General features: G+C 39.5%; 2 protein-coding genes across 10 annotated transcripts; both read left to right on the top strand.

Moving 5' to 3' along the window:
• The first annotated feature begins 13189 nt into the window (after positions 1-13189).
• TAMM41 (TAM41 mitochondrial translocator assembly and maintenance homolog) lies at positions 13190-46814 on the top strand. 8 transcript variants are annotated; one of them, XR_012634254.1, is made up of 11 exons: positions 13190-13391; positions 14732-14911; positions 16649-16741; positions 21643-21793; positions 24032-24177; positions 26360-26525; positions 29408-29470; positions 37395-37492; positions 39468-39616; positions 42996-45085; positions 46606-46641. XR_012634254.1 is itself a non-coding variant. In XM_074913763.1 (8 exons), the coding sequence occupies exons 1-8, from the start codon at positions 13254-13256 to the stop codon at positions 46656-46658; spliced, it is 990 nt and encodes a 329-aa protein (XP_074769864.1). In that variant the 5' UTR covers positions 13190-13253; the 3' UTR covers positions 46659-46814. The 8 variants fall into 8 exon arrangements, 3 of the variants coding, with proteins under 3 accessions (XP_074769864.1, XP_074769863.1, XP_074769865.1); XR_012634255.1 differs by lacking the exon at positions 42996-45085 and having other exon boundaries at positions 37395-37486; positions 46606-46814; XR_012634252.1 differs by lacking the exon at positions 42996-45085 and having other exon boundaries at positions 46606-46814.
• A 4468-nt stretch (positions 46815-51282) lies between these two features.
• VGLL4 (vestigial like family member 4) lies at positions 51283-143516 on the top strand. 2 transcript variants are annotated; one of them, XM_074913767.1, is made up of 6 exons: positions 51283-51422; positions 58790-58866; positions 117358-117547; positions 135350-135572; positions 138765-138885; positions 140687-143516. In XM_074913767.1, exons 2-6 carry the CDS (start codon positions 58803-58805, stop codon positions 140953-140955), a joined length of 867 nt encoding a protein of 288 aa, XP_074769868.1. In that variant the 5' UTR covers positions 51283-51422; positions 58790-58802; the 3' UTR covers positions 140956-143516. The 2 variants fall into 2 exon arrangements, with proteins under 2 accessions (XP_074769868.1, XP_074769866.1); XM_074913765.1 differs by lacking the exons at positions 51283-51422; positions 58790-58866 and adding an exon at positions 96033-96515.
• Positions 143517-144179: the final 663 nt, after the last annotated feature.

Raw genomic sequence — 144179 nt, 5'->3', positions numbered from 1 at the left:
AAATTCCAGTCACTGGACAAACAGTAACAGTGTCAGTTCCCTCTAATGATCCAGCATACATATATGTACAGGATTCTCCTTGTTCTACTTTTTAAATTCAGGGTACCTGCAAAGATGAAAGATATCTTTAACTTAAATCTTTTCCTTCTCAGCAATATGTAATTAAGTCTGCCAAAAAAGCTACCATATAGACTTGTTAGCAGCATATTGAAATACAAACCTTTAACAAAGCTCTTACCTCTAAGCAGCCTAAAATAAGTATAGAGAAAGGAATCCAGTCCTAACGAAATCTTTAAAAACCGCTCTCCAAAATTCAAGAAGCGTATCAGAATATAAGAAAATTTGGACATAGGTTGGCTATGTAATCACTTATACTGAAAAAATGGTTTACAGCAACTTCCCATATTTTAAACTCAAAACAAAGTATCAGACATTTGTGGCCCATGTACTTATAGAATAATTAGATCACACAATGTTAATGAAGCCCCACACAGTTGAATTCTGTGGTAAGGAGTTAGCAGAGCTGTATATCCCTTTCCAAAGGCTACAGGAGAACCTCAGTTTCCTCAAAGATTAATACACATCTAAACCCTGACACCATTAGAACACAGAGTGACCCTTTCAAAAACTGCTGTCACATGTCTTTTCAGCTTTACAGAAGCTGACCTACATCATTAAGAGAACAGACTGTTTCTAACAACAAAGTCAAATGTATGCATTTTTCTATTAAGAATCATTTGTTATTCACATTTACTATGAAGGTAAGATAAACAGCTAGTTCAGGAACCAACTGAATTTTAACTGTGATTTAACACATTGCTAATTAGAACGTAAGAAAAGCACTAAAAATACCCAGACATGCAGCTGACATATCTCCCTGATTCAACGTGGGAACCTTCTGTGCTAACTTAGAAGCAGTGACTAACATAACTGCTTTCAAATGTGTGCTCTTCCATGAACAAAGTCACGTACAAGAATTATTTTTTTCCTAAATAAGATAACTAAGATGAGTGGATTCCCCCCCCCCCCCCAAAAAAAAAAACAAATAATTGCTAGGTCATTCAGTGAACAGAGCAATCATCCAGAACATAATATATCCAGAAAGCAGTAGTTTCAAGTTTGCTGGGAAAATAACTGTTCTGATCTGTACTCCAGGTCCATTGCTGCAAGTGGGGCTTTTTTAAAATTTTTTTACGCAAAATCTTTCTTCTGTTTCCAGGCTTCTGGTAAGAGTCTGTGTTTTGGCTCTGCCAGAACAGAAGATGAAAGAAGCAATAGTACAAGAAGTAAACAAACCACAGACAATTTCAGGAACACTACCAAGTCAGAAAAAGGAACATTTTGCTCTGTGCATCATACAACACTTCAACATTTTACTTCACGTTAACCTGAAATAGGATCTCAACACACTGGAGGTTTTACTGGACACAGGGTTCATAGTTCAATTACTCAATTACAGTTTTCTCTAGTTCTACAACTACCTACACACACAGACAACAGCTAAAAATCTCCACCTAGAGAAAACTCTGGATGGATGAAAGTATATATACTACAAGTAAACTGTCCCTTTTCATCTCTGGCAGTGAGATTTGTTAGAATGGTGTGACAATTTTTTACAATTTTTATCAACACATAAAAGAATGGAATCAGAACAACATACCAACATGTTGAACTATATTCAGACACTCAAATATGTAGTTAGAACAGAGATACATTAGAAGCAGATAATTAATTACAAATTACTGGGGAAAACTATTTAAAGCAAGCAAGGGACCGTTCATAGGAAAAGTGCCTAATAACCTTGTGAAAAATTTGCTTCTAAATCTATTATTTGTTTAGCTAAGAGTTGTCTTAGAAAAGAACCAAACAGGAATGGATCATATAAAGTATATGTAGGACACAAAAAGTCTAAATAATTCCATTTGTATTTAAGATTACTTATATGCAGGTTATTTAAAAAGTTAACATGATTTGTGTTATAGAAAATACCAGAACAAACATTTTACATGCATCTAAATAGACCAAGGTGATGTGCATCGGGATCCTTCAATCTGTTTTCAAAATTTCTGATTCTCTGATGACAAGTATAGTTTCCCACTAATCTTAAACATCAGAGCAAGTAGAACATCATGCAAGTAGTACCCAAATTCAAGTGACTAAGTTCAAAAGCTGTGGCTTTAGAGCTGAGACAAGTTTTAAAAAAACACTTCAATCTCCTTTAATAATCTATTATTTAGCTTATGAAATCAGTGCTTCTTTTTACTGGATTTCATCGTGTAATTGTCAGCCTTTGGAACACAGGATTTTTGCAAAACAAACAAGTGTTTAAGAACTAGAAGTAAGCTAAACTTCATTGAAAGCAGATTGTTCAACTTTATGTGCCTCCGTCCAGACAGTAGCTCACTGCATTTGCACATGAACCACGGTCATGTCACAGTCTGAAAATAAAAACCATACCCCTTCAATTTAGAGAAACTCTGACAATTAGGAATTACTTTTCTCAGTTTTAGCACCTGAAAAAGGATGCATTTAATGTTGCTTTCTCCACAGCTGCATATTTGCATTCAGACAAGTTAAGGTTAAGAGAACTGGACAGCAATTTACCCTCCCTAGTTATACACAAGGATTATGCTATTAGGACAAATTTCGTATCTTGTTGTAGAAAGTGTACTTCTCTCTCAATGAAACTTTGCTCCCTGCTGTACATCATCTACTGCCTTGTCTAAGATAATTCTAAATGTGTGAAACAATATTCCTCTTACTGTTTCCTTGAAGAAGCTAGTAGGCCCATAATTAAATAATTTATCCTGAAAAGCATACTCAACTCTTCCTTTTTTAACTTCATCATTGCTAAACCAACTAAACACCCACTTTAATTAAATCATGTCTGCCCATACCATTTGATGCCATTTCCTTCATAAAACAATAATGAGATTTTTTGTGAAACATTCTAATTTTAAAACATTGTACCAGATAACAGTCCCATCTACAGCATCTCAAAGATGAGGGATTAATTCTTAAAATTAAAATTCCAAGGGAATTATAATTATTAATGTAATGAAAAGGTTTCTCCAGATTTAAGAATCTGTTATTACTATTACATTGACTGTGACACTAACATTTAAGAAGAAAGATTTTACAGATTATACTATTCGTTTCTTGCTTTAGCATTTCATACATGTATAAGAGTTTAGTTTTATCAGCTTATCACAAATTCTTCCAGGAAATTCAACTGTGACGACCTGTTTTATTTTGAACTATAAGAAAGAATTAAAAGCCAAAAGCTATTTTACACAAAATGCATGCATAAACAGAGAGACAGCAAAGTGATTGAGAATCTCAAAGTGCTAACCAGGCCAAAACCAAGAACATCTAATAACTTATCCTCTGGCAACAACAAATCTTATCCATATATAAAACCAAAACTGTTTTATTAGTCACATTGGAAGGTTCAGTGCCCTACATCCAGAAGCTATTGTTTCAGCACCAAGATATTTAAAAGGTAAATAAATTCCAATTTATTCATAGAAACATAATACTCTAAGAAAGCAATAAGCAATAATCCTATTAACTTCTGTAAACATTAGCAAATACTGACATGGGTGACTGTTTCAACACTAAAGTATCATCTACTCACAGACAGCTAGAACGAACAGTGAGCAAGCCCAGGCACAGATACCGATATACCTGGATAAAAACCACTGCATTACACATGGCACAAAGAGAGCGGGTGTGTTTACACAGCAGTCAAACTCCGTGCTCTTAAATACACCTAGCTTTAAAAGAGTAAGAACGCTGTCCAGCAAAAAGGAGCACTTGCAAAGAAGAGTTTCAGGTAGATTCTGTCTGGGACTTGGAAATTGCTAACAGTGCGATCATAGAAAAGCCTAGGTTGGAAGGGACCCCTGGAGATCACCTGGTATAACTTTTGATTGAAAGCAGGGCCTTCAATTATGTTCTGTGAGGCCTTGTCAAGCCTTAAATATAGCAATAAAGCAAAGGAGATTCTGCCATTCCTCTGGACAATGTATTCCAGTGTTAAACATCTCTTATGGTCAAGGGTGGGTTTTTTTCTTATATTCAGACAGGTTTCCTGTGAAGCTGATTGTTGTCTGTTGCCTCTTGTTCCGCCACCTTGTGAGGAGAGAGCATTTCCATCTTCTCGAAAACTTTTAGCTACCGGAAGATTATAATCAGATCCCCTCTCTTCTCTAGGCTGAACAAAGCCAATTCTTCATTTTCTTTAACCCTCCCTCATATGCCACACTCTCTAGCCTTCTAGCTGTCTTGGTTGCCTTCTGCTAGACCCTCTCCACTTTCTCAATGCATCTTGTGAACCGAGGAACTAAAACTGGACAGATGTTGTCTAACATGCACCAGACAGAGTGGAATAATTACATCTGCAATTTGGTGGCTAAATACCTGCTGGCACAGCCCCAGACACAGACAGCACCTTCACTGCTGCAAGGGCACGCTGCTGCCATCCTAGCTAGTGATCCCCCTGACACCCAGCTCCTTCGCGGCAGAGCTGCAGAACCTGCCTGCACTGCGGCCTGGGAGTACTCTGTCCCAGGTGTAGGGCTTTATGGCTGTTGAACTGCATGCAATTCTTGCTGGACCTGTCTTCCAGTTCACTGAGATCTCAGTGATCAGTTTTCCTTCTGGTATTTCAGTTTTCCCTTATCCAGTTTAGAGTAATTTGTAAACTGTATAACTATGCATTCAGTCCAGTTATCCAGATAGTTTCTAAAGCTATTAAATGATATTGGATGCAGTTTTGTCCCCTGAAGAACTGTACTTGTGACCAGCTGCCAGTCCAGTTCAACTCTGAGCCACTAACTACTCTTTGAGTTTGGCAGGTCAGACCCTTTTCCACCTCTACTCCAGTCCACCTCTTACCAGTTTGTCAACAAGAACGTTGTGTTTGTGCACCCATTCACGACATACACAAAGTATACGAAACATTTATGAATGACTAATTAAGTTCATTCTATATCATTCTTTTCATAAATCAAATTAAAGCTTTGAACCATCAAGTAAAAGGAGAGACACCTTTTTAACAGAAATTAAAATTCAGGTTTCTCTTTATTCAACTAGTATCTTAACCTTCGGTGCACTCATGTGTTCCACAAACTTCTTCAAAGATTTTGTAACTACAGGAGAGACCAAAAGAAAAATATGCACCACAAAAAAGATCTAGCTTATAATTGCTGCTCTGCAAAGTAGTTCAAATCCTCTGAGGTTAATCTAAATGAGGAAAACAAAGCCTTATGGAATTAAATGCAGAATAAGAAAATAAATGTAACCACTACTTAGGAGAAATGCAAATGTGGTCTTCAGATATTTCAGACAGATCTCCTCAGGCACTTCCAGAAGCAGCATTTATGGTAACATAAGGAAACATTAACCCTATAGGACTGACTAGCTACATGAAAATGGCCTTTTAAGTACTTTTCATTTCCACTACAGATATCCAAGTCCATGTGAAATGCAGATAGGCATGGTCTTTTCTAAATTATTATCCAAAATGTCAAAAAATACACAATCTCAGTTTTCAATAACATGATGTATTAATGTTGCCATGACATTATAAACCATAGTCAATATTAAAACCTCCAATTTTCACAGAATATTAATTCCATTGATTGTATTTCCCACTATAACAATTTCAAATAAATAATCTTAAATAATGTAAGAAAAGCTAGGGTTCCACTGATAGCAACCATACAATATATTTTCATAAGTGAGGAACTATAATGGCATTTTTTCCTTTCATAGATGAATGAAGAATAACAATCTAGAGTCTCCATTTGGACTAGAACACAGAAAGGATGAAGAGCATAATTTAAAGTTATATGAGGAACAAAAAACTCCTCCTGATTAAGATCAACCTTTATGAAAAATGAAACAAGTTGTCGGAAAATGACATTTTTGAAGCCATGCTCATGAATTGTATGTCAGTTGTTTTCTAGGTCAGCATCTTCACTCATCTTTATCCCATTTTGCAGTCCTGTCACCTTGCTCTCCTCCCTCTACTGCTTCAGGACACGAAGGGCCTTACTAGCCTAGCTAGGTAAAGGAAAGCAGCAGTACAAGCTACTTGTTTAGTAGCAGAATTGCAAAAAGGATTGTAGGAGATAAACTCTTTGTGCTTTCACACAGCCCACACAAGCATTAGCTTAAAATATCACTGTAATGTATTTTTCAGTGTCACTTGCTGTTTATTCTGCTTAATGATCCTTTTCATTTTTGTGTGTGTGCACAGAATTTCAATACTGCTTTAGTAATAGATGATGGTAAGAATATGCAGTTTAGTGGCTATAGTTATTAGGCTAATAAATAATGTACTGTATTGAAGCTATAACTGCCTTGCTTATGAACAGATTAAAATATATTAGTAATAATTTAGGCAGTTAAATACACTTGAATTCAAGCTGTTGTGCAGTAACATTCCTCTGACACACAAACTGTACAAGCAAACTGCAAAATCTCACTCACTTTTACAAACTGCTATGTAATGAAATGCACCTAAGCTATAGTTAACACTTGATCAACTAAAATACTTTGAAACACCAAAGAATCACTCCAGAAGCTCAAATCATCACACCCTTAACCTAACACACTTGACATGGCTTATTACCATCCTCACGTACTGTAGGAAAAAACCCCTAGTCCTCAATAAATGCCATGGTTAACCATGCAATTACAGTTAGAAATACTCACAAAATGGAATTAAAAATAAGGATGGTAAAGAAATATGCTGTTATGGTCATCACCCCTGAAAGCGTTATTGCCATTGAAGTTACTTGTTTCTGAAGTCGCCTTGGGCTGGAGTTTCATCACTTGCCTTTCTACTGCCAATGAATAGAGCCATTGGTGAGCCAGCATCTGGTATTGCTCTAGGATAATGCCACTGGGAATACAGTGAGAGTTCTGTTACCTTTCCAGAGCCAGGGGCATTAATAATTCAGGAGTGCAGAGCTGAAATAGGAAGTAGTGAACTGGGGATAACCTACAGCTCCGAGTTCCACCCAATAATAGCACGAGGGAACACCCTAATTTGTTGCTGTTCCACGACTCCTCAGAGAGGAAAAAACCTAAAAAGTGGCTTCTTCCTATTTTCTGTATTATATAGGAGTGTTAAGGTGCAACTTGCCTAAAGCTTTAAGGTGAGATACTAGTTTAAAGCATTCCGTAAGAACAGTGACGGTGCTATTAATCACTTGTGCAAAGCAGTGGCTCCTGGCTCCCAGCGATTTTGGCTGGCAGTACGTGATACCCGGACTCATACAGCGGTCAGTTCCCCATCGCTCAGAAGCTGCTGGGGACAGAATAACTGCTTGGCCTGGGGTGAAATACCCTGCAGTCCACCACCTGCAGGAACACAGCACGATTTTCGTCTCACAATGTTTCACTGCATCCCACAGAATGATTAGTGTTGCTGTGTAAAAATATGTTCTCTCACACATTGCCAGTCTGTCACAGAAATCCCTTCCCAGCTAGGACGAGCGAGCAGACAGAACCAAGGTGAGAAAAGCCACAAATTTCAGTATTTAACCAACTTTTACACTCTTATTTCTATTATCTTGACTATTATTGTTACCTTTTAAAAATCAACTTGTTGATTGATTGTAATTGCTGCCTGGTAATTATCTCTCCGCAAGGGAAGGGTTAGCCTTTGTGTGGTGATGACTGAGCTGGTTTTAGCAACAGGTCTGTAGGAGACACCTAGAAATATCCAGCTATTTCTTTGTCCTTGCCGGAAAATAATCCCTTGGATACTGATGAGTCACAGGGTCAAATACCCTGGAGGGGGTGGGAGGGAAGCTTTCTAACAAAATGTAACAAATAGCACACATTCCCAAACACTTCCAAGCAGATCCACACCTCAACCTCTTCAAAATTAAGCAAAAAGGTCTGTGTGTCCCACACCCTTCCCCCCAGCTTCGGTTTGTTTAAAAACAGTATTTTCTGTTAGAATTCACAGGAGGATCTCCAGGAGGTAATTCAGATCTGATACAGAAACAGAGGACACCTGGTGGTGTTTAGTTGTTAGTGTATACAAACAGCAAGCCAATTCATATGTGTGTGCAGCTGCACCAGCAACAATTAACATAATCCATGCTTTAAATAAAAAAAGTGATGAATAATTTTAAATTATGCAGAAACACACAGAAATTTTAAACGAGCAATATATTAGTTTCAGATCCCAGATGCTGTCCCTACTTTATGAAAATTACTCTTTATAGAGTTATAAAGGTTACACACAAGACGTAGCAACTCTATGATCATATAGGAGCCTGCCACCTCCAACAGACACACGCTATGGGAAAGTAGGACAGATTCCCCCCCGCTACTGAAAAACTGAAGGACACAAAGTTGTCAGTTTCGTTGGAGGAATACCCACGGAGGCAAGAGCAGAGGAATAACCCAGTGAGCTTATCATGGGAAAAAGGCTCAGCACAAGCGAGGTGCTTACCACCACCCAAACCACAGCATTTCTGACACCGTGAAGAACCACTGGTCCATAGAGGAGTGCACAAGGGAGCTGAGCCCACTTCCAAACTGCCAGATCAATTCACGGATTGACAGACTGTAAGTATTCAGATTTCCATATTGTGTTAGTGAAAATGGTTATCTTTGACTGAAGATGCTGGCATTAAGATAATTTTTAAAAAAACTTTCTATAACACAGTGCTGAATATTTCCTTTCGCTGCATATACCACTTCAAATTCAGACACTGTGCAAAGTCAACATCTGTGAGACTCCTTAACTCTAAGGACCTAGAGAACACAGTGGCACAGTAGAAACAAAAGCAACACCTGTAGATAAGCTTTCTAGTTGTGTGGGGGCTATTCAAATATGCATTTTATTGCCAGTGGCAAAAACTGAAATAAAGGCTCGAGATCAGACTTTTGTCATGCTCTCTCATGAGAAATATACTGCAGTAAGAATTAGAACTTCCCTGACTGAAAAAGAAGAAATAAAAGCAAAACATGACTGTGCAACATACAGAACACTGTACCCTTCCTTACACAACTTTACTGCACAGTATCAACCACAAGCCAAGATTTTTTGTGATAAATTTTATAAAAAACCCAAGTACTTGTATCTTTTGAACCAGCACTGTCAACAGAAGATGAAATATTGTCATCTCTCTTGCTTGTACCAGCACAAACATGTGTGGTAAAGCACATTGGTGACCCGCTTAAAGCTAGACTGGTTAAAAAGAAAAAAATAAAAAGCACACCACACAAAACAACCAAACCACAGTTGGTTTTAACCCACATCAATTCTCCAATCTGTTCTGATATACAGCCACGCAAACACCTACACTGATAGAAACGGCTAGAAGAAAACTGCTCCCTTTAACAGCAGTGCTGGCTGAAAGTGTAAACGAAACTTAAGACCTTCTGGTGTTTGCAGATTTTCTTACCAAAGTTAGCAAATCAAAAGTTAGACTGAAAAAATAGATTAGAGGCCACATTTAAAGTCAGTACAAGACATAAGGTAACTTATACATGAATTTTCAGATAAGCTCTGTATAGACTCAAAATTTTGTCCCAGAGCACAAGCTATTAGTCTTAAGACTAACCATGCTATTGGGAACAAACCAACTTAAAAGTCAGTAATAAAGAAAACAAACAAAATTTAGATTTTGCCTAAAATACATGAAAGACAGTTAAGGAAATACAGCAAAGAATACAGTTGCAAAAATTTGGAAAACCAGGCCTTTAAGTTATATGAACAAAATCCACCTTAGAGGTCTCAATGAGAGGTTTTGAACTGGTAAAATAAAGACTGAGACAGACAATCTGCAATACTCTAGCAACCTTGTTCCCCAGAGTTTGCTTTGTTACCTTATTTTTAAATATCAGCCAATGGTATAATAACTGCCATCTGAAAGGCTACCAGATTTCAAACAAGCTTTCCCCTTTTTCAGTTATTTTTGGTAGAATAAGTGCATTCTAGGTCAATACTTCTGCTTTTATTTTGATTTCATGAAGTTAGGCTTACCCTAAGAGGATAGAATAAAAATTACCTATTTTTCAGAGCTATAGATTTAAGACTTCTAAGCAAATAGGCATCATAAATTCAGCACAGCAAATTCATGAAAGCATAACATCCTGAGCTATTCCCCATTTAGTTAAGCTCCTGAATGCAATTTAAAGGCAGGCAGGGGTGGGGGATGGAGGGTGTTGTCCCGATCCAGTGTCGGGGGAGGTTTCGATACGATCCCAAGAGCGAGATTAAGACACAAACGAGGTCAAATGCTGTACACCCAAAATAAGTTTTTATTATTAAAAAAGTGAAGAGGGGTAGCGATAGGACAGAATAGAAGGAAAAAGCAGAAATAAAGCAAGGATGCAGAACAGGGCTGCAAGAACAGTCACCACCATGGATCCAGCGGCGTCCCGTTGGTCCTCAGTCTTCAGTGGTGGATGCACAAGAGCAAGATTTTCTGCTGCCTTTTTAAGTTCATCGTACCAGCTGATCAGCATATCTGCTCGCCTTCAGTATTTTTTCTCTGGTCCAACAGGTTTTGTTGCATCCAGCTTCAAGGGCAGGAGCGTTTGCCTCTTACCAGTTCATGCGCAACGCACGCATGGGGTCTGGCCTACGCCACAGAGCCACAAACGGCTCCAGGATGGGGCCAGCTCAGTCCACGTCTGCCCCTTTGAGGCTTATGTAAAGAGTCCGGACAATGCAACCGCCAAGAAGTGGGGGTGAGCATCCTTCCATACACTCCCGCTTCTCTGGGCAGCATCCCCCAGACCAGTTCACAGGCCAGAGCAGCTTCTCTTGGAGGCTTGCACAGACACAAGCAAGCTTTGAGACAGCCATAGGACATTTCACTCTCTCACAGGTGTATGTATGTGTGTGCATGTGTGTCTCTTCCTTATTAGCTGATCATTTTCATTCACACCTTATCTCAATTAAACATTTTTCTATCTTCTCCCTGATAATTCTAACAGTGAGCCACTGTGGTCCTATTCTCTTCTGATTATCTTTTTAATAATACTAATGGGTCTTTTTTTGAGTTTACAGGTAGCTATAAAGAGGGTGAATAGAGTTTATAAAACAAACTTGACAAACAAGTGAGTGTAGATATTTGAAAGCTTTCTCGTTACGCCTTCTAAGTGGTGACAAGAAGAACTAGCTGACCAATACCAGCTACTTATACCACCTTTCTGTGCCAGTTAATTTAACTTCTTAAGTAATCAAATTAGAACATTTACTAATCAGACAGGAGTTACCATTTATAGCAGCATGCAACAAACACAGCTCCACGATTTAAAGGTGACTCTCTTGAGTTTCAGTAAATACACTAAAAAATGGAACATTTAGTATATCTGTTCACATGGTGTTTGAGAATGTGCCAAATTAGTACAGCTGGTTAAAGAGACTATGTAAAGCCAATACTTAAATGGGTAAACTACTATCTAATATAATTTGCACCCCAACATTTTAGTCAGGATGACAAATATCAGTCCCCCTAAAATGTGTCTTTGGATACTTCCATACATTGTGCTTTAGAGTTTGATCCTCCTCTCAAAAGTAATGCAAAATCTTTTGCTAACCTAAGCAGCAGGAAAGAATTTTGAATGTGAACTCAACAAATCTACTGTTCTTTATATTGTGTGCCATGAAATGGTTAAACAATAATTACTGATTATAATATAGATTAATATAGCAATATCAATATACTGTTACTACAATTAATAATTAAAGTACTTTTACTAAGGAAAGAACAAGGTCCATGATCTGACTTATGACTAGTTAAATCAATGCAAAGACACTACTGGGTACTATATCACAATCTTAGTGGAATACAAGTCTGCAGAACCCAGCCATAGTTGGACCTTTGGGACCTTATTATTCAGAATAGTAAAAATTCAGTTAGTTACATTCCTTTTAATATGCTACGGTTTCTCCTCTGTGAGTTTTTAGAGTGGAGACTTCAGGTCTGACTGAGTCATTTTGATGGAGAAGAGCTTGGAAGAGTAGATGTCTGATACAGTTTTATGATGGCACCCACCTGACATTTTTATATTATTTGTCAACAGTAACAGGATTGTTCTCTTGCCTTAGGTGCTCCCGTCCAATAATCCTAATGGCCAGGTTCACACACAGGCTAATTTATCATGTGCTAATTTATCATTATCACAAAAGCAAACTCTATAGATGGTCACTTAACTGTATCTATCCAACTGTGTGTTCTGCATTAGAGTTACAGATCCTTTCACGTTTGTTTTAAGCAATCATAAGATGTTATGAGTCCAGTGATGTCTAAAGACCTAATGGTATTCGAAATTTAGCGGAAGTATGAAATTTAGCTTGGTGATGCCTCAGACTGCATGTGACCTGCCAGCGTTTCCTCAGAACAGAATACGGCATAAACAGGGTATTTTGAAAGCCATAAAACCGAGAAAGAGAAAACGTGATCTTTGGGAAGACAGATGCAGGGAAGCATAAAATCGTGAGGAAACATGATACACTTCAATCTCATGAGACATTTTTATACATTTAGACGCTCAATGAGTTCAGTTAAGTTGATCATGAAGGACTAAAATTAAAACCAAGCCAGGCTCAGCACGAGGACAGTGTGAGACAATCGTGAGCACAACCGCGATGATTAAACGCTGTGGGCTTTCTGTTTTCGTAGCACGGGGGATGCGTGAAGGAGCATAAAGCCCGCAACAATTCCCCAGGGGAGCCTCGAATCAGTACAAAAAATGGGGGGGTGAAAAAAAAAAAAAAAAGAGGGCGAAAAATAATCGAAGAAGGCGCACAGAAGTGCTATAACCTGAAATAATTAAACTGAAAGGGCGGTGAGGGCGAAGGCGGAAAAGTTAAACCCATGCGCTGAACATGATGTCGCTGCGGCGGCCGGAGCTCCCGCAGCCTCGGGAGGGAGGGACTCGGCCTGCAGTGCGCGGGGCGCGCTCCCTGACGCGCCAGCGGGCCCCACCGATGGGAAGGCCCCGTCCCGGGGCTCCGGCACCCTCAGGGGGGCGCCGGCGCGGGTGGCGGCCGCCCCCCGCCGGGGGTCCCTCAGCGCCGCCGCCGGCCCCGCGCAGCCCGCGGGAGCCCCCGCGCCGGCCGGCAGAGGGCGCTGCGCAGCGGCGCCGCCACCGCCCCCCGCCCGCGGCCTCCTCCCCGCGCCGCCACCGCCGCCTCGGCCGGTGGGCGCGGCGCGGCGCGGCGGGAAGGCGCGGCGGGCCGGGCCGGGCGCGGCCCGCGGGGTGCCATGGCGCTGCCGGTGCTGTCGAGCTCGGGGGTGAAGTTCCGGCGGGTCCTGGCGCACTTCCCTCAGGAGCTGAGCCTGGCCTTCGCCTACGGCTCCGGCGTCTTCCGGCAGGCGGGGGCCTCGGCCGGGCACGGCGAGGTGAGCGCGGCGGCCTCCCCCGGCCCGGGCCGGCTCCTCGGGACCCCGCCTTCAGCCCCACGGTGCCGTGGCGGGGCGGCCGGGAGGGCCCCCGCGGCTCTGGGCCTTGTGCGTTTCGGTTCCCGGCGCGGAGGCGGCGCCGTGGTTGCGGCTTGTGCAGGGAAAGGGGCTCGGAGCTGCCGGTCCCTCGCCGAGCAGAGGGTTGGCGGGACCTCGGGCCGTGCCGAGGGGAGCGCCGGGGCCTCCGCGGTGCTGCCCGAACGCGCTGCGCGGCTCCGGTGCCCTCAGCCCGTGTCCGCGGGTCCGCGCCCGCTCGCTGCTGGCTTGTGGAAAGAGTTAGGGCTTGTGCAGGCGGTCTGTGGCTGCGCCGCGTGAGGGTGACAAGCAGACGCCGCCACGCTGAAGGGGCTTTCTTGGCGCTTCCTCATCGTTTGGAGGTCAAGCTGCTTGGAAATAGTAATTTTTGTGTGTGTGTGTGTATGTGTTTGACCCTTTAAAAATTGTTAATAGGCTTATTATGGCTTGCCTGACAAGTGTTCCTCACAAGTATAACTTTTCACATGTCTCATTTTCCTTTCTGCAAAGAGAAAACCAGAGGATTATTTCAGAGCTCTAACAGCATTTCATTCTCACACAAAAGAACGAGGAAAAAAAGGCAGCTGACTCTATTAGTGGTATTAACTGTTTAGCTAAGATGCAGCCTAGAATTAGTGAGCTACAGAGTAGGCCTAATGAATTTGAAGTGATTACCGCTCCACATATTAGTTTGTTGTAGGTGTGAGTTGTAAACTGTCAGCTTGCCTGTTCGTAGGGAATGTGTGGACGGGTTTCTTCTGAAGAGCAGGGCATGCATTGTACGTTCCAGCTCTTTGGAGGTTGGGTTGTTTTATTGACAAAAGCAAGGGAATACACTAGAAGCACAGTTTGTTGCTGCCAACTCTAAGCTGACACTATCTGCCCACATTTCCCAATTCATGGCCTCGCATTTTAGGAAAAATCCTGTTCGTTAGCAGTTTAAGCTGTTTTGCTGAGCTGTGAACTAGGCTGATGGAGATCTCATCAACGTGCTCTGCTGTTTCACATGGTTGGAGGTTGGTCCTTTAATCAGGAAGACAGGAAAATTTTGGACCATCTCTCCTAGGCTGACTAGAAAAAATACCTCATCAGAACCTTTAAACTGTATCTGACATCAATAGTTGTGTTTTGATTTAGTTTTTTTTTTTTACTTATGAAAAATGTGAAAGCTGCTGGTTCGATACCAGGTATATCTTAGAGTAATATGATTAACACTGGTTGCTTCCTGACATACAAACCCCAACATTTTTCTCCTTTCTCCACAGAACAATATGCTGGACTTTGTGTTTGCTGTTGACGATTCTGTAACCTGGCATATGATGAACTTACTAAAGAACAGGAGTCATTATTCCTTCCTAAAAGTTTTTGGGCCAAAACAGATAAGTAGTGTACAGAGCTATGGAGCAGGGATTTACTACAATACTTTAGTGCCATGTAATGGTAGGGTAAGTACACGTAGTTTGTGTAAATTAAGTCAAATGTTTGTGTGTGAAGTACTGAAATGATTGGTTTAAAGCAGATTTCTGTGCAGGAAGTGAATCGTGTGGGTTGTAACTAATCCTTAACTTGTGGTATCTTCAGTAATTATGTCTCAAAACTGCTTCACAAACAGCATATTAAAAAGCAAAGCAGCTGCTCTTGTACTTAGAAAGTGCAAGCAATGTTTGGAATTTACAGCTGAAGTGCTTAAGAAACTGGTATTGCTTGCTGGCTGCCAGTTTTGGTGTTTCAAAAGTGTATCGTGGGGAAACAGGGCCTTACTTTATGGTCAACTGCAGAAATTAATAGCAAAGTGGATTCTTAGGGGGTTTTTTTTGATGTAAAGTGCAAATACTTAATGTAGCAAGTTGGAATTGACATCTGTGTTGTTTAATGGCTAACATCCTGTCCTGTGAAGCTTCGATGTAATTAATAATTCCAAATAAGTAGCAATTGTCCAGCAAGGCCTACTCCTGCAGTTGTGTGTAGACTGTTTGGTAAGGAGTAGTGCAGGTGGGAGTCAGGGGAGGGAGATGCTGTGCCTGTCTTGGTGTGGTTTCTGAGTAACTTTTGCCATGTATTAACAAACTGAACATAGGGAAAGCAAGTTTTTTTTTAAGAAAGATGGGAAATGAAATGAAGGACAGTCACGGAAAAGTGCCACGTGAGCAATATATACCTAACCGAAGTTTCTCAGAATACACGTGGTTGCAGTAATGTTGACTGTGTCAGAATTCTTCATAGAAAGTTGGAGACGTAGATAAAATAGTCTCTTAGGTACTTGCTATTTTGTTTAAAGGCATCTGTATGAGGCAAGAATATGGGGTTTAAACCTTGTTTGTTTTATGTAAAGAGGGATTTTGGCTTTTATTTTAAGGACCAATGATCTTTGCTATGAAATGTTGTTCTTCTTGGCTCTTCATGACCTTATCTCATGCTGTAATGACTTGGTAACATCACAGTCTATGATCCTTTGTTATCCAGAAATTCTGGAGTTAGCTGCCTTGCTGTGGTGATAATCTTCAGAAACTCAGGAATTGCAAATTGGTAACAAAGAGTTGAAAGTTCATCTTTTTTTCCAGTTAAATAAAAAGAACTACAAAATCACAGTTTGTTTTCTAACATCAAAGAGCAAAAGCTCCCTGATAACACACCCTACCCCCTCCTAACAGTACAAGTAAATGTCTAAGGGTTTTGTTTATTTTAGATCTCTTGACAAACTATTTCTTGAGTGTTTTCAATGTCATAAAGGATACTGTGGATTATTCCAACTATTGTAACATTTGACTGGTACAAAACTGATTGTAACCTTTCCAAAACTTCTTTATGAACAGTTGTATTTTACGGTTCAGGTCTCTTCAGTCTCAGTGTCGGCCTAGACTAGGTTACTTTGGGATTTAAAGTCTTTGGCTTTAGTGATTGATCCTGGGGTGACTTTATTGTAACTTTGATTCTAGAAAAATCTTGGAGTTATGTGCATTTGGCTTTTAAATATTTTTTTCCTAGAAGTTTGCATGTAAATAAGAATTTATTTTTATCTACCACCTATGTTCATTAAATAAAATGTTTTAATGTTATGCATCCAGTTATTTATTGGAGATGTGTGTTCCTTAGAATTAATGACAGTTGTAGTAAGTTTCATGTAGTGAAAATGGTGCATTTATATGTTTTTTTCAAAAGCTTTTATTTTGTTTTTTTTCCAGGTGATAAAATATGGTGTAATTAGCACTGATACCCTGATTGATGATTTACTTCACTGGAAAACCCTCTATGTTGCTGGACGTCTACAAAAACCGGTAACAGTTGGTCTGTTCACTTATCTGCCTTGAAATGCAGAAAATTACAGGGTTAGAAAATTACCAGTTGTAGTTTAACTGTTAAGGATCTATGCGTCAGTAGTGAACAAGTAATCTGCCCTGATTTAGGAGTCTAGTCCTAGAGGGATAATGTCTTAGAAAGGAAGTGAAATGTAGCCCTTAATGATATTCTGTGTTATGTGAAAAAAACCCAAAGGTTAGGTATAATAATCATGGTTTTCTGCCTGTAGTAAATCTTGAATAACTGGGCTACATTAACTCAAAGTCCCTTTAATATTTAATGTAATATTTACCTTTTACAACAAATTATCAGTCGCCAAAATTTAACACAGTTTAATAATGGAAATCTTTAAAGATGAAAGCTGCTTTGCTGTGCAGTTACTGTCTAGTTCTTTGTATTGTTGAAGTATTTATAACCATGTGTTAAGCATGTTGGTTTTTCTCCTCTGTGTTTGTGTCGTAAGAAATACAAGGTCGTTGCTTTCCATGTGGGCTTGGCTCAGGGTGCTCTCAGTAGATGGCAGCAGTGCTAAGTTAAAATTTCTTAAGAAGGGTGGAGGGAAAGGAGACTCTCTTGAAGTCTTAGGACAGAAGTTAATTATGCTTTTAACTAAAAATTTGGGGTGAAAGTGAATGGTTTGTCTCGGTACTACTGACTTTATCTCTAGAGACCTATTATAGCATGTTACAGGTTAAAACAGCTGTTACCTTTGTAAAGAATGAAACTTAATACATAGAGAAAAATAACTGAAGGAAGAATTCTGAATTTCACATTAACAATGAATAGTGAATATTTACTTTCAGTATAACTGCTTTGTTCAGTGTTGCTGCTTTGATTTATTTCAGGATTTTTCATCTTCTTGGTATGTATGTCGTCTTTCATGTCTTTTGATTAAATTCAGTGGGAGTACACACTTGCACAAGAAGGCAAAATTCAGTATTTTGTTCAGTTGCTAACAAGACAGTAGAGATATCTTCATGCGTATTTGTCTAATACATAAAAGAAGAAATCAGTCCAAATTATTTTCATAAAGCTCTCAGGAATTTGCACTGGGTAAAGTTTGCGGGACTTACACTAGAATTTGACTGAAAGATTACTTGGCGAGTGTTTAAACTTTCTCTTCCTGTAGAATCTATAAAATCGCTAACTGGGATTTTGAATGTTATCCCATGTTGACCAAAAAATGACCAAATAATTTGTTTAGATCTGTTATATGGGTTTCAAATACCTGCTGGTTCTGGCTTCGCAACCTGTTTGATGTTTTGATATATGTGCATTGTAAGGGGTAGTGATAGAAAGCTATTTTCACCTCCTCAAAAATGTACAGTAAGCCTCTTTTCGAAGGGACACAGGGTTAGGTTTGTTTCCTTGTATGCTATAATCTCTTACATACCATTTGCCTTTTGTGCTAGTTCCTTTACCCAGCTGATTGAAGCCAGATTAATATTGTTTAACGGTTTGGGAATTTTCTCCTCACTCTCATAGAGTAGAGGAAGAGTTCAGTGCCTTTCTGGTGTTCCATTACAAAGCTGTCACTCTATGGGTGAAAGCTATCCAAGCTATTCCAGCACATGAGCTGAAACATTTGCCCTGGCTTGAAAATCTTGGCTTAATTTTCACTGGAGGTTTTGTTTCTGTTATATAAACTGGTTGCCTTAACCATGTAATCTTTCCAGAATGTTTGGCAGAATAGATGGAGTTTGGAATTGCCACTTAGAAATGCTGACTTTTCTTCCCAGGCTTTTTTGTTTGTGTTAAAATTTTATTGGCTTTTCATCCTACATGAAATTTATAACACTGATTAGCTAAATTTCCATTTAACTGTATTGAAAAATTGAATAAACATAGTTTAATTGCTCCGTAACTGACAGGTTTCCTGAAAAAAAAAAATGCTGCTCTACCTGAAAAGTAAGATAAAGAAGCACAAGTGACACATAATTGGTTTTCAGAGGAAGAAGATATTAAAAAGCATCTGAAGTGTTACTGAATTTTTGTTAAACATAGAGTGTAAGTAATTGCTTTTGTGTAAGCAGCTGTATTTACTGTTGTCTGGAGAAACTATTAAGGAAGTTTTTAATAAATTGTAGTGAGGTGAGAGAGGGAGGAATAGGAATAGTGTATAGAAATATCTTGTACTTTTTATAGAGGTCTTGGGAGGTTTAGGGTTTTTTTATATTCTAAAAATTCCCATGAAGGAGTGACAGAGCACATACTTGTTTACAGAATTTTTCCATTGTTGAAATTTTTAAAAACATTTTTTGTAAGAGAATGGAGAAATCCTCTTATGATATTTAGCAGAGGGTGGATGTGGCTAAATGGCAAACTGGAATAGTGCTTTTTGACACCTTTCATTCTAGAATGAGATGGTCTTTGTGTATTTAGTTTGTCTGTAAGTATCTTTGTTTACACATGCCTCCAGTTTCTTGTGTATGGATTTCCTAGCAGTAAAGGTAGTGCATTTCCTACTTTAAGCTGTTATGATGATTGAGGATCATGCTTACTTATAAAATTGAATATATTCCTCACTTTAAATATTTAGTAATTTTAAAATCTCTACTGTTAGTTATCTGAATTCTCTGTATACTGTAAAACCAGAATAAATTGGTTGCTTCTTTCCCCCTTATGTGAATAGTTATGATCATAAGTTCTCTGTACTGTGAAAAAGCCTTCCTTAACTTTGGTGCTCTTTCAGATTTACCCCAAGAATCAACATTCATCCTTGTCATGCCTGAGTGATAACTATTGCACTCTGTCTTCTGGGAGATTTCTCGTTATCTGAATTGTTTAAAATCTGTTCACAAATGGTATCGCTACTGCAGTGTTTCAGGTGTTTAGATTTTGAAGCCCAGCATATTATTTCCCTTTGAAAAAATTCTGGTTTATGCTAGAGAGTACTTTTAACAGCAGAGGAGATTATTCCTTCTACCTCACTAAAGCAAGTCCATGGTTTTTCATGGGGAGGAATAGCATCTCTGCTGAGTTTCATGTTTTAAAAGGCTGTAACTGTGGTGTTCTTAAAACACGTCCATAACTTGCTGTTATTTCCAGGGCTAGCCTAAGGTATAAGCAGTTTGTGTGACTGCTTGTGGTGCCGCAGACTTTTCTGTCTTTCCTTGGAAATTCCCTGTAGCAGCAAGTTATGAATGTACATAGAAGTGAGTTAGTTGATGAGATTTTAAATAATTTATCCTCATGACCAGCCTGTCTTGTTTATTGGATCTTATTTGAGCAAGTCTGTATGCATTCAATAAACTTCTACCACAGTTTTCAAGGAAATAAAATCTACTCTGGGCAGGTGAATGTATGTATTTTCATGTGTTTTATCACTGTCTTCCATTCTAATGCTAAAAAATACAGAGTAATTTGCAGGAGAGGTTAGAAGGAATTCTGAAACGTTCGCTTGTAGAGTGAACTCTTTCTTTTTAAAATTAAAATCAAAGAAGGGAAAACTTCCTTCCGAAATCCACCCCAGATCAGTTCTAGACTGTCATGTAGATTTGATGTTAGGCAAACCTGTGCTTTAGAGCAGAATGATTGAAACAAGCAGCCTCTATACTGTTGCATGCACCATCATACCAAAATGAGATATTGTTCTAGTTGTATCCCTCTTAAAGACTTCACCTTAATTAAACATTGTGTTGTGTATATAGTGTTGTCCAACCATGACATTGCTTTGTTAATGTTCTTTATATAAGAAGAATTTTTTGTAGCAGGTATGTTTGATTCTCATTCTTTACAGAATCTGGGTTAAGTTTTTTTCTTCATTAACACAGTGTTTATATTCCTAAAGGAAAATATTTACTTGAAAAGGATACCTTAGCTGTCTCCAGGTTATATGTGGGGACAGAATTTCAGGTAATACTGCAACTCATTTGTGTGTGAATGGACTTTGGGGAGAAAAGGCAAGTTGGATGCATTTGTTCATAACTGCCCGTGGGTTTGCATTTTAAGGTATTCTAGAGTAAACAAATAATAATAAGCTGCTGTTTATAAGAAAGACAGTATTGCTTAACCAGAACACTTGAAAAAGAAATTTGCACTGAGCAGGTATTCTTGGTAGAGATGTTTCTGAAAGAGCATAGTTAGCCCTCTTGTCAACCAGGCTGACTTCATCTGTCTGATGTTCAATAATGTTTCTGTATTCAGTTCTTTTTATCCCCCTATATATATATATGTCTTGGGTGACTGGATTCCATAGTTGGTCTTGAACAGTTTGAATGTTTCCTAAAAATAAACTTTTCTGTGTGGCATGTAGAAGCAGTCAACTTCACTGATCTGTTCTTCCTGTATATGTGAAGTTTCCATTGAGTTCACGTTCTGCTCATGCAAAGTGCAAAATAAAGCTCTGCTTCTCCTAGGAGGACAACTAATGTCTAAGAAACTGCTTGAATTGTATGATAGAGGAGTCCTTTATTAAAAAAAAAAAAAGTTAAAATAAAATGAAGATGAATAGGAAAACTTACCTTCTTTTCTGGTATTCCATTCTCTTTCAGTGTGACAGTGGTCTTTTTTTCTTACTGCATAATTACATACGAAGTATTTCTGTTGATGCATTCATATTTACTGTTTTGATTAATCCTAAATTCATGAATATGGAAAGGTGAATAGCTCTTCAGAGATTAGTTAATGGCTGTTGCTTATAGAAGTTCTGAACATGTTTGAAAAAATAGCCTTTTGTAGCAGGCTGTTAATTCTTGAAAAGAGGTTCTTCTCTCTCCCACTGCATAAATAAAAGGGGACACTAGTCTTTATTGTACCATAATAGTAGGATCTAATCTTAAATAAATTTCTTATTTATTTTTCATGCTGAATTGGGTAACATTTCCATCTTCAGTAGCACTTTCCTGAAGTCTTGCTTCTCATGACTCTGCTTTTTCAGGTGAAAATACTGACACAGAATGAGAATAGCAAGCTGCAAGCTGCGCTTGTCAGCAATCTGAAGAGTGCAGTCACAGCAGCCTTTCTCATGTTGCCAGAAAGTTTCTCTGAAGAAGACCTCTACATGCAGATTGCAGGACTCTCCTATTCTGGTTAGTATATAGTGTCTAAAGCCGCTGAGGAGAAGAGCTGTAGTTGGAGCTGTTGTATCGCAGTAGGAAGTCTAACGTGTGTAGTAAGCCTTCCGCTCTCTTGCTTTGGAGCATGCAACAGTGTAGGCCCAGCAACTGTGTTTTAATGCTTGGAAAGACTAATTGTGCTTGTCATAGAAAATAGGTATAGGTACATAAGCAAAACTTCTTATATCTGCTTGATTTATGAACAGCTGTCTATGAGTGTTTGAATATGGTGAAATAATGGGGGTTTGCCCGTTTTTATGGACTGTATTTTGATTTTAATGCTTCAAAACCTTGAGAAAAGTTTTCTTTCCACTCTAAGTGTACTGTTGATTCATCTGATAGTCTGACCCATACTTTATGTCCTTTTGAATATGCTGTGTTTAAGATTCTTATTGAGTTAATTTAGTAATCCAGATGATGATTCTTCAGTGTACATTTAACACTCAGCACCTGGTTGGTATTTGACTTTTTTTTGGTAGGAGAATTTCCTCCTTTAGTTACAAGATTGGTATCAACTGGTATGGAAAAAAAATTTAAGAAATTACTCCAAATAACTCTTCAGTACAAGATTTAATTCAGCAATTCTCTTTAAATATTGCTATCCTTAATGAAATCCCTATGAACAAGTTTGGCTGGAGTTGTACTTTACACAGCGCGCATGTTGCTCACATAGAAATGCACGCTTGGCTTTTAAAAAAAAGCACAGGTAGCAGGTAGGGTTTATAAGCTCCAGCTTGGTTCTGCTGAGGAGTGTTACTGTTCTTTAGGTAGTACCTCTCTAGTCACTTCAGACTGCAAATTGTTCAGCTTTTCCTTTGCAGTTTTTCTCTGAATTGTTATCCCTTTGAAAGCGGCAGTAAAGAGGGTGCTGACAGTAGGACGGCGGAGGGTTGCTAACCAGGGATGTTTGTTACAAGGCTGCATACCTGCCCACCTGAAACCTGTCAGGAATGTCATTAGATTCTTGATGAGCACTAGTGACCAAGATACTTTTTTATATATCCTTTGAAACAGTGCAGTTAGCTAAAAATGTGGGAGCACAGTTACCATGCTAAAGCAATAAGCTCCCAGTTGGGAATGTTCAAGAAACAGGCTGTCAATTACATGTTTGTGGATATTTTATTTTGCTGCCATTTTGTGAAGTCTTAAATTTTTCAGACGGTGTACTAGTAGACAAAACTGATTTTATGTGTTACTCTAATCAGTCTCCTTGGAGACTGCTGAAAAGAGTTGTTCATGCTTTAATTTGGAAAATGTTTATCCTTTTATTTTTTTATCCAGTTTTTTGAGAGCAGTGAGTCAGTACCATTTATATGGAAAGTGTTTGTTTTGTGGCTTGGCATAAATTGAAATAAACTAAGTAATGCAAGGGTGGCAACTTGCTAGTGACAACATTTATCCCTTGAATGTGGAAAGTGGGAAAATGAATTGATTCAGGATTTTGTATGTGAGGCACTGAGCCTCTCACTCCTGGTTGGTACCCCTGAAAGCTATCAGGGTAGTACCTAGTAGAGTTAGATGAGTGCTCTATTACAGACTGACTGTCTTTTCAGTTTTTCTCTTTGAAACTTTTCAGTCATGTTTCATAAAAGAAAGTGAAAAGGTCAGTAATGTAACAGTGGTGTTAAAATGATTTGCTTTTTGAAACTACTGACAAAATATGTGGCTAAGAGGAAAAGGTGATACTGTGATCTTACCACACCTGCCATGAGCTGTACTTCAGGTACTGCTTCTGAAGTGCAGAGACAATACAAGTTACTTCCTTTCAGTATTGAAAAATTGAAGGTTATTTTCTGGATACAAAGTATTGGGGCTGGTCAGTTTGTTTAGTAATCTATTGAAAAGGCATATATGGATGCAAATAATATAGCTGTGTTACTGCTGCTTTTGAGGCTGAACTTGACAGTTGGAATCTTTTTGTGGAATCTTTTTGTGGTCCAAGTGAAAATGTGGACACATGGGTGGATGACATTACAACATATCAGAGGCCACATAACAATTTGAATCTTATTTTCTGTGCTTGAAGGTATTTGAATAGTGGTTTTTAACTATTAGACGGTGAAGCTTATTGTGGATTATATAGGCATTGGTAGAATTGGAGGATAAAGTTTTAGATGACAGCTTTGTACTATGTTGGTTTCTGTTATATTCTACTTCTTTGAGCTTTCAATTTTTTCCTAATGAATTAACTGTTTCTCTTTTCTTGACTAGGTGACTTCAGAATGGTAATAGGAGAAGACAGATCCAAAGTGCAGAACATAGTGAAACCTAATGTTCCTCATTTTCAGAAGCTGTACAGTAACATATTACAGGACTGCCCTCAAGTGGTATATAAGCACCATCTGGGAAGGCTGGAGGCAAGTGTTCTTCAAAACATTTTTAAAACAAGCAAGTGGAAGTGCTTTATCACTTTGACAGAAGGCAAGAATTATGCCATACACTAAGGAGAGCAGTTGTAGTCACTGTAGTTGCTATTTGTTACGTTTCTGTTGTTTAGTTAGTTCTGCAACCAGAAGACTTGCTTTTAATACCAGTCTCTGCATATGTAGTAACTACTGCTCATTTTGAGTATGGGCACAGAACTGGAGTCCTAGCAAGGGAACAAGAGAAGATAATTTTAGAATGTGTGTTCTAATGACTACCATATGGAAAACAACAGTCTAGGAAGTGATGAATAAACATATGGTTTGTGTTAAAAAGATTAGGCTGTAACTTAGAGGTGCAACTTTCTGCAATCAAAAACTTCATCTCACAAAAAAAACCCCTAGAGTGCTGGTTATGATCAGTTGACTGAACCCAAATGAAATTCTGGCATTATCTTTAAATACCCATACTAAACCCAATTTTTCCATAGTATTTGAGAAACAGGTATCCAAAATAACCAGTATCTCGAATTCCATCTTTCTGGCATAAGGTATAACATTGCAGTTAGGGGAGAGATGCCACGGTCAGGGGTCCAACATCAGTTTTTCCTCTTGTAGTGTGCGTGTCTGCACCCGAGCCCAGTATACATTTCATCATGAAGTTACAAATAGCATGGGTTGTCTTGTGGACATGGGTATCTCTATCCTCAAGTCACCTTGGTAATGATCTCACAATTTCCTCCTTTTAGGACATGTCTTTGTTAGAAACTGAAGTGCAGATATAAGCAAGCTTTGAGTACAGTAAATAATTTTACTGCAATGCTTTGGAGTACCGCGTAGGCGAATCTGTGTTATACTGCAACTGTCTCTGTTTTCTTATCCATGTGCTTTTGAACAGTTCAGTGGAAGAAGTATTTCAGTGAATTTTGAAAAGAATCAGTAGTGCTTTCTCTGATAAAATGACTGGTTAGAATAATAGTCCTTGTTGTGTTACCTTTAACCTAATCCTGGTAGCATACTACAAATATGTTGTTGGATAATATATCGGTCCATAATTCCCTAATAGTCATCGAGACTGTTGGTTAAGCGCCATCACCACCATTTTATTGTTGATTTTGAGCAAAGTGCTTTCATACTTCATTCCTCACACCTTGGTCTGGTTATTGGCAGTTATTCCCTAGCCTGAAGAGGATAATAGCTGTTGGGAGTGCTGTATAATGTAGAATAGAAACCCCTTCTCCAAGTATACATCTTCAGAGTTACGGAGAAAATTCTTTCTTTAAAGCTTCCTCAAAAACAATTGAAGGCACACACTAGTTCTTACAGTTCTGGTTCAGGCGTGGATTCCTCCCACATAATGTTAAGAGCCTGTTCATTGTCGGCTCCCTCTGTAGTCAGTGGGTGATTCATCTGGATATCATTTTCTCCCCATTGACTAAAGGGAGTGTATAGGGCAACTAGACTTCTGTCTGATGTGTCCATGAACTGTCTAAAAAATTGTGGGGGGGGGGAACTGAACTCTTCATGTTTTCCTCCAGTTTTGGAGAGATTTGCTCCATTATGCATTTTTCAGTATTTGTGCTTATATTTGGCATAAATGTGTACAGGCCTGCATGTTGGTATCGTTGTATTCAAAAAAGGGTCATTGAGTTTCTGATTTAGATTGGAAAATGTGGAATGAATGTTTCCTTCAAATTATAAGAACCAGATGTGGTTTGAGTTTAAAGGAGAGAAAATGTTTTTCAAAGGAAACTTGAAATGTGTGTGTATAGTTTGATTATATTCAGGCAGAAGAAACTAGCTAAGTGGTCTTTTGGGAACTTTTTTTTTTTCCATTGTAGTGTACTTATGTTTCCAAAGGAAATTGGATAGAGCAGAAATGATACAGTTTCAATGAAAAGTTGCTTGCAGAGGCAGCAAGATCATGTGTGTACATTAGTCTTCCCTTGGATAAAAATTAACATCTTTGCATTGAGTTATTTTTCAGGTTCAGAACAGAGGTACTGCATTTCCCAGTGCTTGGGAAGTTTTCTGTAGCGTGGTCAATGACTTTTACAAGTGAAATGGATTGTATTCTTTGAGATGTTTATCGGAGGTCAAAGATAGTCAAAAGAAAAAGCGAACGTACTTTATTAACACTGAATGTTTTTACTGACTTATTTTTTATATCATTCAGATTGACAAAAGTCCAGAAGGTCAATTTACACAACTAATGGCTTTGCCAAGGACTCTGCAACAAAAGATAACTTCTCTGGTAGACCCTCCTGGAAAAAACAGAGATGTGGAAGAAATTTTACTGCAAGTTGCCCATGACCCAGACTGTGGATTTGTGGTACATCAAGGTAGGCCTAGATCAGTGCCTGTAATCTCCTTTAAGACATGTTAGATATACAGATTTATTGTATATGTTCTTCTAATTCAGGACGATGACTTATAGAGAAGGATGAAGAAAACAAGAGATTAATCATGAGATCCAAACCCATGCTTTTAGGAATGTATTTTTCTGATTGCAAACAGGTTATCTGAGATTCTAGCAAATAGCATTCCTACTGATATAGAAAGATATGTTTGGTTTGGGTCCTGAAAGAAGTAGTCTTTAGGAATTAGTGTGGCCTGCTTAGACCACCTAACTCTCTTTGGGATGCTTACATCTTCAGGTTTTCATTGGTTGGCATAACTTCATCTAAACACTAAGCTATATATCCTACCAGTCATACACTGCAATGCTAAGTTAATTTTCTGGCTTGCTGACATTATCCTTCCCAATCATCATAGTCCAGATATGTGAGCTCTGGCAGACAACTCAAGGTTTGAGGAAAAAGATTGAGGTGCTTCTCATCATCACAACTTCTCTAAGGCAAGATTATGTAGAATGAGGAAGTTATAGCTAATGCTGCAGACGTAAGTATTTTATTATACTGCAGAAAAATGAAAACACTTAACTATTTGAACAGACCTTTACATCTCTAAAGAACTTGACGCATCTTAGTTCCAGGTGGCAAATTCTGCAAGTTTCTTGAGCACAGCAGAAACTCTAGACACCCAAGAACCATTAGACACTAGCCAACTGCTGTGGGAGCTCTTATGCTGATTTCTGCTTGGGGGAAAAAAGCTCCTGAGAGTTGCCATTCTCCATTGACAGTGTAGGATGAATTCACCTGGTGTCCAGCTTCTTTCATGCCAATCTATGGCAGCTTCTGTGCTGTGATGGCTGGACTGCAACAGTAACGTGGTAATAACCAAATCTGGGGAGCAGGAGCTGCGGTGCTGTGAGCTGCATAGAACCATAAAATGGTTTGGGCTAGAAAGGTCCATCTAGTCCCACCCCCTGCCATGGGCAGGGCCACCTTCCACCAGCCCAGGTTGCCCAAAGCCCCGTCCAACCTGGCCTTGAACCTTCCAGGTAGGGGGCAGCCACAGCTGCTCTGGGCAACCTGTGCCAGTGTCTCTCCACCCTCACAGGGAAGAATTTCTTCTTTATATCTAATCTAAATCTCCCCTCTCTCAGATTAAAACTGTTATGCCTTGTCCTATCCCTACACTCCCTGACAGAGTCCCTCCCCACCTTTCCTGTAGCCCCTTTAAGTACTGGGAGGCCGCTCTAAGGTCTCCCCGGCGCCTTCTCTTCTCCAGCTGAACCCCCCCAACTCTCTCAGCCTGTCCTCACAGGGGGTTGCCTCAGTCCCCTGATCATCTTCGTGGCCTCCTCTGGCTCCCCTTGAGCAGGTCCGTGTCCTTCTAATGTTGGTGCCCCCAGAGCTGGACACAGCCCTGCAGGGGGAGGTGTCTCACGAGAGCGGAGTAGAGGGGCAGAATCCCCTCCCTGACCTGCTGCCCACACTGCTCTTGGTGCAGCCCAGGACACGATTGGCTTTCTGGGCTGCGAGTGTATGTTGCTGACACGGTTTTCCATCCACTAATACCCCCATGTCCTTCTCTGCAGGGCTGCTCCCAATCCATTCATGGCCCAGCCTGGTTTTGCACACACAGTGTGAGAGCTCCGAGTTGCCCACCCTGAGCTAACTGTGCTTGCAGTTGGGTTTATGTAGGGTATTGTAGGCATGGCTGTGACTGTGGACTGTGCACGGTGGTACAGCAGTTCAGTATCAAACCACTGGATAGATCTAGTCTTAAGCCAAGCATGTTATGCTCTTAGGAGAACAAATAAAACCTCTTTCACTTTTGTGGCCAAAAGATTTTCCTAATTCAAGAATCTAGGCAAAGGACACAAGCCAGTTGCTAATCCTACAAGAGAAAGCTCATTACTCAAGCTGAATTGCAATGTCCCTAGGTATTCTACTAGCTCAACATGATTTGTTCCCTTCCACTCCCTACCCCTATCTCCCCAAATTATTTTCCAGTGGAATATTGTATCCCCCTTACTTATTCATGGATTTCCCTAAGCTTTGTTCTGCATCATAGAAGTAGCTTTGAAACAATATTTAAAAAATAATATTTGAAATTATATTTTACATTCTGGTTAATGCAGAAGAGTAAGTTTGGAAGACTAACTCTGGGACTGCATTTCTACATTTTTAAGTGTTTAATAATGTGCAGTAGTTTTGTTCTGCACTTATCAGTATGCTTTTATATATATGTATTAGAACAGATAATACTTTTCAAAAAGAGTTTTGATGTTTTATATACTATTCCAGTAATACTTAAGAACCACTGGACAATGAGAACTGGATGTGCCACAGTGCAGAGTGGTTAACAGGCTTGATCTCCAAAAGCTGATAATTAAATAAAGCCAGATAATCACTGCACATTGTAGGCATCTCTACTTGATCAGAGAAGTGTAAAGTCCCAATTTCATATTGAAGTAAGTAATGAGTATAATTTGTTCTGCTCTAGAAAGCTAATCTACCAGCACTTAGATGAAACAATTCTGAATCCTTTGTGACTAATCATCTTAGAGAAATAATGGGAATACTAAATAAATTAATTTGATCAATTCCTACTAGTTGTTACGTGTTTTAATATTGCTTTGGGTTTTTTTTCTGTATGTTACATGTAAAACAAGTTAAAAGCTTAAATGCTTTCAATTAGTATGACAAAGCAGAACAGAAACAAACTTTCTCAGCTTAAGTCTATGTTTTACTTTCAGGCTGTCTGGCTTGATTGTATAACTGGAAAAATATTTAACTTTATGTTTGTTGGGGGATAAAAAAATCCCCACAAAACTGCTAAGATGGGTAACATCTGTGTGCTTTTCTGTCTGCAGGCATTTCAGGAATTGTGAGATCTTCCAGTATAGTGCAGAGTGCTAAAACCATACTAACAGCTGGTAAGAATGTGTGTGATGTCTATCAACATAGGCCTTCTGATTTCCCAAGTTAAAAATTACAGGGCCCCAAGACTGTCTTCTTACAAGAGTTGAAAGAATAAACTTGCTGGGTGTCTGATTGAAAGCCCCTGGAAAACAAAATAATATTTAAAGCAGAAGCTTTATATAACTATTGAGAAATTGTAAAATGCCAAAAGAGTTTGGAGTCTATATGACTCTTAAACAGATAAATAAATGAAAACCCCCAACAACCCAAAAGTAACAAAAAAACAACTTCTGACTTCATTTTATATGTGGGCCAGATTTGGCTCATGTGCGCTAGTTCTGCTCTTCTTGTATTCAAAAATCGAAGAAATTACTTTATAATTCTATTTCTACATGTGGATGGATCTCTAAATGATCAGTACATAGTATTGGTGTTATGTAGATTATGTCGTCATAAAATAAAGGAGGGGATGAGTTTTGAGGGAGAGAGCTTTGACAGAACCCACTAGTTTTGTCAGGCTCAGAAGACAGGTGTGTATTTGAAGACAATACTTGGTGAGCATTGGATATGACCAATGAAGGCATACTTCAACATTATTAATTACTTCAGAAAAAGAGCTGAGTATTAAAAAAGTCAATGTGAAAGAAGGTGTAGACAGGAATAAAAAAGGATTTGGGTAGAAACCTGGGAAAACTAGGGATGCCTTTCAGCTATCAAAGTCTTCATAACTCAGTGTAAGTTACTGCCAGTTACATAGCTGGAGCTTCATCCTATTTTATGAGTTCTGGAATAAATCTAATTTTAAGGTGGCCTGATTTTTGCATTTTAAAAAGCTGAAAGCACTGCAGCTCAGTTTATAAGGAAGACTTAAGACTTGAGCTTTCATTTACTTAAAACTCTGATCAGGAGATAGCCTTAATGCCTGCAAAATGAAAAATCTTTGCTGCTTGCATGAAGTTGCTCAAATAATTTTCTGAACTCATTCATACCTTTTCCTAATTCTTCCACAAAAGCAATTATATACAAATGATGTCATTACTGGTTTTAAAAGCAGCTGTATGGTTTCCTACTGAGCAGTCCTTACCCAGACTTCTACAGCTGCTGTTCCCTTCCCAGTAAAGTTGGTGGGTCCATGTTATACTTCCTACCTTCTTGTAAAATAAACACAAGTTTCAGTGTTCAGGACCATTAGTCTGCTGAGTGAAATGAGCAGTACTGTTTATATCCTTCTGTTAATAGTCTAGTTCTATTAACTGGAAGAATTCTGACAAAACTATTGCCTAACTTTGTTTAGTAGCTGGAGGAGACTTAAGGACATAACTCCATCTAAGAAAAGCAAATTTTTATTTATATGAGTTAGATTGCAGATATTAGTTTCTAATGTAAGGTTTCCAACCTGATGGTTTTCTTCTAGGGTTTGTTGTCAAAATTACCTCCTAGTTGTCAAGATTTCTTGTACTGCAACATGCTGCTTTTAGAAATATCAGTTTATAACCTATCTGTTTCTAAATCCATGGAGAGTGGATGTAGAACATGTAGAGCAAAATTGGAGAGGAGGGGTCAAAACCAGTGTTACCATGTTGAGTTCAGTGCTAGCCTGACGTGTGCAGCAAAGCTGTTTGTTTGTAACTGCAAGAGTATGAATAAAAATAGTTAAGCTTTGTCAGATTATTTTATGCTCCCCTCTGTCTCTTCTGATGAACAGAAAATTGCCTTGTAATTGTTAACTCCATATGTTATGCAGTAATACTGCCTGTATTGTTCCAAGTCTTTTGGGGTCTCCTAATGCATCTTTTAGTAGGACTTGTAATTTTTACCATGTGTTCTGTTTTGTGCACCTGAAACTAGCTATTTGTGAAATGCCTTTTCTTTCCCTTTGTCTTAATTGCTTTTTGGTTTATATATATAGTGGCTTTTTTTGTTTTAAAAACAAAGTCTAGCTGTGTTTGAACCAGCCGGTTACATAGAGTAACTCTTGTATCTAAACTATGTATTTTCTACTAGTCCTTGTAGTGTTGGAAATGCATTTTTTGAAGTTCGATTCAGGTAGAGCAAAGCAAATGCAATTCTTTGCCTCAAACACAAGCCAAATTTGAGCAAGGAGGCTTGGGAGTGGTTAGTTTTCTTACTTTCAGTATAATTTAGTTTGTTTTATTTTAACCATATTTATGCACTTCTGACCAGAATCTGGCCAAAACCATTAGCAACAGAACTCAGGGCTGATCTGTTGGGGTTACTCCCAGATTATATTCTGAGGGAAACGAGTTAGATTTGGAAAAGGACGGTTTCTGGCATTTCCTAAGCTCTGAATGTTGTTTAATGAATGCAACGCTTGCCTGTAGAGCTGACCTTCCTGAGCGCTGCTGTGCAGGCCGCCCTGGCTGGAGCAGTGAGGGTGAGGAGTGTGCCTGTAGCATGTGCTGCTGCACAGCAGATGTGCAATGGAGGCACAGCCCTGCTCCCCGACCAGCCTGGGTGTGGCCCTTACCACACCACCACCAGCTTTGCTCACTGAAAATGGACAGAAGCACAGAAATAGTATTTTTGTAAGAAAAACCTACGTTGTAGTGCACATTAAAGAAGAAATTAAATTTAACTGACCAGGGGTGTGACCTCAGTATTATTTTGATGTGATGTCTGTATGCTCTTCAGTGATCTGCCTTGGATTTTAGGAGGGATGGGTTTCCATGGGACTGGGAGTTAGGTAGAAGCCTTTTGCCTGTTTTGTTTTGTGTTGTGGTTTTCTGTTTGTTTTGTTTTGTTTTTTTTCCAATATTTCCCTCCAAACATTTATGATTGAGATTATGTTAAATCTTGATGTATCTTCTAATGAAGATTTTCTCCCATTTGCAGTTTCTTAATTAAAAAAAATTGTCACTAGGGGGCAGGCATTAATGCTGTTCACCTTGCTTTCCCGTTTCGTGGGGCTCTCACCAGCTAATATTCGTGTGGATGCATACTGTACACAGATAAAACACTGTGGATACTACATTGAAAGTATTTGCTTGACTCAGGCAAGGAATTACAGGAAAGTATTGAGCTTTTAAATTTAATCCCTCAGGATGGTGTATTTCTTTCTCATTATTTAACCAAATCTTGTCGAATATTCTGTTCCCCTAAGACCTATTTTTGACACATTCTAGTAGACTTTAGGAAAAAGTATTATGGCTCTGTCCTTCTGTTAAGAATCATAGCTAAAATAAAAGAATTGTGAAAGAGATTAATGAAATCAGTGGCTCCATTAAATAAGCTCTGTCTGTTTTTCTTGCTCTTCCTAGTAACTGTGCAAGTACTTTTGTCCTATGTCTGCTTCCAAAAAAATTAGTTTTCATTATATTCTTTTTGAAATGTAACGGGGGGCAGCAAATTATTTCCTTAGCCAATTGTTTTATCTTAACAAAAAAATGAAATGCCTATTCTCTGCTCTGTAGCATGGTAGTCCTGTGTACAGCGTGTTTCTAAATTAAATCAGGAATAGTTGCTGCTGAGATGGCAGGCTGTCTATTAATGGTATTGGCAAGGAGCACAAGCAAAATAAAGAATTTCAACCCATTTAAGAGAACTTTTTTCATCTTTCTCTGCCAATGTGGTTTTAAAGTTGAGCTCAAGCTCTATGTTTTTGTTTGTTGTTAAATGCCCTATTTAGTTTTTGAAAATGTGCCTATGTATTTCTTTGAGTCTGTGGTGAGATTGCCTCTCTGTTTCCCATTAGAGATGGCACCATCATTTGATTTATTTTACCACATAGCCAGAGTCTGCATGGTCTTTGGGAACTTACTCTGAAGTTCTTACATTTAACTCCTCTGAAGGAGATGTTGATACTTCTTCAGCTTAGATTTCTTCTTTACATCTTACTAGAGGAATGCTGCAAGCCTTGAAAGCTTCTTATAAATAAAATACTGTGAATTAAATCATCAGTTGAAGGAATTGTTCAAGATACTTCTAGCGCAAATGCTTGCAGCTGCTCTGAATAACATTTGTTTTCTTAAAACTGGGATATTAGTATACTATGTCTTCAAGGAATTTATTTTTTTAACTATAAAGAACAGCTTTAGATAGAAAATATTCTGTGGATGTCTTCCTCAGCTGGCTGAGCAGATTTTGCATACCACTGTCCTTCACTGTAAATATGTGTAAAAAGTTTGCATGTGTCTGTACATGATACACTAACAGTATATAACTATTTGCCTCCACATGACAGGTCTTCAGCAGTATATGCATTAGTCCTTCTTTTCAGTGGAAATGAAGTATACTACAGCCAGGCATATCTACAAGGAAGCTTTGGGGGACTTCTATTACAGCCGGATTACTATCTTGCAACACTAACAGTTACTTCCAAAAAACCGAACACGGATCGTTAAGTAAAACCAGATACAACTTGTGTTGACACTGAAATTTTGTGGTCTTGATTCCATGTGCATTAGGTCTTTGTTCTGTATCATATAGTGGAAAAATCTAAAGGGGAGGTGGAACCACCAAGTCATAGATTCATAGCTGAAGTAGAAAGACATTTTCATGTGGTCCAAGTGCTTCAGATTCTGAGACTGAGCCATAATTACAACCATTAACTTTTACTACAGATGTGACTCATCACCCTGAGGGCTGCTTTAAGAAACCAGCTGTATGTATAAACCTGTATTTTGCTTTGTAGCATGATGTGCTAGGGCAGAAATGTAAGCATCTTATTACATAACGCTGTAGTAGGTGGAGTTCAGTAGAGTGCTCCCTGCAGGGGGAAAGTATGAAGGGGAAAAATCTCTTTATGTTGAGCTGCTGCAAGAGGCAGAGTAGGTTGGCAGGCTGATAGAACAAGCTGACTTGCGGGCTGCAGTGCCAGCACCGTTAATTCCAGTCCTGCAGGGCTGTATCAGCTGTGTTACTGTTGATTTGCCACACGCTGTGCTTGCTTCCGGAAGTGCACTGACTTCATTGGAATGGCAGAACAACGTCAGTTCTGGCAGAGCAATTTCAGTATTCGAGGGGCTGTGTCCTGCAAGTGTAGTACCTGGGAGACTGGAGGGTAATTTTCAAAGCTGTACAGTTACATAGTTTTAACTTTGGAGATTGGAACCACTTCTTTCACTTATGTGCTATGTCTGAGCTCACTCTGCCCTTATTCTGCAACTGGAATTCTTACACTGTGTGCAATTCTAATGCAGATATGTGAGGCACTTCAGATTTTACACGATTATTTACTTGTTATTTGAGATACTGCAAAGAAAAGCCCATCGTGACTTCATTAGTGTGCTTGCTCTTTAGCAAAAACCTATTAGATATGGAAAAGTTTGAGCTTGCGTATGGGATGCACATGGTTCTGTAAGTTGAAAATATATTTGTGGATGATTACTTACAAAAGGTAAAGTTAAGCTTATTTAAATAGCAATTAGAGACACGAGAAGTGCAAAACTGATTATATATAGCATATTTGTTACAGGCTTTTTACTCTCCATCACATTCCTTCAGAAATTAGAGTATGCACTTTTCCATATTACTGCATACTCACTTGAATTCTTGTGACTCCGGACTGCTAATACTGAATGAATCTTGAACTTTAAGTATTTTATCTTAATTTGATTACTTTTTAAGGTCTTTTCAAAATCAAATATTATCATACCCTTCTCCCCGCCCTCCCTCCCCCACCCCTCAAAAAAAAGTCCAGTGCAGTAGATGGCTAAACCTGGGTCTGAGTTGCTCCATTGTTCCAGAAGATCTTTCCTTGTCTTCTGGAGTTTCATACTTTGTGACTTTTGGCTAAATTGCTTCTGTGTACTTTGCCAGTCCTATCAGGTAAACTGTGTTCTATTAAATAAATGTAAGAAAGATTGTAGTAAGTATAATGTACCATACTTTTTAATCTCTGCATTTAAGTGTCAAAGATTTTCTGTAGCATTAAAAACTTGCCTTTTCAGTTTTGAATTTGTAAGGGTGTGATTAGACTCTGGTGTAATCTGAAAAGTCACTCTTGTGTTTTATGTTGTAGTTTTTTATTTTGGGGTGGTTTTTTTAATCAAAAAAAGCTGGAAGGGGGAGAAGTAAGTAGCTCCACTGGCAAGGATTTCAGAACTCTGCTGAAATGCCAAGACTAATAATATTTTGGGTTTAAGTTTTCAAATACTAGATGACTAAACCCAGCAAAAGACTGTCTTTTTTTACTCTAGGTCTGTAAGAGAAAGCTCATCTTTGGTGGAACTTCAGAAAGTGTTTAACTCTAATGATACACTTTACAAATTGTGTGTGTGTCATCCTCAGTCCCTTTGTATCTAAAATTTTTAAAAGCTTGGAGGCAATGACTGCTGCATAGTCCCTCTGTATCTTTCTGAAAATTGAGAAATGCTTTCCTCCTTTGTAGGCCTAGTGATGGTATGGTATTTACCAAAGTTCACTACTTGTGGGCTAGTGCAGGATGATGCTATGACAGTTATTCTGGCTTCATGTGAGGTTTATTATAAACAAGTGACAGGTAGGTTATTCTGAAGCAAAACTGGTCCAGACAACATCCTTGTGACAGGATATTCCCACTGGTTTCCATGGTATGCTGCTGATACTGGCACTTTTGTCAAATTATAGCTGTTTGTCATAATCTCGTTATTTTTGCTTCCTTCAGGTTCACCCGGGTATATGCCTTATTAATCTGGTTTTCCATACCCATCATCATTTCAGTATTTTTTTTACCTAAGGACACAGATGTCATTTCATTATACAAGTTGAGCAGTTTTATTTTCTTGGAGATGTGCATTTCTCTTTTGAAATAGTAGCTGCCATTAGTTCAGATGAGGCAATAACAAAATTTTCAAGGAGGTTATAATGTACTTTCCAACTTGTTGAAACCAGAACAGATTTCCACCTCAACAGTCAGCAGCACGTTTCCTATGAAAAAAACGATGTTCTGTTTCCATTTTTAGTTCACAAGCCTTTGCATAGCAATGTTCTGGGATTGTTTGTCCTGGAAGGTTGCTGGTGGTGTTCAGTGTTTGATTACATTTAATCAAGATGGGCATCAGTGTGATGCTTCTCAATTCTAACTCTGTAGAACTGGCCTACAACAAGGCAACCAAGTGCCTGGTGTCTAGCATCAAGCAAAGCTAACTGAAAGCTGATTAGCAGACGAAATTGGTAAAGTAGGATTTGGAAGTATAAAGCTTGTTGCATACCAGTCATGCAGAGTTTGCCTGTCTTGCTTGAGCAGACTGTTCTTTTGTCCTGGTTCACCCCTTTCTTTCTCTCTCTCTCTTGCTCTCTCCCTCTCTCCTTTCCTTTTATCCCTTCAGTAAAATTTTGGCTGCACACCTCTGAGCATAGCTGTGGTTCTTGATGAGTCTCAAGAGCCAAAATTCTTTGATGATTAGATTCTTCTCACAGATGTGGCCAGCACACTTAACAGCCAGGATTTCTCTAAATAGTCCTGCTTGGGCATCCTGCTGCAGAATATAGTCTGTTGGGGTGCTGGTGTCCATTACCAGGCCAGAGTACAATCCTACTCTGCTGGACATGCCTACTAGCAGTAGATCAGAAAGGGCTTGGAAAGCGTAATGTATTGGTTTGGTGAGGGTCTGTGGTAGACACAGTTGGGTTAAAAGCCTTCATTTAGGAACAATGATGTAAGTCAAAAGTTCCCCTCTGTACTAGTTCAGAGTTTTATCATGAAGCTCTACATTTGCTATACCTTGGTCATTGTCTATATAGTGTACTTGTATGCAACATCATCAGGCCTTCAGAATGGACCTGTTCTATTTCTCATGCTCTGATACTATTAAAAGTAATTTTTTGTGTCATTATTTGCTGTGTTATGAATGTGAGAAGAAGACTATTTGTATGTCTGCCTGATGGATTAGGTTGTCATTCTTCCAGGGTAATATTTTACTTAATGTAAGAACCTACTATTTGAATTAGCCTTCCTAAATGTTCATATTTTCTGAGTTTTGTATCTTTCTTTTTTAGGGGCGAAGAAATCTATAACTTACAGTATGAAGAAATTATATAAAATGACAAAGGGATGGTTAAGGAAGACATCTTGAGTCTTGACATACTGTGTATGGGTAAATGGTACTTTTTCTTTAAATATTTTGCAGATGCTGTTTTGCCAACTTGAGAAGATTGAAGTGTATTTAAGCAGTCTGTTTTAATAATTTACATGCCCAATTTTACTACTAAAGTAGGAAGTTTTTTGTTAGTGGGGGAAAGTTTGATGGTAATAGGGCAAAGGAATTATACTCTGTAAATACCAAAATAGATTTTTCTGTATACTATAGCTTGGATTTTCAGAAACCTTGAGTAAAAAGGATTGATTGTACATATGAATTAAAACCAAAGCCATAATTTTCTATGTATTGCTAGCTTTATTTTTGAAAATACCCTCAGGCTTTTTCAAAGTATTCACTGTCCCAATTTTTCTTCTCTCAAGGACTTACAGAACTGGAGAGTCCATTGAGTTTTAAGTAGATATGAAACTGTCCTCTCAAAATACATTATTTCTACACTTACAAGTTCATCCTTAGACAACTTCTGAGAGAGCTTACTGGGTGCTTTGGGAAGGGTAGACTTCATGAAAAGTAAATTTTTTCTCAGATGGGTGACATTCTGAATCTAAAAACTTCAACAATGACTTTGCATGGGAAAGAGTGTTTGAAGTGAGAAGCCTGTCAGGTATCAGATCCTTTCATAAAAAAACTGTATGTTCCTTTGAGACACAGATGACAGCTGCCCAGCTCATGGCTAAGCACTGTCAGAAGTGTCATAGTTGGAAGGAAAGTCACACTTCCATTGACCTTCAAGACCTACTTGTGCAGACTTATGAAATGTGTGTTGTTGGCAGAAGTCTCAAGTGCTTTAAGGTTGAGAATTTTATGAATAAAACTACCTATTGTTTGTTTGATTTTTTTTTTTTCCCCTGAAAATACTATCCACAAAGATTGTTCTCCCTTGCTTAATTAAATTAGCTAAGCTAAATAAAATTGGACTTTTAAATGACATGTTACATTAATTATGCCATTAAGGAATGGACATTTCTGGCAGTATTCATGTGTGACACAATAAATTTGGAGCATCTGTTGTAAATATTTTTTGCACTGAGTTAGGTGGGTTTGCTAATTTTGGATGTTTTTCTTAAATAAATTGAGAGAACACTTAATTTTATTTGTGAGAGTGATAGTGATAAAAATAATTTAAAGGTAAAAAAATAGAAATAAAATGCATCTTACCTGATTAGCATGTCTTTTTTTTTTTTTTTCTTGTGTATTATATGATCAGTAGGGCCATCTCTCAAGCTACATTTGATTTACTGATCTTAAAAAAATTATTGGAATAAAATTGGCTGCTGGTTCAAAGTATAAATTTAAGAAAGACAGAAAATATATTAATATATGTAATATGACTCATTGAAGCATACTTTAATCACAGGGGAACTTTTAAAATATTGATTGTTTAAAAATATTTGAGTTTAAAGTGGCAAAATTTGAATCCAGAGTCAGGAAATATGTCCCTTTTTTTATTTTCTTGGAAAACATTATCACTGTGAAATAGTAACTTTCTATGGTCATAGGCAGATTCCTTACACTTTGCATTATCCGTTGATGATAGACCTAGAATTTGTAAGGCATGTTGCCTCAAATGTCCCTTTTCTAATGTTAGTCTGACTAACTTTTTATGGTGGCATATTCTGCAAAAGAAGTGTCTTCAACTAGAGAATGTTTGTGTGTGTGGTACTAGCATTCTCTGTCCCTGTTAGTAAGAGGCCAAAGTCCCTGGTTTGAAAAGATTATGTTGTAAAAAATGGAGCTAGGGAATTTAAGCCACTACTTAAATTATATTAACCTTGGGTTTTGGCTGGATTTTTTTGTTTGCATGAGGAGGTTCCTTTCTGGATAATCTAGAAGTCTTTTATACAAAATATACCCTATCCACCTCAAAATTAAATTCATATGTAGTGAAGACTTGAAATAGCCATATGATTTTATACATCTCAGCATAAGCTCTAGTAAAAAGAAATCTGAAATCAGATGTTGACTTACTTAGGTATGCTTGGTGGAAAATTCTTAAGAACAGAGAATACTGATCCCAGTGGTAGAAACAGACCCCGACAGATACAAAACTTTTGGACAAATGAGCGGCATGAGAAAAGATCCAGGATGGAGTCACGACCTTCCAGATGAAATAGTTACCAGGTAAGAAGTGCAGTGCTTGCTGGCAGAACTGCCTGGTTTAGTCATCTAACCAGGGAACAGCTTTTTTTTTTGTCCCAAATGAAGTATGTTGTAGGGGAAGCTGCATATGGGCAGGAGTATGGGCAAAAGATTGATATATATATATATATTTTTTTTTATAGCAGCAATTTGGTGTTATCACCTCATCTCCTTGTAGGAAGCAGGACAATTTCAGAAATAACCTTCTGCTTGAATAGTTAGCAAAACAATTGATTTTATGTGTTCTGGGATTTCTTTTGTAGTTGTGTATTTTCTTTTAAGGCTGTGTGGGAAAAGGTTTAAGTGAGCTTTAATTCCTCCTAAAGGAGAGGATGCTCACCACTGGGGAGGATTTGTCCTTGACAAATTCAGTGAGATCACTCTTAGTGAAACTGTGTTTTTCTCTGTGTGTGTGTAAATTCTGTTGCCTGTAGTCAACTTCTGGAAAGTGAAAACCGTAAGCAGAAAAATATAGTTGTTTTTATGTTTTTAAAAAATGCCAATTGCTGCACATTGGATTGTCAGACATCTCTTCCACATACTGAATACATTATCAGATAATTAAGGCTAACAACTGAAATTTTATTACGAATTTTGCCTCATTTTTCTCCTCTTTATATCTGTAAATGAAAATGTAACTATTGCATTTTTGTAATTCCCATAATTCCCTCAAGGATGCAGGCTTTTCTAGGTGCTCTTTTTTTCCTTTCAGCTCGTACGTTTCTATAAAAAAGGGACATCTGTGGTGTACAGATGGAGCAAAATCTTATATGCAGAATAAGCAATATGACCAAATCTTAAAAAAAAAGTAGGCAGTGGCAAAAGCAGTCAGTCTTACCTTTTAAGGAGCTCACTCTTTCCTGCTGTAATAGTGCAATTAAGTGAAGTTTTACATTACGAGCCGTACTGGGAAGTAACATCATTGAACAAAACCATTCTGACTAATGTGTACTTTTTTCTTTTTTCACAAAAAGGTGTGAGGATGGGGCTTTTTAACCCTGTTTAAATAACAGCACCACAGGATGTGAAAACACTGGCACTGATATAACTGCTTCAAACACTGGTTGAGAGAGATCATGTGTCATAAGATTGCCCAACATCTGGTTGAGAATTCTTAGTAGCAGAGCATCTAATCACATGCTTAACGTGCATATATTACTACTGTTGTTGAATAGGTAATGCAATTCCTTTTGGAGATTAATGACATCGTATGGCTTGGGGTTGAATCTAGAGAAGTAAAGGAATTTTAGAAAAATCTTAAGTGAGGTCTCAGTACATTTGGATGCTGCCGAACCCCTCCTGGGTTATGGCTGCAGTGTAAGTCAAGGCTGGATCCTAATGGCTTGTTCCCTGTGGTGGTTTTGTTTGGTTACCTTGAAGTTGTGGCTGTTTTCCCTTTTACTGAGACAAGGGTACCCCGGAGATGTGTGTGTACCAGAACTTTAAAAAGAATATCCTGTGAGGATATCTTGCAGTGCAAGAGACTCAGTGTTTCTCCTTTTCTGCAGTTCCTCACTACTGCTGAGTTTGGGGATGAGCAGCAGTTAAATCCAGACTTTTTTAAATGCTGAAATGCAGTTGTAACTGCAGAGAAGCGTTTTAAGAGCAGCTTTCTTTTAAATGCCGTTAGTGATAATCTTCTGAATATTAATGTAAGACACATTTAAAAGTGTTTCAGAAGGTGCTTGCTACTGAAATGGTGGTTCAAAACATTGGAAGTCAATTACAAGTCAATCTGATGTGTGAGAATGAGTTGGCCTCAGCTCCTGTAGTGAAACAGCTATCTTCATTCTGAGCCTTGCTAGCTAAGCAAGAGCATTTATTCAAGATATAATGTTCTCATAGAAAAAAATAGGAATGTACCACTTGCTGTTTAGCAGCTAATTAAACATTTTTATGTGCAGCAGATGCTGTATGGCGTCAAACCCTCCCAACCTTTAAACAGTCTGTCACGCTGCCAGTGGATTGGTCTTTCCCTTTACAGGTGTTACTTTACTGTCGAGTTTGCCTGTAATCTGAACTGGCCATGTTTGTCTTACGTGGCTGAAATACCCATTGCATATCTTGATTTGGCTTTATGAACTTTCTTTGTGTATAGCAATATAATGGGTCATTTCTTGCTCTTTGGAGAGAGTTTTGCAAATCCCAGTTTAATAGTTCCTAGTTTACTCCATCTGTTGATACACTGCCAGTATTTGAGTCTGTGCAGTAAATCTTTGTGAGACGTAAGAAAGTCCTTCCTCATCATCCATATAGGCTGAAATCTTAAACTGTATTCTGTTCTGTAAATCATTTATCTCAGTGCTTTTTAGAAAGTGGCCTACCTTTCCCCTTGAGGCCATTGGTCTTGAATGTATTTATTTTTTTGGCAGAGCGCCATGAATGAATCATAGCCTAGAGCAGCTTACAGTCTGAACTCCTCTCTATTGTTAATATAAAATACTTTATGCAGTTGTTACAACGTTTTGCTATGTAAAACTTTTAAGAGAAGAGAGATTGATTTCAGACTTGTTAGTTGCTTTTGAAGTTCCTTGACAGTATGTGGAAATGATTTCTTATGGTCGTACAGCTGTAATCCACTAAAATAAGCAGTGATTGTTGCATGGGAAGTTAGTACATGGGCATATGTTACTAACTCTTTGTCATAATGAGGTGTGTGTGTTCTTTTACAAAAGATTGTCACTTTAGCTTTTCATTCCATTTGTAACTTTCCTGTTTATACCTTCCTCCTCCATTTCCATACTGCTTTATTGTTTTATTGTTTCTCTTTTTGACTTAATTCTCAAGTCTTTCATTCTGTTCTTCAGACATCCCTCCCTTCTGGTTTGAGCATTTCACCAAGGCTAGTGTTTCATGCTCCATCCCCTTTTTTTTCCTGTGTAACAGTACTTTCATTAAAGGCAACCAGGCAGATGATTTATATCTTGATGTCTTAAAAGACTTCTTTGTAATGAAGAGCCTGGACCAAATCAAACTACGAAGGATTTCCGTAGGTGAGCCAGCAGCATGGTCCTAGCTGGCTCTGAGATCAGCAGTGCCAGTGAAGGATGTAACTCTAGCTCATGCCTTAGAGGGAATAAACTAGATGACATGGGATGAATGGGAAATCAAAATTTGACTGGTTACCTAACCATAGATTCAGGTTTCCACTTCTCTTTACAGTCTTTAATCTGAATATTGTGTCCCTTCTAAACTTGCCTACTGCTGTAAGCAACCTGTTTGGCTAGCAGTATGATGTCTGGCTGCTCCTAAACTTAAAATTTGGGGACTGCATAGAACTGTACCACACAAGCTGCTGACTTCTTCCATCAGCATGTGTAGGATAGGTTCTTTATCACTTGCTCATTTCTCCTTTTTCCAGGTATTTGAGTAGCCAGTTCCTCCAGGTGGCTGGCTGTATGACCCTTCAAATACTGGCTGTATGAACGCACCTGACTTTGTTTCAACTGCAGAGACTGTGTTTCTCACCTGGGCTTCAGTGGGGTTTCTCTTTAGATTTGGTTGACCTTCAGCGTCAGGGAGTTTGACTAACAGATGGGGAGTAACAGCTGCAACCTTCTCATAAACAAGGTGCCTCAAGGTAGCATACAGCTGAACAAGCGCGATTCCCTTCCATCGGAGAGCTGGACTTTATAGTATCCCAGAGCTTCCTGGTATTTGCAACAAACATCTGCCAGATTGGGAAGACCAAGATGGATATTGAGGCCAGTATTCCTGGGTGGCTTAGGGACCTGAACCGTAAGGTCCATCTTCTTTAAATTGATTGAGGAGGTAATGCTAGAGCCTGTTCCGACTTGGGAAACTTTAGAATAAACATAGCACTTGGTGAGTGTCCAGTAGAGGGGGATCCAAGCAGGGTTGTGACTCATGCCTTTTCCCAGCAATTAATTTAAAAATAGAATTGAAATACGCTTTGAAGGTCAGAATGTCAGGTCAGTGTGTGTCTGATAGTTTTTCATGGGGAAGGTGTTGACAGAGGACAAAGTATTTTTCATTTTCAAATTCACTTCTGCTGGCCATATATTCTGAATGTGGAGAAAAAAGAGTTTTATGTTATCTACTGCAGGAAGAAGAGACGTTACCTTTGTATAGCTATTTTCTCTATATTTTTTGAGTGAACAGCTGCTCTGTCACTTTTGATACTGTGGTTCCATAAAATTTTGCGGTGACCTTATGTATTTTTCTAGATAAAAATCTAGAGCACAGTTGCTAACTGATCCTGAACTTACTGACTGCTTTAGGGAGAGGCTGTAATCGTTTTACTCTTGCATGTTTTAACCTCTTACTCAGACTTGTTAAATCAGAAATGTTAAGAAATGGATTGTTTTAGTACATGGAACAGGAAGCTTCAGACTATACATTCTCAAATTACTCATGAAAACTCCAAATATTTCAGTTACATCTTTAGTCTGAGAACTAAACGTGTCATTTTTGCCTTCAGAATCCAGTGTTCTGCCAAAACCTTTTCATTAATGGCTATTTTGACAATTATACCCATTTTTTTTCTGAGAAAATGAAAGTCATGCAGCTGTAAAGACCAATATTCTGATGTGACTAAAACTTCATGCAAGTGTAATGGCTATAGAGGGTTCTTCTTGGTTTTAAATTTGAATAGAATTTGCCTCTTGGGAGTTTGCAATCATAAGGGACAGTCTTTAAAAACATTTTTTTTTTTTAAATTGTCATAACACTCTGTGTTTGGGTTCCTTTGCTTGCCTTTGTTGTACTGTGAGACCTTTGAAAGACTTCAGCCTGATGTTTAAGATACCTCCCCTACTCAATTACACAAACTAAGTAAATGGTTAAATATTTAGTTAAATATCTCATTTTGGCTTTAGTGAACTAATTTGTATTAGCTCTCTTACATGGAATCTATCTAGCTCTATGGTGTACTTGGTAAATTTGAAGAGTTGTGTTCCCACACAGTAGATTATTTTTTTAAATCTCTGCCTCCTGCCAAAGTTTCTCCAAACCTCCTATTTTAAAATTAGTAGCGAAGCATGAGAAGGGGGCATTTAGTGTTTTTGTTTTTGTTTGCGGTTTTGGTTTTTTCTTTTAATGTTGCCATCCTCAAGCTGTCTTGCTTTTCTGCAATGATGAAATGTCTGGCTCGCTCCCTGTATAAGACAATAGTGAAAGCCAAGAAGTTACTAGCCTTTTAGAATGTTTCAAGCAGTGGTGCAGGAGAGGTGGAAGAGCTGATATAAAGCAGCCTGCTTTATGGTACTGCCGTAGTGCTTCGGCATTACAGTCTGGGACAAGGCTTTTTAGAAACAAATTATTTTTGCAATAAAATCTAGCCACTCTCTTTTAGTCCCCTCCATTAGCTCCCAAGTCTGGTACTGGGGCATGCGTCCTAGATGATTGTTCACACTTATGGCTGATGTGCATCCTTGGGTTAGAAAATTGCCAAGCAGAAGACCAAGTCAGTAGCAATGTGACAGCTTGAAGGTGAGTTTGTACAGACAACAGTAGATGATGAAACTACATCAGTGTGCTTTAAATTCTTATGACATTTTAAAGTGGATTGTATTTAAAGGTTGTACTTGCATAGGTACTTTTAAAGTAAAGCATCTGTTCTCTTCTGCTTTACTTGTTGTTTAAAGAATGTGTCTCCTCTGTTCCTCGTCTAGTTTGTGTGACTTGATTTAATCAGGATTCTCCTTCCAATATACAACTGAAAATGAGTGTGTTATTTATATTAAAACCAACAGGAAAAATCCCCAGAACCCCAAACCCTTCTACCCTCCTGAGTTCATGACTAAAAGGATCTGATGGCTGGCTGATGTGCCACCTGTGTTAGTGAGCTGCCCGAGCGGTGCCGCCAGCCCAGGCCCGGGGGCTGTGCTGGCAGCAGGGCTGTGCTGGCAGCAGGGCTGTGCTGGCAGCAGGGCTGTGCTGGCAGCAGGGCTGTGCTGGCAGCAGGGCTGTGCTGGCAGCAGGGCTGTGCTGGCAGCACCTGCAGCCTTCAGCAAGCCAGCCTGCAATCACTGTGCTAAGGGCAAGTCTGGAAACCCGAGGAGAAAGCCCACTTGTTCTGCTGAGATGACTGACCTTAGTCTAGGGATTGGTACTCAGTCAGAACATAAAGTCCTCAGTAATGACCAGGATTGGACTGTAAGAGCTATGAGAAGTTGGCACACAGAATTGGTATGAAAGTTGGTGTGGGTATTCTCATCCGACAAACGTGACTGAACTTGATTCTTCAGTGTGATTCCCTGATGCATCGTTGAGCTGATAGGTGGGAACATTCAAAAGGGTCTTTTGGTGTCCGGTTCCTGTAGGTAGGCATGTGACCTACTGCTGGTGTCTTTGGTTTAGGATAAATTCTGGTGACTAAATAACCTTTTCTTACAGCCTTGAAATGTATGTAAATTATGTAGTTTACAATGAGTTAGTATGTAAACTCTTAAAGTAATTTCACATTTAATCATGAACTACAACATGTTCATGATTTTAATGATCCCAGTCGTACTGAAGTTTCTCTTGTCCCATGAAGGTTAGGATACAAATCTAATAAGGAGTTAAATCTATGATAGGTATGTGTTTACTGTACAAGAAGAGGGGCAGAATCAGGAAAAAAGTGTGTAATAAATAGATTGAATATTTACGTACATCTTTGTATCACTGATTATACTGACCTTTTACCAAGTTTGACATTCAGAGTTTTGCTGTGAACCAGTTGTGGTCATTTTATTGGTGTTTAACAAAACTTTAACAAATTAAAAACAGTGGGTTATGGCCAAAGGGTGCCTTTAATTTGTTAATCTGACACTCCCCCCCTTTTTTTTTTTTTTTTTTTGTTCAGCTATCTTGTCTGTCTTCATCTTATGGGAACCTCCATAGTGTGGAATCTTCCTCTTCTCTAGAACAAAGCAAGCAAAAAGTACCTGTGGTTAAATGCTCTGAAAGAACATAGTGGTGTACATGTTTCTGTTTGACTCTGAAAGTATCTCATTGTTTGCTTGCAGATTATGCTGCTGTTATGACCCCGCTCCAACTGAAATTATACTGTCTCTTTTAATCTTCCTTTTGGATGATGGGGCAGACAATTATGAAGAGGGCAAGCTTTGTCTTGAAGCAGGTCATAAATAACCATCTCCATCAATTTACAGTTTGGATCAACTTGTCTGTCTGGAATTACTGCAATTTAACGCATTATGGTCTAATGAAATAATAAACTTTCTTCAAAAAAATTTAAAGTGTCTTTTTAAATCTTATGTGCTACAGTGTTTTGAATTTGGGTGTGTTTTTATATAAGGTAGCTTTGAGGTGCAGTGCAAATGAATCTAGATTTTTGCAGGGAAGAGTTTTAGAGTTTAGCAGTGTTAACACTGAAGAAAAAGATGGTTGCTTGTGAGGCTATGTAATTTGTGATAAAATGCATTTTGAGAGACTTTTAAAAGCTGCTGTCATTTGGTCTAAAATTAACCTATTAAAAGATGATGTGGATAGAAGGAGGTATGCATTGTAATTGCATTGACGGGTATTGTGAAGATACTATTAAGCCTGTGACAAATAATGGTGTTTTGTGATAGCTTTGGAAAAAGTGTTTGCTTTTGGCACAAACTTAATCATCTTTGTGCAGAGTTTAGTGTATCTTGGGCTTCTCTTCAGACTTGAGATTATTTCATGCGTTCCCGTCTGTTGTAACAGAAGTATCTGTATTGCTACTGTTGGAAAAACAAAAGTGAGATTGCAGTAAGAAATTGGAAGAACTCTGATAAATTCCTCTCTACTCCCAGTGAATGCCAGCTGGCAAATCACTCCCTTAGATGGGTACCTAAAGAAAAAAGAACCATCTCTTTGTAGCTATACACTTGTGTTGTGTGTCGCTTCAATCAACAATACGTGCCCCCTGCTGCTAGTCTTCCAGGCTGAAATCATTTGAAAATAGTTTAACAAAACAGGTTTGAGTCCCTTTCCACATTGAGTATCCATGTCTAGTTAACACTGAAGTCTTTCACAGCAGTAAGGCATATCACTGCTGTGGCCCACATGTAGGGAGATACTCGCCCAAGGCATTTTTAACCAACTGTTATTATAGTGGAAATGTTTTATTTTCTTAGTTGGTGGCAGAACAGATGTCCGGCTTAATTTCAATAATAATTACAAGATTAATGGTTGAGTAGGGTTTGTAGAACTAGGCCATCAGATGTCCCTACAGACTGCAACTGCACTTGATATAATACCTTTTTTCCCCATCTGCTTTCAATTCCTTTCTCTCCTCTGTATTTAACAAATAAAATATTTAACTGCTCAAAGAAATTTCTCAAAAAGTCCCCAGAAATGACCTAGAAGCTTTTGCTGCTCATGAAATATCGGTGCCTTTCTGTGAAATGGCACTAACACGTTGTTCTATGTGTTCAGTGGGCCTCGAGGATGTGAGCTGTTGCACAAATTCGGGGTAGAAAATCTTTGCTGGACCAGCATCCTCCACAGCAGAAAAGTGAGGAGACGTTGCTGATACTGCTGCAGCTGAGATACACAATCATTCGCACTCCTGGCTCCCTCACGCAGTGGTTAAATCAGCTGCTGTTGCATTGGCTATACTGCATGGAGAATGTAATGAATTTTTCAGTGATTAATACACATACAGAACAGGAGTGGCAACTGGAGTCTGTCCCAGGATCTGAATCATACCTTAGGTGCTCAACCTGGGGGTGCCTGAGTTTGGGCTAAAGCACTACTTTTGGTTTAGTCCAGGTACAAACCCTCAGCTATGTTGGTCAGTTTTTGTGTTTCAGCAGTGTTTTTGCTAGTATCTGAGTCAGCAGCGAGCCTTTGATATCATTCAGTTATAAAGTACATGCAAAATGAAAAACAAATCTTAACACCCGAGCAAACCAAAATATGATTCATCAAACAAGATTGTTTTTCCTTTACTATTTGTGAATTTGCCTTTTGAACAGCTTGGCTAAGCATTAGCATGTGTTGAGTTCAGAACTGTCAACAAGGTTTTTCTGAAGGTGTGTTAGCTGTTAAGATGTGTTTTCAAAGATTCCCAACGTTTGACAACTTGCACTTTTTTAACAAACGTTGACACCTAACTTTGGTCGGGAAGTCTGTCTGTACTAGTAGTGTCTGTACAGGAATACACAGGGTCATCGTTCCCAGAAAGCTGATGCTCCCTCAGATTCTTTAGATGTTTAATAAATATCCTGGTCTAAAACTTTTGCTGGGAGCTGTAATAGCATATCCAAAGGATCAAAAGCTGTTTTGACCTCTCCCTTTTTCAAGCTCCTCCTCGTCCCAGGAGCTCTGTCTCTTTTAACAAAGAAACCCTTCCTACCTCTTCCCCTCCAGCAGTTATAAACAGGAGTGGCATACTTTTTTCTTGAAGATACATATTAAAAAGGTTTGTAATTAGTCTGCAGCAATCCATTCTCATGATACACACCAATGTCTATTTCAGATCTTTTCTCAGTGCCTATGGTATTGTTTTCCATATTTCATAGTATTTTTATTGTCTGGTATTTTGATTTTTTTTCTCAAATATTTACACTCCTAGTTTGACTGCCGTTTTTCCAAATACTAGATCATCAAACTCCTGTTCTGCTTGCTGGTAATGAAAATATTTTCCAGTAGTCTGTTTTAAAAAATATATAAATATTACAGTGTATTATAAATGTCATAGATGAAGAGTTTAAGAAATGTATAAAATAATGTTTACAGTTGTTATTAGAATATATGCCTTTCATTTTTTTAGCAACTGAAATCTTTCTGTTGGATACACTAAGTGTGTTGAGTCTAAATCTGGATTTCATTTAGTTTTGGAATGCATTTTTGGCTAGCTTTTGATGGCCCTGAAATCTCATGACCTGTCCTTGCAAGGATATGCAAATACTTAAATATCAGTTATTCTTGCATGATTTTGATAGATTTTTAAATTGGAACCGGACAGCACAGACCCTTCATGGACTCTGAATCTCTCAAGGAATCAAGATGCAGGGTGTGTGTGTCCATCCCCAACCCTTCCCTTCCGTGCAGCCTCCCACACCACTTGGCTGGGCTCCTGCTTTGGCTGCACCGCTGGGTAAACCAGGGAGCTGCACTCCCTCCACTATTTTGTACGTAAGTCCCAGTTTCAGGGTCTAAAATAAACCTTGCTCTGTCTTGGTTCTTTTTTTTCTTGAGAAAACACAGACAGTTGTGCTGCCATTTATATACTTGTGCATCTTTTATATTAGAGTATATGTCTGTCACATTGAGAGGAGGAGCTGAACACAAGAAATACTACGAGCAGAACTGTGCAGAGACACTTTGTATTTCCATTGCCCTGTGCTCTTTTCAGGTTTCACCACAGATCTCCAATTCTAAGGACTTTTGTGGTGGGGCTCAGCTTGATTTGTTGTCCCTTTCTTTCCCTTAGTAACAGACTCCAAGAGCTGCCTGAACCAACCTCAGTTCCTCGTGGGATTTGTAGCATTACGGGACCTGATTCTCTACTGACTGATCACACAGATGTTCCATGTGGACAACTCCACCTGAGTACAGGGCTTTCCCGTATCTCCTGCTCTGTACTTCACGTACGCGAGCTGAAATGCCTCTTGCAGAAAACAGCATTACCCCGGCCTTCAGCCCACATGGGTAGAGCCTTCGCTCAGCTTCTCTGAAGTGGTTCTTTCATAGGTAGAAGCTGTCTGACACTTCATGAAATTACTGAAAACAGGCAAAGTATTTTAGCAAGACATACTCTTAAAGGGCTTGAGTCTTGAAAAATGTTACACTAGGAATGAACACTGCTGCAAAGCCCTGGGCGGCAGGGAGGGGCGGGTGTGCACGTTGCTTTCTCAGTCATCCAGCTTTGAGGGGCTGGATTCTCCTGGCTACCAGCGAACTTTCAGACTCTGTAGTTGTAGATGGACGCTCCTGTTCTGGAAATGGAAGTGTAGGAGAGCTCTTTGTCGACCACGGTGACGGCTCAGCTTTAGTTTCACACTAGTCTGACTTTTGGCAGTTTCCTCGGCTGGCTCAGTGAGTCACAGCCAACGCACGGAGGGATTCTGTGAAAATACGCGTCAGGAGTACGAGCGGTAAACAGGAAATGGAGAAAATGCTGGATCTGTTCAGACTTACGGTCTTCAAACTGCACCCAGCCTGCGGTGCCCCTCGCTCACCCCCGAGCCCAGCCCTGGTGCGGGACCGTGGCCTCGGAAAAGCTTTTTCTCTGGTTTCTGCTACTAAGCCGGTTCCTTGGGCGCTGAGCGATGGCGCGTTTTAACTGGAACCGCATGCGGTGTATTTCTGCTTTTAAAAGCAGCTTTGCTTTGCTCTCCGGGGAAACTTTGGTGGCGTTTATCCTCTCGCTGCGGAAAAGCTTTTTCAAGCGCGGGCACTGACCCACCCGCCCTTCCCTTGCCCGGCGCGGGCGCCGCTCGGGGCCGCTGCTCCGGCTACTTCTCCCGCAGCGCCGCCACACGCTCCGCCCGCCCCGCCGGGCGCGGGGCCTGTCGCGGCGCGGCTCCGCCTCGCTCCGTACCTGCGAGGATGTGATGTCAGCGCCTCATTTCCCTAATTGCGCTGAGCTCACGGCCGGGCCCGGCCGATGGCGCCGCCCCGCGCTCCCCACCTGCTAGGAGCGGAATTCCATCATTCCTGGGATTCCTCCCCGGGCCCGTGCAGCGAGCGGCGCCGGGGCCAGCGGCGCCGGGGCTCGCCGCGCCTGCTCCGCTCCGCCGCCGCCGGGCTCGCCGCCCCGGCCCCGGCCCGGCAGTAAACAAGCAGCCCTCCGCCCCCGGCCCGCTCCCCGCCCCGCGCTGCGCTGCCCGCCGCCCGGAGCACGCTGGTGAGTGAGCGAGCGAGCCCGCCGGCGGGGGCAGCGGCCCCGCGCAGCGCAGCGCGGCCCGGGAAGGGCTGGGGGCAGGCGGGGGGACAGGTGGGCCCCGGGCGGGGGGCGGCCGGCCGCGGCGCGCAGCCCTGAGGAGCGCATCGCCCGCTCTCCGCGGCCCGCGGCGGCCCGCGGCGCGGAGGGGAGTGTCGGGGCGGGCGGGCGAGCGTCGCCCCGGAGGCGCTGACAGGAGGGGACCGGGACGGGGCAGCCCCCGTCTCGCCCTCCGCGCCGCGGGACTCCTCCTCGGGCCGCGCACCGGGCCGGTCCCGGGGGCGGGCGGCCGAGCCGGAGCCTCCCCGGCGTCGCGCTGAGGGGGCTGCGCCGGGCCGGGCCGGGGTGGGGGGGCGGGAGCCGCCGCGGGGCCGTCGGGGCGGGCGGGACCCGGGCCGCCCGGCGCCCGCGGGATTCCCCCGGCTCCGCCGCGCCGTCCCGCCGGGGCCCGCGGGTCGGCCGGGCCCGCTGTGCCGGCGCAGGGCAGCGGGGGGTGCCCTGCGGCGGGCCGGCGCCCGTGGGCCGCGGGGGCCGGAGGGCGGCGCGGCCGGGCCCCGCGCACGGTGCCGGCTACCGGCAGAGGTGAGAAGTGGAGCGGCGGGGAAGCGTCCCGACGCAAGTCCGATCCGGAAAGTTGTTTCGGAGCGGTAGGAGCAAGCAGGGAGCGCTGTGCCAGCCATCTTACCGGCACACCTGGGCTGCGGCGGGCGCGCGGGTCTGGCAGAGGAAAGCCCTGGAGTTCCGTCGGGAGCAGAGCGTCCGGGGGGAAACCTGGAAGGAGCCCGAAGGGCACCCTTAAGGCTTTTGACTCTGCATCTCGTATCTTCCACTTGCAGAGATTTCTCACTTAATCTTTAGCAGTGCAGTTTCAGTCTATTCAGTCAAGCTGGTTTTATGTTTCCCAGATTAATCAGAAGTAATTAATTTTCTGAGTCGAGCTGACTGCACGTAACAGCAGCGCACCCCTTTTCTGGAAGTGCGATGAATGGGAATTTAACAACCGTTTCCACTGACATTTGAGTAACCACGAAGCCAGCTCGCTTCCCTTTCACTCTGTTGGTGCTTCAGGATTATCAGAAACAAGAAATAATGGACATTTTTTTAATTAAACCAAAGAAGACTAATTGATCTGGACCTCCAGGATTTCTCCTGCAGGGTAAATTTTCTGATTAGATTTTCTCTAACTTTAGAATAGGGAGCTCTTTAAAGAGCAGTTCTCAAAGAGGAACACACTGTAGGTTGTGAAACCTGAATGAAATTCTTTTTACAGGCGACAATATTAAGAACGCTTAGATCCAAAACTGTAAAATCCGGCAGCAACCTGCCTGTCCTGCCTTAATAATACGTGAACTGTTTTTTAAGGCTCTTCTCCAAACTTCTCAGCCTGTGTTTGTATGTTTCTATCTGCCAACTTGTGAGGTTATTTCTAACATAGAGTGTGTTTTGCTTAAATTCCCTACATCTCTCTTTCTTCTCCTTGAGGCACCAGTTATAATCTCAGTATTTGGGATCAGGCTACGAGGCTTTTTTGCAATCAGCGACAAGAACTAGTTTCAGTCACAAATAAAACGGAGACTCTTGCTAGAATTTGGGCGTGTCTACACTGTACATTGGCGTTGTTTTTTTCAAGCGACCACTGGGCCAGCACCTCCAGCGCGCGTTGTGGGGCTGGGCCGGGGAGTTCGGCGGCAGGATGCTGTGTCGCTGCCCTCCTCATCTCTTCATCTCTGCTCCCCAATGGCTCCGCCAGATGCGTGCTACCACAGAGCTGTTACACCCACCTCGGGGTAGGGATTAGGCCACTGATGAGCACCCAGAAGTCATGCTGAAAGGGGTAGATCTGATAGTCTGGTAGTATAAAATACGGCTAGTAGCTAAAATGGGATAGAAAATCATTGATTACAGACCTTTGGGGCGTGTTAACTGAAGAAGCGCATTCACGTTATAAAGCCTCAGGAGGTTCTTGTTAAATACACGTAGCTTTGATAACTAATACAATATGGAGACTGAGAAGGCCAATTTGTGTGTTTTCAGATAGATTGGAAAGTTTTCTATTACAAAAAGTAGTTTCGGTTCGGTTCTTTTAGCTATGGTTAGACGTTTCATAACATGTTTGCAGCAGAACATATAAGAAAGATGCAGGATGGGCTGAATGATCTTGCAGGTCAGGTTAGACTCTTCCACCTTTAATTTCTTATGTTTGTTAGCTTTTAATTCAAATTCCATTGTTAATAGCTTTCTTTTTAGAATGTTACCTTGTTAAGGAGGATTTGCACAACAAGAAAACAAAAAACACAAGGTAAAAGGACAAAGCTTTGCTTTAAGCTTATCATTTTCTGTGTGATAAGTTAAATCGTTGTTTCTGTTCAAAGATTTGCCTGTTCAAACACATTTTCTGTATGCAAAACAAGCATGGTAAAAAAAAAAAAAAGTCCTGAATAAATCAGGTTTTTTTAAAAAGTGGTATTTTGATGATTCCTTTGGCCAAGTAGCCTGAACTCACTGTGAAGACTGAGAGTTGTAAATGCAGAGGGATGATCAGTGCTACACAGTAATTGCAATCTAAATGGAGCACTTAGAGTTAACATTTCTCGTGGATATCTCAACACAGGATTTATCCACCAGTAGAAGCTCTGACCTAAGTGCAGTGGAAGGAATTTTAACGTATTGCGGCTATTGAGGACACATATTGAACACAATGTACTTATCATTATTGTCATTCACAGTACAAATATGCTTTACTCTTTCCTATCTTAAAAAATAAAAGATGTTGACCTAGTTTGCATCAAACTGCTGCTTTATCTTCCTTTCCTCTGTTGACTTCTTAACTGCACTGATAAATTGTGTCTGGATTTCCTCTTCAGTTTAGATTTCTTCCATTGAAATCACCTGGAGTCTCCTTTCTCTAGGTTGCTACTGTTTATGAATTTGACTGGAAGTACGGTGCCTGTATCTTCTTGGATGTGAGCTGCTTTTGACCTATTCGACCATGCTCTTCAATTAATCTTGTTTTCCCTATACTTGTGTTTATCTAGTTACTTCAGTCCTCACTCTTGATTGTTTCTGGAGTGTCTTGTCCTTCTTGTCTCACTTTTTTGTTGTTATAATGGACTTTGTTTATTAGTCCACTTCCTCCTCCTCCGACCATATCTCTGTAGTTTCACCAAACATATGATCTCAAGCACTAGGCTTTCCTCTACATCATGGAAAGGTTCAACCTTTCTCTCTTCTTGGCATCTTGTAGATGTCTATCTCTAATTCACACTCAACAAGTTTAAGAGAGACCTGTTGCTAGTATCTCCTTTCAGATCTGTCTTATTAATGTGTTTGCAGTGGCTGTGTGCTGAGCTGCTATTCTGTTGGTCAGTCAGACCTGTAATCCAGGCATCTTTACAACTGGAATTTTTCTTTAGATCTTCATGTCCGAACTATCTAAATTCTTCTGATTTTTCTTATCTGTACAGCCTGCCTTTTGTACAGGCCTTTTGTTCTCATCACCCAACTTTTTCTTTGTTTCTGTCATCTAACCTGTTACTTTGGTTACTAGTTAAGATCCATTCTAGACAAAAGCCATCACATCTCTGTAATGGGGGTTACTGCCACAAGCATAACCTTTCATGTTTCTCTTTCCTTTCCGTCTCTTCGCTATTGCCCCCCTTTTTTTTTTTGTCAAATAAAGTTCTTGTCTTTATTTCAAATCTTTCCTGACATACCCCACTGTGAATAATAACTGTCGTGGTTTGAAGAAATGTCTCATTGTTCAGCCTGCAGTTAGTCTCTGGTGCCGGTTTCTCTACTGCCTGATTACTTAAGTTTCAAACAAGCAACTGGAGGGCTTTTTCCCCTGTATGCTTTCCCTGATGCTTGGAAGGTGCTGTCTAAATCCATGAAACTGCTTAACTGTTCATTTTCAAGAGATTTAATTTCTCTAGAGTCTTCAAAGAAAATTAACAAACATTAGCAAAGCCAAGAGTACTCCATATGTGCATGGAATTTGCAAAACCTTGAAAAGGAGGGGGAAAATAATGTGCTGTTTTGTGACACTGATGGGTGTTGTGTTCTTCAAGTGTTGCATAAAAAGCTTACTAGTGGATCAGTGTTTAGTAATTTATCTTATGGAAATTGTATCCTTATGATTTTCCATTTTATGTCTTTTTTTCAGAATGTTCTTCGCTGTAATATCGGTGAGATTACAGACTAGGGGAATGTTTAGTAGAAACAGTGATAAATAAAAGGACTAAGTAAGATATTAAACTAATATTTGAAATTATGGTAGATAAAAATATATTGAACACTTGTAAAAGTGCTGTTGGCTTGTGTCTCTCTAAATGTCACGATTAAGATTTTGTAACAAGATACTTACAAAACTGTTTCCACAGTGTGTAAATCAGATCTATGCAGAAGAAGATAAATTTGTGTACTTGTATTTTGCTAGTCACTTGTTTTTCCCTTATGAGATCTGGGCATAGAGCGATACTTGCACATAGGCTAGAGAGCTGGTTTTGTGATGGGGATACTTAGAAAAATTCAACTTTGATTCAGGTTAGTTTCTGCTGCATAGACAGGTTCTGTGTCACACAGAGAATTAGCTGGCTTCTAGCAGGTCTGCTTTTTAACTGGATTTTTTTGTTTTTGTCAGAACCCTGGAAATTGAACTATTTCTTTCATTTCTGAAACATGACTCCTGAGGATGACCAGGCTCTTCTCTAGAGATTGCCTTGGAGTAGCTGTAGCAGTTGCTGTCCTTGCTGAGCTGGAATTAGGCTTTTAAACACTGAACTAAGAGAAGACTCCTCTCATTCTCGTAGGCAACCTTTATTTAGTTTCTGGGCTGTTATCCCTGACTTGTTAGTTTAGTTTAGAGTTAGAGGGGTATTTCATATTGTTTGAAAAATAATCTGGAAGTTTATAGCTCCTTGAAAGTAGTTTTCATAACTGTAAATATGTTCAGCATGTTTAAAAAGCGGCAGCATACATGGTATTGCACCCTGGAATTAGCAGATCTGTGTATTAACAGCATCCCTTCAAAGAGTGGAATGTCCTGAATGGACACAACATTCTTCAGAAGACCTGATCTGTTAAACACTTCTGCAGCTCTCTCATGATACGAGGTTTAATAATATGTAAGGCTACAAAACTATATTAAGGCCAGTTTTAGTGAAGTTGTTTTTAAAGTGTCTAATTTCCTGAATAGAATTAAGACTTGGTTCCTGTTTCCTTCTCTCAGTGTGGACTTCTGTCACCAGCTAATTCTCTTACTAGGAGCATGTTCTGGAAAGGGATTGGGCATCTGCTACTCCCATTATTTGAAAATTACTGAAAAACTTAAAGAAAACAGAAATTTATTTTCAGTAAAAAACACCTTAATATCCTTTGCATTGTTATTTATCAAGAAGGTTTTTCTAAAGAGTTGATCAAAAATCTTTGTATTACTGTTTTTGAAATTTAGGACAAAGCTGGTTAGTACTAAATCGTGAGTTAGCAATCAGTTTGGTGTAGCTGCATCATCCGATCAGACATATTTTAACCTTTTTTCCAACTGACTTTTCACTGTTGGAGGAATTTGTGGGAGAGGGTCAGTAATCAACACTCTGCGGAGAAATAGTGGTGCTATTTTAAACTCCAAGGAAACAAAAACCAGGAAAGAAACCAAGCATTAAGGTCTAAGGCATCAAAGTAGAAGGATGCTGAGGCTTCTTTAGTGAACACTCTCTTGCAAATCTTTGATTTGGAAGAGGGTGTGGCTAACTGTGTTATAAAGAAATATTTAATGAAGACAGACTTCATAAAATAAGAATCTAGGATTTTGTTTTCTAACCTCTTGCCCACATGTACTGTGTTTAAATGAAAGAGTTAACTGAATTTATAAGTTAGTTAAAATACTGTTCTTGAGCAAAAGCTGATTCTGACAGGGTGGGAGAATGCATGTTTTTATCCTCAAGCACTATACTTAGTTATTTCAAGTATGTCTCTTCTTGTACAGTTCTATGGAAACAAGACTGAATTTCATTCTTTATTGAAAAAATATTTTTTAAACTTAAAAATACTTCAAAAATTCTTTATCTTATGCTTTAAAATCTTTGATTAGTTTTAAAGTCTTTGCATTATTTAGGAAGAGGGAGGGAGGATAGTGAGGTTTATTATTTATAGTGCAAAGTCAAGGAAATTGTTTCCCAAACATATGCTTGTTGTTAAGTGTCTATACATGTGTTTGAGATTTCTGTAGTTGCCACTACCACTTTTTTTTTTTTTTTTTAAATCATACTGTAAAGTAAGTTACAGTAAACAGTTCTTATGACAGAATAGCATGCTAGTTTTGTGGAGAAAAAAAATGACATTGCTAGCAGTCCTGGGTTTTCTCTCTTTATCCATTTGTTTTCTTAAAAGTTCTGTCTATGCTCTTGCCTTATTTAAAAACACATATAAGTTGTTGGCCTTTTAACAAAAGCATCTTGACAACATGTTTTCCCCTTCCCCTTCTTTTTTAGTTTTGAAGCCATTAATGTGAAACTTTGAGAAGCTTATTGCTGTTGGGTTTTTTCTTTTTATTTTTATATATATTTTTTTTAATGGGAGAGTCTGTTGCTTAGTATAGTGCTGAAATGTGCATTTTTATGTAATGGGGTTAATTTTTCATGTATGGAAATTATGTGTTGTAACGGGAGAAAACCATGGCAAAACAGCTACTGAGGTGTGACTATGATTATACAAGTTACTCTTTTCTGTCTGTGTTATGAAATATACACATGCCCACTGTCTGACTGTATGTTCGTGAGTAAGAAAATGTCTTAATGGTTTATAAGCTTTGGATGATTCTGCTTTGGGCATAGGAGAGTATGGAGTACAAGTTTATTGAATGCTGTGAATCTAAAGCAATCTTGTGCTTGTGCGGGTGGTCAGGCCAGCTGTCATCTTCACTTCAGATGAGTTGTGTCTTTGGATACTGTCTCAAGTAGCTGTTTCTTGGAATGGAAGGCTGGCATGCGTAGGGCCAAACCGCCTACAATGTGTAGCAGATAACCTTGTTGCAGCATACATGAGCAGTGGTCATCAGCTTCAGCCAAGTACTTGAGAATTTGGCCTTCTGGTTTGTTTTGGATGAGTAGTTGGGCTAATTCCAGCGTTTCCTTACTTTCAGCAACGACTTACTTCTGAAAAGAGCTGCAGAAACCTGGATTTTTGGTTCTTTCTGCTGTCATGCTCTTGTTCATTGCTACTTCCCTCTGTAAAACCTGGTGTGTGTACGCTATGAATGAGTGGCTTACCACCTAGTATGTTGAGGTAAGGGCTCTGTGAGTTTACTCTTTGAAACTTTGCTCTGAATTTTCCAGGATCCAGAGAGGAATGGAGACTCCATTGGATGTTTTGTCGAGAGCAGCATCTCTAGTACATGCTGATGATGAGAAACGTAAGTCTGAAATTTAGTTCTCTGCTTTGTTGGATCCAGATGCTTTATGCTTGCATTGCATATCAGCCTATGTGCTGGCTTTACCAGTCTTTGCATTTTACTGAATCTAAGACATGCAGAATAATGTCTTCAGAAGCCTTTCAAAGGTTGTCTTACTCAGGGCAAAACCAGTATGTTGCATTTATAAATTGGTTAGTGTGCAAGAGAGAATCATTCCTGTTATTTTGAAATCTACTGAACAATTCATATAAAGGTGACCCTCTTTTCCTGGTTGCATTTGCATTGTTAGTAGACAGAAAAGTTGGAATGGAACTGCTGTCAAACTGAGGACGATTTGAGAGCTTAGGCTCTGTCATAAAATCCGTTAGACCTGTTGTCACTTAAGAACACATAACTGGGTGGGCATGAGTGAGTTGCAAAGATTCCTTTTCAGTTCATAAAAACTAAGAGGCAGACTGTTGTCATTAGTAATGAGCACTTCATTTTCCTTTCACTGCTACTGAAAGGTGAGTACAGGATTTTAACATAGTAAATGTCAGCTGTGGCTACAGAGGCTCATGTTGCCAATCGTCTGGGTAATATTTTGGCTTTTCATATTCATGATAAGCATTTAATATGGGTTAACTAATGCTAGAATAGTATTTTCAGTTCTGCCAAATGTTACTTTGTAGATCAGATTGTTACCCACATGCTTAGTAATAAATGTCAGTTTTCCTCTGAGTTGTGTAAGCACTCAGGAGGTGTATGCATCTTGAGTATCCTTTTTTACCCCAATAGATGCTAACTAAAAAAATAGTATTTTGGATTTCAAACTACTTTTGTGTGTAGCTTCTGCGCATAAAATCACCTTTTAAGATTAATTCAGCTTTTCTTCTTTTGGTCTTTGTTTCTTTATTCTGTATATGTTTTTTGAATTGCCTTGAGTATTGAATTAAAGAATTGATTTACTGCTGTTGCTAATAAAGTTACTAAAGTAATTGTGAACTAAACAAACAGTGTATTTGGACAACAAGTCTTAGAATTTTTATGTGTATTCAAATAGTCAAGGTAACAGTAGCTTGCTCTTTCAGGAGTTCATAAAGTGAATGTTTCATACCCTGATGAGCTCTTCTGTAAGACTGTCTCTTACCTTTATAATGAATATTGGTTTTGCTGTTCTTGCACGTTCACCTTGCTACTGGACAAGTACCAGGTGTTTGCTGATTCCCCTGTACTAGGCTGATTTGGTTGACTGCTACAGTTATTGACTACTACAGCAGTGGAAGTCCTTGAAGAAAGTATTTCGACCATGATTTTGGCCTGGGGGATTTCTCTTGTAAACTAGCATATATTTGTAGAAAAGGCAAAAGCTTAACCTATTTTTTTTCCCTACATGTTTAAAAATATATTTTGAATATGTATTCTTAATTTTCTTATTCTTAAATGAATTGGTTTTGGTTAACTATTGCCTAAGACTCTAGTTTGATTTTCAGTTCCACAGGGTAGGAATGTTGGGCTGGATTTAGAGAATCCAGAGGAAGTCTGACTGAGTGCAAGTTGCATGTGAGGAAGCTGATACGTATCTGGTTCTAATTTACATTCCTTTAGTCTTACCACTTAGACTTAATTAGATTTATGCCACTCTGCATCTTCTAACTTACGCTGTCTCCAAGTTTGTCGTGGTGCTGTGCATACTGCCCACCAAGAATGCTGTACTATGACAAGCTGATAAAAGGAAGAAATGAGTAGTAGTCCAGACCAGTCACTGAATTTGTGCTTTTGCATCAGCTTTTGTGGAAATGGCACCAGCCAGACTTCACTCTGTATTATAGACTGGACTGAAGTTAGTCTTAATCTTGAATTTAGTAATTATCCTTGAGCTTTCCAGTGAAGTGCCCGGCATGCTGCTCTTGGAGTTCTAGCAGTGTTCCTGTCTGTATTTCTATATCCCCTTTTCACTTTGTCTAACATGTAGGATTCTACACAGGGTTTCTAACACTCCAGTCATGACCAGGAGTGCAGTAATTTCTTCGGTTTTATTTTTTTTTAATTTTTTTCCTCTTTAAAACAAATTACTGTCAGATACTTGGTATCTGAACAAACTATTGAATTTATTTCAGTGATATTTCTTGTATTTAAGTAATATATACAGGTAAATTTATTGTCAATTCATTGGAAAAAGTTCCAGTGGGTTCTTTTTGACATTTCTAATGATCTCACGAAGTTTACTGCTTCTAAAATTTTGAATAAGGGTTTCAAATTAATTTAGTTTCTGAAACATTTCTGTCTTATCCTGAGTCTTTTTTTTTTGTGCTGGAATAGAAATTTGTGTAACGGATAACTCCCGATGCCCTTTGCACATTTCATGATGGAAATTTTATCCTATTTTTTGAATGGAGAGCAAAGGAAATGTAGCTATATGCTATCCTGACATGACAATGCTACCAAGTAACTAGTGGTTAGATACCACTAGTGAAACAATTAATCTAATCCACTTGTTAAAATGATTCAACTCGCCTCAGATATACTAATCTAAGCTATATGCCATTTAAGAGTTGAAAACTGCTAATTTGCCACTTTTTAAAGATAATTTTAAGCAATTAAGAAATCAATTTTAACTATATTATCTCAAAATTATTCCTCTTCAAAGTAGTTTACTATTACAGTTTTTATAAGAAAAATAAAGAAGTCTTAACACTCCTTCTCTGTCAACTAGTGTGAGAAATATATGCATAATGCATATAAAATATTTTTGAAGCTGGGCTGTGTTTGCTCCTGCACAAGGTATAAAGCTAGCTGAAGTCCTTAGTGTCTCATATTCATACATATCAATAATTTTCACTACTTTTTTTGAAAGTGTTTGTACTGTTTGTACATAAACCCTTGATCCTCTTGCAGACATCTTAAATTGCAAACTTTTACACCCTGATACGCTTTAATTCCATCTCAAAGAGGGTAGATTTAGATCAGATGTAAGGAAGAAATTCTTCCCTGTGAGGTGGTGAGGCCCTGGCAGAGGTTTCCTAGAGCAGCTGTGGCTGCCCCCTCCCTGGAAGGTTCAAGACCAGGTTGGACGGGGCTTTGGGCAACCTGGGCTGGTGGAAGGTGTCCCTGCCCGTGGCAGGGGGGTGGGACTGGATGAGCTTTAAGGTCCCTTCCAACCCAAACTGTTCTGTGATTCCATTAAAACTAATTTGTATAAATCAGCAGCCTCAAATATAGGTTCTTATTAAAAAACAAGATTTGTTTCCTTAAGCTGGTAGGTATTTAATTTTAATCTTGTTTGTCTGAGTATATTCAGAGGAGGAATAATACCAGTATTCTTTCTAATATGAAGGATCCTCTTACCTCTGTGGGCACTCACTGCAGTGCCAAGTAATATGGAAATATCTTAATGTATATACAAATCACACTGTTTAAACAAATACATTTAAACTTACCAGCACTTAAAGAAATGGAAGAGATGTGTGCCTATGTAGATTTCCCAGAATGGTTATTGGTTTCTAAAATAAATATGACCTTGAGTGGTTTTGGTTTGTTGGGGTTTTTTTTCAGCTGCACCTTTGCCAATTAAGGTCAATTCAGTGATACCTTAGCACTATATGATGCTTTCCGTTGCTATTTTATTTCATGAGCTATACCATATACTTTATTTCAACAGCTCCCAGTTTAAATCATGCTGCACTTGCTATCCAGGAAAATTTGTGAAACAGTTGGTTAACTGTTGTGTCATGGAAATGATTAATTATGGAGAAGAAATGAGTACTGTAATTTTGTAACTATTACCACTGTGATGTAAGCAGTTATTTAAGCTTATAGTATAGTGGATCTGTGCTTACAATAGCCCAACAAAACATAGCCAAAAAAGCTTAACAAAAGCGGACAGACACTCCTTTAGAGGTGATAACAGTTAAAGGAGAGGACTCCTAATGGAGTTAGTTCATTGTTTTCTTATTGTCCAAACTTGGTGGTCCATTTCAGTGGAAGGAAGGCATACACTGATGTAATTACTAGCCCGTCATTTTGAAGGCTTGTCACTAATTGCTTACTTGTCATTAGGGAAGCCTGTGCTGTTTATGAGCAGCTGTTCAGTGCCAGAGTAGGTAACGTGCAACTGGAAGTGGCATCTGTAAGATTTTGTTGGGATTTTTTCAGTGTTTTGGAAGTGGGCTTAATCTGAAGTGAACAGATGTAGGACTTGTGTATGTATGCTGTCTTTTTAATGTTTTCATGGCTGGAAACCTCATCGAATGTGGGTTATTGTACAAGTACAAAAATCAAGTTTACAATGAGATGCTTGATATTACTCATTCCTCTTCTTTTCCTAGGCTGTTCTTGCCAGCGTTGTACTGATTTCTCATACATTCAGGATTCAAGCTGACTGTTTTTAGAAGACCATAGTATAAACTGGTAGTATTTAACTAAAGACAAAGAATTACTGAAAGTACAGTTTTTCTTTCCGTAATTGTGTTGAACAGCAAGTGTTCAAACATCAAGGAGGATTATAATTTTTTATCTCATATAAAAATAAGAGTTTTGGGAACCGGTCTTTCATTTATAAACATTCAATTATAAATATTTAAAAGCATAATCTTGTTATTGAGAAAATAAAGAAGGAAAATGCTAGGAAGGACTTGCATTTGCAGAATGTGTGGAAAGCAGTGTCTACTCGGCCTGTGCTGATTTTATAGTAACACTTTACTTCCCTCCAAAATGCAAGTCCAGTTTAAGAATATTGGAATGAATGAGAAAAGACATGTTGTTTCTCACTCTCTCAGGTCAATATAGTGAAAAGTCTGTTGCTGGCAAACAGGAGAAAATATACTTCCGTAAGGAAATGAAATGTTTCGAAACAGCTAATAAATGGCATGATAAAGTCCTGGGTAATAGCTTTGCATTGTAATGCATTGTACCAAATCCATACCTGTTGAGTCTTGATTTATGTTTTGAAAAACTGATACAGGACTACATTTCAAAAAAAAAAAAAATAAGGTGATCTTTGATCCAGTCATGCTTCTTGCACATGTACCGTCAGTTGCATGCGTCATCCTGGTGTGCATGGGAAGCCTGGAATTGCTATTCTACACTCTTGCCTGTGAACACTGTTATTGTTTGGCAACAGTTTCTTTTATGTGGTTTAGTTTAATCCACTTCAAATAATTAAGCTAGACCATATAGTTGGATTTCTAGTACAGAAGAATTACTGTGCTTTAAAATCCCTGCACTAATCCACTTTGTAATAAAATCCTCATGTAGACAAGACCTACAAATCAGTTTTTACCGTTCTTCATTCATACCAATCAGTTCAGTTAGGAGAATTAATTTTGTGCTGGTTGTTTTGGATGGCTGATCCTAACAAAGACATTATTTTAAGGGTGAGTTGAGATCAATTTATTATTTTTTTAACGCTCTTGAAGAGGTTGATGACTCTCTAAGCCTATTGTCTTTAAAGACAAAACAAGCAATATTTATAGTGGAACTAGACTTGAATGTTGCTATTTGTGTTGAGGATATTAATGATGAAATATTTCTAGCATCACCAGGACTTTTCACCTACAGTACTGTTTGTTTTGTAATTTTATAGCAAATTATGGGCAGTGAGCCTAAGGCAGGTTTTAATATCAGTGTTTGCAGAAGTTTAAATAGCTTCCATTGTATGGTGTGAATACATAAATCAGCACTGAAAATATTTAAGATCCTGAAGGTTTTTTGACTGTCTAAAAGTGAGGAATTGGATGGAACCTGCTGTATGAATTCAGTTAGCACAAAGACAGTTTCATCGATCAGTTTCATTTGAGGTTTGCTTTGGTGGATGGTCTTGGGGTTTTCTTGGAGTTTGGGGTTTTTTTTGCTAGAGATTCATCCCCTTTAGAAAAAGGGGAAACACTGATAGCGTTTTTACACAGAAGTGAAATATCAGTATGCCACAGTCCTTTTTTATTTTCTGTTCACAAGTTCACCATTCTAGGTAGAACTGGAAGGAATAATCCATGCTTGTAGTAAGGATGATAGATATTATATAGCAAAGTATTACTTAAAACAAGATGAAGAATTTCCAATAGAGCATAATCTTGTCACGTGACATACCCTTTGTATTTTTATTTGTGCATGTATGTCCAAAATAGCAAATCTTGTAACAAAGAAATAAATAAACGAAAAAAGTCTTAGCTGCATGTTGTGGTTAAGAGAGACTTAAGTATTACTTCTCATTTATGGAAGGTTTCTTTTAGGGATGGAAGGGAGTCAAATTGGTTCAACAAGGGCAACCCGGAGCATGTTTAGAGTTCTTCTGAAATATAAAATGAGTTTGTGTACTGAACCTTAATTCTCATATAGACTGTTTTGATGGCAAACTACTTTCCCTTTGTGCTAGGATTCTTCATATTTTGTCCCCAGTAATAGGTATAATACACTTAATAGTTTAGTACATCATCACTTCTCTCTTTTGTGTTTATTGTTTTGCCATTTTTTCTGTAGTTTGTGATTATTTTTTTTCACTGTTACAGTGCTGAGAATGTTAATGTTATCAGTAGTACTTGGTGGGAAAAGGTAGTCCCTGTTCTCAAGACAGGACGGGAAGCGGAGCACCACTATCATGACAGGGGGCTGCCTCTGATTGGCCAGCGAGGCAGAAGCTGAGATGGAAACTCCCGTTTCCCGATTCCTAGTTGGAGCACCTTATTGTCCACACTGCTAACGCCGCAGCTTCTGTTGAACCCTGAGCTCTCCTGGTGTGCAAAGCAGCCTGACAGAGAAGTCCCAGCAGTTTGGTGCCATGAACACTGTTGCCACCGTGGAAGTGGAATTTAATGGACAGGCGGTACTTCTCCTTTTCTGCTGGTTGCTTTTGTAATATTCAGGAAGTAAATTGGTTATTGTCTTTTACAGTAGTTCACAGCTGTGCCATAAAATTTATGGTACCATTGCCAGCAGGACTGACTAAATCACTATTTTGTTTTTCCCCTATTTAGGCTAGATAAAAATCTCCCTTGTAATAAAAAGGTTGTATGTGATGCTTCTACTAAAAATCTTGTTTTTCTAGGACTTTGAGGACTTCTCCAGCAAATGGCGGAGTCATTTATGATCTTAACCTCCTACTTCTTGTTTTGTAGGACAGTACTTGCTGAAATCCACCTTGGCTAGGTTGAGGGCAACACAACTCCGTTAACCCAGATTTTTCTTTTGCATTCTATAAATAAATTTTAACAGTATTTTGTATGCATGTTGTTCTTCAGTGCTTTTAAAGTTTGGGGATTTTTAATCAGGGTTTGTCAACTTTTGGATGTCTCTTATTAACCAGCCCAGCGCAACCTTTCATTTACAGCTTGACTTCTTCTACAGCAGTTCTTCTACAGCAATGAAGTAACTGAATAGCTCTTATGAATTAGCAATTATGCTTGTGTTCAGAGCTTAGCTGTGATGTCCAGCAAAAGAGAATCTTATCTGGAGGAAAAGCTAGATTCTAAGAAGCAGTATCAGCAAAAATCTATGTTTGTATCTCTCAACATCTGAGAGGTGTTAAAAGTAGGTTTGTCAGATAGTCATTTGTGTAACGTTAGATCAATGCTAGGGGAAGAGGGGGTGTGCTGTTAGTTTTGGAGCAGAATTTGTGGCATAAATAATCTTTTTTTTTTTTTTTTTTTTTTTTACTGAAAGGGGGAAAAGTATGGAAGTGTGATGTTTCAGTTTAGTAACAATGTGATGGAGAGACATAAGTGGTTCAATGCAGCTTGAATTATCTGTTGTTGCGGGATGAATACCAAAAGCTTCGAAGAATAAAACTCTGTAATACCATGCATAGTGTTCTGCATTTATGGACCACACAGACCAGAAAATACTAATATCTTCTCTGTCTTAAATATCAGCTAATCTACTTTTTAGTAAAATACCTGGATGGCTGAATTCCTGACCTTCTGCTTTTTGTCTTTCAAAAACTTCAGCTGTTTGTGTTACTTAGTATTTCACAGGGTGGTTTCCTGTAAATGGTGTCAGGGCCTTTTCATCATTTTTAGGGTTTTCTTGACAATAGAGTGTTAAATAGGATAACTGGTTGTTTGGGTTGTTTTGTTTAAAAAAAAAAAAAAATATTCTTACCCCCAGAAAGCTTTGTCCCTTTTTTCTCAAAGTTTATTATAGCAAGGAAATAAAGAATGAGTAGAGTTATGTTTTCAACTTGTTAAATAGGCTGGAAAATGGGGCAATCGTCTGCTTGGCGCCTAGATGTATTTTAATAGCAGTAGAACACTATTAACATAACCAGTGGAGTGATGGTAATGCCTTCAGGAACAAAAGTGTCTAAACATTTTTTTTTTTTTAAATGAATTAAAAAAAAAAACATTTGCAAGGGGTTCGGCTGCTTACAGTTTGTAAACATGTAGCATCCTTCTACCCAGTTGGGTAGATGTTTCTACCCAGGCTGTGCTAGCACAGGAAATAGGCTGCTCAGGGTTCCCGAGCAGTGTCAGCCAGACAGTATGTCTTTTCTTTCTGAATCTTTTTTAGCTAATTGGTGATAAAGTATTTGCAGTGATTGGTGGCATTACCTCCAAGTAAACGATGTTTACAGAAACACTATCTCTTTAAATGTTGTTTGGCAAATGGAGGGGAAGGAATCTTCTTACTAGAATGGAATTTGTCATCAGATACCAGCCACTGCTCTGAAAATTGCAGCTGACTGACTACTATATTGTTAAGCGTGGTAGCACATACATAACTGTATGGAACTTGTCAATGAACATGCTTCCAAATGACTGTAGTTTCTGAAATGCTGTACGTGGGACTTTGTGCTCAATTTGTCTACTTTACGGTAATATATATTTGTTATGTCCTGAATTTTGAAACAATATAGGGAAATTATTCAGTCATTAGGTTTTGTCTGGTTGAGTTTTCTGGCAGTGACTGAAACTACATAAGTGGACTGGATTTTGCGGCTAGGCAGAATATATTAACATGTGAAAATCTGGCCATTCTATGTGTGATACATATTATTTGGCTTATTTCATTAAAAAAAAAAAAATTCTTAATTGGAAATACTGCAGGCTGACTTGTGAAATATAGGATGCTTTCCCAGGATGTTCTTTCCCCATCTTTAAGAGCGCAGTGAATCAGGACAAACTCAGAAATGTCAGCGTCGTGTATGAAAAGCGAGTGTTCGGATGGGCAGAATTAGTAAGGGGAAAGGAGTGAAAATATTTCAGAAATACTTGGATTCAGTATATTTACTGTTGATTATCTGCTTTTCCTTATTTAATTGTTTTTGTAGGTACTTATTTCAAGACCTTACCCATGTGTCTGGAAGGGTTAGAAATAGCTTTACAACTTCCTGGTAGCCTCCTGCCAACAGCCACGCTGGCCCTCCCGTTGCTCAGGTTCTACCTACCAGATGCCATACATTCTGGAGTGCCTGTAATTCATTTTCCAGATGGCAAAGCAGGGCTTTTTGGGAAAGAGAATGTCGTTGGTGCAATGTAGCAATTCTTAGTTTTGTTGATGCGGGCAGGCAAATCTGGAGGTACTTTTTTGTGTAAGCAAATGAAGAGATTATATTTAAGAAAGGAGGACTGAGTAAACTTTGTGTGTCAATTCTTTTAGAAGCAGTGTGGTGTTAAAATTGAGGTGGTTCTATACAATCTCTACTCCTTTTTCAGTTATACGGTCTTCAGTGAAATGATCGTAGAATATTTACACTTCTGTTGTAAATTGAAATATTCAGGTTCTTAGTTAATGAGCACGTTTGGTATTTTCCCTTGCTGGGAGCCCAGACTTTATTTATGGTATGCCATTCAAATTCTGATCTGAAGGAGGAGGGATCTGAACATGGATTTTCCAGTCCAAGATGAGTGTCCTAATTAATGGCTTATGAAACAAAAGGAGGATACAGTCAATTATCACTCTGTTTTACTAATGCCTTTTCTTCTGTTTAAGAAAAAAAAGTAGCAATACTTTGTTTCAGGCTGAAGAGAACTTATTTCTCCCCAAGAAGCAAACACCAAAATTACTCACTTTTAATTTTTCCCCTCTTTTGCTGCTGAATGAAAAATCAATTGCTTATGTAAGCATAATTCTGGCTACAAATCTGTTATGCAGCTATAAGCAATGTCACTACAGCAGCTTCTGTCATCCATAAGCCTAAAAGGAGAATTGCTTGTTGTTTAGCAAATTGGAGAGTGATTTAGTGCTCTCCTCTGATTTTTTTTTTCCCTTCTGTTCTGATTTTAAACTTAGTGACTTAATGACATGTTAATTGAAAGGTCCCCCAAAACACTACTCTGTGTTACAAGAGTATTTTCATCCATCCACTGCAACAGTATTGTATTAGGTGATAATACTTCCATAACACTGGAATCAAGTTTGCTTTAGATGTATATTTATTGCTTTGTATGAGAGAAATTATAAAGAGTAGTTGGATAGAAATAGTCTTTTGTGTGATCTTCTTTTAACTCGAATAATTTTAGTACATGCAGTAGGCTTAATTTTCCTGAAACTGTGGGACTAGTAGTAACTGCTTTTATTTTCTGGGTCATGCCCATGTTGTCTGTTTGGTTCATGTGAAAACAGTTATGTATTACAGTTGTAACTTCATACTATAAATCTCTGGCCTTTATTTACTTTATTTAGAGCCAGATATATCTGGCTCATAATTGGAGAAGAATGACAGTTCATCTATGGCTTTGTCTCTTTGTGTCTTAATGCACCTCTTGCTTAGCCTGACCTGGAAAGCATTTGATTGTATAGACAAGCAAAAATGTTACTTTCCCCTCTGAACTCACCTCCAAATGATGAGATAAATTAAGGACCTCTTTCAGTAGTTTTTGATCCTCAGAGTTATCTCATCAGTAGACAATATAGTGATTTTCAAATAGTGGTCAAGATTTCAAATACGTTCAAGTTTAGCAGTGTTGGCCTCTGATTGAAATTCGTGATCTTACTGTGCAGGGACCTCAGTCTTTTGTGAACATTTCAGAATAAATTTGTTGTATAATGCTGGCACTTAAGGTAATTATTTTATCTGTTGTTATATTTACCTACCCAAACTATTCTTTTATTTCAAAACAATGACCTCTATTTTTAGAAGTATAGTTGAACAGTTAATTAACTTTAAATGTATTAACATTTATAGTAGTCCTTAATAAATTGTTATACGCTAATAATATTATTGTTCTCTTAAATAAAAGATGAGAAACTAAGGCTTAAGAATATCCTTTTTCAGTGTTTGAATATGAAGGAAAGTAATGGGCTTTCTGCTTTTCTGTGGAAAGGAAAAAAAATTGGAAATTTTCAATTTGTTCTCTTTACAAAAATGGAGATAGGTGTTTTTTTTATTTTTTAGTGGAATTATAGTTAACTAATCTCGATAGAAACCTCTGAGCTGTCTGATTCTTCTTGACTAAAGTACTGGATAGACTTTATCTGAGTTAATGGCAGTAACTGGTTACATGAGTATCTTGTGGTTCTCTGAGGCAGTGGGTCAGCTGCCTTAATCTGTTTGACTGAACTTCTCATGACTCCCAACAGATGTTTTGCCTTCAAAGGTCAGTTTAATTTTCTGACCAGACTAGCTCCTTGCTTCCCAGAGCATGCCAAGATAGTTAAGAACTGGAATGTAGTTTGACATCGGGAATGAAATTTAATGAATTTCTTTTTCACTTCCTTAGTTATTCAACCAAATCTCACGATACCCACTTTCATAACAACTGGCAGAGCATACATTCAAAGGAAAATACAGTGTCAGAAGAAAAAGATTATATGAATAATTAGAATGGTTTTCTATTCTGAATAGTTTAAGGCAGAATCATTGAAATTCTAAGTAGTGTATTTTCATAATATTTATTTGTATTACAGTAGTATATAGAAGTGTTGTTGTGCTAGGCATTGAAAATATGCATAATTAAATTCCCATGCAGAATGTATGGTATGCATATTGTGATGCTAAAAACAGCCCCAGAAGATTGGTCAGTTAATGGAATCAAACCCCATTCTTGAAAATGGAAGTGGCAAGAAAAATTTGCCCCTCAGAGGGCCAGAGAAAGGCTTACAGTTTCAGCAGATTGTAAGCTCTCAGCAGGAAACTCTTAGCTCTTAAAATTAGAAACATTTGTACATAATGTACTTCTAGGGAGAGTCATAGTCTGATTCTCTGTTGGAATATGAGATTTGTTTTACCACAGCGAATTGATCATCTTGTGACTGGCTCACGTCTGTAGTAGGTATTTTGAGGGCAGTTTTTGCTGAACCATGGACAGTTACTTGTTGGCTCTCACCTGGCGCCAGTTCAGCCTGTCTGGCCTAGCTGTGCTGGAATGGAACGGGGATGGGGAGTCTCTGTTAAGATTCCTGCAGGTATCTTGTGACTCTGTCACAGATAGATTGTGGATTTTGTGAAAGAATATGTAGTAGACTTGCATGTGTGAATTACTACTGTGCCCATTATGGTGCTCTATAATACGAGTTATTTACTCCATGATGTAATTTACAACGTCACTTGGCATATGCATGTGTTTTGCAAATCTACTGTATGAAAATTTCAGTATTTTATCGCCACAAATAGAATAATTGTTGACAAAATAATCCTGCACAATATTTTTTTTTTCAACCAGCAACTTTGCTGAAGGGTTCAAGAACTTTTGCATTCAGAAGAGGCAAAAATTACCATGTTTTTTCATTTAATTCTCCCTTCAAAACTTGGTGGCTCCATTTCTATATGTAGAGAAGGAGCAAACAAATTGGTACACTGACATGACAACTACGGTGTCATGCTGAAAGAACAACTTCAGTCTTATTTAGCTGCCTCTATTCTTATGTGCTTCCAGTATAGATCTCCCTAGCTAGACTATTTTTTTTATGGTGATCTGTTTATATTTGTATGCATTTGTTTATTTGATCTTTTGATAATCTGGCGAGTCTATTTAAAAATTATTTTTCTCAGAAATAAGGCATAGTGGTATTGTAAGCTGTTCCACTGACCTTAATGCAGTCTTTCTGCTTTCAGTCATGCCTAAATACTAATTAGTAATGAGAGGAAAATTGTGGCAATAGAAAAATGTAGGTCTTAACTGCTACTTCTGGCTATTCACTCCAAACAATCAGTGATCTGTTCAAACATACGTGCTTATGGTCTCCTTGCCTATTTCAGTTATTAGTAACAGTAGATTTGTACTTTCTGGTAGCACTTGAGTTCAGTTCAAGTCACTTTTAAAACAGGGTAGATATATGCTACCTGCCTTGCACTATTGCATTGGAAAGAAAATTATGAGCGTAGGGGTCCAGCATGGGATGGATATGAGAAGCCTGAGGAGTTCGTTATGGAATGGCAGATACGGACTTTGTGGTGGAAGAGAGTGGTGATCACTCAGGAGATCTCCATCAGAGCGTAACAGTGGTGGGGAGACACGGGTGTGCTGCTCACAAGTGGAGCTCCGGGATAGGGCTTCTGGCTGAAACGGGAGGCGGGATGTCCTGGGGGCTGTGCTAGGCTTGATGATGGCTATAAAGCCGAAAAGCGGTAGTAGACAGTGGGCTGCAGCAAAGAGTCTGCTGACCACTTTAGTAGACTTCTTTTCCCCTGTGATGTAGTATGGGATTCCATGCTTATTTTATGAATATAATGAATGTGAGTGAAGTACTAAAGAAAGAGTTTCATGGAAGACCTTTTATATATTTCTCTATTTGGATTCTAAGTATATTTTTATGTACTCTTTATTTCCTTTTTCTCTTTGGATCCCTGCTCTCCATTAAGTTGGCATTTTCATTTTATCCCTGAAATTGCTTATCATTGAAGTAAGTGGAAAATACTTATACAAGTGATGCTGTCTTGTGACTTCTTTTTCTTTGACTTTCACAAAAAAGATAATTAATTTCTCCAGTAGGTGTAGAATATCTGTTGTTTCCTATGAGAAATAGAAGCAATGGTATAAATGAGAATCTTTTTTTAAAAATCCTTTTTGTTTACTTACTAATTTTTATTACCTGTTGCAAGCTGCAGTTACTGCTTGTTAATGTTAACTATCAGAGTTCAGCAATACAAGGCCTTGATTTGTTATCTACCTGCTACCTTCTTTCAAGTGCTGTGGTTATCACCTCCTTATGGCCAGGATATTTATTCTTATTGTTGTCTGTGCTTGAAGTGCTCCATGTAGTGCCCTGATAACTGCTTGGAACTTCTACCAGAGTAGAAATAACCATAAGTACCTTTTTGCCGAAATGATAAATCCTTTTTATCTTTTTCTGAACAAGTTTAGTAATATCTTTTGTGTTTGTATCAAGAGCTTGCCCAGTCAGTCATTCTTAAATGTGCAAAAAAAGGATAAGCTTGTGTCACTAACATGTCCTTTCCTCAGTCACTTTTCTTATCGTTATGTGAGTTACTTCATGATGTGCCAAAACTCCAGTAGAGCTGTGACATCTTTTAAAGAAACTTTGGATTTTGTCTCCCATATTGGAGAAAAAAATTTAGTTGACTTTTTACTGCATTCTTGTAAAATACAGCATCTCAATGTTTAAAGGCAAATGTATCTAACCCAAATTTAAAATAAAAATAATATTTAATTGGAGAGCATTCTCTCTTGGATAGTTACACTTCCATAATCTTAAGGTTGTTTTTTTTTCCTCTCTCTAACCCAGAACTGCAATTTCTCTGAATCCTCTCACAGTGAAGGTCACTGCTAGTAGACAGGCTGGGTACTTGCTTAGTATTCCACATGTAATTCTGGCAAAACTCACAGTTCTGTTTTTATGACACAATAAAAATCAGTGAATCTACACCATACACTTTGTTTTAAGCATAGTGGTTGTTAAATGGTGATTCTAAACAGCTGTGTTAGGAAAAGGTGGAGGGGATCTTGAATTATTTTCTAGTGTGGTTGTACAGAATGATTACGAGCAATTTAAAAGGCGTTTGAAAAAACACCCAAAAAGTGCAACCAAAAAGTATCTCTGAATGCTGTCACTGCAAGAAGCAAAGCCTTCTATAACCCTGTGAAGTATCAAATTTTATTTTAGACTGGGAAAGCACATAGGCTATTTTTTGATTAACATCAGTTTCCTCCATATTTCTCCCCAAGTTATCCATATGTCTTTTAACAAGCCCAGCTTGTAGTAATGATTTCCTACTGTCCAGCAGCTGGTATGAGCTAGAGGAGTCCTAGGAATTCTGTGCAGTGTTTGGGGAGGGGGCTGACTAGGAATGTTAGATGGTTCTGGGATAGTTTGTCTAGCCCATCATTTCTCTTTTCATCATTTCCTGTTCTAGGAGATCATATTCTCTGGTGGTACTGGTAAGATTTCAAAGAAGTTTACTTTTTTTTTTTTTCCTTCAGACCTTTTACAATTTTCTTAACCATTATTTTATGAAAAGATGTGGCAGATGTGAAAGCTTCAGAAAGCATATATGCCAACCTATTTTGTAGTGTTTCTTTTGGGTTTTTTAGGTTTGTTATGTCTAAGTATTGGTCTTGACAGATAATTAAATTTTGAACTAGCTTTCTGTATGTAATCTGTATTTATGCTTATGTTACTGAGAGTGGAATTTTGGTTTGAGGTGTGCTTTATTTCTTGGGTTTCTTTAAACCCGTGTTTAAATACGAACATATGAAGGAAAATATTTACACACCTGTATTCATTTAAAAAAAAAAGAAAAGAAAAGAAAAGAAAAGGATGAAACAGAGCAAAAAGGATTTGTTGTTTATGGTGACCCAGGAACAGCTTTTAGAGGGCTCCTGTTTGTGTAAAAGTGTGATAGTCAAATAAGCCTGTGCCTTCAGACTGAGGTTGTGAAAAAAATAATAATTCTCTTATTTAGGGACCACTGCCAGATGCTTCTGAACTAGGAGTGTTGCAAGTTGAGAAAAAGGAGTGAATATTGATAAATGGTTCATAACAGTTTTAATCCTGAGAGGGACTGGGACACATGTAGTGGCATATGTATATAATCACCCAAAGTCTATCTTAGGACCCCAAGCTGGACACCAGCTAAGCTGCTGATAACCCCATGTCCTGGCAGCTGCAGGAGGCAGCCACATGTTAAAGGCTGCACGCATCTTGGTATTTTTTGCATAATTCTTCACATGAGGGGTGCATGTGTGAGAGAGATGAATGCATTCATAATCCCTATGACAATTGTTTTATGCTCCGCAGAACATGAAATTAAGTTCTGGTATTTGTGATAAGCATATCAGATCCTTTATCAGAATTAGCCCTCTGCATTCTCTGAGGTCTTTCTTTTAATTTTCTCTCTACCTGCCATTACGGAGGCAGTATTTTGTAGTTATTCTTTTGTTCTTTGTCCGTGTGGGTAATAGATTGCAGGCTGAAAATGAATGTACAGCTTGTTGTTGGAATTAAGTTCCGTGGGCTGACTATTTAATTAAATGCTCGTTGTGAATTGGTGTCCTTACACTTTTGGTGTTTGTATGGCTGTAAGGAAATCCACTTAATGTCAGTTGTAAAGTAACTGAGATTATTTTAATGTCAATAAATTGGACTGAAATTAATTTTATTAGAGTAATGAAATATTTAAAGTAATTAATGTTTTTATCCAATAATTATTTTTTTTTAAATGCGAGTTTCTTTAGGTTTTGCTGAAATAGCAAGAAATCATTTGAAGATGCTTTGTTTCAGTTCAGAAGCTATTCCTAGGCAGTGGAGCAGAGGTTTGTGTCACCAGCTTTAACTGAAATGTACCTCTCTGCAATTTGATAGCTGCTCTTTTAAAGGCATATTGCTAACAGTGAGTAAAAGGTGTGGTGAGAAGTGTAGTAAAATGGGGGTGGAGGAATTGTAAGGTTGTTCTGTGTTAGTACATTCTTATCACATTTAGCACCATTATTTTACAGTGGTGTGAATTGTTTTAGCCTATCATTCATAAAAGTTTAGGTATATAAATATTTTGTAATGCATAATATCCAGCTTATTCTGAAGTAAATGTATAAGAAAACTGAAAAAGCATAGAGAATTCTGTAGGGAGTAAAGCTGGAGGCTGGGGAGTGGGGAGAAAGGAACTGATGACTTTAAAGATCCTTCAAGAGCTGCAACATTAATAAAGTTTCTTAACATTTTAGCTTATAACTGTTTTTCAGACTGTAAGGTTTGGGTTTGTCACTATACTGTAAAGTAGGTATTGAATCTGATATGATTTAAATCAGTGATAGTCTCTAACTTTACTGGTGCAATGTCAGACAAACACAAGGCATAAAATTAACACAATGCAACATGGTGACTGTTCAGTTTTCATTGAATTGGAGATATAGACTCTGATTTCCTGGCTTTGTAGATTGCCAGACTACACGTAGTTTTGATCTGATAGCTCACAGTATTGAAGAATCATCACTGTTTTCTTGAAGCCATTTTATACTGTGTATGTAGTACACACATAACTAGGATGTCAGGCTTCATTCCTAACTTAGTTTACAACTGTGCAGGAAAACTTTAACTGAAGTATAATCATGCTTTTAACAAGAATTGTCTGAGTGGCCACGGACTTTAGGCCACACTTCAAACAAGTGTCAGTCACCGTTTGCATGATAGACCAGTGTATTTCTTCATTAAAAGATGTTTCAGTGGAAAGCAGCGAGTGGGTAGTGCCTCCCTACTCTCCCCGATCCCTCCTGGCACAGGAATCACTGCTTGCACAAGGATCAGTTAGGCTCTTTCCCAAGCATGGGTCAGAGATGGTTGCCTCCCAAAAATGTTACTGAGTAGTTTTCTGCAATTTATTCTCTGAGGCCAAGTCAGCACTTCTGGTGAGGATGTTATTTTTTTCCTGATTCCTTTCCACCACACACACTGAGGAAAGCAGGATTCTCCACAACTGCGAAGGAATCAGAATTTACTTATTTAAGCAGTTGGATACTGGTGTCATATCCCCTCCCAGTCTGTTCTCAGTTTTAGGCTGTGTGCAGATGTTATATCGATTTTACTTGGAAACCAACACAGAAAAAGAACTTTGTGGAAGTGATGCAGACCCTTATGATGACAAAGTGGTGTCAGTTCAGTGTTTACTCATATGATTAACACATGCTACACCAATACACAACCATTTTAATTGATTCAAGTCTTCATAGGGCTTACTGCAGTTGAACAAATCAGATCAAGAATAAACTTATTAAGTGGATTATTAGAGGGGTATACATGTAAGTCTGTGAAGACAACTTGATGTTTTTGTTAGATTTTGTATGTGCTTATATCATTTGGGAGGCCTCACTGTCATCTCCTGACACTCTGCACTTAGAGCTGTTTATCTAGAATCACTGTCTTGCTGAGTTTATGGTACACAATATTCCACAAGTTCTCACACTGGCATCCAGAGACACAGAATTTATTTTGAATGTTTGTTATGCAACACAGTTAATCGAGTTGTACCACTTTTTTATTTTGGTAGTATTTTTTTTCCCCAAACTTTGCAAGTTATCAGATACATAATAACCTCTGACAGTGCTCAGATAGCATTCCTGACATATAATTCTAAGCCAACTGTTGTGCAGGCTGGTGTGGCTAATTGGTTTCTTTGGGATTGTCTTCGCTGCACAGACATTCCTGACACAAATTCCATCTTCAAGCAAGCAAGGGAAACCTAAATCAAATAGGCTTTAACCTGAGTTAGTTGGCCTGTCTGGGAGTATAAAATAAATTAGCACAACTCTTGTAATAACAGAAACCATGTAGCTCGCATAGTATTCTATAATGTTGTGGCTATCTCTTGTGTAGCATCTAGCTGGAGAGGTTTCAATCATTATGGACATGGTGTATAAAAATGAATCTATTACTGCCTATCAGTAAATAAAAACAATCTGAGAATAGTGATGGCAGTGGAAGTAGAGTGTAACTACTAGTTTGTGAAAGTTGTGCTCAACTTTGAAACTTCATATTCCATGCATACATGTTTGTGTTCAGAGAAAAATGGAGGAATGTAGAGACGGTATATAGCTCAGCAGAGATGGATTTTCTTGGTGATGGAAAATGTAATAGAAATAAAAATCAGCAGTTTTGACAGGGATAATGTGTTAATCTGTTGCTTTACACTGGCAGCTCAGTTGGTCAGCTATTAAAAATATTAATGACATGAATTTACTTGTGGCGTTATCTGCTGCAGTCTGACACAACATAAGGCACTCCATGGCTTTTGAGTTGGGAGGACTACTTGTTTAGGAAAATCAATAGGCATGGCTTCAGCACCCTGTTTATGTTCTTCGGGCTCCCCATGAAGGTGCTTTCCCCAAAGGAAGTGGTGTGTAAGCATGGGGAGCTGTGGTGGTATGGATATGTGATATAGCTCTGATGGTATGTTTCCCTTTGTAGCTGAATCCTGCTGATGATAAATCTGTAAGGTGAACTTTGATCCTGGGATCATCTGTACCGCAGATTCTTTACCGAGGCTGCAATCTTGCCAATGCTTATTCCCATGAACTGTATTGTGAAATTCTAATTAATGTGATGTATGTGGATATGGAGTCCTCATTTTTGAACTGGCTTTCTTATATTTGATCTTGTATCAGACATATCCCAATTTTAATGCAAAAAAACTGTGAGAGGATGTCTTTCTGAGACCAAAGCCAGACTATGGTTTTTCTAGTTAACAATCAGCTTGTGCTCACTGAGATATGTAAAGGTTCACAAGAAGAATCCAAGAGTGTCAGAAGATGTGCAATTCAACCAGCTTCCCAAGGGCTGTCCACAGCAACATTTTAGTTGATGCAGTACTAGGCTTGCAAATCAGGATTTACAGGCAAGAATTAGCTGCCTTCGCTCACTTTTATGAAGCTAGTTGACTTTGCAGAGGGTAAATGCATGCTGCACTTACTTGTGAGAAGATCAAATCTTCTCCCTCGTGGTCCCTGGAAGAATCTGAACTCCACCAGTATTTTTTCTGGGAACTTCTACCACTTTGGAGTTTCTTTTCATACGTTTCATTCTGCCTTGGTCAGAAAGAGGAATAATAGGATCCTATATTTATTTATTTGTTTCCTGATGACTGAATTAATTTCTTTGTCTTCTTGTAAGTGATGTTTAGAGAAGGCACTCCCTCCTTAGAACAAGAATCTCGCACATTTTTTATCCCCCATCTTCCAAAGCTACAGGGAGTGGTTTGCAGAATGAACACAGTCCAGAGTAAGGAAAAAGACATAGGTATCTACAGAAAACATGCAGGACCAGGATTCTTTTAATAAAGGTTCTCCACTGGCTGGGTCTCTTGTGACTTTTTAAATACATTGTCTGTAAATTAACAGGTCAGACAGGTTCTGCCTGAAAAGAATATACAGACCAAGAGTTCTTTTATTTTTAATTACTTGAGTGGATGAAAGAAAGGTGTGGTCTTTGGCCCGGCATAGAGTCAGGAACTGACTAGCTTCTGTGCCTTTAGGTAAATCTCATCTTCCTGCCTTGATTTCTCCAGCTGCGATATAGGTGTGATGCTTGCCTCAGGAGGAAACTGAATATATTCGTGTTCATGAGGTTCCTTGGAGATAGAAATTCGATGCATGTAATGTTTCTAATACATTGTCTGTGCTAGATGTTAGAAAATGAACCGTTTTAATAAACATTTTCAAATAAAAATACTGATCACATGGCTTCAATTTAGTATAGTTGCATTCTTTCTTCTCTTTGTGGAAAGTAACTGGAAAATGCCCTCTTAAGACCTCTATCATAAATATTTCCATATGATAATTTCTTCAATTTTGTGGTATGAGTGTCTGAATATCAGACTTCAGAGAAAGCTTAAGATAGCAAATTTGTCCTGAGACAAAAGATACCTAAATGATTGAGCATTTGATGAATGAAAGACCTAAGAGGAAAATGTATTTTTTCAGTATTTATCCATCTACGCTGCTTCTAAAGTTTTTGTTTTCTGCCAAAACCAAACATTGTAGCACTTCAAAATTGTTCAGTTATAAAGTTTTCATTGCTTTCTAGTTTTGAGCTTTTGGACTCACTTTGAGGCATAATTTACATGATTCTTTGCTTATCTGTTGAATTAAAAAATAAAAATAAATTGTCTGCAATTTCTTCAGATACCCTTGGGAGAAATGGGGCTTTAAGAAAAACAGCAGTATTGCAAAACTTTGCAGTATTATGGAGTTGCAACATAAAGAACATGGGGAAAAAAAAGGGGCAAGGTCACCAATAGCTTTTCAGTAGTGGAGTCTCCTGATTTCACTTACTTTACACTGTTTGTTATCATGTTTGGACATATGAAACATACTTTTCCAGTCATGTCAGGATTTTGTTCTGTTGACCCCAGCACTGCTATATCTCTGCTATACTTGATTTTTCTTAAGACATATATATGAAATACTTGGAAATCTTCTTCAGTTCCAGTGCCGTGGGTTTAAACTGTTAGTTATTCATCCACATATCTTGAGATTTGCATTTCGTGTGACTGCAAGTGCAGACAGGAGCGTGTGATATCACTATGGAGGAGAAGGGTTTAACTGCTTTCCCCAGCTGTAGAGGAGTGCGCTCGCCCTGCCCTAGAGCTGGTTTGGTAAGTGCATGCTGTCAGTTCATTTTGGCAGAGCAACGTACAAGCCAAGGAAAACGTGTTGGGAGTTGAAGCTGGGGCTGGTTATGCAGCTCGGCAGAGGACAGCTGGAACACAGTTTGTCTTTGTGTCGAGATCTCTTTTTTTGGATTGCTTTTTTTCTCTAGATACAGCTTTACTGATTAGATGTTTAAATCCACAACCAAAATGACCAGCAGAGGAAGGACTCGGATAAAATGCTTAGAAATGGAGGCGGTTTACTGGTTTTGTTGCATTTCTCTCTTAATTGCAAATACTTGTCATTGTACTTTGTAGGCTAGAACATTGAATCATAGAACGGTTTGGGTTGGAAGGGACCTTAAAGCTCATCTAGTCCGACCCCCTGTCATGGCAGGGCCACCTTCCACCAGCCCAGGTTGCCCAAAGCCCCGTCCAACCTGGCCTTGAACCTTCCAGGGAGGGGGCAGCCACAGCTGCTCTGGGCAACCGGTGCCAGGGCCTCACACCCCTCACAGGGAAGAATTTTTTCCTTACATCTAATCTAAATATCCCCTTTCTCAGTTTAAAGCCATTACCTCTCATCCTATCCCTACACTCCCTGACAGAGTCCCTCCCCACCTTTCCTGTAGCCCTCTAAGTACTGGGGGGCCGCTCTAAGGTCTCCCCGGCGCCTTCTCTTCTCCAGCTGAACACCCCCAACTCTCTCAGCCTGTCCTCACAGGGGGGTGCTCCAGCCCCCTGAGTATCTTCATGGCCTCCTCTTGTCCCGCTCGAGCAGGTCCATGTCCTAGACATATGTGTGCATAGACATCACAAGGTTTCATTACTTAGTGTAACAAATACATTCTGACTTACAGGAGATGCAGTGAATTATTTCAGTAATCCTCTTCCACTGTAGTCTATGAGATTAATTTTGGTTGTAATATTTACTTTGCTTTCTTTGATACAGGATCTTAACACTGTTTCATAGAGGATTTGATTTATGCATATGCAGATCAAAAGTTGGAAAAGAAGAATAATTTTAATTTTTCCTGTTTTAAACAGTTTTAATATTTCTTATTCCACTGAGTAGCATTGTTGAAAGTGTATTTTAAAATACATTTGAGAACATGGAATGATTTAGTAATCTACTTGAATAAAGTGTGTGATAAATAAAATCAAGCATTTCCAATAAAAGGTCGTCAACTCTTTAACTAAGCTGTTTGTTGCTAAGATTTTGTTTATTTTTAATTAAGCCAGTAGCATGCATGGGGAAATGTATTTCGCATCAGTCTTGTTTTGATAAACTGAGACAGTGATGGTATAGAGAAAAATGAGCCTGTTTTTTAGAAGTCATTATAGATGCACACATATGTGTACATGTATGTATGTATCCTGTAACTTAATTCAGAATGCATTACCTATTTCCACAAGTAAGATAAGAAATAATGCAGGAAATAATATGAAAAATGAGGAATTTTTTTTTTCCATATTAAAAAAACCCCACATTAATTCCGGTCACCTTCTGTTCTGGAGGAGGGATTTGAAGTTTGACCTTTGTGTACTTTCTACTGCCCATGTAAAAATCTGTTTTAGCTGACAAGAAAGCGAGAGGTGTTAGCACCTACAATCTGAATGTTCCATCCTACATGGAACGGCTTCTTGAGGGGAGCGGAGCTGTCTGGGCTGCCGGGTGCGAGGCAGAGCGAGAGGGGCAGCGTGGGGGCTGCCCCAGGCTCTCCAGCGCTGGTCTCCTCGGGTGCGAGGCCAGAGGCAGGGAGAGGGGCAGGCGGCCCCGGGGGGGTGTCTGAGCGGAGCTGTGCTTGGGGAGGCAGGAAGGGATGCTGGCAGGAGAATATGGGAATTGGGACTGGTTGAGCAAGGCTTTGGGACAAGTAGGTACTAGTAAAAGAGTATTGGTAGTGAACATGGGAGTCTGAGATGCAGATAATAGGGTATATGGGAAGGGAGTGAGACTCAGAGGTCGGGCAGCAGATAGAGAGGGTGATGCAATGAGTTGAAAAGACAGAAGGGGATGGTAAGCCTTTATTTACCTGTTTGGTGGATAGAAGTAGTTTAGCCTCACTCTTAATTCTTCTGGGTACGAGTTGTGTGGGATTGTGGGGATAGTGCTGGGGGTGGATCTTTTATTTTTAACTTGCCCTGTTAGGAGAGTCATCTATACTGAAATACTGCGTTGAAAAGAAATTCTGAAGATGACAATTAAATTCAGCTTTTGTGTTAAAATTGCATGGTATAGAGCACTCCTTACCATAAGCTATTTTTTAATGCAAGGCCTTAGTCTGGTTTACTGAGAGGGACAGTGCCTACTGAAAGAACTATTTGATACTTGGGTGGTTTTTTTCCACGTTGCTTAGTGTGGAGCCTAAACTTTGTTTGACTAGTGGGCAGAAAATAAAGCTCAACAGGCAGGATTATTCAATTCCTTGTAGGTTTTTATATGGCACTTGTCACTGCACTGCCAAAAAAGCTTCATAAACCTTTAATTAATCTTTACAACACCTCCTTGATATGATTCAATTCAATAATTATTCAGGACCAGAGCCAGTAAATCTTTCTTTACACAAAATGAGGTGAGGTCCTATGGGAATACAGTCTGCAAGATAATCAAATGTGATTATGCAGTATGACTGTGTAAGGGTGGCAAATCGGGGTTACCCCAGAAAACTCTTTTCCTGGCATTTTTTTAACTTGCAATTGTTTGGTTTTTACAATCATTAGGATACAAAAATATTTAAAGAGTATGTTAAACATCAAATGTAACATTAGCCTGAAAACAGCTTCCTAAAATACGTAATGGAAAGAGTAGAACATCTCCGGATCAGGATTTTTTTTTTTTTTTTGATTTATTATGTTTTGTAACCTTTTTGCTACTTCTTCTTTTAAAACAAAACCAGCTCAGCTAAGAGTACTAGCAAAACCAGACTTTGTTCTGGTATGCGCGTGTGCATTTCAGTGCCATGGAGTTCACAGAGCAGTTTAGTCAGGGCTGCTCACACATGTTGGAGTCTTGTTTCTATACTGATTACCGAGACTGACATAAGCTCAGTTTATGCTGAATATTAAGGTTGTAAACTGAGAGCCTTTGATTTTTGAGGATATAGTATCATACTTCTGTGCGTGGTTTAAATGCTTGTTGGTGCACGTTGTGTCTGTTTGTCTCTTCATTCATCATTGTTTCAACAAATCGGCGATTGAGACCAATGATATAACTCCCTTTTAAATTGTCGTGACAATTAAGTTGTCGTGACCCAGTGTGAGCAATGATTTTCATATGACAGTTCAATGTATCTAACTTCTGGAAACAGCAAGCATTATATTTTTGGCAATAATATGACTTCTGCAATTAGGCTTTTGCCCTACCATTTCCCTCCAAAAAAGGTACTCATGAATGACTGAAAACGTAACTGATCTTGAAACCACAGTAACCATGCTTAAATGGTTCTCTGTCCCACCTCGTGACAATCACTTCAAGAAGAGATTTCTGTTCCACTTCTAAATGTAAAGATCACTTTTAATGGTTTTCTTGTTGTTATTTATGCCTAAGTAAATTACATTCTTAAGTTGGTTGGAGAACTGTAATACTGGCAGTCTTAAAATGAGAGTTGATAAAGAGTGTATGTTTTATTTCCTAAGAATTGTCTGTAAGCAAATAGTAGTATTTTGTACAGTAAAATAGTTTGAATATTGTACTCTCATGTATACTTGCTGTATTGAACAGTGTCATACTAACAGGATGTTTCTGCTGAAATAAGGTCTAGGAAAAGTTTAGCGTTATTGTAAAATTTAGTAATTCTCTACTGCTTTATTTCACAATGGGATTGGATTGTTTTCATTTCTAACCATGTCCCAAAATGGAACATGATACAGTAAGTGTGAGCCATAATTTTATGTTGTGGGTGGAAGGCAAAACTGAAAAGTTAAGTACAATGTCTCCTCTGTCCTGCCAAGTTCTAGGTCTGTGAAAGGGCAGAGTGCAGTAAATTCTGTGCAGTGGATATCTGGACAATTTAATTTCAGTTCCACACGAGTGTATGCTCATTACCTAGGTCTGAATTAATACATTCATATTCTTAGTTAGAATTTGCTAATAAAGTTTGCAGTATAGCAGTGTCAGTAATAGTAGGATCCTCATTTAGGGGTTGTGTGATGTAATTAGGAAAAAAAATATTTTGCTTTGTTTGTTAGGGAAATGAATCTTTTTCAAAAAAAAAAAAAAAGGATGCAGATGCCAGCTGCAAATGTAATCTTGGTTGGCTTTCTTTCTTTTTTAAAGGTGATTTTTCTTAAGTTTCTGAATGCAGGCCCGAGATAGATCGATATTCACCTTGTATAAATACTATTAGCAGTAAGATAATATTTTCATTCAAGTTGGATACTGTTGTCTCTGTGCAATGTATTCATTGTTTTATGGATAATAAGGGGACCACTGGGACCAGTCTTAATCACCACAACCTTCCAGCATGCTGCGTTTGTATATAGTCTTCTGATTTACAAGCCAAGGGTGGAAAATACGTGGTTAATGCTTTTTGCCTATACAATTATTTCATTGTAAGGCACTCTGATGATTCTTGCACATATAAGATGCCCTGTGATGTTAATGAAATTCATGCTCTGCATCTCTGAAAGAAAACTTTTGTTTCTGTAATGCATCATCTTTCATATGCGTTACATGCATAAAAGGAAAAGGAATGGCAGCATTCAAGGTATTACAGACTTCTCCAGGCAGGTGACATTCAGTATTATAGTGAATGCTTTGTAGTATGTCCATCTAAAGTGTTATCAACCCAGACTATGATCTGAGAGAGATTTAGGCAACACTTTAAAAGCAAATGAGATTTATGCAACTTCTCATTATATTTTTACAGGATAGTGAATTCTAGATGTTAGTTTCCATGAGACTAGTGCTTTTGAACCTTATGTTCAAAAATTTAGCCTTTTGCAAGGGTGTAAGTGAAGAAAGTTTGTTCTCTGTCAGTGACGCTGTGCATGCTGGGGTGATATATTGTATTGTTGTATGCTGTTGACCTTTTTTTTTTTAAAACAAAAAAAATTACTATTATTTCCCCTGCCCTCAAGGTACATGTCCATGCAGATTTTTGATAAATGTGGTTTATGCCTGTGTTTTTTAAATACCTAAGATGGTGTCCTGGCGTATTTCTGCATGGTAAGCTATGTAAAGAGGACAGGTTTGGCTGACCACAGCAGATTACAGGAGTGACTTAGACACTAGCAGCCTAATGGGTGACGAGTTGAGGAGAGTGAACGGAATAGCAGCAGTGATTATGGGAAGTAACTGGGTTCTCTCATGATACTAAAACCAAAAATGTACCTTGTGATATTCCTCAGTCTATTGAGTGAGAAATGTGGAGGGGGGGGCTACATGTGTTTAGACAGTAAGTCTCTGCTCCCCTCTGCTTGCCTCCTGATTTTTTTACTTGCTTGGGAGATGGGATTTGTCTTTAGGGGTATTTTATCTACAATGGAGTCTTTATTAGAAAGAGACGCTGGGTCTGTTAGGATCCCCTCCTCTTTAGCCACCACTCCTGTCACAAAATAAGGTCTATTTTACCCTCTCCTCTTGAAGAAGGGGTATGTAACTGTATTATACTCACAATGACTGACGTTTTCCAGCACTTTGGAAATAAGATGGTCTATTTCTGGGTTAGTAGAAGCAAACGTTGGTTAGTTTGAGTGCCTGTTCCTGTAGTTGAGAGCACCTGTAGCTCAAGAGAAAGTAAATAAAAATAAAAATAAAAATTAAAAATAAAAATAAAATTAAAATAAAGTAAATCATTTTTAGGATGTCAGCACCTCATTATTGTGTATCTTTTGGTATTGTGTGTTCTTAGGCCTGTCCTTTTGCGACAGGAATGGTAGCAACCAGAACTAGAGAAGCCTAGCAGCTGCAGCTGGTATAAGAGGTGAAAAGTCAGATTAGAAAGCCTGGGTTATGGGAGGGGCAGGGAAGCTGTGGTGTGAGAGAGGATGGGAGACTGGGGTGATTGAGAAGTTGAGGTTGATGAGAAAAGTAGGTGCTCAGTGCAGGAAGAGAGCTGGGCAGTTGGAGAACATATCTTGAATAAGGGTGTTGAGATTGTTGGAAGGGGAGAGAGAAGCTTGTAGATAAGTGAAAGGGTGTGTTAAGATAGGAAACACTTTAAAAGGCTGAGGAAACTTTGGGGACATTGTGGAATATTTGTCTTGTTTGGGAAGCAGTGAATTTCAGGAATTGAAGGTGTGATGGATGAGTCTTGGGAAGAGACCTGACATGTGCCCATATAGTCTGCATGCCCACGTTCTTTTTTGTCGTTAAAAATGTGGTAGTTCTGATCCTTTCCTTTCTACCTCTGTTTTCCCTCCTCAGTCATTTGGGTTAGCCTGCTTGTTCCTGCTGACCCACAGCTGAGCTGTGGCCGTGTCACCCAGCCAGCTGCAACCAAACGGAACAGACAGCAGTTGGGTTGTTCTTGCTTTTCCCTGAGTAGTGACACTGACTGTGGTCAGTCTGCACTCCCTGCCAACTGTTTGCAGAGAAAGGAGGGGGATGCACTTAGCTTTGAGGACTCTGGCTGTCTTTGAAGTATGACTGAAACTTGCCCACTATTTCAAAGTTTGGGGTAAGGAGAGTGGCAGGAGTTATGGTTGTATAACAGATGTTTTCCTTGAAAACTGAATTAAAAACAAGCAAGCAATAAAAAATAAGAAAGGTTTGTGTTCTGGTTGTGTTTGCTCTCAAGTTACAGCAGCATTTGTCTGTGATTCCACATAGCATTGAGTAAAATCTGTGGCATGCGCAGTATTCGTCAAAGGGAAATTTTGACTTCTTCACAGTAAGCTAACATTTGGTTTTAAAATGCCACTCTGAGCACTGTAGTTTGGAAGCCCCATGTTGCTGTTACCCGTTCCATGCTGTACAATGACCTCTTCTATTAAAGATGGTGAGTGATAGTTGTGCCAGCTGTGCAGAGAGGGGAAGAGATGTGAAGTATATGCAAATATAATTCCCCATACTTTGCTGTTTTGTCAGAAAGTTAGAAATGAATAAGAAATAATTAAAAATTTGGTGGTGTTTGAAAAACTGGCACTGTTTTTCCATTGAAAAAGAGTTTTGATGGAGAATTTTCATCAGTATCTAGGCTTGATTTTGGGACTAAAAGTGGCCTTCCTGGAAGAAAAAACATCTTACCTTGTGTACCTGTAGAACTGGAAATGATAACTTTGATCCATTGGAAGAAGTAGGGTTTCAGGTTCCTGGTAGTATCACAGCATTCACTGTCAGTACTTGCGAACTTTGAGAGCAGGAACTTTTGAAGCTGATGTTTGTATTTTGGAACAGGTGACAGGTTTTCCCTTATAAAAGCGTTGATGGGAGTGTTGTTTCTTTACTTCTAAGACCTGCAAAGTTGAATTTACAGATGGCAAGGGCATTCTCTGTAGTAGCTAGTGGAATTAATACAATTTTTGACGTTCCATTGGTGTGTTAACAGAATACTACACACATGCGTGTGTGTGTGCATGTATATATCACATACAGTTAAAGCACATTTTTTCTTGTATTACTACTTTAAACAATGCATGGGCAACTCTTTGATAGCTGAATGTGTGGCTCTTTTTTCTTGTTTTTTTTCTACTAGATCCAGAGGACAATAGAGCCATCAGCATCTTAAGCAAATGTGCCATTCTCTGAGTTGCTGGTTTTTTTGTTAGCACTACAATTTGGGATAAGTGAGTGTGTGTTTAGGTGTTTGGTTTTTTTTTTTTTTTTAGTGTGGTAAAATAATTTATTAAGGTCAAATACTTTTTAAGTATTAGAGAACAAGACCCTCAATTGGAAGAAAATAGTCTTATAACTTGAATGAAATTTCATTTCAATTTAATGAAGTAGTAGGTTACAAGTTATATAATTGGGTTTGGTAATAAGTACTTATGAACATTTTCACCCTAATGTTTAGGATAAGTAATTAATGTTTAAAAGCCAAAATTAATTTGTTTTATAACAAAAGTTATAATTCATTTTATGGCTAGTTTTTAGCAAGATAGCATTGGGATTCATGGCTTTATCTCATTTATAAGTTTGCTACCTGTGTTGCCTGTAATATTCAGCCTTTGTGCAAGCAAGGTAACTCCACACGCTTAAGCAGATTTACATACATTGACATCCAAGTTGAGTTAGGCCCTGTGAGTATCTTATGTCTCGCCAAGCTAGCTATAAAGGGGAAATCTTTTCAAAGACTTTAACAACCTTCGAGCTCTTTGCTTTATTTCTAAACCCTGTAATTAGTGGTTTCTTGAAACTGGATTTGCCTCTTCCCAAAGCTGAGGGATATGCACAGTAATTTTGAAATCTAGCCTCTAAACATGGTCTGGCTTCTAACTTTTCTAAGTAAAAACTGTTTTGGATGCCTGAGCATCAAGCTGACATAGAACTAACTATTTTTCTTTAATACATTGTTTTTCTTTTTTTTTTTTCCCCCTACTCATTTCTCATGTTGGAAAATTATACCGTATTTTCTTTGCCCCATTAACACAGTAATAGGGCATGGCAAAGTTAACCACTGTTTGCATCTGGATGCTCTGATGGTGTTTGAGACTCTTTGTAGTTCAAGATAAATTATGTTTGTGATTATCATCAACCCTTCAGAAATTTAAATTAGTATGCAAATAACAGGAAAGATTATCAAGATTTTAATTAGCAAATAACAATTTTTAAAGCTAGATAAACTAGATTTATCTGTTATGTATTCTAGATGCATTTTTAAAGTGTTCTGAGCCCAGCTTAAGAGAATCAAAAGAAAAAAACAGCAGCAAATTGTGAATTGCAAGGCACTACTGAGAAATGAAAAATATTCTTTGTAAACCTGATCTTCCTAGCCTACTGTTCAGTTTGAATAAGCAGTCAAAGAATGAGGTCAAGATAAATCAGGTGCTATTGAACACTTCTCATTAGTGTTTCACTTCATAGAACTTGGAAGTGATCACCTGGTTCATTGCTTTCCATTGCCCTGCAGTCTTTGGTGATTGTGAAATAGTTATTTAGTTTTAGAAAGATCAGCAGAATGTGTACGCTGCGTGTTCTTGCTCACCGTTCATTACAAAGCTTTTAAAAACACTTTAAGCTTTGAAACAACCAGGAGTTACAGCTTTTGTGCCACAGTAGGAGAACAGAAGGTAATCGAAGGCGTAGCTGAGTTCTGGGTCAGCACGATCCAGCGGATGGACGCGGGGTGGGCTGCTTCCTCCATGGCCAGCGGCTGCTTTCCGAGACAAGATGTACCTGCTGGCACGGCAGCTGCTGCCAGAGGCATCATACACTGCCTTCTGTGCCCATTTTATGTTTTCACCCAGAGAGGTAAATGTGGCTACTGCCAAAAAACACCCCCCAAAAAAAAAACAACCCAAAAAGCCCTGCCTTCGTCCCTGTCTTCTCTGTCCTCTTACCTTTTCCTCGCTTCCTTCGTGAAAAATGGTCTGTGGTACAATAGAAGGGAGCCTTTAGTTTGTAGTAGGAGACAAACAGCTTTCTTGAGGCGATGGAGGGAAGACTGGAAGACAGAGGGAAAGTGTTCTTGCTGATGAGGACAGACTTTAATTAACCAAAAGCTTTTTGTTAAATGTCTTAGAGTATTTTGATACGATATGAAATGGCTGGTTCTAAATTGCTACATATTTACAAATAAGTGATCTGATTTTTTACTTACATTCACAGTGAATATGTTTTTTAAAATCTCTCTGTCTTCAAAAAAAGTGACTAATACAGAATAAGAACTGCAGGACAGCTAAACCTTTAAAAAATTTTTTTTAAAGAATCCATCCTGCAGTCCAGACAAGCCATTACCATCCATTCCTGGGTCCCAGAAGAGCTTGAAACTCTAGATATTCTTGGGCATCACTATTCTTGGTTTCCCAGGCAGTTCCATTAGGCCAGTAGGGAACTGAAACCAGGATGCCTGCTGGCTTGGTCCTTCAGGGAATAGAGAACTTCGTAACTTGTTTATGACTGTGGATAAGGTCAAGTACACATGCACATGCATAAACAGAGTTTATATATTACTATAGGTTTTTTTAAGTAGGATTGCATAAGTTAGGGCATGACAAGAAGAAAAGAAAATATACAAATTGTTTTGCTACAACTTAATATTGGGCCAAAGTCTAGTATTTCAGTCTCAAGGAACTCCACTGACAATAACAAAAACATCTTTTCTGTTCTATAATGTCTGGCATATTGTTGAAACCTTTAGCTAGTAAAGGACAGGTAGAATAAGGCAGCATGCACTACCTTTAGTTCAGAGATGTTCTACCTGGTGGGATGCTTTTTTTTTTTTTTTTTTTTTTAAGGCTGTGAAAAGGAGAAGGTAGTTTGGTGTGATTAAAATCTATTTGCAATTTACCTTTATGTTTAAAAAAAAGCAATCTGGAAGAATGTGTGTTTTGATATCTTCTGTTCACTGGTGCAATTGTCGTTACTTAATGCTTCCTAAAAAGTATATGCAGTTGGTACATTTTGTGGCATCTGGCTCACTGAGCAAAGTGCTTAGTTATGTATTGTTCTGCGGGGATCTCAGCGGCACAGCTGTTGAGATAGCTGCTTGCAAGAAACTTTAAATGTAATTTTCCTTACCATGCATCTCTGAATTTCCTGCATGTTTAATACATTTTAACTGTATTTCCTTCTATCTGAATGTATTTAAAAGCAAATACCTCATCTTGCTAAAAAGAATTTTTGTTTACTTTTTTTCTGTGAAATTTATTCTAACTGAAATAATAAAAATCGAGGTGATAAGTGCTGCATCTCTGCAGCTGAGTGTGTGGGAAAGAAGCAGCAGTATTTTTCCTTCAGGCACATCGCCACCTAGCAGCTGTTAACTAAAATCTGCTAATTTTTTGGTTAAACCTGTACCTAAGTACTCTTGCTTTATTCCTCCACTTGGTTCTTTGAGTGTATTGAGGTATCAGCTAACAGGTGGTCTATCATAAATGCCCATCTGACCTCAGGAGCTACTGTAACAGGTACTTTTGTCCATTCCAAAATGGAATTATACAGAGCAGTACTGTATGGTGTTTTACATCAGAGTGTGTCTTACCTCTATAAAGCCTGCATCTCGGTTGCAGAATTGGTCACTGTAAGAAATAGTTCCTCTTTGCTGATGATCATCGAAGGTGAAATTTCAGTTGTGTCCAAGTGAGTGGCTTGCACGTTGTTCTTCTGCAGTGCCAATTCTTGGCCACTGTCGTGCATTTCCCGCTGAAAGACGTTGTGTGGCATGGAGTGTAGGCCAAGCTAGTAAAATTGCACCAAAACCATCTCCTCGGGCTCTTCAGTGCTACTGCCTGCAGCAGCGGCAAGCATGGGAGGACAGCGTAAGGAGAGACAAGGGGAGGACAGTGGTGGAGAGGCAGAGGACTAGCAGGGTTGAGGACAACAGAGAGAAGACAGTGAGCTGTGGTAGCTTGCTTGAAAATGTTTGTTCAAAAGCAGCTCAATATATGTTTAAGTGATGTAAAAAACATACAAACTCTTTCTGTCAAATCTGATAAGGAATTGCCTTTTTTTCCTACAGAAATTTGGATTAACAAATAAAACACAATTGTAAGGATTTATTTTTATATTAGGTCTTATTATTGCTCAAGTAAGCCACGACTGTACATTTTTATAGTGGATAAATTTTATCAGCATTTAGGAACCAGTGACACAATAATGTACTACAGTCATAACATGCACTGTAACTCTTTGAAAAGGTAAATTTCTCAAGCTTTTTTAAAATCTGAAAAATGCTCTCTTCTTCTCATCAGCCATTGGTACATCCACATCAGAGCTGTAGCTGAGGCAGGTGTTTGCTTTCAGAGTGAAACTCCTGATTGCCCTTCTTTAGTCTGCATCACAGTGATCTCAGCTGTAAACTAGATTCTGTTCAGACAAAACGAAGCTGAAAGAAGTGCAGCACGAGTGCCCCTGATGTGCCTCAACTGCCAAGGGACCTTGGTCCAGCTGACCAGACAAAAGACAGTTCAGAGAAAATCCATGGAGTGTAGATGGTTCAGTCCGCTGCACCACTTGCTCCGCACCACTTTGGTAAGCATACCACCATACTCTCCAGGAAAGGAGAGGTTTTATTTTCTTATTGTGATATTGTGAGAACTGTAGAAGAGCAGCACAGAAATCTTGTCAAACTCCACCCTAATGCAGGGACTAGATGTCACAATACATATTTAGCCTCCTGGTTTTGACAGTGGTGATTTACCTACTCATTGGAACAACCTTTTTTTTTTTTTTTTTATCCCCTTCATTTGCTTTCCTTGCCTCAGAATACTTCTGTGATAAGACACTCTTGTGTGAAGACTGAATTTGCTTTCCATATTAAAGTGAATCAGAAGATCAACAAGAGGTAGAACTATCTCATCTGCTATAATAATTAGATAATTAAAATCACATCTAGATAACTTTGATGTGAAGAAGTCCAGGGTGATTCAGAAAGACACGTGGATTTTCAGTTACCTCTAGGGGATGCTGTTGTGTTAAAAGTTCCAGTGTTCTAAGCATTTTATATATGGATATGGGTGTTCATCTGCCTTACAAAAGAAAAGTGTGCGCAATCCTGTAGGAAGTACTCTAAGTGAAGCACAGATACTACAGCTCGTAATTGTGTTTGCAACTATCAAAAGGAAGAAGAACTAACATACGTCTTGGGGTGATTTTAACAGCTTGTTTTCCCATGTATGTTGCATCTAACCCGCTGATGCATGGATTATTGATTTCAGTTCAGTGGAAGGTATCTCAAACTGGTGAAGCGTTTGATGAACAGCAGTTTGAATCAAGCAGTTGGGAATTCTTTGCTGTCAAGAATTTTATAGTGACCCTGTCAGTATTTAAGGTTAATGTTTGCTGGACTTGAAATTGTTGAGCTGTTCAAGTTTTCTTTCAAAGAAAGGTTTCTTATTAATGGATTTTGGTTTTAGAATGCTTGAGATACATTCATATTGATAATTTCCCCCCTGTTCCTTCACTAGGCATTGTCTTACTTTCAGCATGGATATTTTAATTTAGAAATTCATAAAGCTCCTAGTGTTTGGTACTTCTTTACTATTATTTAATGTGAAGCAACTAAGTTGTTCATTACACAATATTTGATAAGTGTTAATCATAGTGTATACTGTACTGCTGAGAGCCATTCACATAATAAAGTGATCATTACTCTTTAAAAATCCGTAGACCAGTGATTACTGGTCTAATAAAGAAGACATCTTTATTAGTGTCTGCACAGCACTACTGAGCAGTCAGTGTTTTTGTAGGCAATACCCAACCTTGCTTTTCCAGACAACTCGAAGTATGTATCTTTGAATATAGAGGGGAATTTATATTGGACTTTGAACTATAATGCCCTTTGGTAGCTAACACAGTATGTACAAACCCTGTCTGGTAGACCACTGCTGTAAAGAAGTTTAGAATATTGCTTTCTTTTCTTCATCACCTGCACTTCCTACAGAAATTTAAGTATTTTAAGTTGGAAAAAGTAAATACTTATCTCTTCTTATCTTTCTGAAGCATCCATAAAATGTGATGTATTGATGTAAATTCAGGGATGCTCTCTATATTAGAAACTGTACATGTCAGAAGTATCTTTCCAAAAAAGCTTTGGCGTACTTACATAAGAAACTTGCATTTCATGCTGAAGAAATGTGCCTCTTCTGCTGTGTTGTAGGTATGGATTTTTATCACAGTTTATATTTTAAAGGGCTAAGACTTCTTTGCTGCCTTTATTAAATGGCTTGTTTAATCTGAAGCATTGGCATAGAGTATCTTCGAATTTGAGTATGTACAACAGGAGCTGCTATGTAAAGCTTATAGTCCCTCCCCCTGCTTAAAAATCATAACGTTCTTCTCTTTATTAAAAACATTTATCTTTCTAGAAAACACCATGCACTACTTTGGTCTGGAGATGTGTGGCTGCAACTTCTGTGGTAACAAATCCCGTGAAGCAAAAAAACAACTGCAGCCTTTTTATCAGGTATCATCCAAGAAATGTACTGTTTCCTCAGCGTTAAGTACCCATTAAGTTTTGACACCATGTTAAAGTCTTAAAGATTAATAGCACTTCTAATTAGGAGAGTGCCCTTGCTGCATATAAATAATCAATAAAAGGCTGCTTGACCTTCATCTTCCCAGCAATGCAGAATTCCTCTCGGGTAATGTGTTTCCTACTGTATTGAATTCAGCACTGTTAATGGACATGGTCCTTTGGTCGAAGCACATAGGTGGATAACACACAGGACTATTTTTTGTATCTGAAGTGAGGAGAAACCTCATTTCTGTTCGAGGGAATCTTCCTTGGAGGTAAATGTTTTATTCCTATTTATCAGTAGTAAATTTAACTAAATTACCTAACCTCACTGCAGCGTCCTGCATTCAAGCAGTACTTTTCAGAATGCCTTGCCCAAAATGTCACTGCATGAGTTGCCTCGGTAATGTACTATCTTTCCCTTCTCTAACAGAGAGAAATTCCCAAGGTGGCAATGAAAGTTTGTTTCTGGTTTTCACTGTCTGCTCTTGTGTGAAAATCCTCCATCCCGGAAAGGCAGGGATGGGTGATGTTCCCAGACAGCCAGGGCAGAGGGAAGACTGGGACTCCATTAGCTGCTTTTGTTTGTCTTGGACCGAACTCTCCCGGTATTTATTTCTCTTCTTCTGTCAAATCAGACTTCAGGTGCTGATCAGCGGCAGGAAATGCAAACTGATGCCCCTTAGGTTCGCACATGCTTCCACCCCTACAGATGTTCCGCCCTCTTCGGATGAGTCACGCACATCTGTATAAGCAGCTGGAGGCTTTGTGATGGAGGTGGGGACTGCAGAAGGGCAGACCACATCCTGAGATGAGAGCGACTGCTCTGAAAACCTCCATCGGTTCTGTCGTCTAAACCGGAGCTTTAACAGCTGTTAAAAATCCCGAACGCTGCGTGTTTAACTGTTTTAAAGGGGTTTAAAAATCAAGTGTAATTGTGTGCTGATTGAACTACAGCAGTGCGTGGGTATGCGGTGCCCGGCTGTACGCGCACAGGTACACCCACTGCACTGCCTTTCTTGGCTCTTGGCTGTCTTCAGCATGGCCGAGCTGCTGGGCCGTTCCCTTACTGTAAAACAGCGTTCTCTTTCACCGTGATGGCACCGGGAGATGGCTGAGGCCATGCTAGGAGATTAAGTACAAGTTTAAGAGAAAATTAATTTTAAACAGCTGGATTGAACTCGGTTCTCCTGCTCCGCAGCCCGACCAAAAAGTTGCTGTGGGTCGGCTCCTGCCCCGTGTCCAGAGGAGGCCCCTCTGCTCCCCGGGCTCCCCCTCCATCCTCCCCCTCCATCCTCCCCCTCCATCCTCCCCCTCCATCCTCCCCCTCCATCCTCCCCCTCCATCCTCCCCCTCCATCCTCCCCCTCCATCCTCCTCCTCCCCCCGGCAGTGCCCGCGGTGGTTCCCGTCGGGAGCGGCTCGGCCGCGGCCCTGCTGCACAGGCCCCTTCTGTCCGGGCCCTCCACCGCCGCCTCTTGCTTTCAAACACTCGGTGCATTTAGAGCCTGATCTTGTGCAGAAAATATCCCTGACATTTGAGGCGCTCCAGGGATTCAGTGCGCAGGCGCGGTGCTCCCGCCCGCTGGCGAGAGGAAGCTGGTTTACATACGAGTCATACCAAGCATAGCCTGCATGTCAGCGCACTCAACTTGCAGCGGGCTGTGAGCACAACTAGTGTGTCTTTGTCCTAGGAAGTTTCCCTTGTTTCTGTTTTTTTTTTTTCTTTTTTTTTTTCTTCTCCTTTTTTTCCCTCCGCGGTTATTTTTTATTTTTAATTTTTTTTTTTTTTTAATTGGAAAAAGACTTGAAAAGTTTTTAGACAGCCTTCTTTGTACTGAAGGGCACAGTATACTGTAGTTCTCCGAAGTTCGGCAGGGAGAGTGCGTGTGCGCGGTTTAACCCCTCCGTCTCCCCTCCGCGCGCTCCGTGCGGGTCAGGCGGAGGCCGGGCCCGGGGCTGGCCCCGCCGCCGAGCCGGCCGCGCTCCGCACCCGCGCCGGGCCTCCCCCGAGCCCGGGCGGCAGCAAACGAGCCGGTCTGTTTTTGCTAGCCCGATAAATGCTATTTATGAAGATGGACCTGTTGAACTACCAATACTTGGACAAGATGAACAACAACATCGGCATTCTGTGCTACGAAGGTAACGCTTTCGCTTCGCCCGCGCCTTGTGCCGGCTCTGCGCGCTGCTGCTCGGGACTGTCCCTGTCGAGCGGCGCAGAGACACCGCGCAGGCTGCGCTCCTCAAGCTTTGTGGAAGGGATTCTTGTCTTTTAATCTTTTTGTTTCCGGCAACGAGTATTTTTAGTGTTAACTTTATTTTTTTCTTAAAGAGAGCGTGAGTTGCGCTAGCGTGAAGGGGCCCCGTTGCTGCTTTTCCGGCAGGTAGAGCTTTTTGTTCGCCGTTTCTGTGGCCGCGGGAGCAGCAGCCGTTGGCGAGGTGGCGGCGGGCGCGCCTTCGCCGCTCCGGGCCCGCACAGCCCGCGGAAGTCCCGCGGCCCTTTGTCCGGCTGCGCGGGGCCGCCGCGCCCGGCGGCCATTGCGCGGGGGGGCTGGGCGCTGGGCCGGGCCCCGGGCCGGGCGCGGAGCCGTGCCTAGGCCGCCTGCAGCTCCCGTAGGCTGGCGCTTGCTCCTGCCGTGGCCAGCGTTAGTGGTCCCGTTTGGAAGTGCCCGACGTAACAGGGTAAAGTGAGTTTCTTAATCTAGTGGAGTTTTATCTACGTGCAGTTCGAAGAAGCGGTTATGGCTTGGCTGTGCCTGGAAAGAAAGGCACCACTGAGCTAACTCAGCTTGGCAGCAGAACTGTTTTTGCTGTAGCCACACACAAGCATTGCAGAAATCTTTCTTCTGATTCAGCAGGAACATTTTCCATGTTCATTTGGAAAATAAACTTGCTGTAGTTGTCAGGGGAGGAACAATAAGGAGTATACCAAGGACTAGGAGCTATCTGTTTTACTCTTCAGAAAAAGACCAGGCCAGGAGACAGGGTGCTGAACCTCGCTTTGGAGAATACCATCTTTTCTATCATTAAACCAGCGTGGCCACATTTCTTTCCTTCAGGAAGTGGAGGGGCTCCCTGTAGAACTGTTAATATCTCCGTTTCATTTTTTTTCTTCTCTTATCTGCACAAATATCTATTTATTTGCTTGAATAAAGGTCTTTTACAGGAGACTGAGCTTGCCCATCAGCACTGAATAATATAGAGCTGGGATTGAATAGAGTTGAATTTTCAAGCTCTTTCTTATCCTGTGCTTTCTTCATTACAGAAAGAAAACAAAGAAAAAAAAAAAAAAAAGAACAGATTTCAGGATCCTTTTACTTTTTCATTGTTCTTTGTAGTAACCAGTGCTTTCTTTGGAAGCAATTGACAACTTCTAATGAAGACCGTGAAGTTTTGCATAAAATTCTACTTACATGGTACATGTTCCTGGGTGTTTTGTTGACTAAGGCAGGAGAACTGTAGTTTTGGCTCATTATTTCAATTCATTATAATTATGCCTGATATTTATGGAAGATTCTTTCCAGCCCCCTTTTTCCCCACCCTCTTCTCAAGTAATTGTTATTTAACCAGATCTTAGCTTTAATAGTTCAAAAGCAAAAAAAACCCCACCGTTTAAAGAATACACTTTATTATAGCAGTCTTTGTTTAGTTTAAACATCTGTTGCTATTTTCCTTATTCTGGAAGTTAACATTTTTAACACTAAAATAAACACATGCAAAATGGAGAAAAGAAAAGCAAAACTTCAGTGGTGTTCATAGTGAGGTGTTTATATCCCAGTGGTCTAAAAAGTATAAACACTGGCAACATCTGCACTGAACTCGAAGGGTGTTTTGGAGATGCCTATAGATCTTCCATGCCTCTGCCACAGTATTTAGTTTATAAGTGAGTTGTGTCAGCAGTGATGGATCCTGGCTTTTCAAAGACACTGCTGCAGTAGTAACTATATTGACGACAAAGTGCCCTTTCAAACTCAGTTAATTAGGATTTACTGAAAAGTACTTTTGCAGCTGTAGGATCAGATACAAACAGATTGTATGATGTGAAAATAGGCTTGAAATTTCAGAGAAATAATTATGTACCTATATGCCACAGGCAGTAAGTGAAATGGATTCCTTATACCTTTAGGTTCTCTCTTGAAACACTTGCTTTTGCTTATTGAGATAATTGGTATGCTGGTGAAATGTGTCATTATCGTTTTATGAGGTTTACTGGCACTTTTAATCTTTCACCTCTGCAACAAGGCACTGGAACTATGTGCCATTGCTTTGTAGCTGCAGCTTACAGGTAGGGGATGTATTGGTACATAAGAAACAGGGAAAGTTCTTCCATCGTGTGCATTTGCAGGCCTTTAGTTCAACATGGAGTAGAAGAAATGAAATTTGCCTCCCAACACGTCCTGCTTTTCCTTGTCCAGCAAGAGTTACAGGTAGCAATTTGTTATCTCCAAGTGTGAGACTCCTGAGTGAAGCACTTGGTTAGTCTTCCTTGACTGGTAGGTGCAAGAAGCCTCGGCTATGTCTTAATCTCAGTCTGTTTTTAAGTACTGTCACTCCTGATCATGCCCCAGTGAGTATGGGAGCATTTATTCACAGAGTGCAGTTGAGTTCATAACATACTTCTCATTTTGGCATCTTACTTTGTGGAGATCTGGGAAAAGAGAGTAGAATGGTGACTATTAAAGATGGGATCTGCTTTATGGACAGAAAAGTGTCTTTTTGTTGAGTTTGAGGTGAAATGGGAGATCTAGAAGTTCTCCTATTAAGCATTAAGAAGTAATGGTGTGTTGTAGATTTAGCTGACTGCTTTGTAGTATGGAACCCTGCCTGAAGTTGCCTGTTTTCTCAGACATAAGATTTTTTTGGTTTATTACTGTAAGGTTGGTCTGATGCTGACATGTGTTGCCCAGAGAGATTGTGGAGTCTCTGTATTTGGAGATACTCAGAACCCAACTGGACACAGCCCTGAGCAACCTGCCATAGTTGAGCCCGGTTTTTGAGCAGGAGGTTTGGGCTAGATAATCGATCTCCAGAGATGCCTTCAAGCCTCAGTGCTTGTGTGATTCTGTAGTATGATGGAAAGTTCTGTACACTCATGTAATTAAGACAGCCACAGCCAGGAAAAGGATTATAACCAGAGATGGTGTGAGAGGGTTTTTGAAAGGGGATCCAGAACGCTGAATCACAGAATAAAGCCATTCCCTTTCCTCAGGGTTTTTTGTTTTATACTGATTATTGGTGTCCTTTTGAGTCTTTTCTTAATATTATTACTACCTTTCTTATTACTAGTTTGTGATGCCCCATGATAATCTCAATTTTGATTGATGCTTTTGAAGGAAAATCTTAATTTTAACAGCATGGTGGGTTTTTTTACAAGTTTCATAAAAAAGAACATCTGAGTTTTGTCTCCCTCTCTGGTGAAAGAAAATTTTTAAATCATTCAAATGAGAATGTTTAGACTTTGCCAGTGGGAAGGTGACAGTTATATCAGCAACGATCAACCATTTCAAGCAATTTATTGTAATCTATTTGGTGCAATAAGAAAGAAAAGAAGAACTAATTAGAGAATTGTTGATTCAGCATCTGTTGATTTTGTTGATGTTGATTTTTAGCGTGAATGCATCTGATATCCTCCTACTAAACATTTGCTGCCAGTTATCAACAGTGGCCAGTTTAATGAGTAGTGCTTTCATATAATTGTTTTCTTCTTAATGAGCTCAGAGACATCAGAAGACTCTTGGGGGACTTGCCCTCGCTGAGGTGCAAAGGCCGTGAAGCAGAACCATTCTGTACCAGTCTGGCATTCCCAGTGCTTCGTATCAAATGACAAGCACTTGATCTGGGCATGTATTCAGAGGTAGAACATCTGCATCTTGTTTTGCAATGGAAACTCACTTAACTTTAGCTGAATATTCTTCCTCCGAGAGCCTTGTGTGTGAGGTAATGGCAGGAGGGCTCAGAGTTAAACAAAACAAATCACAGGTGATCCTGCTCTTTGACTAGTGCAGGGGCAGCCTAGCAAGTTTTGGCTCCTCGTTTCCAATAGAATATGTATGAGAAGGTACAGTGTCCCAGTAGAAGATTTGTTTCATTTTGTTGTTTATCTGAGGGAGTGTACAGATGGTTGTGTGTTGGAAGGCAGATTTCTGTCTTCCTTCCTCTCTCTCCCATTTTCAAATGCTTTGCGTTATTACTACATTCTCAAGGCTTGAACTGCTGTGCTGGGAAAGGTATAAAGAAATGCAATAAGATGCTAAGAAATCCCCCAGGCATGTTATGAGACTTGGAGCACTCAGAATAGTTATAGAGTTCTCTGGACAGTCCAGAAGACTGGATTTTTTTAATGAAGAAAATTGGATCCAGATTTGTAGAAAAACACCCCTTTTTGGTTTCAGGACAGCTTACATTAGTTAGTGGCATATTACATAATTATTTCACTGACTTCCTGTAACAGTGAAGCATTAGTTGGCTACAGCACTGAGCTTGCATAGCTATAGATCTTCTTAGGGCACTGCAAGGCATTTTGAATATATGCATCTCTTCCCAAAAAGTCCAGTTTAGATGTTTGATATCAAACAAGGAGCCTGAAAGAGGTTCTGCTAACTTCATTTGCTTTTTAATGAAATGTAACGTGTTTTCTTAAGTTATAAAGAATAGTTTCCATCCATTTTCTTTGCTGACCTTGCATTTTACTCTGGGCTTGTAACATCAGTTTCTCCTATTAACTCTGAAGTTTAGTTTAGTTTCTAAATATATAAAATGACTAACATTATTATTCTATTAAGAATTAGTGAAATAATAAATGGGGTAAAAATCTCCTTCGTGGTGAATTAAGTGTTCTTAATTGTAATGCAGTGTAAAATTTTTGTTTAAAGTCATATAAATTAAGATGCACCTAGAGAACATTCCCCATTTATAGAACATTCTGTGGGGTTTGCTTTTTCAGTGTGTCTTATCTTCAGGAAAAAACAATGAGCTCCAACTTCACAGTTGGGCTTTTCTTACTCATTTCCTCCTGGTGTGAAGTTGGGAATATCCTCTTCAGTACTGACATCAAAATTCAGTTTATTTTCCTCATTCATCAAAGGCAAGATAGATTTTGGTCATACTTAAGCATTTTTTTCTCTGGAGTTCTGTTGTTCTCCTCATCCTTGATGCTAGTTCAGCATTTGTACTGAGAACTCAAACAAGGAAATTAACAAATACAATAGTGGGTTATCCCACAACTGTCAATAGATAAGATAGGCAGCACTTTTTTTGTGAAATAAAAGGTAGTGAGGTTTGTAGCAGTAAGTTGAATTCTGTGATAATGAGCAATTTGCTTAAAGGCTGTAACTTGTTACTCACAAGTCAAATTTGTTACAGTGCCAGGTCTCTTTGGATATAAATCCAGGGATTTTAGGAGACATTGAAAAAGCTTAAATTGCTCCAGAGTTTGAACAATGCACTGTATTGTATGGAGAACTGTTAGAGAAAAAATAAAGCTTAAACAACAGTCTTCATTGTGTGGCATCTAAAATTATGAATGAAGAAGTTCATCCATATGTATTGGTTTTGCCTTTTTTAAATATCTGCTTTGCATGAAAATAGTTGACTATTAATTTCTTCTTCAGGATTAATACAGATGGGCCTTTATATTTGATTTTGGCTGAATAGACGACAGTTTTAACATGTTGCATGCAGACAATGTGCCAAGCAATTTAGCAAAGTTGTTTACACTAACAATAATCCAGCAGGACAGAGCCTATAATTTTTGACTGATAATAGTATGAGGTAGTGATGAATACAAGTTTCTGGAGGAGTGTTTACAAAAATGGTATTATACTTTTTTAGTGTTAAAGAGTCATGAGTGGTTTTGGTTTAAATTTCTTTTTTAAAGCCACCCAATTTTTTCTTCATCATGCACTCCCTATCATCTCCCTCAAAATTACTTTACAAATCAGCGTGGAACGATTGCTGGACACAGTCACTCTTAACCTTTCCCTTCCAGTAAAAGCCATGCACTTTGGGAGATCATTGACTGTGCAGTATAGCGCTGCTAGATGTTGTTGTATAAGCACTATGCAAAGACTGTGGGTTCAGTAACAGATGCACCATGAGTGCCATGATGCACAATTTGAATTTCCTGGAGGCAGATTTCCCTTGGTGCTTCATTTAACAGCTTTTATTAAGAGCGAGCTGACGTTCTCATGCCTGTCTCTACAAGTTGATGTAATGGCGCGTGTAGCTTGGTGAGTACTGGCATGTATCTTGCCACTCTTGGTGGGACGGAAGGAGAGGCCGGAGATCATCAGCACAAGTTCAGTTTTGAACAGGCACTTGAGCTCTTAATTAGGGTTGTCCCTATCAACTTGTAAACCTCATGTTACAGATGGATGGAGTTGGAAGAGTTTTATTCTTAATGTCAGTAGTAGTTTGGCACTGATTCTAAGGTAAGGCAAGCTTGGAGCATTTTACTTGTTAGGAAGGAGCTCTGTACAGCTTTTTCTTGTATAACCTTGGTGAACTTAAAGTAGTGGTGTTCCTGGGAACACCACAACATTGGTTTTAGCCAGAGTCACCCAGAAATTCCAGTGAGGTGGTGAGCCTTCATCAAAGACCTTTAGATATACCTAGTTTTAATAGAAACGTAAGTCCTGAGAATCTTAGGCAGAAAGCAGTAAGAGTGTGGGGGACAAGTGTGAAATGGAGTTTAGAATGTTTCCTTTAACTAAGTTTCATGGCACTGTTTGGTATCAGATTAACACTTTTTTCTTTGCTTTTTAACTTGGTTGTTGGTAGTGTTAAAAACAAGAACTTGTTAATGCTGTACCTCATGGTGCAATGTCCCGTGTGACACTTTGTGCCTCATTTTGCCTTTGGAGGAAAAGATCATCCCCAATGTGGTGTACATGGATGGAGGTAGATAGTGTTTTGGATATGAAGTGGGGTGTTACAGTCTTTGTGACATCAGAGGAGGAAAGAAAGTAAGCCTTCATCAGGCAGGTGCCAGCTTAGTTCCTTCACAAAAAATGGCTCCTGTCTTCATAATACACATTGTTACAAGAGTCTATCTTTCATTATTTTAAGACACATTCTTTTTCACTCTTCATCATTTTGGAGTGTTCCTTGTCAACTGTGAGAATCAAGCATTGCAGTGTATAACTTTCCTCCCATTCTTCCAAGCGTTGCTAGCAGGTTCCAGGAAATATATTTGCTCTCCCAGGAAAAGTTTGGAACCAGTTGTGTTTAAAAAGCAATAGTTTTTCCTGGAAACCCATTTGACAGGGCAGGCATGGAAACCACTCAGCATTACAACTCCCTGGTTTGCAAGACTTAATATTTATTCCTCAGCGTGCAGAAATAGTTTTTTTGACTTTAAACATGGGTTGTAGTTAGAAGTAAGAGAGATTTAGTAGATGAGCCTATCTTCTTTTTTTTTTTTTTTCCCAGGATGGGACTGTCGCTGCTGTATGGGAATATGTCAGTGTTGAAATACTTACTATGTTTTATTTTAACCAAAAATCACAGAACAGCAGATGGCAAATAGCTTCTGTAGCAACCATCTACAAAATGCCCAGCACAGCAATCTTTTGAGTAAGAAGAGTGAAAACCAAAGCAGCTAAGTGGAATAGCTGTTGGTTTTCTGGGAATGAGTATTTACTTGTTTTGCAAATGGCATTATCACACTTTGGTTGCACTTTAGGAGTGGTATTGTGACTTCCAATTTTGTTATTTAATTGTCAGTGTTTAGTATGTCTCACTTACGAATGTGAATCTAGATATTTGTAAAATTAGCAGGCCTTGGCACTTTCAGAGTAGAACCTTACAGAAAATAATGTTTCTTGACTCCAGATTACTAAATTTGAGTTGTTTTCTCTGTTGCATTGCTAATTGTAATTAAATGATGGTATGAAGAAGGTCAAAGTTGTCCAGTCAAAAGGAAATTATTTCTATGAATCTGCGTTATCTAGGAAGACCAGTATATGTCACACAGGAGCTAGCCAAGTAAAATAAGACTAGTTGTTCTGTTTATATTCTTTGGAAAGCAATCTGTTCTAAAGCAGGAGCTCTACAAAAAGTACTCAGCATATAGAAAAAAAAGTTCACATAAGTATGGTACCTCCTTTGTGGTGGTTTTATACAGAACACATTAAATGAAGATGGAGTGAGAGAAGTGCGGTATGATTCATATAGGACAAGTTTGAACTCAGCCAGTTTCTTGGATTTAGTATAAATATTTATGGCATTGAAGGGGATTTTTTTTTTTTTTTAATATGCTTCCTTGTGCTCCAGATCTTTTAGATGTCCTTCTCAGACATCTGGTGTGCATTGCTGCTTGTTTAACCCCCACCCTTCAGTTTTCATGCTGTGGCATCTTGGAGAGCTATCGCAGTCACTCTGTGGTCGGCGTAAATTAAATCTCATAGAGCCAGCTGGGAGAATGCTGACGTGCACACTTTTCCTGCTGAATACTCTAAAAGCAGTGGCTACAGTTAGAGGTGAACACTTTGCTCTTGTCTTGCTGTAGGCATCATACTGAGCTACTTACCAAAGGTGTCAAAAATACGAATTCCAGCATTAACAATGATGTTTACAGACTCCCAACTAGTTTCTCTCTTAGAAGAAGCTTCTTTTATCAGCATTATATAATCAATGTATATAACTTAGCTCATAAGCAAAAAAAAAATTAATAGTTTTCTTCCATTAAAAATCCTTAAAAGTCCTTATTTCTAAAACTGTAACTGCTTTGAGGTACATTACGCTTGCCTTAACAGCTAATCTGTGGATGTACTTTGTTTTTCTTTGTAGTACGGTAAATTGAACACTACCCAATTTGATTTCAAATGTTTCTCAATGAGTCCATTTAGAAGCAAGTATGATAACAAACATTTAAATACTCATTGTAACATATTTATTTTTGTAATCCTCTCTGCAGAATTCTAGTCCTCACAGAAACCTAGTTAATTCAAACTTCAGCTACCCCACGAAGTAAATAGTGAACATGATTTACAGAGGGGAAAAAAGATCTGTAATTGGTTAAATTCACATAAGTCAGGGATAAGGCTGAGAGCAACATTCAGAGTGCCTTGGTTGTAATACTTTGCCGTAGCTGCTAAACCAAAGTGCTTTTACCTGTTTGTTTTGAGACGTGCAAATAAAAGTTGTAATTAATAAGCTAAGCAGATAAAGACTCTGGTCTTTGAAGCTTGGACTGGTGATACATGGACTAGGTGCTTGCTTTCTGATCAGCAGTCATGGGGGGAGCAGACGCTTCTGGACTAAAATCTCTTGTGACTGTGGTTCATCTATAGTGGAGCCCTTCTAAACTGAGATGATGAAATCTGTTCCGGTGGAAGCAGTTGAGTCTTTTTAGCTGATCCAAGGAATGAGCTCTTACAAAAAATAGTGGGATGGAAGAATTTTAAGTTCCTGTATTTGAGCCATGGAATCTCTGCAGGTCTGTTCTTTTATATTTGAAGCCTGTTGGGTTGCATAAAAGGAATGTGCCCACTGATGCTGACAATTTCATAATTCTCTTCAGAAGATGAGTTGGGATGAGAAACTTCAATTAAATAGCAGTCCAACTGTGGTCATGCAGTGCATGGCTCAGCAACAGGCAAGCTGATAACCCATTTATGACCTAAAGCAGTGCTTCCAAACCTTCTTAATTAATGCAGTGTCTCACTGCCCCTGAAGTGGCTGTTTGGTTCCATTAAAAAATTCACAATGGTATTTAGTAGAGTGCCTGCTTAACTATGTGGTGGAACATCTTTATTGTGTAATAGAGAGTAGATCTGCAGAAATGTTTGGGATGTACATCATTCAAGTAAAATGGGAAAGGATTTAGCAGATAATTAACTGGGGAGTAATATCATAGTCATGTAGTGAGAGATTTAATTTCTGGATCCTGTGGAGCTAGTACCATGTGAATGGTGGGACACAAACATACAACTGACGTTTTTTGTTACCTTCATTTCATCAACTCATCTGCTCTTCCCTGTCTTTTCTCTGAAATGAGTTGCTTCTGCAGCTTTGAAATAAATAAATAAGGAGCCTGGAGTTAAGTTAATCAGAAGGGAGATTCAGCTAAAGAATAGTAGGTACAGGGGGAGGAAGACAAAGCTCTCATTAAAGGTCTCGGAGAAGTAAAGTGTAACTCTGGTACTACTCACCCATTCCAATCCCATGATTGTCAAGATAACTTCAAATATATGAATTTCTGCTTGTTCCTTGCTTTTCCAAGTGTTCTGGAAAACCTGCCCTCGGTGCCCAGAAAACTGTGAGAAAGGCTGTCCAGGCAGCATGTAATTTTTTGGTAGCAAACACAATCCCTCCCTCTATCTTTCCTGCGTTGCTTCCCCTTGGAGAGAACATTTATTTTAAGCGACCCTGCAACTTGGCCCCGTAAACCACCTTCCTTCTTGTGAAATAAACAGTCCAGCTACAATTTAGACAGTGCTTCTGTATATCCCGTAGCACCATAGGGCTGTCTCCCTTTTATCTCTCTGAATCTGACCTCTGGCAGTCTCAGTCATTGCATGGTAGTGCTGACTTGGAGTGGGTAGGAGCGTTAATTCAGATCCATTATCTTCAGTCCTTTTGAGGAGGAATTAGTAATGTTCTCTGGTACCAGGTTTTTCACAACTGAATCTTCTAGTGGAACAATGGTTTTCAAACTCTTGTACCCTGTGGTTACTTAAAATTCTTCTGTCGATCTCTTCGTAGTGAGCTTTTTTTCACAATAAAATTACTTATCTTAGTTGCATGTCATGAACCCAAGATTGAAAAATGCTATGTCAGAGGCACAAAATTAATTTTATCTTTTTCCTAAGTGGTGGTGTGTGTCTGTTTCTTTCAGAAGACAATCTTTTCAGGAACAATGGTAATATTTTGGGGGTTTTATGTATCTTTCTTTATACCAGCACCCCTACCCCTGGAGAAATTAGGTGGCATCCTTTCCTCTCCATCTTATGAGCCACACTGTTCTCTGGGCTTTTCTAGAAGATGAAGCCTTCACAAGTTTTTGATAATTAAAACACTACATGTGAGCAACATCTGAGGAAGACTGTTGGGTTGTGTATCAGAATAATACAAAGCCAGTGGGTTGAAGGATCTGTATTATCCAACCTTGTAGTGCTTATGGTGAGCTTGAATTAATTCTCTTCTACTGGCTGAGGCACTGGCTGGGTCATATCTCAGCCCACTGCCATCAGTTACAGTAAAACCCTGCACATAAGGAACTGGCAAGCTGACACGTCCTCCTCATTTTCTATGTAAATAGCATGATCAAAAGACTATCTTGTTTTCATCTGAATGGCTCATGTAGTTTGCTGTTGGATTCAGAGTGCCTGACTGCCCTGCACAGTTGTCATTGCTCTCTTGCTTCCCCTCTGGAGAAGGGATTTTGGAGCCCATTTTGGAGGACAAAGGGATTTTGTTCTTTACAATGGATTCTTTGTGGGAGATGGGGTGGAATTGTTCCGACACTCCATGGATTAGTCTTCAATATTCTGACCAGCTTGGTTGAAGGGGCTCTGTGTTCCTTAAATACGTGAGTTCATTTCAGACAGGCTGCAATCAGGTAGCAGAAGACCAAAACCGAAATGGAAATTTTTCATGTGTTTGCTAGGCCTGTTGTAATTTGCTCATTTCACCTCAGTTTAGGAAGAGATTATTCTGTTGGTGACCATGAAGGTGGCAGCAGCTCCTAGTTGTGTGTCCATGTTCATGGGATGGTTAAGGCTTGCCTCCCATCCCACCTCCTCCTGTCCTGTGGAAGCAGCTTCAGGTATTTGACTGCTTGGCCACATGCCATATGGGGAAAATGCAGTAGCCATGACTTTTGCTTTTTATGTGTTTTGAGGGGTTTTTTTTTGTTACTTACCATTTTGAGTCACTTGTATGCTACTAATAGGAATCCAATCAGGGAACTTAGCAGAAAGCTTTGCAGGACTTGCATTCAGCTCTTTTAGAAGGCTATTTTTCTTGACACTCTGAATTTTTCCACATGTAGCAAAGGAGAATAATGTGAAAAAAGGTGTTCGGAGCATGTTTATAGTAAACTACAATAAAAGCTTGCTGTATATCTAAAAATAGATTCCAATTTAAATAAGTGGAATATTTTTTTTAGCTTTGCATATAGCACCTTTTGCTTCAAATTCTTATGAAAGAAGAAACAGTGCACGATTTATTTGATTTAATTTTAATATGACCCCATTAGAAGTGAACTCAAAAATTAATGTTTTAAGCATGGTTGCTGTAGAACATACTGACTGTGCTTATATCCACAAGGAGCATTGATTACCCAGTGCAGTAGTCTAGAATTTAATTTCTCTTACAGGATCATATCCGTAAAATACCAGCCATCAGAGCAGAAGGTGGTGTTTCAGACCTGAGTATCTACATTGCTGTCCACTGACAGAAGCAGTGTCTAAAAAAACCCTGAGAGAGGGTAGCTAATGTTTTCTGTCTACTTAGGAGGAATTGTTCAAATTTGAGCTTTCACAAATTGAATTTGCTTTTTGTCTCTCTTTGCCACTGCATGAAAGTACATAAGGTATCATTTAGTATGTTGAAATACTGCTTAAACACCCAATCTAACAATTTTTTCTGTTGTGACCTTGATGTGACTTCGATTCAGTTTTGAAATAGGTGACAGATCTGCTAGCTTTGATTGTTTCTGCTAAAAGACAGGCTAGGCTTTGATCAGTTTAGCTTTGCTGTCTTATGTAACACAGTAAGTCATTTAGCTGGGTGACAAAAGAACACCTAGATCTGAAAACCACCATCGTTTTAGAAACCGAGATCTTCAACATCTTGACTTAGTTACATTTCATTCACAGTTTTTTATTGATGGAGCTTTTACATTTTTAATAAAATCACATTATCACACTGATAAAAGTAAATAATTTTATCTGGCAACTTTTAAAATCCACTTATCAGAAACGTGAAAGAATGCAGTATATCAGTTTTGCAAATAAATTAAAGGAAGCTGAATTCTGATATGTTTATTATTGATACGTTTATTATTTAAACTTTTCAAGCCGGTAGTTTTAATTACATATTCTGGAATGATTGTCTGTATTAGGAATTACTGTAACCATCAGCATGGTGTTTGTTTCCCGCTTTCTTGAGTGTATGCATCCCATAAGCATTCCAGCCAGGTTACTAGGTGCCTCTTACTCTGAGGCCCCAAGGCTGGTGGGACCTCACCTCTCTTCATGGGTCTAGCCCACAAACACTTGCCTAGAATCTCTATAGAGATTTCAGCTGCATGGAGGAGAAAACATTACTTAGAAACTTAAATGACTAAATTTCAGTATTGCTGTGCAGAGAGCATGGTGTAGGGATACACCAGAACTACTTACAATACTTAAGAATGCAGTATGTTTTGACAGCATTAAATGGATCGTATATCTTTTTGCTTCCCCAGTAAATACGAATGTCATGTTTTCTATACAAATATAAGAATGTGAAATTTACTGTTTTCTGCAGAAAATGTAAATGATGCTTCTCCCTTTGCGTTCCTTTCTCTTTTATCCCCCACCTCGTTTGGGATGCTCTTGTTGGGTCACGCTGGTCTGCACTGAATAAAAGTAATCTGTAGCCTTCTATACATAGGAAGTACAATGAATCTGAGGAGCTTAGCAGTTGTACCATCGTCAGCTTGTTCAGGAAGGTGTTACTGTCAGTTTTGAAGTTAGCTGCGGCACTTCTGACAGTTTCCTTTATGTGCCGGTATATTGACTGTGGCTTTTACCTGAGCAAGGGTTGTGTGTGTCTGACCACACATGGTCACGGGACAAGGGTAGCCAGAGAGTGACGATGTGTCTGTGTGGGACAGTCCACTATTTTGTAATTACTGTAGGTCTTGCTTGCATGCCAAGCCCGGTGTTGGTGGGCAGGGCTGGGTGGCCCAAGTCCAGCGCCGTAGGGAGCCAGACACGTGCTGCTCTCTGTACCTGGTCGTGCTTGGTGGCTGCTCAGCACCGCAGCTTGCCTTTCTTTTGTGCAAGCCTCTGTAATGCATTGAGCAAACATCAAATGGTAACTTGTGTTAAATTTTAGTCCCTCTTAACAGACCTTAGATGTTTGATGCAGGGCTTTCCTGGGAGAGCTGTCAGAAAGGAGAGCTCTTTGGGAGCAACCCTGCTTCCTGAGCAAAAACCCCATCCTCAGGCTTGAACCGAGGGAAATCCTGTTTGGACATTGATGTTACCAAGTATTGTAGACATTCCTGTTGCTATTTATCTGGAGATCAGTGCAGTCTAGCATCGATCGCATTTAAATCTTGTCTGCCAGATAATTGCAATCTTTTTTTAGCCGTAGTTTACATGAGTACAGGTACTCTAAGCAGAAGAAAGGAACGATATTTAGACTTTCAGTTCAGACAGGTGCTGCAAAAGTTAGCTAAATGGGACATGTTCTTAAAGGGAGATCTGCAGATTTATGAAGTAGTCTCATGCTCTGCAATTGGACCTAAGCCTGAGTTCATTATTGGGTTGGAACAGAACACAACCCCACAGTCACAACTGTTGAGGTGTGAAAATTGAAATTTGACAGAGGAAATATTAAGGAGCTCTGCCAGACCAGAGCATTAAAATTTATTCCATCCTGCTTGCTTTGTGGCATATCTGCTGCCCTTCTTCTTTCCATGCCATCAATTTCTTGCCTACTTACCAAGATATTTTTTTACAGGGTGGTTTTTTTTTTTTTTTTTTATTTAACACCAAAAATGTATTAAAAGGAGACTCTGTTGGTACCTGGTTACCAGAGTGAAGAGAATTTATTTCAATCATAGTTTAAGTGGTCAGCTAAGACATTTTACTTCTCCTATGTTTATGAAGTCGTTTGTAGAACTCAAATATGTAGCCATATAAGTCAACTCACGTATAGAGAGTATACATATGATATTTTCTACAGCTATGCTTTTACAATATGATGAGAGAGAATATAAGGTGATGTAGTCAGTTTTTCACAGTACATTTGAAGGAGCAAATACAGTTACAGTTAGGTTTGGGGAGGCAACTGTGCCATTTCCCACCTGCCACAATTTAGTGTTTTGTGTATAATACAGCATTTTCAATATATGTTAAGTTGAAATCTGCTTTAGCCTGTGCTGCTCATCTCTGATTAACAATGTGTTTTTTTAAAGGGTCCTCAAGCAAGCATGCCTGCACTCTGCCAGTACCTAAATTCTGTTCTTTGTGCAGTCTTTTGAAAGAAAGAGGAGGAAAAAGTAGGTGGAGATGATTGAATGCAGAGGTCACTATTTTATGTTCTTGCTTGCAATGTCAAGCATAATGTGTCCTTCATTGGCAGGCATGGTCAGATGGAGGAGCCAGAACAGAATAGTCGATTTAATCTCTGTATTTTGTTTTTGGCTATGGATTTTCTGGCATACATATCTCTGCACAGTGGTAGCCAGAGCTTGGTTCCAGGAGTAAGTGCTTTTCATATGTTTTGTAAACGGAGGAGAACGGGACTTTGCCAATTTTGCTGTACATGTATATGTGATTTTTTTGGTTTCTGTTAAATTAGCTTTTTGTCATACTACAAGAAAGCCAGTAAAATATGTGTCAGATAAGTGAATCAGTCAGTTGGCTGCTGAAAGAAATCTATCAATTATAATAAAAAATATTTCCAAGATCTAATTTCATAGTAGTGTTTTATGATTAGGCTGTTCTCATTAATACTTAATTTTTGTTGTTCCTGTAGTTTGCTGCTTTATTATGCTTTCCAGGTAGGCCTGTTTTATATACTACAAAGGAAATACAGACTACTGTGACTTTGTTACAGCATTTGGCAGACTGTTTCCCAGAATTAAATTTTATTTAAACTCACTTTAAATCATATCTTTTATAGAAACTGCAAACCAAAAGTAAAGTAGTGGTACAAAATGATGTTTTTACATAACGGATCTTTTTGTTTGTTTGAGTAGGGGTTATAGAAATATTCAGCAAATATAAATAATTTGTGACTGCTTAGGATATCTTTTTTTCATGAACCAGAGATTTACTACTGAGGAGTCTGAATGGATTAATCAATTTTCTTTGGTCAAGCAAGTGAAATAAATCTGCCTTAAATTACATACTTTTAAGATTGTCTGAACTATTTCACACAGACTTAATTTCTGGGGAATTTCCCAATTTCAAGGATATTGGTCCTCTTACAATGTATATAGTATGCTGCGAAGTGAGACCCAAACTAGGCAGCTGACAACATGTGCAGATTAATTCTGTACTGTGATTCTTTTGTTTTGATAACTTGTTTTGATGACTTGTTGAATTGAGTAATTTGCAGTGACTTCCCTGCTTGGTATTTGATATCTCAAATCATGTGATTTTTGTCCACGAATTGGAATTTTTATGCCACTTATCCCAATTTATGTTGGCACAGGCTGACTTCTGTGTTTGAGATGGCAGAAGAAAACGTGCAATAGTTTATAAATTCGTTCCAATCTATTTGCAATTTAATCTCATGATTGTTAGAATACAGGAATAGAAAATAAAACAAATTTCATTTTATAGTATCCTTTTCACATATATATAGCTTTTGTGAATGTCTTGGCTTTTCAGCAGAAATGTTTCATATGTCATGAGAGCTAAATTTTGGTCTTGGATCAGTAGAGAAAACTGCCCTTGATCTTCATGTACTGTTGATTCCTGGGAATGTCTGGCCCTAAGAACATGAGGCAGCCCCTTTTACTAATGACCTCCTTTTACTAATGTCTGCATGGAGGTATTGGAAAAGGTAATTAAAGGTGTAATGCACGTTAATTAGAGTCTGTTAAACTCTCATGCCCATGGTTTTATTAATGAATAGAGTGGCCTAAGGTCTTGGTAATTCAATCCAAGACCTTAAAGGTAAGGACCCTGCTAGCAGACACCACAACCGAGGAATTTTTTTTTTTTTTAATTTCTTTTCAAAGTTAATAAATGTGTCCTGAATTTACTCTTGTGGACAAATCATTTGTCAGATGTAGAATGGAAAAGTAAAATGGGCAAGGGCAGTGCTGGAATTTTCTTTCAAGGAGTTCTGTTTCAATCTGTTTTAAGGACTGTATCATGTCAGTCTTCAGCTGGAAAGACAAAGCTTTTCTTTTCTGGATTGTAATTAATGCTCAGATTTTGTGCATTAATAGTAGCCAGCGGGAGAGAGGAAATTGGGAGGGGGAATAGGATATGGTAGCCATGTCTTAGTGCAGCCCATACCGAGTTGCTAGGTCGGAGAGGAAGGAAGCTAGCTGCCCAAATAGTGTATTTTTTTTTTCCAGTCTGTGGTAACTCCTGGAGTTCTCAGACATATTTTAAGACTTCTCTGGTGTCTTGCTGTCAAATCCACACTTGTAAAAACATGATTTTTGCTATTGTGATGTCTGTATTGCATGGACGTTTCAGTAGGGACACAGATACTACAAGAGAAAGGCAAACAGTGCTGAAGATCCACTGTTTACAGAGGACTGTCCTGGTGGTGTATATGTCTGAAAAGGGCCATACTGGTTTTACAAACATTTAGTTTGCACATATTAATTTGAATCGCTTTCAGTTTAGGCTCCTAAGTGGTTAAAATAAAGAACATTCTTGCTGACTGCATGGACTTCTGTCAACCGAGTGAGCGCACTACTGCAGTGCTGCTATATAGGCAGACACTACGTCACGTTGTTATCTCTGTTTAGCTTGTCTGTGCTTTATCATGTTGCCTAACAGTTTTAATAAAAAAAGAAAAAAGAAAAAAAAAAAAAAAAAGGAGAGGCCAGTATGAATAGTTGTAAGTAGAACTATCTGAAAGCAGCAGATCTGGAGTGCCTTACACCAGCTGCTTGCTGAAACAAAGACAAGTATTATGAGAGGCACAATAAATGTGTTTGCTATCTCTGCTTTCAGTTGCAGTGCAGACACAAGCCGTCACAGTAATGAATTTTGAAAACTGGAGTTTGGACTTGGGGAATTTTATAAAACACAGTTGTTTTATCAGAGTCTTGTCTTGCCAGCTGTATGATGCGAGTCTGGTTACCATGGAGTGTGGTCAGTTGGGGGAGACAAATCTAGTCAGTAAAACAGCATTTTGTGTGGTAGACTGTGCTGTGGTTTCTTCCTCTCTGGTTTAAATTCAAGTTTGGTAAGGAGGAAAGTAGTGGGGAAAGAAGTTGCCTTTTTATTTAAATAAAAAGCATTTTTAGCCCCAATCAAACTTACAGGCCACACGAGAACTCCTGGTACAGTGCAAATACAGTATATGACTCTGCAGTTTGTCCCCATAAACAATGTAGAGATATTTTTCCTCTTGATCTTCCCCTGTTATCTGGACTCTTTGTTTGGTATTGCTCTCCGCTTGCTGTGTGTCTGCAGGGTGGGCTCTGCAAGATGCTGGGCCCCAGACACTTGTCTCTTCTCACGAGGAGGGTACTCGGTTTCTTCCAGCCTGTCCTGGAAGAGCTCTCAGTGCTCCTGCCTGCTCACTGCTGCCACCTCTTTTAAGTTCTGTTAATTTGATGAATTTTGGCCCTATGGCCCTGTGGTGCTGCAGATACACTGGACAGTTCTTATATGTTTATCTGAAGGCCCTCGTGCCCCCTGCATAGTTACCACATTACTTTATGAGTAAGAAAATGCATTACCAAATTTGACAGGCTTTAATTAGAAGCCATTCCTTTCTTCACTAGATTTCTTTAAAATGGGTTTCTTTATGTCCAACAATAGCAATAACATTTTTACCAGATTTTGTACTCAATCTGGATGTTAATATATAAATGCTGTTGTTACCATACATATAAGAAGATTAATTTTTGCAGGTTTTTTTAAAGAAAAAAACCCATTGAGGTAATTGTATAGTATCAGCCTCCTAGTTGCTATTTGGGAAAAAGGAAAAGTTTCTAACTTAGAAAATTGGACAGTGTCTAGAGATTTTTGTCTTCTGTAAACACCAGAGTTAGCTTTACATGGATATTTAGGTTGCCTGTGTTCCTGTCAGTATTTGCTCAGGAGAAGTCAGTAGGAGTTGGGTTCCTACATGGAATCTGTAATTCCTGTAACGGAATTTTGTGTTTGAATCTTCAGAAGTGATCTGAGATACTGCAGAGGAAAGAATTATTGTGTATGGGTGGGATGAAAGTATCATAAACCTTAGTTGATGAAAGTTTATCTTTTGACATTAGTATTAACTTATTTTTCTCAAAGATAGAAGTAAGGGAGATTCCTCACTGAGAGAAACCGGTATGATGTGGTTTACTTCTAAAATTAAGTATGTTTAGAATATGAACACTATGTAGGTGGAGGTTTCTACTGGCAAAATATAAAGGCTGAAGAAAAAATGCAGAAATTTTACTGATACGAAGATTATTTCATATGAGAGGCCCTTTTGATAAAAACTTCTCCTGTGACATTAGAGTGGTTGCAGGGGGCTTCCCAATTAACACTTTGTTTTGAACAGGAGGGTGTCTGGATGTCTGTCTTAGAGCATTTGCAGTAGAGCACAGTTTTTACTATTTAGAGCTGAGATGGAAAGTTCCTATTTAGATTTGGTGCCAGAGTCTTTAATAGAAATCATGACTTGTGGTGTATTATAGGTCAGTGTATATTTGCTAGTTTATATTATGCTGACTAAATTGGCAAAATGCTTATTTTTACTGGTAAACATTCAGGAGGTTTTCTCCTCACTCGTTCTTTTTCCAACAAAATAGTATTTGTCGTGTGTGGAATTAGGGCAGCATTTTATAAATCATCTGCCTCAGCGATGATGTGAAAATGTGTGGTGACATACAAAGATTTCCATTGTCAGGTACCTCAGGGCTGTAGATCGAGTTAACTTCATCCTAATTTTAGTTCTGGAAATTATGGCCATGTAGAAAACAAAATGCTTCTGGCAGTGTAGGAAAAATACAAACTTCAAACTCTAGCAAAAGTGGCTATTTCAGGAATATTACCAGAATAGGTAACCCTGGTTAATTTAGCTCCTCTCCAAGCCCCTTACAGAGCCTCCAAAGCATTTTTTTTTTAACATCTTTGAATCCCTATGAGGTCTAAATATGACCTGTGGCTGTAAGGATGTGAGTTCCAGTAAAGTCCATAACTGCTGGTGAAATTCAGCACTGTGCTTTAGGCTATACATTGAGTGAGACATTTAATTGAAATGGGAGCAGTGCTGTGGCACACTTTAATGCCCGCTTAGTAACAATATGTGAATGTGTTTATGCGCAAGCTAATTGTATCATTTCTGGAATTATTTATACACAGCTCCCACATGCAGTGAATGGCATTTTCTGATAAGTGTTAGATTATATAAATTTATATTCTACTCACTACTCTACCATCAGTCTGACTAGTTGAAAATTATCATTCTGAAAATTGAGATTTTGTGATTCTTGTGCTGAAGAATTGTTCATTGTTTCAAACGTAGTTTAAAGGTATAGAGGAGGACATTTAAGGACAAACTTAAAACTTGCATCAGCAAGGTACAATTTTTTCCCTAATTTTTACCTTGCACAGTTATATACCAGACAAGCTTGTTTTGGACAGCTTTTTGTAAAAGGAATCATTTGAGAATTTGAACGTTTGTTCAGTTTTAGATCTTGAATATTTGGCATAAATGTGAACTGTAGCCCTGGAATTTCTAACCACAACCATAAGAAAAGGAACAAAGCGTGTTTCATTGCGAATAGTCATGCTTTGCAGAATGAGGTAATGAAAGTTCAGTGCTGGAATGGCAGCTTGTAAGGAGGAATGCTTCTGAATAAAAATGCTGTTGGAAAGATGTGTTAGCTCAACCTTTCAGATCATCTGGGGTGAGTTGACCCCTCTTATATTACCTTTTTTCAACTGTTTATTTCAGCATGAAGTACTAAAGTATGGTTTATGACGCCTTATTTATCTTGCAACCATGTTAAATTTGCCTGTGCAGACCTGAATCTGGTTGGGAAATTTTTCTGCAAGAATGTTTTCAAAGAGAATGCTGTTTTACCTCTCTTTTTCCTGTCGTCTTCATTCTCATTGTCTCCTTCCTGTAGGTGAAGCAGCTCTAAGAGGGGAGCCCAGAATGCAGTCTCTTCCAGTATCCTCTGCTCTAACCAACCATCGAACAGGCCCTCCTCCTATCAGTCCCAACAAGAGAAAGCTCAGCATGGACCAAGGGGATGATGAGCTAGACTGTGAAAACGACCATGTTTCTAAAATGAGTCGAATGTTCAATCCGCATCTGTAAGTGTCTTGCTTTTATTACCTCTGGTCCATAGATTTTAGTGCTATCCTCTTCATTTTTGTGTCTGCTAAAATCATACTGCGTCTAAAACTTTGTGCTAGATTTTTCCATTGTTCCAGTTTGTACGGAAGATCGGCACAAAGACTGGTGTGATTAGATGGGTCTTCTTGTTTTCTTTTGTTTTCATACAGCATGAAGTAACAGGAATTAGCTCAGCTTAACTATTTATAGTAAAACATACATATTCACCTTGCAATTTCCAAAGTATTGTTCATTTGTTCTTTGTAATCTGCTCATTTTGCTTCTCCTGGTTCTCTCTGTACTCTCTGCTGATGGGGGTGGGGAGGCAGAAGGAGGGGAAACAGAAGTGCTTCGCATTTTTTTGAGGCCGGGAGATTGTGAGCCAGCTGCTCCATAGTCTGCCTTGACAACTGGGCAAGCTGCAGTTGTTGCTAAACATTACTTAAAGGATTGCACCACAGCTCTGACAGTCAGATGTGGAATTTTTCATACAGGTAAGGTGTTGATGAGTGAGGTGCATGTGTTGGGTAATCATCAAATGCCATTCTTGCTGTGTTCTCATTCCGGGGAAGGCAAGTCTGGTTGGCATGAAGCGTACAGGCTGAGAGACTTCCTTCCATTCTTGGCTGGAGGAAGTGATGGGAGCGGCTCAGCCGTCCAGGGCCGCCCCATAGCTGTGCTCCTTTCCCTGCTGCCTCAGCTCCTGCAGCCTCTGCATTCCTCGCATTCCACGCTGCTGTGGACTGTTGTGTTCAGTCATAAGATGCGGACAGAGGTATTTATCCTCAAATAAATCACTGTAGTGTTAGTCAGAGGCTGGGCCTGTAGTCTGCAGTCTTGGAATTTGTTACAAATCAGGAATCCAGCACTGAAGTAATGCAAAACAATAAAAGCTCACAAGCAGAGAGGCGCTTCTCATTTACAACATACCTTGTTCTTTCTCCTAAAAACTTAACTATTTATAGCCTTTCCTTGGAGCTGAGAATGCTGGTATGGGAAAGAACTGTATGCTGCATTTCTGTGGCATACATACATGGCACAACTGAAGAAATTTGTGGCGTTTTTGAATTGTTAGGTAACTTTGTGGGAAAAGGTGTGATTTTTTTTTTTTTTTTTAAAAAACACCAACTCATTTGCTAGTGATGAAATAAAACACAGCTGGCAGTTACATACATTATAACACTTTATACAGTGGAGGCCATAAAAATAATGAAGTCTGAACCAGTAGAATCATGTGCAACCAAGGTTCAAGCTAAAAGGTAGAGGCAGTTACTTCGTGAGGTCTCTTAGACATATTTTAAAGCTATCTGGTCTTTACCAGTATGGTATGTTTTTACTCATCCACTATGGTACCTTTTTACTCAATAGATTATTTCTGTGATTTTGTATATGAAATGTACATCTTATAAAAAAAATAATAATAAAAAGCACCGGTTATAAATAAATATAATATAAATTTAAAAACCCTGGTGTTCATGTGTTGGGACAGTATTTCAGTTAAACCATCTACTGCAGATGAATCATAATCTAAAATAGCATACACAAAGCCATCTTTTTTCTACTTTATTTTGTAAGTTTGATCTGGCCGTATGAAAACATGCGTTCAACTGAATATTATAAAAAACCCTTTTGTGATGTATCTGAAATAGCTGAATATCTGTGTATTTCAGATATATCCTAAAAGTTCACAAATGTTCTCTGTATTCTACTCCCATTTCCCTGCCATCATCACCACTGAAGTTATTTTCTTGAATGTTTTTCATATTTTCCCTCTTTTTTGGATTATGACATTTGGGTTTAACAATAGAAGTGGATTACTCCGTGGAACTGTTGTAAAATTTTTGTTTTGGAGATGGGAAGTGTGTTGTAGAAGCTTGACTTGTTTGCACTAAAAATAAGACAGTAGATTCGAAGAAAGAAATCATTTCTGGAACACAATAACAGCAGTCACAGTCACACTGTAGCAACTTGGGGTTCTAGAGGTGTAAGTTTGATAACATTCAATTTAGAAAACAAAACCCATAAGAGGTGTGGAGCATAATGTGGAGACTAGACGACATGATAACTTCAGTGCTAGCAAAGACATTTTTGTGATTTGGACCATGAATATGAAATTTAGAGTCTGTGTATTTTGAACTTTTCAGGACACAGCCCCCTGAAAGCACAGGATGAAAGAGCTGGTGTTACAGAAACTGGGCATAACTGCTCCAGTCAACATTAGGGCTGCAGACCACGCAGCTTTGCCACATAGCGGTGTTTAAATCCGTACTCCTGGGTGACTGTCATCAGTTGTTCTAAACATCCAGATGGGCAGATCTTTCTCATTTGGAAGTCAGTGCTTGGAAGACAGAAGTCTTTATAACTGCGGGCAGCTCTTGTTCAGACATTTGGGTCTTTGTGATTGTGTTGGTAGAACTGTGAAGCACTTGTATATTCATCCTCTTAACACCAGCATATTGTGGTTGGAAACATAATTAAATAGGACAAGAATTGTGTGCTGTGGTTCATTATAAATGGTAGAACCTCTTGTTAGGAATTGGATGTTAACTCTTAGGTACCAGCGCCCTAGCATCTCAGTCACTGGGCTGCAGTGGGAATGAATCCACTTGAATGCTTTGGATACTTTATTAGAAATCCAGTGATGCCAACCTTCTGTGTGGGAGTGGAATGCTTTGAGATGTTCCCTGCTCAGGTGTAACTCCCTAATGTATTGCCTTTGATTAGGTTCTTTGAGTTGTATTTGGGCATGTTTACTTTTATGATGGAAAAACACAGCTTTTGGAGTAAGGTCTCTGGAGGACAGTGAATCAAATGCCCTGGCAATCCTACTATGTGTCTAAAATATGCAGTGGAATTCCTGTACAAAGAAGAATTTTATCAAAGGCTCTGTTTTTCAGAAGAGATAATTCACAGCTTTAGCATAACAAAGTATACTTGAGACCTTGTAGATTAATTCTTAAAAAGCAGTCTGTGAAACTGCCTGTCTTATGGCAGTGTACTGAACCATATTTATATAGCTTCTGTATTTTTGTGGTCTTAGACATTACACCCATAAGCTTCTCACTTGAGAAAAACGAATACTTCCACCCCAAGTGTGGAAGGCACTGTGATATGGAATTGCTTTATTTGCATTACACGCTTTCTTGTACGTCCCTCAAATGTTTTACTTAAAATGCATTTATTTGCTAAAGTATAACCTTGCTAAAGTAAAATGTGCTTTTTGTACCACACTTTATTTTCTGGTGCTTTGTGAAGGAGCAGCAAGCTTATTTTAAGCCTCAAGTTGAAACATGCCTTTGTTTTCTTATGACTTCACTAAAATCACCTTGATTTACAGAAGAGTAATTAGGAACTTGATTTATATAAGAACTGCTAGCGCTTTATGTATGGGTAAAGTGGCTGGAGAGCTCTACCAGTCTTTCTTAAGAAATGAAGCTGCTTTGTTATATTTCCAAGGTGTATTTAGCATTTCATGGCAAGTCCTGTGTAAAATTAACTCTCTCTGAGCATTGTGATGTAAGGGGAATGTGAATGAAGTGTGTTGTACCTTTAAGTGAAGGTCTCAGGCCTGACCTATGTTATGTGGGTTTCTTGTTTGTCAGGCTGGAGGCATTTTCTCATTTTCACAGTTCAGCTGAAAACAAAGGCCTCCTTATCCTTGCAGGGAGCTCTTAAGAGCTGACATCAGCCTTTTCCCAGCGGGCATCAGCTCTGCCGTAAGAGTCCTTGCAGGAACGGGGAGCCCCGGAGCACTTTATTCTCATGGCATTTTGTTTGCCAAGTAGCAAAGAAAACGAGGAAATGAGTAAAAGAGCACAAAATTTTAATTATTTTTAAAAAAGAAACGACACTGATCTGGTTTTGCTTCACTGGTTTTTACTCGGAACTTGCAAGTATGCAACTCTTAACTGTTTTTTGGCAAGGATCAGTTATGGCTAATACTTTATACTTGCGGTCTAGCAATTTTAAAAATAGTTTTTATGCTAGCAACTGGCGGGATCAAGTCACTATATTTAAGGTTCAATTGAATTGATGTCACTGACCTCTTCAAAAGGATTCAGATTTTGTATTACTGGTAAAATTACATATGAAACTGGCCGCTTGAATTTGTATTGGAAGGGACTATTATTTCTGTTCGCTTGTCGAGTACATCAGGCTGGAAGTTGGCATTTTTGGTTTGGGACAAGCAGGCTTGTGAATGGAATATTTTCCCCTCAGTCTCTTTGTCATAATTCCCATTTGGTTTGGTGGCATTCGAATTGCAATGACAATTAATTTCTATATGAAAATCAGCTTACGCCAAAAGTTAAGTAGATGTCTGAGGAGTAATCGTCTCTTGATTTGTGTGATATATAATTAGGCTTTTTCTTGTAATAAAATAAAGATCTTCACGTTAATAAGATCTTAGTTTTGAAGGTAACCATACAGACCCAGACACTTTGTTTCAAATTCTAGGTTGAGTCTTCACTTCACAACAGTGAAGAATCATGGCAAATCCATAAAGCCAGGCTAGATTCCTGGAGTTTGGAAGATGCCATATATCCTGTTTTTTACCATGAATATCCAATGGAGTTTGTTCATTTTAATGACACTGTAATAGAAACTACCCTGGCATCCTTTTTAAAAAAATCTTTCTTAAGCTGTCCAGCTGTGTCCTCTTCAAGCTTGTAGTAGCTCAAAGCAAGGAATTTTGAGTAAGATTTGAAGCACGCAATAAATGACGCTCCTTGTTAGAGGAGGACTCTGTCACCTTCCTCCTTACCATTGCCTGACCCTGGCTGAGTGCAGGGTGCAAATGTTCTGCAGAAAATCGGGTCCCTGTTGTGGTGGAGGCTGGCTGCAGCTCCAAACAGGACTTGAAAAGATTTAGCACTGGGTTGCAGAGGTAGCGTGGGAGTTTTCAGAAAAGTTCTCTGCTGCTAACTGCTGCTTTTTTGGTTCCAAACTTCATGTGGTATTAAGAAATATGTTTACACTGTCATTTTATTGTGACAGATTGGAATTGAAAAAAAACTCCAACACACACAACTCGGAACACCCAAAATGTCTCTCATTTGCTTGCAGGCATCTCCACTGGGTTCTCTTGGCACGGATATGCCTTTGAAGTATTTTAGGATTAACCTGGTGTTTTCAAAGCAGTCCTGTTGAAGCTGAAATGCTCTGTATTGCCAGTGGAACTGTTACAATGTGGCCCTTGTTGATTACAGTGGACAAAGGATTACAGAGCAGGTTTCAAACTGCTTTTCCTAATTTATTTTTTTTTTTCCTTTTCTTGCAGCCACTGCTTGAATGATGGACAAAATCAATCAGATACAGTTTATTATTTATTAATGGAAATTACATATACACAAAATTATTCTGAAATAGTTTCCAACAGATGTACATTAAATTGAACTTTTAGAGATGGACTTGAAAGGGCTAATTTATCTGAGTTAATATTTAACGCTGAGTTTTGCAGAAGTTCTTATCCAAGGGGGAATTTCAGAAAGTACTCAAGTCCCTTTCAGTTCAGGAGGGTGTAGCCAAGCACACATGAAATGCTTGTTATGAACAGTTTCAGGGCTAAACTTTGATTGATAGCTTATCAGTCCTTCACAAAAAGACCTGATCTGCCCAAATTTAGGTATCTAAGTAGTTGAAAAATCAGGCAGTGTTAGCTCAGGTGTCTCCACTTGCAAACAGAAGGGTTTTGTTAGCTGGCTCCAGAATTCTGCTTTGATAGAACGTTTTACACTTTCATTTTCCTTCTTTTGTATAAAATTTCCATCCAAACTTAACTTTGCATAAAACTTCCATAGTATGTTAAGGCTCCGGGGTTGCCTTGTGAAGCACAAAGCGGTGTTGTCACAGCACAGGGGAGGGATCACCCGCGTACTGGCGGTGGTGGGGCGGGCTGCGCGCAGGGCAGTGGGACATGCACCCCTTGGTGGTGGCTCTACCCAAGGGGCCGTTCTTCATTGTCCTTAAAGGGAGATTTTACGTTGCATAAATTATCATATATCTACGTGGGGGTGAAATTCAACACCAATCCAAAAGTCTGATAGCTAAGCAGGAGGCAAGAGCCAGTTAACATTCACAAACATATTCTAGATGTGTATCCTAACCATATGGAAACAAAGGTTTAATCTCACTTCTCTTTATTTAACCATTTTCCCAGATGTTTCCTGCAGTTTGACAGATGTACCATTTACTAGAAAGTTATGCTCTTGAGAATTAGAATGTTATGGACACGGTTGCTATAGACAATGACTCTGTAAGGGTAAGATTTGGAATAAAACATTACATTAATTTCTAGTTGAATAAGTAATTTTTTTTTCCCCAGACTGAAAGTGCTGGACTGGACAGTCCCCTTTCATTTTCTCTCATGCTGTAATGCGCTACAAAAACACGCAAACTGGCTTTAACTCATTCCTGCAAAATTGCTGAGTGCTGACTCTGAATAAACGGCATTACTTCTTAGCGTGGAAAGGTGAAAAGTATTCCTCTGGCTGTTTCTAGCCATCCGCAGCCATCTTTACGCGTCAGGTGCGTGCCCTGGCCGCCGGGCAGCGTTTCCCCCGGTGCTGGGTACCGGCTCTGAGGCAGCGAGCAGCAATGGCGGGAGGTGGGGGTGAGGCCGTGCCCGTGCCGATGGCCGCCATCGGGGTTCGGGGCAGGGAGCGGACTGACCCGAGCCGGACCTCGCCGCCTTTGAGCAGCCCGGGCCGGCTGCCCGCGGAGCCGCCTCTGGCAACGGCCCGGGCCGCGGCCCCGGGGACGGACCCGCCGGGCCGGGCCGGGCCGGCCGTGCAGCGCGGGGGACTCTTACGGCGACGAGGAGGCCGGGGCCGCGCTGTGGGCCGCAGCCGCTCGCCGCGTCGCTGAGGCCCCGGGCGGGGCCGGGGGGGCCGCGGCCGCGATCCGGCGCCCGGGCGCTGCCCCCCCCCGGTCAGTGCCGGGCCCTGCGCTGCGCCCCCCGCCCCGCGGAGCGCAGCGCCCCGAGCCCGCCCGCCCGGCGAAGGGGTGGGATGGTTTCCGTTGAGGATTTATCCCGACAGAAAATGACCACGGAAATAAAAGGACGTCGCCGCCGTCGGAGTCTGGAGGTTCTGACCTCAGTTATTTGACCACTTCCCCCAGTGGAAAATCCTGCTGGAATCCGCCACGCTTCGTAGTTGCCGTGACGTTGACTAAATTAGATCCCCGTGCCCATATTGCTGGATTGAAACCGGGTTGTCCTTTAAATTTCTTACATAACTCCACCAACACTGTAAACAAGCCCTGCAGCTCAGCAGCTCTCCAAGATTTCTCATTCACAATGTAAATATTGTTCCTAAAATACAGTGGAATGCGAACATAGAAAGCAGAGTCCGTGTGTTGGCTGTGTGTACCTGCAGGCCTCTGTGTGCACCGCGACTGGATTTCACTGTGTCAGTGCACCGAGCGCAGAATATACCTGCTCGGAAAGGAAAAGAGGGTGGGATGAGTTTGGTAAGCCATTAGAAAAACTTCCCAAAACATCTGGGGAGAAGGCTCGGCACGCTCTAATTACTGCTTCATGTAGCCTTTAATGTGGCACAGATGTACTGTTACCGTCAGTAATGGAGGAGTTGCACATTACAGTCAAGTTAAGGTCGATTCACGTGTTCCTGTCAAAGTCCTGCCAGTGTTGTCTGAGCTCTATGGTCGTGGCTGGCTTCTTGCTATCTGAAGTTAAGGAATGATGCTTTGTGAACCTTTCTGTCACATTGTTAGTCGGTAACTTTTAGTATTCATAAATCAGTGCTTTAAAAAGGGGGGAAGTAAAAACCCCAAACACTTTTGCCTGTGATTTGCTTTTCCAGCTAAAGTCTCCCTTAGTCCAGGAGTTGCTGTGAGAGGATACTATTGATTGCAGAATTTGATGGTTAACTCAGGCACCCTAACTGCTCAAGTACCCTTTCAGACACCTCACTGCTACTGCTGTGGTTGGTTTGGTTATCAGCTTTTCAAAGGAATTATTTTACTATATTGGTATGAATAGTTGTGCAAAAAATAATGAAGCTGTTATTGTATTTATAGTGCTTCTAGAGGTTTCAGTAATTCAAATTTTATTAGCAATTAAAAACAGTTGCAATAAAGTTTTAATGAAATGTTTATTCGTTTTATAAAACAGCCCATGAAAAAATTTCATTTCTTAAAATGAGTCATTTAAACACCGTTCTCAGTCTAAAGGTCTAAAGTCTGGGTTTTTTGAGAATTTTTGAAATTTCTGTCTGAAAGCAAATTAATGTACTTTCTCAGCTTTTCCTTCTTCACATCAGCTAATGTTACATGGTGTATCTGATGGACAGAGACCATCATTTGTAAGCATTAATGATCCAGACCCTTTTCCCTCTTTCTCATAAGAACCGTTGAAGTTGGAAACGAAAGCTTCATAATTCCATCTCCTGACAATTTGACACAGTTAATTCCAACATGGTGACCTTATTTTTAGAGACTGGCTTGTGTTTATTATTAAATAAACTTTCCATTTTCATGGTGTTGATATCTTTTCCCACATTTAAAGAAAATTATTAATCTGCTCCTCTACTGTAAGATTCTGCCTGATGTGGTCTTTTAGATGACTGAACTAAACAAAATCCCATAAACTTTAAAGAATGTGAGGTTCACAGATTGACTGAAGCTGGTACCCACTTTTACAAAAATAGTTGCATGACAGGCATTGAGTGATGAATGAAAGTATTTTTTCCAAATAAAGTAGAAAATATTGTAAGGAACAACCCAGAAAATATTATAAGAAAATGTAACTGCCATTTTTTATTTCCTCTAACAGTTCTGCATAGTTTCACCACTGAGTTTCAACACCACCAAGTTTTCCCAGAGCCTGCAAAACAGACTGATGTACCCTGGCAATATTGAGCACACATGTATGTGGCTAATCTTGTTGCACTAGGACATGACCCACTGCTGTGTCTATTTTATGTGCAAGCTTTCTCCTGACGTTGGCCCATAGTTTTCTCTCTGTGATCATAAATAGTGTTTACAGTATTTTCCAGTGACTCAGTATAAAAGGTTAGGTGCATGTGCCAAGTTTGACTTCAAAAGGATGTTAATATGGCTGAATTATAAAAGCTGCACGTGACCCTGCACATGAATTGGTAGAACATAAGAGGAAATGTCTGCCAGAGGTGCTTGGGTGGGCATTGCAGTTGGGTAAAAATTAATCATTTTATAGCTGCCTCCGAATCTTTCCAGTAGCCCATCTGACCTTCTTGCTGTTTTCATGGAAGCCTCTTTGCTCTTTCCTTATACTGTCAGATTTTCCTTCCTGCTTGTTAGAAATTTTAGGGAAAGTTCGGAGTGTCCCTTTAACCTCATCTTCTATCATTTGCTCTTCTGGATGTTTTTCCCTTCCAAGAAATTCAAAGTGCCTTATGGACTTGAAACAGTTCAGGCGCCTGCACGGATACTTTTAGTTTCCATTCCAGCAGTGACTTGCCTTCCTAGATCATGTTCTGTTCGTCCTAATATGTGCAGTAGCCTGACTTGCTCTCCAGATGTGAACACTGGCAGGCTTCGTCTTTCACTGGCTTCGTTTGACTTTCTCAGAATAAGATTATTGTGCCTTCAAGCCCTTCAAGCACCCAGATACTATTTACTTTTCAGTTAGAAGGGAAACCGTAGTTCTGGGTCCTGACTGGCAACCACAGGCTTGAGTTTCTGGGGTGCATTGATGTCGTGAGTTTTGCAGTTTCACTGAAACTGTCTTCCGTAAAAAGTGCTCTCTGTAACCGTAGTAGCAGTGTCCTCTAAAGACAGACCGCATCCTCTGCAGAGCCCTTTGCAGCTTCTGAAATGTTCACACCTTCTGTCTTTGGTCTTCACAGTTGGCAGAAATAGTTCGTCACTTACTCATTTTCCTAGTGTGTTGTGCAGGTTTTTCAAAGGCAACTGGGAGCTACTGTTGTTCTTTGAAGAGAGAGTTATGGGGAGGTGGCTGAATCTGCTGTCTCCTTTCCAAGAAATGTGCTGCTCCCCTGACAGGCCGTGAGAAGTTAGATGAGGGAGGCCAGTGACGCTGCCTTGCAGGGTAGAGGACCAGACAGTTTCTTCTCTTTGGCTAATGCGATTGGCAGGAGGCTGAATATTTTTTGTCCCCAATCCTTGAAAACTAAGTCAGAGCAAAGGGGAGTTGTACTCAGCTGTGGGTTTCCACCTAGATATAGTTAAACAAAACATTGGAGAGATGAAATGGGCTTATCTTTATGCTCCAGAAATCGTAGTGCGTTTTAGGAAACTTGTAATAATTGCTGCAATGTCCAGTTGCACCTAGACACTTGTTGCTGAGGTAATACTGAAATGCTGGAACTTTCTGTTGTTCTAGCTCCACTTTTTGAGCCATTAGTTATTTTTTAAAATTAATTTTCCTAACAGGCTAACTCATATTTACAGTTACCTCAGCAGAATTATGAGATGACATACCATTTCAGAATTTTTCCAGTTATTTATTATATGTTAAAATTTTGTCATTTACATGGCAGGTATGGCCTCACATAAAACATCTTCAAAAAATTATGGTACTTTAAAATGAGCCGTCAGGTGTACCACACAAAATGAGAACCTAAATGTAGGGGGTTTGGAGTTGAACGAGCAGGCAGTAGAAGTGCAAAGCAGAGAAATTGGTCAGTGAGCAGTGGTTCTGGGGTCATTTTTATTTATTTTTTTTTTTAAATTGAATTACAGATTTTGATTTTTTACAGGCAACTTGCAGTCTGTACCTGTTGCAGTAAGGTAACTTTGTTATCATGTCTGGATTGTATATGTACACATGTGTTCCAGCAGTGACATAATTTTTCATTTAAAAAATCCCAGAGTTTTACTTACAGATGGACTGAGCGATTGCCATTATAAAGCAACCAGTGCTACCTCTTAAAACAATCCTATGTTGGAGCAAAGATGGCCAAATGTTAAAAAAATATTCCTGTGAGAAAAATAAGTAGGATCTGAGATTGTGTTAATTGATTTTACTGTACATTAGATTTAGATTTCAGTTTTGTGGGTTTGGCTTTTGACTGAGGTCTTACATCATGCGGTTCTCTTGCATTCTTTCATACTTGTGAATATTAAGCCTTCAGGAAGGGAAGCTCTTCTGTATCAGAACATTTTTGCTTGGTGCAGGCAGACAGTAATGGGACACTCCTTTATGCATTTCACCACTCATTATTAATTTATTTCTTTTACTGTGAAATCTCTTCTCCTGGTTGATTACATTTGCAAGTAACTATCTGGTCCAAGATTTTATCTCTGAAAGTCTTGTTTTGTTGAGGATAAATATAGAAAGTCTGACCTATGTTTGTTTATATGTGAGATTATCCTAGTTCTTGTTAGTCTGTTTTCAATGGTTTTATTTTGACTTCTCATCTCAAAGGTCTTTCCATTGGCTGTAGCACCAAGGCAAAAAAAAAAAATCCGTGAATTGAAATTTTCTAAGGGAAGGAACTGCAGAATTCTGATTAGAGAGAAGTGGAGAGAGCAGGGAAAAATAGGTACAGTTGGTGCATGCCTACTTCTGACTCTGAAAGAATTTGTGTAAATACGATGTTTAATTCTCCAAACTGGGCCTGCTGCTCAAACTGAAAAATTCAAAAGAACAAAAGCCCTTTTCTGGGAAGAGTTAAGTTTAATTATTGGTGGCTGGAGAAGCTCTGAGGCAGTGCTTAAAATCCTGGGTGCCTTTGCTGAGTTGTTTCTAGCCTGAGGCAGAAAGTGAAGACTTAGCCACCTGCTTCTTTCCTTGTTAACTGCACTTGAATGGGGGAAGAAATGGAGGATTTGCCAGCTACAGACTTCGGTTAAAGAAGAACCCCCTGGTAGCCAGCTGGCTAGCTAACTGCTGCTCTGGAGCCCTCCAGAACCACTGCAGGAGGCGTAGCTGCTCCCAGACAGGCGCTCGTGGCAGATGACTCGTCAGCTTTAGCTGTGCGTCCGTCCGAACGCGATCTCTAGTGCGCCCGAAAGATCTCCTGCAGGGTGGGAATATACTGTACAAATAACGTTTAAGTAACAGCGAAGGCAAAAAGGGAGAGGGCATTCTTACCTTTCTCAGGAAACCATATCAGAGGTCCACGTTCTGTGGCAGAAATGCTTCTTGCAAAAGAACAGCAATCTTGTGCATGTTGCCTAATTGAAAGCTTTTTGGGATGGAGTACAAAGCCATAAAAGGAGAAGGCTACTCAAAGTAACAGGGAAGCATAAAGCTAATAAAATGGGATGAAAAAGGGTTATGTATTTAGGTGGCAGCCATTCAAAGTAGATGTGGTTTGAACAGTATTGGGCTGTTTGGAGTATTTTTTCATGTTATGAATACTTCAGATAATTGGCTGACGCTCAAAGAGCAAACTGCTAATACTCTCAGGTTTTGTTTGGGGTTTTTTAGTGAATTTGGATTGCTTAAAAAATTCTGAGCAAGGAATAGTTAGGATTTTTACCTGTGGATATATATCCCTGTTTTTTGAAACATCACCTTAAATTCTTGTTTTTCCACCTCACAGTAACAGAATTAAGGTATGCAATAGATACTTTTTCAGGAAATGATCCCCAGCCTGTGGAGAAGCTACTTTGTTTCAGTGGATTATAAATCCTTAAGTAGTCTTTAACAAAAGCAGCTGTCCTTCAGACTTAAGAGTTTGTGAATAAATACAGTCAAATATGTTAGAAAACAAGTATTACAGAAATGCTGAAAATATGAAAATTGTATTTGAATTAGGTTACACAACTGCAAGTTTTCTCTTAAGCAACTGTATAAAGAAAAACATCTTACATGATAATTAAAAAGCACTGTAAGTGAATACTTGTTCTTTCTGCAAGTGAAACACACTCCTACAGTACAACCATTTCAAGTTAGAGCTCAATTTCTGCCAGAGGGAGTGTGAAACGTCTGTGATTTCTTCACTTGGAGGTACAGTAATACTTTTGGCATCTGTTCCTGAAGGATCTGCAGGCTGGAAGTGAGTGCAGGCAAAACTGTCCCCTTCGGTGGGCCTCTTTTTTTCCTTTTCCTTAAGCAGCTGGCAGAGTTAGTCTGTTCCTGTAGGATGAGTGTGAATTACCGCCACTCTGTGCCAGTGAACAGAACAGCCGCGTTTAAAGGTTGTACAACAACAAAAAAAATATTAAGAACAATGCATTTTAGCCACCTTTGAACTGGTTCCTGAGGAGGACTGAAACATTGCTTTCAATTAAGAAACATTACTTAGAACCAAACTGAAGCAGACTTTCAGCTCACAGTCAGGATGTGTGTGGTTTTGGTCTGACATCCATCTGAGCACATGACGCTTGGTAAGTGCTGGAGCCTGGGTTATGATTCACTGGGGAGAAACATGGAAAACAATGTCTGTTTTTCAAGTGTTGGAGAAATGAATTTAAGGTTGGAATCGTGTATAATTTTGCTAAAATAAACCTGCAAGTAGCTTGAATACCTCTGTTAGAAGGGAAGTGAGGGTGATGGGTCTGGCTGATGTAACAGCGTCCCAGGCGCCTGCTCTCTGCTCAGGTTCTCACCGACATTCACTGCTGCCTGGTTTTTAAACCAGTGGTGTTGCACTGGCATCTCCACCACTGAAGATGGAGTCCAGAGTTACGTATGCTGATTTTTAAGACAAAGCGGAGTTGGGGGATGGTGAAGCTGTTTGGACAGCTGGATTTGTTTGTAGTATACATATTTAAGTTATTTTTCAAACATGGTCAGAAATCCTTCTTTGTAATTTGCTGCCCTTACATTTGAACTAAGAGATACATCTCTGTACTTGTTCAGGGCGTGTGGAATTTTTAAGCTAATTGACTTTAGTGAAATATAATTATCTTCAAACACATGTAATTTTGATTGCCCCTTCAGACAGAGCATCTAATATTGAAACAAGAATGACTTCTTTCAATAATAATTGTAACAAACTCTCAATAATAATAATAATAACAATGGTAACAAACTCTCAATTTCTAATAAAAACCTCTTTTAAAGGTTACATTTTAAACTAAAATTATTTAATAATGTGAGATTGATGAATACTGAACTTGATACAGAATTGTTTTACAAGCGGAGTCAGCTATCTGTAGGATTTGCTATTTATATTAAATAGGAGGGACTCAGAAGTGCTGATATTTTTTCGCAAGGGCAGAGCTATCATGTTACAATTCTACACGGTGCTGTAAAATTTTCAGCTGGGCTCAGAAAAAATAGTATGTGATGTGGAAGCAGAAGTTTCAGGTATTTTTCATTTTTTGCCAAGACTATATAGTTGAAGGTAGATGAATTGAGGAGAGGACTTCTGAGGAGTGGAGTATAAACTGTTCCCTGCCCGGAAGAGGAGTTGTTCTAATTTAGGAAGAGGGAATTATTTGCCCACAGAAAGGACTAGGGTGTGGTCTGATGAGATTACTGAGATAACTCAATAATTTTAGGTATCTTTAGGGAAGGTCTGCCTACTGTGCTGTGCTTCCTGGCCCCAGACAGATCCCGTTTCCCAGTTTCTTGGTCCCTTCTTCCAAAAATCTTTGCAGAAAAATTTTGTTGTTTTTTTGGGGGGGTGGGTTGGTTGGGGGGTTTTTTTTGGCAGCAAAACTACCTGTTCACCACTACTTAGGCCTGTGACTTTTTGTTTAAAGTAAGGATGAGTGAAATAGGTGCTGTTGTGTAAAATGGAAAATTTCTTTTGCCTGGGAATTTCAGTAAGTTTGTTCACCACTGGTCACTTGACAGCCCTGCCCCCCCACCCCACCCCCCTGCTGTAAATGCACTAAGTTGTTGAAATCCCAGTTCTAAGAAAAAAACCCAAACAACTGGAGTAGCCACATTTTTTTTTGTTTCATTTTACAAGTATTTTTGGTGGAGGAAAAAAGTTTTTCCTTTGAAAATCAGCTTGTGCTTATTAAAACAAAATATAATCATTCTGAACAGGGATTATTTTTTTTCCTTTGAGGCAGTGAAAAGTAGGAATCTACTGGAGCCGTGGTTTTGCAGCCTCCAAACAGTTGTTTAAATTGTAGTAGACCAGATAATATGTAGTTGAAAAGTAAGATTTTGGCTTGCAGCCACAAAAGATACTGCATTGCAGCAAGACGAACGAGCCATCTCTGCACAGCATTGCCTTTATCACTTGAACAATGATTTTAGCCACGTCTTTTCATGCATTATTTCCCAGGCTATCTCATGGCTGTTATCCAGGCACCAAACCAGTCGGCAAAGGCACACTATTTATGAAGTTCCACGCTTGCTTCCTCAGGGGCGGTGAAGGATTAGTCTGTTGTGGTCAGTAGCTGTTTCAGTACTGTAATTCAAGATGAGGCTACTGTACTTTAAATATAGCGTCTGTTGTGCTGCCATTAAGTCACACATTTGCATCAGTCCTTAGCTCAGAGCAATGCAATTCTAAACTTCTTTCTTCTGAACGCTGATACTGCAAAGTAGTCTTGTGAATTGAAATGGTACCAAAGCTGGCAAAAGATCGAAATGTAGCACTGTGAGAATGTATTTCCTGGTGGTTTGTGTGCGGCTTTATTGTGTCTAAATCTGGCCTATAAAGAAGGATTCAAGAGACACATGATTTTCAGAGAACATCTTGAGCACCAGCTGTGAAGCCTTAAAGGTTAGATTTTATGGTCGATTCTGCTAATCTGCAACTACTAATTTGTAATTAGTGAAAAGGGACAAGCAATAGGCGGGGGGGTGGAGCGGGGGGGATCTGAACGGTTGCAAATTGTATTGTTATTCTGTTGGCTGTTCCCTCCTAAGCATGTCAGGGGAATTTGGCATAGAGAATAAAGCTGTGTCCTGAGGTTCTCAAGTCACTGGTTGCCTGGTATCATATTAACCCTGACTTCTGCCATGATAAATGAATTGAGTTTTGATTCAGGCAGCAACAGCAGATTTCTGTACAACTGAGTGACTCTCGAGCAAGCTGAAGAATAGCACTGAAGGCTTGTGTTGAGTTCAGCAAAGGTCCTGTCCCTGAATACAGCAGAGCTCTGCACCCTCATCTCAAGAAAGATTACAGCTTTTCTAGCTCTTAAACAAGCATGGCACAGGTATGGAAGCAGTTTTGATTTGAAGAAAGTAGTACCCTGAAGAAAAAAGGTTGTTGAACAGAGGGATGAACTCAGGAGTGGCATGAGGATGATAAGCAGGCAGCGATGGCCTTGTCTCTCTCCTAATGCAAGAACTGGGAGGGTAAGAAGAGACCAAGCCATTAGATTTTAGGTCAGAAAGAAGCAAAAAGAGACGGTGAAGAAAAGGTACTTAACAGAGCTTGTAGTTTAAACCGTGCAGTCAGTTGCCACGGGATGCTGCGGAGGCTAAAAGCTCCCATGGTCTCAAAAGGCACCTAAACAAATGCTGTGCAGCACAGTGGCCACCCGACGCCCAGGGCAGGGTGACAGCAGAGCATCCCACACCGCGTTTTGGTGGTTGGGGCTCTCCCTGAGGCACCCCCGTGGCACCCAGAGCCTGCGTGGCCATGCCGGGTCAGGGCGCTGGGTGAACTTGAAACCTGTGAGTTTTTTCTGCAGCATTTTTGTTGATAAGCTTTAGTGTTCCTTCTTTTCCTCTGTTGGCAGGACTTTTTCTTTTTGTCCCCTCAGCTGTTAACATTCCTTTTTGAGAGGCTTTATCAGGCATTGAAATAGCCAGTAGCTTCTTGGAATTGTAACTTACTTCAGTATTGAATACTATTTGTACACCTTAATTTCTAGTATTACAGAAAACATTTTTTTATTCCTTTTCTGTCTCTGCCTAATATTCATCAGAGCATCTTTAAAGATTGCTCCTGCATATTAATTTGCTATGATGTGTTTTAAAAAGTGGGGGGAAAGACTCCTTGTAAATGGAGTTTGCCCACTTGATACACAGGGATGTATATTCGCTATTACTTCAAGGGCCCAATTTTCCAGAGAACCAGCTTTCTCTTCTAGTGCTTTCCTAGGTTGCAGATAGAGGAGCTTGCTGTTCAGACTGAGGCAGTAGGCATTGCAGTGTGTTAACTCTTACCATACTGGTATGTTCCAGACTGCCAATCGTGCCCACGCTTACCTTGGTTAGTGGTTAGGAACGACTGCCTTCACCAATATGAGTGAAATACCTTTCCTTCGATTACCTGGTTTGCCTTTAATGACGATTATATTGCTGTGTGAAAACTGAAAGGTCTCATACATAAGTACAAAATCAGTATTACTTTAATTGCATTTGGCTAATTATGTGAGTACATCTACTGAGATTTACTGTTCATTAGTAGTTTGAAATTACTCTTTATAAAGAACAGTTTTAATTAAATGATTAAGTGCAGTGTAGTTTGCTTTTCCTTCATTCTCTGATCTGAAAATTTTGCTTTCTGCCTTGACTCACTGCATTTTGGTGATAACAGCCACATCTTCTGAGTAAAATAAACTGTCCTTGGGCTTCAGCAATGCTTAGAGAATCTTGCAGTGTTAGGAGACAGAGTGGGATTAATAGTATGCTCAATGAGGAGATGTCTATCCTAACAAAGCATGATCAGCTGTTACTTTAACTCAATGCATTTAGGTAAGTATCTGAAGAAATTCTAGGCTGAAGTGTTGGTTGCCAGAGCTTGCAAATGTCAATTATTGGCCTCTCTTTGCAGGGAGGTGGCTGGATAGACCAGGGATACCTTACTGAGGGGTTCTATATCCCTCCTCAGAAACCAAACAAAATGTATTGCCTCATGTTTCTTGAAGAGATTTAAAGTTGCATATCTTATTATACCTTGCAACAATAGTCCTTTGACCTTTTTTTTCTTTCTTTGACGTGTTAGAAACAAGACTGCCAATGGAGATTATCGGAAGGAGCACAGAGAGAGGAGTCGCAGCCCAATAGAGAGGGCTGCTGCCCCGACAATGAGCCTTCATGCCAATCACATGTATGCCTCAATCCCAAGCTTGAGCATGGATCAACCTCTAGCACTGACCAAAAACAGCATGGATGCAACCCGAACAGTTGGCATCGCACCTACACTGACTTCTGTGGAACGGCAGCAGGTACTGGCTTCTAGGCTGACAAGAAACTCTGGGTGGTAGTAGGAATCTTTGCTGTAGACACGATGAGGACTTCCCAGATGTAAGCAGAACGTATTGTGAGTCACAATAGGTAGGCAATACTATTCCTCAGGCAAAATGTATTTTAAAAATGCACAAGGAATGTCACAGCTCATTGTGTTTAACGTGAATAAATCACTGATGTTTAAATGTATCTGTCCCAGATTTCTTGGTCTTCCCTCTGTTTCGCTAAGCTTGTGAATGCATGTGTTCTAGCTGGGAATGCAAAGTCTGTGGTAGAGCAAAGCTCCAGTACCTGCTAGGCAGTAACTGATGCAGTTCGCAGGTAAGGAGGGTATTTGCCTGTGCTGCCCTTGGCAGGCAGTATGTGTTCCTTCCCCTCTGGCCCAGCTCTCTCCTCCCAGGACTGTTGAAGACGAGGTGCAAGACAGAAAGGGCATAAAGGAGAACTTTGCACTGAATTTCCCAGATGAAAGAAGCTGGAATAACCTTAGTTGTTTTAGCCAGCCAGAGCATTCATTGAGTTGGTCAGAGCAATGTTGTATCACTCTTTCATAATGACTTTTCCTAAAGCACACTAATGATTCTTCGTTAGTTTACACTTTATTCCCATATGCTGGAGTGGTTCGGTTCGGTTTGCTTTGGTTTTGGCTGGTGGTTGGGATTTTGCCTGGCCATCTTGTACATAGTACTTGTTTTCCTTCAGAACTGCTGAAGATGAGGCATCTCCATGCACATTACACAATCACAGTTTTCTTACATGTCAGACTTGCTTTTATTGCTCTCACAAGTGGAGGGACAAAGCAAGATAACTGAGCTGTGATCAGCTGCAGTGTTGTGAAATTAAACTAGCCCCTGTACCCAAGCTCTTCCGTCCGTCCTTCCGTCCTTCCTTCCTCCTCTGCTCTGGTGCCCTGCAAAGGGTGAACGCTTTGAGTGGATGATCTGTCAGAGGTTGGGATTTTTCACGTGCAGTTTATGAAAGCTTCCTTTCACTGGAGCCGTATACTTTACATCTGCTGTGTAGATTTTCACGGTGGTTGGCTATGTGCGCTAGTCTTTTACATTTTGTTGTGCCAAAGCACCTAGCTTTACTCGAGTGTTGCTGATATCTTGCATCATTTGGCACAGAGATTGCAGAGTTATTGTTCAGTGCAGAATGGCGGCTCTTTGCTCTCAGCGTTTGGTGATGACAGAGGAGGAAGGGACGGGCTTCCACTGACGACACTGGTGCCCTTTGTGATAGTACTGCCCCTGCGTCTCCGCTTAGCAGCCGCCACCACTGACACTGCTGCTTTGGCCTGTTTGACTTGGGCTGATTCCTGTTGCCCATTACCAGATTCCCCTCTCTCTTTTGTTATCTTTGACATTTTGACCTAGATTTTAATCTGTTTTCTTGGGAAAATAGGATGTTGAGGTAAGACCTTGCTAAGAACACAGTAAAAATCGTACAAAATCAAAAGTGCATTGAAAGTAAGAAACCCTAGTTTGATGATTTGTGGTTTTGAAGGTGTTTTTTTTTAACCTTGACATGTGGAATGGGATTTCATCTTACTCTGTTTCTAAAAAAGAGGTGGGAAAAAATAGCTTCTAGTTTTAGGCAGCATAGGGCTATTAAACTGATGTGCTAAATTCTCAGCTCATCTCAGTATCTCGATATAAATGAGTAGTCTGCTCAGTGCACCTGTACACACAGAACCACGCCAGGGTGTCTGTAAGGTGCCTTATCCTGCCTCTCAGATCCAGTGTGGTGTGGGTACATGCATTCTTGAGACAAGCTTTTTTATTACCCGCCTCTGTCTCTCTACTTCCCACCTCTTGCACATCTACAATACTCTCCTGAAGAGAGAGTGTATACACACTTCTCAAAAACTGCTTTGTAGATGCACAAAATCTTGGCCCCTATAAAAAAAGGAAATAAATACTTCCACCCGTGAACTGCTTACAGAAAAAACAAATAACTATCTTTTTTCTTTATTTACTTTTTTGACTTTGCTGTCAGTGCAGTAAGATGTAAGTGGCATCATTTCCATTGTGTCTAGACAAATAGTGTTAAACCTCCTCTTGAAAGCTCGTCTCTTTTGCTTTGGTCTTTACTCTGTTTAGACTGAAGCACCACTAAATAGTGAAAACTCTTTCCTCCCTCACTGGCTTTGTATGGTGGTGGTAGTCATTTTTGTGGGTTTGCTGCACAAGAAATTAAAACTGTGTGAATTATATATCAGTTCTGTTAATCTTTTGGACATTTAACAATTAACTTACATTGAGTATAGCAAAGTGGACTCCTTGGCATCCTAAAATATAGCAAAGGTGCACAGGGAAAATACTCCAATACCTGTTACTTCCCTTCAGCGACCTGGAGAAACAGGGACACTGCTTTTCCTAAGGCCTTGTTTCAGTGTAACGTTGACATAGTAAACAACTGTATTTTATGTTTACACTTTGTACAAAGTAGACATTGTGGAATTAAGATTATGTGAATAGATATTTTTGGGAATTCGCATGTGTTGAGAAAAAGAATTATGTTTATTAAGTAGTGCTAGAAAGGCAGATTCATTACAGCAGAAGGTACTTGTGGTCAGGACTGGCTTGGGAGCTTTTACATCTTATGGGCTAATTGTTGTGTGGCTGAGGTACATACGGAGTACAGAATTAGTCAGGCTAGGAGAACTGAACTTCTCAATGAAAAAGGATAACATTAGAACTTGATTAGCACTAAGAAGACAAATACCTGTAAAATTCGTAAAGCCTTTCTGAGTCCTGGAATCACAAGGATATGTGGCCATAGAGTGAAACAAGTATTTAATGTGTTGACATTTAGCTCTGTGTATGTAATGTCTGCAAAGTTGAAACAGTCCCTGTAAAATCACTTTAATGGTTTTAATGATTTGCTTTTATACTGCTCTTTTTCCATATGGCTGCTTGCCACTTAAATAACTAAGAAGCATTATGGAAATGCAATGTGAGGTCTTTTTTAATCAGGACAGAGAAATAATAGCTGAATATTTTGGGGTTTAATATGCCTTATTGGATTGGATAGTTTATGGGTTATTTCACTGCTGGGATTTGGTTCAGTGTTTGTCCATGTCACGTGGTGCTGCAGGGAAGCTCTGCGAGTGGGGCTTTGCCTGGTGGCCGTAGTGAGTGACAGTTGTCTCTTCTCTTGCACATTAGAACCGTCCATCCGTAATCACCTGCGCTTCTGCCAACAACCGGAACTGCAACCTCTCCCACTGCCCCATCGCTCACAGCGGCTGCGGTTCAGCCGTGCCTGCCTACAGAAGACCCTCCAGCAGTAAGTTACATGTCTGCGCTCTGAACTGCCCGATTAGAACCTGAGGGGAACAAAACCATCTTGCTAACCTTCACTGTGTAGGCCCTGATGTATGAACAGGAGTGGCGAGACAATCGACACCTCTTTGTATCCTGTCCACCAGAGACACCGCTCTGTGGTGGTTCTAACCATCAATCCTATGCCACAGTAGAAAGTACCAGCTCAGAATTAGGGAGAGAGAGGTGTTCTATTTTTTTTGTTTTGAAAAGCTTCTTTAAAAAAAATAAACATCCCACACAGACGAGTAAGTCATCATGTTTATTTTAGTCTAACTGACAAACAGCAGACAGGGCCAGCAGATCCAACCGTGCTCTTATTTTAGGAGCTGTAGTTTCCCCAGTCTTACAGTAGCCAGCAGATTTTTATGATTCAGCTGCAGTCACAGAAATCTCTTCCTGCAGATACAAATACTCTTCCAAAGTACATATCCACGCAGAGAAAGGTGGAGAGTAGCACAAAAAGCTTTGGATGGCCGTTGCTATAGCAACCCAAGCAGGGAGCTTTAGCTTTCTACCTTCTGTGCAATTAGTACTTTCCATGAAATCTTTTCACGCAGTACTGGCTGGGGAGCCTTGGGATGTTTCTCTTCACTCTCTCTGTGCAACCAGGGGAAAACACAGCCCTTTCTTTTCAAGTCACATACCTGCTGATGCGTAGCTCTAACAGACAGTGTTTCCAAAAGCTTCATCAGCCAGACGTGTCAGTGTAACACCACCACTGTGACCTAGGCAGGAACCTAACAGTCCATAGCAGGGGGGTGGCGGTTATTATTTTTAGAAAAAAGATCAGTGTATTCTTGAAAACTAGAATTAGCAGCTGAAGCAAGACCTTGGAGGATATATTACACTCAGAGAAATCAGTAGTTAGGGATCTAAGATGTTAGAAGTTTTCTAGAAAACTGCAGTTGCTTGTCTAAGGCGAGCTGCTTCATTGAGAACCCAGCTCTATTTACACAGGCTCTGGAATCATGGTAAACGTATTTGAAAAGATTTGTCTCTTGTCACTTTGTGTGTGACACTCACATTTACTTTAGGCTCAATCAAGCCTTTCTGTAGCATGAAGGACAATGTCACGGATCCTGCAGTTTTGAGGGTTTTTTGCAAATTTGTTTAGTTTAGACACACATGTATTATTTCTAAATTGTAAAACTGCAACCCTCTCATATTTGGTCTGAGGAGTTACTACTAGTATTGCTCAAACCCAGTCTTTTAAGATTCTCCATTCCTCTTGTAGTAGCGTTACACCATTCTAATGCTTGTAGTACCTAATGCAAAGGTAATGATTCATTTAGTTTTCTGACTGTCTCCTAGCACATGGAAAGTAGGATGAAACCCTGACATCAGTCTTTGGCATGCTGTAATTTAGAATGAGGTCTCCTCACACCTGTGGCAGCTGATTTTAAAGAACTGTTTCCCTCTTTAATTGTGTATAAGCCTAAATAGTTCTGTGTGATTGTTCTGGGAGAGGGTTTCCACAGAGTCAGAGCTGGAGCAGTAGCCTGAGGGAGAATGATAATGACATATAAAATGCCTCCCTGATGCAGGTCACAGAAATGCAAAAATATTTAACTCCATTTATTACTCTCTTCTCATCTTAACTGCTCCCATCTTCTTCCCACTAGCAGTTCTAGAACGATGTAAAGAATTCTTGCCTTTCCGCTGAGATGTATAGGAAGGGGGGGGAGATAGGGGTTGTGAATGCAGTGCTTGGTGGGAGGATTCCGCACGGACGTCACCATCTTCTGCCTCCTTTCCCCCCACAGCTACCACTGCCTGTGACCCGGTGGTGGAAGAGCACTTCCGCCGAAGCCTTGGCAAGAATTACAAGGAGCCTGAGCCAGTGGCCAACTCGGTGTCCATCACGGGATCAGTCGATGACCACTTTGCCAAAGCACTCGGGGATACATGGCTTCAGATTAAAGCCGCGAAGGACGGAGTCTCCAGCAGCCCCGAGTCTGCTTCGCGGCGGGGCCAGTCTTCCCCTTCCTCTCACATGGTCAATCATAATCACTCGCCCTCTGTAGTCTCATGAAGAGAGGACCGTTGCGTTTGTGAATTTGCATGGTTTGACTGAGCTTGGAACAGTGCTTAAAATAGTGTTGGGGGAGGGGAGGTTAGTTTTCAACACATGTTTTTGTGTACTCACTTTTTATTTGTAAAAGGGTGCCCTTAAAGACGATAGCAGGAACTATTTCATAAAGATTCAGACGATGTAGCATCCTTTTTTCCTGCCTCAATTACCAAAGAAACCTCTGATGCAAATCTGCTGCCCCTTAAAAAAAATAATGCACGCTAATCCACAAAAGCCATTACACGTAGTTGGTTGACCCAAATGCTTTTTGCTTTTACTAGCTTCTTGAGACTAGAATTTGTCTGGTTTGCTTACAGTGCTTTTTTTTTTTTTTTCCTCTGTGAAGTAATTTTGTATGTATATACTTGAAAAGAACTGTCATGTATGATTTGCACTATTGGAGGAGGACTGAAGTTGCATAGCAACTTTCTGGAAGATGCTAATATTTTGAGGGCAAACTGCTGAAAAAAGGGTTTAAGGATGACATTTCTATCAGTTTGATTTTTCTTAAGGCAAAACAGCTTTGGAAGGGGAAGTCTCATACAGGTTATAGGTCTTTCTCTCTTTAGATTTCAGGTGCTTAGTGCTTGCAACTGGACTGCATAATTTACAGAACACGGGCATTTTTTCCTAAACACTGCAGTTTGTTAGAATAGAGCTGAGGTTGGAGGGTTCAATAGTGCTTAACGATGCATGTTTTATGAAAAATAGCTGGTATCTATTAATGTATAGACAGTAAGAATCATAATACTTATTAGCTTTTCTTCAAAGTTAGTTTATTTTTTTGTCAGTAACAATCCTAGATATACTTACTGCTGGTACAGTTGTACTCTATGATATTTGTATTTGATATTCACTTTAGTAGCAGCCAGCAAAAGAGGACAGCCTCAGGACAGGCCTCAAGTGACGCAGTTTAGAGACACACAATGCGTGGTACAGGATGCTATAGCTTTGCGCATGACTGAGTAATTGTTTCTGTCTGCAGCACTGTCTGCTTAACAGGAATTTGCTTCCTCAAACTAAGTCTGTGTAATCCACCTTTAACTAGCTGCAGGAACTGCTACCGTTACGTATCTTGGCTGGACAACAGATTGTTACAGTTTGTGAAATATGATCTTTAATTTTTTAAGCTTATTCATAAACCTATGCCAAGTTGCAGCATACATTCCTCCATTAGAAAACTTTATACAGGTATTACTGCATTTATTATCATTTGCTATATTAATAGCTACTAACTAGAAATTAGGCAATAGAGGCAGGCATGAAACCACAGCTGTGCTAGTACTACGAGCTTCTCTTCTTCTTGTTAAGTGTAACTGCTCTCCCCCATACATTCCATCTTCCCAGTACAGTTGCAACTAGGGCTTTTTTTATACTGGGTTACCTGAAATGATTGGTTCAGTGTAGAAAGGTAGAACTAGTTGGAAGATGAACTACACGTGATGTATTATGGACTATGTTACAGTATTGGGTCCATTGTGGCTTTTATTTTATGTTTCTTTTTTTTTTTTTTTTTTTTTTAAAGTTAAGCTATTTAATTTGGAAAAGGTGCAGGGTAGAAAGAGATCGGGAGATTGGCTCTTACTCTTGTTGAGAAGGTGGCTGCTCAATTTTCTTTAAAAAATTTTAAAAAACCAACACCTAAGCCCCCAGTTTTACACATTTCACTACCATCTTACTGGGTAGTCAACGCTTACTCGCTTTGGCATTCAGTACCCTACTCTCTGTAGGAAGATTGTTAAAAGAACACTTTTTTATATAGGTAACTTTAAGACCATCGTTACGCTGTGCGTAAAGAATGTACAGAGAAATTTGTAGGTATTTTTTGAGGAACAATTAATTTGTTAATGATATGTAGCTATTTAATTTTTCCCTTTCCTTTATTGTAATCATTCATTTTTTTTGTTTGGAGAAAAAAGTTGATCTTTTTTTTTGTTGTAGATTTGTCTGTAATACAGTAAAAGTGCAGGAACACAGTTATTCTATGAGAACACTGCATTAGCATTAATAGCCACTAGTTTGTTATTGCTACAGGCTACTGAGCGTTATAACAGTAAAATACTAATACTGTAGATGGACTCTGTGGAAAATGTGACTCCTATATTTCTTTGTAAACACAAATAAGATAATGTTTTTAAAGCTAATATTTTCAATAATAGCTGTTTTACAAGGTTACATTTACTTATCTGAGATAGGTAAATGGATTTGAGGGCAATAAAGATTTAATGTGATATGTCCAGTAAAACATATGTTAGACACAATAATGTCATGAAAGCCAAAGGGTTGGGGGGAGGTGGAAGGAAACTAAACTGAACTCACCATCACGAGACGTGGTGAAGTTTCTTCACAGAGCCAGGTTATCTACAGTTCAGTTTGAAAGATTCTCTCTGTGTTTGTAAATCTGTAATATACCATTCTTTTGTGGCCTTGTTTCACCTGGAAAAAAAAAAGGTTTGGCAGGCCATCTTTTTTTTTTTGTACTTAAAAGTAGCCTTAAAGAACAATAAAGTGCTCTTAAATCAGAGGCGTGTCTGTACTTTTCTGTATTGCTCAGGAGAGAGAGGAACTCGGTATCTGTTCTCCGGGAGCTGGAAGAGAAGCAAACGGCTGTTCCTGTCGCGTTCTCCTTGGGGGGAAACCCGGCGCCTTTAGAACCGTCGCCCTGTAGAAGGGGCTGGGCTGGCATGTGGGGGGTTTCCCGACCAGTTCAGGCGTTTGTGAGGAGCCAGCCTGTACGGCTGCGCCGGGAGCCTGTTGCAGCGGCAGGGGACAGAAGGGCCCCAGCTCTGGGGGCTGCTCTGGGCGCTGCCCCCCAGCCCCGCTCACCCCGCGGGGCCCAGGCCGCCCTCGCTGCTCCGCGCGGAGCTCACCCGCTCCTCAACGCTGGGAAGAGGCCTGTCTGTGCTCTTCCTGAAATGACCAAGGTCTGCATCTTCTCCCATTCTGTTTAGCCCCTCAACTTCAACTTTTATCTAGAGAACAGAAGTTATTCCCTAAATACAACAGCTGTGCTTCAAATGCAGGCACCCGTGGTCTTGTGCTTTGGGATTTTCCAGAGGGGATCAATCGCTCATTTGACTGGAGACAGTTAATCCTTCAAAGCAAGGGTTCTAATTACCTGGTTTTCAGGAAGTTTAGTGAACCAGGCAAGAACCTTCAGAGGAGTTTCAACACCGAGTGTAGTA

Source organism: Athene noctua, chromosome 10 (assembly GCF_965140245.1).
Source record: "Athene noctua chromosome 10, bAthNoc1.hap1.1, whole genome shotgun sequence".
NCBI classification, from domain to species: Eukaryota; Metazoa; Chordata; class Aves; order Strigiformes; family Strigidae; genus Athene; species Athene noctua.
The sequence above is the reverse complement of the archived record's forward strand: the minus strand, read 5'-3'. Positions and strand labels throughout refer to the sequence as shown.

Excerpts from the sequence above, each read along its gene's own strand:
- TAMM41 (XM_074913762.1), top strand. The coding sequence starts at position 13,254 with ATGGCGCTGCCGGTGCTGTCGAGCTCGGGGGTGAAGTTCCGGCGGGTC. Across the intron at positions 24,178-26,359 it reads ACCATCTGGGAAGGCTGGAG|ATTGACAAAAGTCCAGAAGG; the intron begins GCAAGTGTTCTT and ends TATATCATTCAG. Across the intron at positions 26,526-29,407 it reads TGGATTTGTGGTACATCAAG|GCATTTCAGGAATTGTGAGA; the intron begins GTAGGCCTAGAT and ends TTCTGTCTGCAG.
- VGLL4 (XM_074913765.1), top strand. The coding sequence starts at position 96,434 with ATGCTATTTATGAAGATGGACCTGTTGAACTACCAATACTTGGACAAG. Across the intron at positions 96,516-117,357 it reads CGGCATTCTGTGCTACGAAG|GTGAAGCAGCTCTAAGAGGG; the intron begins GTAACGCTTTCG and ends TCCTTCCTGTAG. Across the intron at positions 138,886-140,686 it reads CTACAGAAGACCCTCCAGCA|CTACCACTGCCTGTGACCCG; the intron begins GTAAGTTACATG and ends TTCCCCCCACAG.